General features: G+C 47.3%; 1 long non-coding RNA gene across 1 annotated transcript; it reads left to right on the top strand.

Moving 5' to 3' along the window:
- Positions 1–31844: 31844 nt before the first annotated feature.
- Positions 31845–98488, top strand: LOC142288316 (uncharacterized). The gene is made up of 3 exons (XR_012749111.1): positions 31845–31968; positions 35067–35127; positions 96939–98488. It is a non-coding gene; the product is annotated as an uncharacterized LOC142288316 (long non-coding RNA).
- Positions 98489–144179: the final 45691 nt, after the last annotated feature.

Genomic DNA, 144179 nt, shown 5'->3' with positions numbered 1-144179 from the left:
ACATTCAGCAACACATGGGCTTTGCCCATCAACCAAAAGAAGATCAAAGTCGTAGTGTTTCAGAAGAGGAATTATAACGAAACCTACAGTTCCTCCCTCACACTACATGGCGCTACGCTGGAGAAGACAAGCAGCTATACCTACCTTGGTTTGGAGCTAAGCCAAACTGGGAGCCTCAAGCAAGCAGCAGAGACCCTGAAACGGAAGGCATGCAGAACCTTTTATGCCATCAGAAGACAACTGTACCACCTCAAACCACCGGTGAGCTTCTGGCTAAAGATATTCAACAGCGTCATCACACCTATACTGCTGTATGGCAGCGAGGTATGGGGCCCAGTGACCTATCCAGACCAGACAAAGTGGGATTCCAGCCCAACCGAAGTCTTCCATCTGGAGTTCTCCTCCAAGTCCATCACAGCACCTCAAACATAGCCTGTTGTGGAGAGCTGGGCTGATTCCCCTTATGGTTCAGTATACACAATAGGGCGCTATCACACCAGTTGAAGATACAGAACAGCAACCCCAGCTCCTACCATCATAAAGCCCTGCTGAGCCAGAACCCAGAGAAAGCCAGGAACCCCGGCAGCCAGTACAGCCAAAGTCTGCAACACACCCTGACAAAAGCCCAAATAAAAGAGATCTCAGAGAGCTGCAAGATGCAATACATAGAGGACTGGAAGAGTGAATTAGAGAACTCCCAGAAGCTCACCATCTTCTGGTCACTGCGGAGGGACTTCACTCTGGCCCCATATCGGGAAAGGTTACGCCACTCCAAAGAGAGGCAGACCCTGAGCCTGTACAGACTGAGTGCCCACAGCATAGAGGTGGAAACAGGGCTGCACCGACAGACATACAAGCCGCGGGAGAATAGAATGTGCCAGCATTGCCAGCAGGGGGCTCTGGAGGACGAGGCGCATTTCCTGCTGCACTGTTACAACTACTCAGCAGTGACGGCCTCCCACTTCCAGAAACTTACCGCTCATACCTCGGACTTTCCATCCATGGACGAGGAGAGGAAACTTTGCACCCTACTGGGGGAAGAAGAATCAATGGTGGAGATCGCCGCCCAATATGTCTCCACTTGTCATAAGCTGAGGGGAACTAAAGACCTCCAAATGGACTATCATTCCCCAAATTGTGGACCCAACACCCCATTCCCACAACCCTAACCCACTCCCCTGCCTAGGCAATACTAATTGTATTTTGGTCCTGCCAATAAAGCCTATTTGTTTTGATTTGATTTGACAGAGAGAGACAGACAGAGAGAGATTGAGAGAGAGGGAGAGAGGGAAAGTGGGAGAGGAGAATAGGAGAAGGAGAGTAGGAGAGAGGGAGAGAGAGATAGTGAGAGAGAAACTTAGTTACTATCCCAGGCAATGCCTGGTACTACAGCTAGTAAGCTATATTTATTAAATAAAGCTCCTACAGCTCCAGTACTGCATCTTTGCTTTTCTTTAACAAAGGATATTCCAAAAAAACTCCCAGTAAAACACCCAGTAAAATCTAAAAATTCAACTTTGGATAGTTACGGGGCTCTGCTTGTGCCAAAACTTCCACTTACGAATCCTGGTTATTCCCTACTAGACCACAGCTGAAGGGTGAGTGAGCATGATATTGAAGCAGCAAAACAACAGGAAACTTGAGAGGAAGCAAAGATAAAGCTAATGACTATCACCAAAAGCCCAACTATATCATATCTGATCAGCACTGTCAGTAGTGTGCATAGGAAGAACTACAACTACCAGTACACCAAGTGACCACAGATCATTATCTTGTGCTTGAAGGGGGTTCCAATATTTTGATATTAATGTTCCATCTCTCAGTGTACCCTCAATGATATTGCACCACTTCTATGTATCAAAGCTTAGTCATTTATACAGGAAGTCATTAATAGCTAGAGGGATCGGAACCTCCAGAAAACCCTTTGAAGACCCCAGTTAGAGGATCCTTTAAAGTCAGTGCAAAAGAAGCTACAAAGAAAGTTTTTAATTTAGAGGACCTTATACGTCGGTGCATCACTCAACTAGCTTATTTACCTTATGATGATGCTATAGAGGGACTGAATTCTTTCTGGGGTATACACACACAACGATTGTAGTTGATTGCTGAGGATCTAAGCAGTTTATTGTCAGGGGAACTTTCTAACAAAAAAGCATAAATCAAAGTAGCCAACCAGTTCAAGTATGCTATACACATGCGGCACTGCTATTGGTTTACATAAAAAATTAATGGTTAGAAGTCTGATAATCACTTTTTCATGATCAAGACAATGTTTCAATTTTTACTTGAAAGGATTTTCCAGGATTTTGATATTAATGGGTCTATATCTCAGCATCCCCCAAATAATCAGCTGATTGATGAGGATGCAGCACTTCAACCAGCAGTGTAATCCTTTCATAGTTTATCAGGCACATCTTCATACATATGCCTAATATTACCACTCAGTCCGATTGCAAACAATAGAACTGAGCGTCAAGGAGGTGCAATACTGGTATAGCCAATGCAAAATATGTACTGATCCATGTCTGGTAAACAAATATGGTAATGGTGCAAAAACTGTGGCATTGTAACTGCTTTAATAAGCTGATCTTGACTTCCATCGGTCAGTCCCCTACCAATCTGATATTGTCAACATGAGAAAATAACTAGTAATGAGTGAGCACTATCATCCTTGGACGCTCGGTACTCGTAACGAGCAGTTAATGCTCGGATGGGCATGACTTGAGTACCCGAGTATAATGGAAGTCAATGATGAACTTGAGCAGTTTTTTCAGGAAATCTTCCGGAAAAATGCTTGACTTCCTCGTTGACTTCCATTATACTCGGGTACTTGAGTCACACCCATCTGAGCATTACAGGCTTGTTACAAGAACTGAGTGCCAAAGGATGATAGTGTTTGCTCATCACTAAAGATAACGGCTAGATGCAATGTTATCTAAAGTTAGAAGTTGTGAATAAAAGCATTAAGATAATGCTGAGCATGTAATAGTGAATATCACTAGACATGAGTGTCAGCTAAAGACATAGATCAGAATGGAAGGTTTACAAGCCATAAACCCAACCTATCTTTGTTGTAGCAATTTACAGCTGAAAGATCTTTCCCATTCCTCAAATACTACTGATACACAGGTTAAATCACACCCTAAATTCTGCACCGCAACCATACCAGAAAGGCTAAATATGTGTCTAACAAAATGAAAATAGGTATTGCCTCCAAAGAGGTTCATGTATCCTTTTTTTCTCATATACTTAAAGAACTTTCTCAGCACAGAATGACTTTTCATACCAAGTAGAGGTGGTTGGTGCACCCTTGGTGTAGCTAAATATTTTTGTGCACCTTCCTACTTGCTTTTTTTCCATCTATCTCCGCCCTTTCCTGGCCAGAGCTGTCAATAAAAAAGATAGAGGAAAGAGAAACTAAAAAGGGTGGAAGGTGCACTTAAATGTTTGTCTATGCCAAAGATGCACCAAGTGCCTATAGTTAGTTAGAATAGTCATTCTCTACTGACAAAGTCCACTTAAAGAGTAACTGTCCTGTCTTTTTTTTTTTTCTAAAAAAGAGGTTGATTCTCTTCAATTATATTTCTCCAAGGGCTACAGTTTGCTTGTGTAAGAAACTGCCACCTCCAGTTGTGAAGAATTTGATAGGCAGGCATAGCCACACTTCTTCCCACCCCAACTCATCTCCAGCTGTGCCCATTTTGGTGAAGCTGACCAAAACTAGTGCAATTACTTTATTCAGTATACCATGACGGGGGGAGGAGCAAACTATACTGAGATTCTCCAGTGTTTTTGCAGAATTCAGGCTCAACCAGCTGTGGTCTACATTAGAGTGCCTTGCGAAAGTATTCGGCCCCCTTGAATTTTTCAACCTTTCCTTGATGGGAAGATGGATGGAGCCAAATACAGGACCATTCTTGAAAAAAACTTGTTGGAGTCTGCAAAAGACCTGACACTGGGACGGAGATTTGACAATGATCCAAAACATAAAGAAAAATCTACAATGGAATGGTTCACAAATAAACGTATCCAGGTGTTAGAATGGCCAAGTCAAAGTCCAGACCTGAATCCAATCGATAATCTGTGGAAAGAGCTGAAAACTGCTGTTCACAAACGCTCTCCATCCAACACCACTCAGCTCCAGCTATGTGCAAAGGAAGAATGGGCAAGAATTTCAGTCTCTCGATGTGCAAAACTCATAGAGACATACCGCAAGCGACTTGCAGCTGTAATCGCAGCAAAATGTGGCCCTGCAAAGTATTAACTTAAGGGGGCCAAATAATATTGCACGCCCCAATTTTCAGTTTTATTATTTTTTATAAAAGTTTAAAATAAGCAATACATTTCATTTAACTTCACAATTGTGTCCCACTTGTTGTTGATTCTTCACCATAAAATTAATTGTTTTTATCTTATGTTTGAAGCCTGAAATGTGGGAAAAGGTTGAAAAATTCAAAGGGGCCGAATACTTTCGCAAGGCACTGTATGTGTATAAAGTATAGTACCTATTATGAGGAAGCCCTTGTCTTTCACATTAAAGTGGGTGCTTTATATTCTATGCATCCATACTCTACCCTGTGCTCTCTTGTTGCCTGACCTGCACATTTCTATTGAACTATTGCAGGGGGTTTCAGGAATCAGACCCCACCGATATAGAGGAATTTGGTGCCTGCAACATATTAACAAAACCTGTTACAGGTTTAGTTACTCTATACTAACTAGTACAGTACTAGTATGTTCGGTACTACTTCACAACCTTATATAAGCAACACCCTTCAAAAAGGCCACTTCCATTTTTGCCAAGGCCCTCTGCTCGAGTATCAATTTGAGAAGGTCTCTTCAAGGTTGACATCTCTAATTCTATATGCCATATGAGTGAGTAACTACAAAACATTTTGGAGGACATTATTATAGTGTTTACAACATAAACTTTTATAAAAGTTATATAAAGGTGCAAATAAGGAATCCATAATTTTCAACTATTTTAAAGTTCAGCTGTTCATGAAACTTATATAAAATGTGAGTGGGACCGTAATTTATTGAGTACTTTTCACCAGGCATAAAGAAATCTATTCTATTGTGCCATCGAAGGCCACATTTATTTCAGTATCCATCTTTTTTAGGTGGATACAAAAAACATGGTCAGGCCTCCGACACACATCCGTGCCGCCGGTACGTGTTTGGTACGTTTTTGCACGTACCGGTGGCACGGAGACTTGTACAGAAATGCTACCCCATGGTAGCAGGCACACACACGTGAAACCACACAGAATGTGTGTTCGTGTCCGTTTGTGTGTGCGTTTTCCAACACGCTGACATGTCCGTTTTTCTCCGGCATCACGGGTATCACACGACCCGCACCCGTACCACACGATGTAGTGTGAATGCGGTACCGTGTGACATGCGCCGGAGAAAACTCACGTGTCAGAGAAAAAAATAACAAATCTTAACTCACCTTCTCCTGCCCTCCTGTCTCTGCCGCTGCTGTCACTTGCTGCCGACCGCTCATTATGCTCATTTAATATTCACTTCACTGTGGCCGGCAGCAGCAGCAGCGGGGAGTCGGCAGAGCTGGAGACCGAAGATCAGTACCCTGGACAGCAGGAAGGACCACGTGAGTATGCAAATTACCGATTCTCCGTGTGTTATCGCGGATAGCACACGGAGAACACACATGGCCCGCACGTACCAGAGACACGTGCTTACCTACACGCAATACGCAGGGAAAATACGTGTCTCGCGGCACGTGCGTGATTTTCATGTGAGTGTGACAGAGGCCTCAAGTGCATTTTTGTGCCCACCTAAAAAAAGTGACAAAAATGAGGTCAGAAAAAGAGGAAAGTGACTCGATCTTCTTTGTGAATGGCTAGAATGCCTTTTTTTAAGGACTGCAGATAGAAACCTCGACAGAGCCACTGATATGTAGCTAAAACCGGGTGTGAACCAGTCCTAAAAGTGACTGTGACCAAAATGCTTTGTGATGCTGTATTTGCAGTTTTGCCTTCATTGACATGGAAAAGTAAACCACATAACAAGTTCAGGTCAGGATCTATTAGAATCCATAACAAAAGGGTCATAACTTTTCTATCATATTACTCGAGGTGCCTACAAAAAAGGAAGTTCATATTCACCTTCTTTCTCATGGGGTTGAATGGAAAACTATTTAATGGGAATAGCTGAGTTTACTTTGTCCTGCTCCAGACCACATAAACCTAGCCTACTCCCCAAACACTGGGCTGAACTGGAGGCAGCACAGTATTACACACTTATGAGGTCTAAAATATGTTGTGGCCTTTTTCCCTTGAAATAAGGGTGGAGGATTGTTAAGGATTACATTGTAAAGGAATAAGATGGCCTGTGCTCATAAGACTCGCCGCCTGTCTGGCTGCTAATCACACGTTTTCCGCTGTTAAAAGGAGACCACAAGGATCCGTTTGCCTGTAAGGAATCATAGAGACATCCCTTCCCCCAACATCTTGCATGTTTACGCTGAGAGCTTCGTGTGTCAGCAGACTTTTTTCCATTTTGCATCTCATTCCGATATGGAAATATCTTTTATATAGTATGTGTGGAGCACAAGCTATATATTGAACAATGAACTATAGTAGTGATTAATTCATAAAAATGGCTTAAAAAAGCACGAGCATTTTGTCAGTGTTTTGCATCTGTATTAGTAAGCTGAAATCAGGAGTGGAATTATTGGAGAAAAAAGATTAACATTCACACCTCCATTGTGTTTTGGAGCGACTCCTGATTTTGACTTACAAATACTGATGAAACTCTGATCAAAATTACTTATACAGTATGTAAAAATAGCACTATAGTATGATCACCAAGCTACAACTGGCCTACTTTGGACCCATCATACAAAGAGAGCAATCACTGGAGAAGGACATCATGCTGGAAGAATAGAAGGAACAAGGCGAAGAGGAAGACCAGCAAACCGATTGCTTGATATCAAGATAACGGCAGGGAAGACTCTGGTGGACCTATCTAGGCTTGCACAAGATCGATCTTCCTACAGAGTGTTTATCCATCAAGTCACCATGGCTCAAGATCGACATGAAGGTCGTTAAAAGCATAAAGAATTGTAGGATAGGTCATCAATATGAGACACCTGGAGCATCCAATCTTCTTTGTTGGTTATAAGCAGTGTTCAGGGCAATTTACAGGGCACCTTATCTTCTATAAGGGTGAGTACTTGACAGCAGACACTTGATAGCACACTAAACAATATATGGAGGTTCTATTATGCCATATATTGCTTAAATCCAGTGACCCCCAGAGCAGATTTTTATCTGATCAGTGGGCATCCCAAGTGTCAGGCACTCACTAATCTCATGCTGATGACTTATCCCATGGGTAGGTCATCATTTTTTCCTGTTGAATTGATTCATCCTTGTATTATGTGGATGGAATACTAGATTTCACCTGTGGCATGCTGGAACTGTGAGCAGGATGTCCTCAACATAACCAGCTGATAGCTGTTGTGGTCGTATGTCTCACTCATACATGCCAACCTGGAAAGTCCAGGAGCATCCTGCAGTATCCTGGACACCCTGAAAAGTTATAAATATCCCAAGCTCTGCCAAATCTGCCTAAGGCCCTGTGCGCACTAGGCGTTTTTACCCGCGGTTTTACCCACGGTTTTGCTGCAGAAATTTCTTGAGAAATGCTTGTGATCTTTCTGCAGACATTTCCCAGCAAAACCTATGGGAAAAAAATAGCTGTGCGCACACTGCGTTTTTTTCTCAAAAAATTCTTTCTGAGGATTTTCTTGAGAAAATTTCTTGAGAAAATGTGCATGTCACTTCTTTTCCGCAGGTACCTGCGGTATACCCCCGGTATTTCACTCCATTCACTGTAATATAATCGCGAAATACCAGGGGTATACCGCAGGTAGCAAATGATGTGCGGTATACCGCCGGTATAGCCGCGATTTACCTGCAGTAATGTTCATAGCTGCCTGTGGTTTTGCAGGAAGTGATGTCATTATGACAGAAGAGGACGTCGCACAGAAGCCCTTCTGTGTGACCTGCAGGTGCCCGTGCAGTCTGTGTCCTGCTCCGGCCCCGCGGCTGCCTGCACTCCAGTGTCAGTGTCTGCCCGCAGTGCCAGCAGCTTGTCACCCTGCAGTGCGTGCAGCTGCGGGGATGCCGAGCGCTGCTGTCAGGAGGTTAGATGAGATCATTACCTGCTGTGACGATCTCCTGCCTCCTGACGTCATCGTTGTCACTGCCGTCTATGCCCGCGGCTCGAGACTGTCACTAGCGGTGACGGCACGGGCTCTCGCGATACTGCTGAGAACGCGGCGGGCATAGAAGTCAGTGACAACGCTGATGGCAGGACTGCAGGAGATCATCACAGCAGGTAATGATCTCTGCTAACCTCCTGATGGCAGCGCTCGGCATCCCCTGCAGTGACCTGGGCTAACCTATTGATGTTAGCTCAAGTCACTACATTGCTCTCCCAGCCAATGGGGAACATTCTGTTCTTCATTGACTGGGATAGTGACTATGGTATGGATCGCCATGGGACCCCCTTATTGGATTACGCCGGACCAGGATTTGATTGTTCTTGTCAATAAATTGGTGAAAGAGGGAATGCGGGGAGTGTTTTTTCAAATAAAACTTTTTTTGTTATCTATTTTTTATTTCTTACTGACTGGGTTGGTGATGTCGGGTATCTGATAGACGCCGTGACATCACTAACCCCAGGGCTTGATGCCAGGTGACATTACACATCTGGCATCAACCCCATATATTACCCCGTTTGCCACCGCACCAGGGCAACGGGATGAGTTGGGGCGAAGCGCCAGGATTGGCATGTCTAATGGATGCGCCACTTCTGGTGTGGCTGCAGCCTGATATTTTTAGGCAGCGTAGTGTCCAATAACAGTGGACCTCCCTAGTCTGAGAATATCAGACCCCAGCTGTCCGCTTTACCTTGGCTGGTGATCCAGTTTGGGGGGACCCCACATTTTTTGTTTTAAATTATTTATTTAATGTAAAATAACAGCGTGGGGTGCCCTCTGTTTTGGATTACCAGCCAAGGTGAAGCTGCCAGCTGTGGTCTGCAGGCTGCAGCCGTCTGCTTTACCCTAGCTGGCTACAAAAGATGGGGGGACCTCACGTCATTTTTTTTTAAATTATTTATTTATTTTTTAGCTAAATACAAGGCTAGGCACCCTTTAGTGCCACATGAAAGTCACTAAAGGGTGCCATCTTAGAATATCATATATATTCATCTATCCATCTTTCCCTCTATCCATTATCTGTCTATCTATCGATTATCTATCTATTATCTATATTATTTATTGCAGTTCAGCATAAAAAAACCACAGGGACCAACCTGCGGCAAAACCGCGGCAAAATTGCGGCAAAAACACATGCGTTTTTCCCGCGGTTTTGGTGCAGTTTTTTACCGCAGGTGCTGTAATCTTCAACTCCCAGAAGTTTCTCAAGAAATGTTCTTGAGAAAAATCACTTTTCTAGTGCGCACATACCTCCAGTTATTCTGGGACATAGTTTCATTCAGGTGATTACACTGGGTGCAGACTTATTAGGCTAGTTGTATTTTAGTGGATTTTTTTTTTTATTATTGATCAACAACTATGTTCTCAATCAACCCAAAAGACTCATAAATATCAGAGCTTAATATTTTTGGAAGTTGGAGTGGGTTTTCTTTTGGATTTGGCTATCTTAGGAGGATATCTGTTTGTGCAGGTAACTATTACTGTGCAGACTTATTAGGCAACTTAATAAAAAAACAAATATATTCCCATCTCACTTGTTTATTTTCACCAGGTAAACCAATATAACTGCACAAAATTTAGAAATAAACATTTCTGATATGCAAAAACAAAACCCCCAAAAATTTGTAACCAATATAGCCACATTTCTTTATGATGATACTCAATAGCCTACCATCCATAGATTCTGTCAGTTGCTTGATCTGTTTACGATCAACATTGCGTGCAGCAGCCACCACAGCCTCCCAGACACTGTTCCGAGAGGTGTACTGTTTTCCCTCCCTGTAGATATTACATTTTATGAGTGATCACAGGTTCTCTATGGGGTTCAGATCAGGTGAACAAGGGGGCACTGTCATTATTTTTTCATCTTTTAGACCTTTATTGGCCAGCCATGCTGTGGAGTAGTTGGATGCATGTGATGGAGCATTGTCCTGCAAATCATGTTTTTTTTAACGATACCGACTTCTTCCAGTACCACTGCTTGAAGAAGTTGTCTTCCAGAAACTGGCAGTAGGTCTGGAAGTTGAGCTTCACTCCATCCTCAACCTGAAAAGGTCCCACAAATTCATCTTTGATGATACCAGCCCATACCAGTACCCCACCTCCACTTTGCTGGCATCTGAGTCGGAGTGGAGCTCTCTGTCCTTTACTGATCAGCCTCTGGCCCATCCATCTGGCCCATCAAGAGTCACACTCATTTCATCAGTCCATAAAACCTTTGAAAAATCAGTCTTAAGATATTTCTTGGCCCAGTCTTGACGTTTTTATCTTGTTTCTTGTTCAAAGGTAGTCATTTTTCAGCCTTCCTTACCTTGGCCATGTCCCTGAGTATGGCACACCTTGTGCTTTTTGATACTCCAGTAACATTGTAGCTCTGAAATATGGCCAAACTGGTGGAAAATGGCATCTTGGCCGCTTCACGCTTGATTTTCCTCAATTCATGAGTAGTTATTTTGCGCCTTTTTTGCCCAACATGCTTCTTGTGACCCTGTTGGCTATTTGCCATGAAACACTTGATTGTTCGGTAATCACGCTTCAAAGGTTTGGCAATTTCAAGACTTCTGCATCCCTCTGCAAGACATCTCACAATTTTGGACTTTTCAGAGCCCGTCTTTTCTGACCCATTTTGCCAAAGGAAAGGAAGTTGCCTAACAAGTATGCACACCTTATATAGGGTGATTATGTCATTACACCACACCACTCCTCATTACACAGATGCACATCACCTGATTTACTTAATTGGTAGGTGGCTCTCAAGCCTATACAGCTTGGAGTAGGACAACATGTATAAAAAGTATCATGTGATCAAAATACCCATTTGCCTAATAATTCTGCATACAGTGTATTAGGGTATGGAGAGATATGAGAGGGCATCAAGGGGGTTGTTGTGGTATGCCTAAGAAAATGGGCATGGTAATATGTGGTCTGCAGATAGATGACACTTCCGGATTTCTGGTGTCTAAAGTTGGCACATATGTTCTCATTATTTCATTTAAACTACAATACTTATTTAAGATTTATTTTTCAGATTTTTTTTTATACTAATCTATTGCTCCATTTCCTAAAGATGATTTTTTTTGTTTTCTTTTTGTGAAAATAGTTACTTTTTTCACATAGGAGAAGCATTCATATTAATTAATTCTCATTCATAATACAGCGTAGACATTCCCCTTTAACCTGTTCTAAAATATGGGTACATAAAGGTGATTATTGCGTCCAGACGTTGCTCATTACGGACTAATTGCAATCTTTATAGTTGAGTAAACTGTACTTTTTTCTAATAACCTTTTCCATTTTATCACCTCTCCCAACAGTTATATACACAGTCATTCCAATCCTTCCAAGCACGCGTATCCCAATTAATGGTAATTAATATGTTCTAAGATGCACTAGAAGCGTGTGCATGACCACAAAACTCACACACAGGCTTATTATATAGTTAAAAGGAAACTCCTTGCCAGGAAATAAAAGAGTCATTACGGGTCATTTATAAACCACAAAATACGAGACTGTATAATATTTTTTTAGTTAGGCAAAATTGCTTATTTGTCTACCTCAAGCAAAACAATGAGCACATTCCCGGCATGCCATTATTTCTATATTGCTGCATGCCACACAATTTTAAGTTCCTAAATCCAGATACCAAGTGCTTAATTAATTTTTAGGGAATTGCAATCCCCTAATATGCTCTCATTATAAAAAATTTCTACTTCCATATCGTTCTCCTGTGCTTCCTTTTGGTGACTATAGACCGCATTTTATGGCAGCCTGGTGTCAACTGTGTCTTTTATTCTGGCATCAAGGTGGCATGAAGCTTATTAAAAATTTAACGGCCCATGTTTTAGGTTGTATTCACACGGGTCATATATGCTGCATCACATTACAAGATATGTTTATGAGATTTTCCAAAATCTCATCCACATGTTTCAAAGACAATCCACAGCTTGTCACTTTATATTGTGGATTTTCACAGCAGATTTCACCCTGTAGAATGCAAAAGGTATAATCAGCTGTAAATATGCAGCATATCAGCATCAAAATCAGCATTCTGGTATATTCCCATAGGATGAAAAAAAACCCTGTAAAAACCTCATCAATAAAGCTGCGGATTTGTCACCCATTCACATGAAAGAAAACAAATTGCCCCTGTTTCTTCAATTAGAGATCTGTCATAGATCTATTTTTACATGCAGACATCTATCCAGGCTAAATTATCGATTTAGTTTGCCTATATGCAGCGCTGATCTGAAGTTGTTCCTAAAGGGGTTCACAATCTAAATTCAAGTTAGCATGTTTTTACTGGGAGCGAAAACTGGAGAACCTAGAAGAAGGCCACGTAGCCACAGAGAGAACATTACCTAGATCATGAACTGAATAATTTCTTGCTTATGAATAGCAAAACAATATAGGACACTGGAAGAAAATCATATAGTTGTCCTCTAATGGAGGCACTGAATTGTTCTCTCAATGGCTGCAACAAAGTATGCTCTTCTTGGCTATAATTGGAGATACTATGGTTATCTTATGGGACATTATGTAAAACTACAGTTGTGGGTTCAGTGCAAATGACACTTATGTGTGGAACTGTGGCTGACTTTGTTATACGAATTCCAAATGCATGGGCAATTAGCTTCCTGACAAGACACTTGACATGACTGGAACTTCTTAAAAGAAACTTGAATTTTACTGACAATGTCTTCTAATAAGGAGGTAGACGACTTAGAACGTTCCAATTAAACAGAAACAACAATGGAACACTTTCGTGCCTGTAAACAAATCTGGCTCTACTCCAATGATGTACGATACTATTACGCTAGTGTGGCGCCCTGGACAAGCCAGGACGTCATAGGTACTGCAACAACACACCCTACACCCCGGTTAGGAACACCGAAGTCAAACATAAATCCTTGTTGCCTTCCTCCAGGGACTGATGTCCACACCAGGTGGGGCGGAGGCAGGTGGTTGGCTCCACCCACTAAGGAGTTCACAGTCCTGGAGGCGGGAAAAGGAGAGAGAAGAGTTTGAGGAGTCATAGAGTGAGGAAGTAGTAGTGGAGGAACCGACTGACCGTGTCCGGATACGTGGCCTGGGCACCTGACAGCAAGGTTGGCAGACGGTGGTGACCGTCTGCAGGAGAGGCCGATTGACGCACAACCGTGAGAACCGGGGACGGGCGGTGGCCCGCCGGTACCGAAAAGGGGAGCGAAGAGAAGGCAGCACCATCCGGCAGGGCCTACGGACCCCGACCAGGCTAGGAGTCACTGTAAAACCGGTCAAATCCGTCAGCGACGGGAACCTCCGGGGTTTCCCAGCAGTAAAGACCCGACTGAAGGCAACTGTCCAAACCGTGAGGGAGATAAAGCTACCGCCAGAGCTAGAGCTCCCAGGGCCAGAGCCTGCGGGCAAAGGAAGGGCTCCCTTAGCCAACATGCCGCTGGGGAGCGGGCTATCAGTGGGAAGCCATTGGGGCCAAGCACAAAACACCGGTGCAGGGAGAGACAGTTACCGCCAACCTACCGGGAGTGACCGCCGCAGCCGTCTGTGGGACTCGTCCATCCAGCCATTTCTTTTACAAGAGACTCCGTGTGCTTTACTGGCTGAGTAAGTACCACTGTGCCGTCTGGCACTGCGCTGCCCCGCGACCCTGCACCTGGCCAGGCCCCGCATCCCACCTTCCGACCTCCACCACCTGGCCCCGGGACCACCAAAAACCCCCTACCCACGGAGAGGAGAAAACATCTCAGCTACTCCCTGTCAACGCTCCCGAGATCCCCGTACAGAGCAGCGGTGGTGTCTCAACCTCACCACAAACTGTGGGTGGCGTCACGGACAATACCCCTACACCCAAAACCACCCCTTTCACTCACGGGCGAGGAGCGCCACTCGAGTCCCCGGGATCCGGCCCACTGCTCGAGCCAGCAACCGAGCGAGCAGCAGCAGCAGCCGGACCCGAGCAGCAGGTGAGCGGAGCGTCCCCTCCTCCGCCCGCGACAACTTGGCGTCACGAACAGGATCTTACCGCTCTGCTGTTGTTAGGGCCAGGTGGACGGGCAGACCCAGGAGGTGGATCCACTGGGCCGAACACCTTACTGAAGGCAAGGGGTCCGGTAGCCGGAGCACTACAGGTAGCAGGACAGTCCGTTCAAAAGAGTGGAGTGGAGAAGTCCCTGGGACCACGGAGTCACTGATGGTAGTCCGGGTGACGGAGCTCAGGTTCGGAGGCCGAGATGTTGTCAGGCAGATTCCGGAACCGATGGAGCGAGAGGACGGGTCACCACAGGGATCAGAGATGGTACGGACTGACGGGATGGCAGACAGTCAGCGTTCGGGGTTCGAGAATCGTCAGGACCGGATGGCGAGGCAGGAGCGGCTCTAGAAGAGAGATAGGTAAGTATACCAGCAGACGCAAGGAGACCTGACTCCTAGCTTAGGAAAACACGAAGAACAGGCCCCGCCCACTTGGACACTAAACCCCTTTATACCCTGTACCTGTGTGTTCAATATCCTGTCAGTGGACGCTGGCCCTTTAAGAGAGGGTCAATGACCGCGCGCGCGCCCTAATGCGCATGCGCGAGGCCCGGGTGCCAGAAGCCAGGGCAGGGAGCGGTGAATAGGAAGCAGGGGAGCCGGCCTGGAGCAGAGCTGCCGACGGGCACCGGGAGCGGGGACCGGGCCACCTGGGGACCGCAGGTGATGGGGGCTGCAGGCTGTGGAGCGGGGGACGCCTAACAGAGGAGCCGGGGAGCGTGGCAGGTGAGCCGGGGAGCGAGGCAGGGGAGCCGGGAAGCAGAGCAGGGGACCCGGGGAGCGTGACAGTACCCCCCCCACGCCCCCCACCCCGCAACCGGAACAGGAAGGCACGTATCAGAGGAGTACCCACATTCTCCCGGGGCTCCCAGGACCTATCCTCAGGACCATACCCTGCCCAGTCCACCAAGAAGAACTGTCAGCCCCGTACGGTTTTCATGGCCACGATATCCCTTACCGCATAGATGTCATCATCAGCAATAGGAGGAGGAGCCGAACTGGCAGCAGCGGAGAAGGGACCAAGGACAACCGGCTTGAGCAGGGAGACGTGGAAGGAGTTGGGTATCCTCATCGTGGCCGGGAGCTGCAGCTTGTAGGAGACCTCATTTATTTTGCTGAGGACTTTAAACGGCCCGATGTAGCGAGGACCCAGCTTGTATGATGGTAGCTTCAATTGGACGTACTTGGAAGCAAGCCAGACCAGATCTCCTGGACAGAAACGCGGAGGATCCAGACGCCTCTTGTCTGCGTGTCTCTTCATCCGCAGGGAAGCACGTCCAAGGGACGCCTTGACAGAGTCCCAAATTGTTGCAAAGTCACGGGCTACAGCATCAGCAGCAGGGACATCCGAGGAAGAGGATACAGGTAACGGGACGGAAGGCTGAAGTCCGTAAACGACATGGAAGGGAGAGCTGTAGGAGGACTCACTGACGTGGTGGTTATGGGAGAATTCAGCCCAAGGAAGAAGCGTGGACCAGTCGTCGTGATGGGCGTTGACGTAGTGACGTAAGAAGGAGGTCAAGATCTGATTGACTCGTTCCACTTGGCCATTCGACTGAGGATGGTAGGCTGAAGAAAAGTCCAGAGTCACTCCCAGATGTTTGCAGAGAGCCCTCCAGAAGCGGGAGGTAAACTGAATTCCTCTGTCGGACACAATGTGTGATGGAAAGCCATGCAACCGGAAGATGTGCTGTATGTAAGCGTCAGCGAGTTCCTGGGCTGAGGGCAGTCCAGCCATAGGGACGAAATGAGCCATTTTGGAGAACCGATCCACCACGACCCATATGACTGTGTGTCCGGAGGACAGGGGCAAGTCCGTAATAAAGTCCATTGCAATGTGTTGCCACGGAACGGAGGGTATAGGCAGAGGCAGAAGACGGCCATATGGCAGATGTTTGGGCGTCTTGTTCCTGGCACAAGAGGAGCAGGCTGAGACAAAAGAAGCGACGTCCGTGCGAAGGGATGGCCACCAGTAGTGACGTACAATTGTACTCCATGTTCTCTTCTGACCAGCATGGCTGGCTGTTTTCGAGGCATGGCCCCAGTGCAACACTTTTTGCCTGTCAGTCTCAGAGACATAGGTCTTCCCAGGCGGTATCTGGGCCAGGGTGACAGGGGCCACCGGAATGATTTTACTAGGGCAGATGATGGGCTGGGATGTCTCCTCCTCCTGCTCCATGGGCATGAATGACCTGGACAAGGCATCTGCGCGTACATTCTTGTCCGCGGGTCGGAAATGGAGCTGGAAATCGAACCTGGCAAAGAACAAGGACCACCTGGCTTGCCGTGGGTTCAGTCGCTGAGCGGACCGCAGGTATTCCAGGTTCTTGTGGTCCGTGTAAATGATCACGGGGTACACTGCTCCCTCCAGAAGGTAGCGCCATTCCTCCAGAGCCAGTTTGACTGCCAATAGCTCTCGGTCACCGATGGTGTAGTTGCGTTCAGGCGCTGAGAAGCTCTTGGAGAAGAAACCGCAAGTTACCATCTTCCCAGAGGAGGACTTCTGCATGAGCACTGCTCCGGCTCCCGAGGAGGAGGCATCCACCTCCAAGGTGAACTGTCGGTTTAACTCCGGACGGTGGAGCACAGGGGAGGAAGCAAATGCCCGCTTCAGGGAGCCAAACGCGGCGTCGGCCGCAGGTGACCAGTCCTTTGGATTAGCCCCCTTCTTGGTCAAGGCGGAGAGAGGTGCAGTCAGAGCAGAGAAGTGAGGGATGAACTGACGGTAATAGTTTGCGAATCCCAGAAAGCATTGGATTGCCTTCAGTCCAGAAGGAGGGGGCCAGTTGAGAATGGAAGTGACCTTCTCCGGGTCCATCTGCAGGCCGGTATCGGAGATTACGTAACCCAGGAAGGGAAGAGAAGACTGCTCGAAGACACACTTCTCGTACTTGGCGTACAGACGATTCTCCCTCAGTCTTTGTAGTAACAGCTGCACGTTCTCTCTGTGGGTCTGGAGGTCCGGAGAAAAGACCAGGATATCATCAAGATACACCAACACACAGACGTAGAGAAGGTCCCGGAACACGTCGTTCACCAATTCCTGAAAGACTGCTGGTGCGTTACACAGGCCGAAGGGCATCACACAGTATTCATAGTGCCCATCGCGAGTATTGAACGCGGTCTTCCATTCGTCCCCAGAGCGGATGCGGACCAGGTTGTAGGCACCCCGAAGATCCAACTTGGTGAACACACGAGCTCCTCTAAGCCGATCAAACAATTCGGGGATGAGCGGCAGAGGGTATTTATTTTTCACGGTGATTAGGTTCAATCCCCGGTAGTCAATGCATGGGCGTAGGTCGCCCTCTTTCTTCTTAACGAAGAAGAAGCCTGCTCCAGCAGGAGAGGAGGATCTCCGAATAAATCCCCTTGCCAGGTTCTCTGTGATGTAGGTAGATATGGCCCTTGTTTCGGCAGGAGACAGTGGATATATCCGTCCTCGAGGTGGTGTAGTTCCCGGGAGCAGGTCGATGTCACAATCGTAAGGACGATGTGGCGGCAGTACCTCTGACTCCTTTTTATCAAAGACGTCCGCGAAGGACCAATAGGCCGAAGGCAGTCCCGGTAGGGACTCTGGAACCGGAGGTCGTCGGATGGGTTGTATAGTCTTCAGGCAGTTCTCGTGGCAAGAGGATCCCCATCGGGTGATTTCACCAGTACCCCAGCTGACTGACGGTTCGTGTGTCCGTAACCAGGGGAGTCCCAGCAGGATTTGATGAGACATGTGTGGGAGGACGTAGAGAGCAATGGTCTCGGTGTGCAGGGCACCGATACGTAGTTCCACCGGCTTGGTGATCCACGAGATGGTGTCAGAGAGGGGTCTCCCATCTACTGAGGCAATCACGAGGGGTTTGTCGAGTGGAGTAACAGGCACCTGGTACTTGTCCACCGTGGCCTGCTGGATGAAATTGCCTGCTGCCCCAGAATCGAGGTACGCCTCGGCCGTGAACCGCGTCTCTCCCGTTGTCACTTGAACAGTCCACGTAACCGGGTCTGAGAGAGTCCCAGCACCTAGGGTGGCCTCTCCTACCAACCCTAGGCTTTGGAGTTTCCCGGCCTCTCTGGACAGGAGCGTAGAAGGTGTGTACCCTCTCCGCAGTAGAAGCAGAGACCCTTGGCGAGCCGTTCTGCTCGGCGTTGTTCGGACTGCCGCAAACGGTCGATCTGCATGGGCTCGTGGACGGAGACACCAGACGACGTTGACTGAAGTACGGCGGGCTTCTGCGGAGGAGAGGAATGCCGTATCGGACGTCTCTCATGGCACACCTCTTTGGATCGTTCCTGAAAGCGAAGATCCACTCGAGTCGCTAGGGCAATCAGGGCATCCAGGGTGGACGGCACGTCACGACCAGCCAGCTCATCTTTAATTCGACCCGAGAGTCCTTCCCAGAAGGCGGCGGTTAGAGCCTCATTGTTCCACCCGAGTTCCGAAGCCAAGGTGCGAAAACGGATGGCATATTGGCCCACCGTCAGAGTCCCCTGACGTAGCCAGAGGAGAGATGAGGCAGACGCGGAGGCGCGTCCGGGCTCGTCAAAGGTGCCATGGAATGCCTGCAGGAATTCCTGGATGTTGGTGGTCACCGGATCCTCCTTCTCCCACAAGGGGTTCATCCAGGCCAGTGCCTCTCCCTCCAGATGGGACATCATGAACGCGACCTTGGCTTGGTCGGAGGCAAACAAGTGCGGCAGTAGCTTGAAATGGAGAGAGCATTGATTGATGAATCCCCTGCAGGTCTTGGGATCTCCGGCGTACCGGGGTGGTGAGGCCAAACGAAGACTGGAGGCATCCGAGGAGGCTGCCACGGGAGCAGTGGCCATGGATTGTACAGTGGAAACCCGAGATGCCGAGGATGTGGCCGCTGCTTGTAGCGCGTTCAGGCAGGTATCCACAGAAGTCATGAAGTTCAGCATGCGGGTCTGGGTCTCACGCTGGCGTGTGAGTTCCTGCTGCAAGGCCGCTAGTGCTTCGGCGGGATCCGGGGCCTGTTCTTACTGTTAGGGCCAGGTGGACGGGCAGACCCAGGAGGTGGATCCACTGGGCCGAACACCTTACTGACGGCAAGGGGTCCGGTAGCCGGAGCACTACAGGTAGCAGGACAGTTCGTTCAAAAGAGTGGAGTGGAGAAGTCCCTGGGACCACGGAGTCACTGATGGTAGTCCGGGTGACGGAGCTCAGGTTCGGAGGCCGAGATGTTGTCAGGCAGATTCCGGAACCGATGGAGCGAGAGGACGGGTCACCACAGGGATCAGAGATGGTACGGACTGACGGGATGGCAGACAGTCAGCGTTCGGGGTTCGAGAATCGTCAGGACCGGATGGCGAGGCAGGAGCGGCTCTAGAAGAGAGATAGGTAAGTATACCAGCAGACGCAAGGAGACCTGACTCCTAGCTTAGGAAAACACGAAGAACAGGCCCCGCCCACTTGGACACTAAACCCTTTTATACCCTGTACCTGTGTGTTCAATATCCTGTCAGTGGACGCTGGCCCTTTAAGAGAGGGTCAATGACCGCGCGCGCGCCCTAATGCGCATGCGCGAGGCCCGGGTGCCAGAAGCCAGGGCAGGGAGCGGTGAATAGGAAGCAGGGGAGCCGGCCTGGAGCAGAGCTGCCGACGGGCGCCGGGAGCGGGGACCGGGCCGCCTGGGGACCGCAGGTGATGGGGGCTGGAGGCTGTGGAGCGGGGGACGCCTAACAGAGGAGCCGGGGAGCGTGGCAGGTGAGCCGGGGAGCGAGGCAGGGGAGCCGGGAAGCAGAGCAGGGGACCCGGGGAGCGTGACAGCTGTCTGGTAGAGGTGCACCTTGTGTCCCGCCGAAAATTTTTGGAAGCCACCATATTGGGCGCGAAAAGTCCCTGCTCGAGCGTCTTCCCGAGCAGTGGAGGCGCGAAGGACGAAGCTCCGCCCCTGAAGAGGAGGTGCCGGAAAGACACCAAGGGGGGACGGATGGCGTCTGGCTGCATGCAGACCCTGGCTCCTGGAAAGAACTCCTGCCAACATGTCCTTCCTGCCTGACCACGCAGCGGCCCCAGAGTTGGTGCCCGGAACAGCGGCATGGATCAGAGCCCGCGTGGCTGGGGTCTCCCGCCATTACCAGGACCAGATATGTCGGTTGATGGAGCGGTGGACCGTGGAGGTGGAGGAACTCGCCGCGGTCGCACGAGTGTACAGAATGGAGGGTGTGATGGAAGAACGTGTGAATAACCCACGCCCCTACATCCCGGAGGGACCGGCCACTGCGGCTTAGGGGGCCCGGTTTGCCCCTGACCCCCATACTGCCTCCATCTTCCCTACTTGCACACCCCGCCCCTGCTGGTCCATCTCACTTGCGGCCCTTTGTAACGGCATAAAAAGGAGCGGTGAGCCCGGAGACTGCGGCAGCTGGCGGCAACCCGCCTGGCGCAGGCACAGATGATAGCGACTCCGGGCCTGACACCGAACCTGTCTCGGAGGACGAGGGGGTCATGGCCGTGTGTGGCATGGAGGCCACTTACATCCCAAGGATCGGGAATAATGAATATCGGGCGGCCCTTCCCCGTCGCGCCTGCTATGCGCTGGAGGGGCTAGTGCCCGTGTTTCTCCACCCGGGACCGGGTGAAGAAGATGAAAGCGATCAGTGATGGCAGCGGTCCCCCACCGCAAGTGTCCCCGTTGGGACCCCCAGCACCGTTATGATGTTCCAGTATGTTGTTAAATGTTTGAATGATAAGATTGAATCAACCGAAGCAGTTTATCAGATTGACACCGTGATTGAACCGGCCGTTGCCGGCAACTAGTCCCTGTAGGGACTTTCTGCAACCGTTGCGTAGGGAACTTCTTACGGACAAGCCAGAGAACTTGCAGGGCAACCACAAACTTAGTGGAGTGTAAATAAATTGTTGGCTTAATACCGTAACCGCTTCCGGAGAGGCTGGTTTGGGAGGATGGGCCTGGAGGAAATGGATGGACCAGGCCCGCCACTACCGTAACCGGTGGCAATCCTCCGGGGGTCAGGGGTCCCCCATGGACGTGGGTCCCCTGAAAGAGACCGTACCCGCTCGGGCAATTTGCTTCTGGACTGGGGCAAGGGGTGCTGCCCACTTCTTAGGGGCAGCATCAGGGCCAGGTTGTTTGGGCGGGGGGAGAGCGGACGTCGTTACCGTTTAATAAAAGACAACCGTTTAATAACGTTAAAAGTACAGTGCCTCCCGTTATGGGAAGTTTATAAAAAATGCTTATGTTTTATATGTGTTTTACCATTTTCTATTTTTCTAGTTGTGAAAATAAAACCTGTGATGGACGAGCAGCCCGCGGACGGTCTGCGTTTTACCAAGGGGGAATGTGGCGCCCTGGACAAGCCAGGACGTCACAGGTACTGCAACAACAAACTCTACACCCCGGTTAGGAACACCGAAGTCAAACACAAATCCTTGTTGCCTTCCTCCAGGGACTGATGTCCACACCAGGTGGGGCGGAACCAGGCGGTTGGATCCACTCACTGAGGAGTTCACAGTCCTGGAGGCAGGAAAAGGAGAGAGAAGAGTTTGAGGAGTCGTAGAGTGAGGAAGTAGTAGTGGAGGAACCGACTGACCGTGTCCGGGTACGTGGCCCGGGCACCTGACAGCAAGGTTGGCAGACGGTGGTGACCGTCTGCAGGAGAGGCCGATTGACGCACAACCGTGAGGACGTGGGGATGGGCAGTGGCCCGCCGGTACCGAACCGGGGAGCGAAGAGAAGCCAGCACCATCCGGCAGGGCCTACGGACCCCGACCAGGCTAGGAGTCGCTGTAAAACCGGTCAAATCCGTCAGCGACGGGAACCTCCGGGGTTTCCCAGCAGTAAAGACCCGACTGAAGGCAACCGTCCAAACCGTGAGGGAGATAAAGCTACCGCCAGAGCTAGAGCTCCCAGGGCCAGAGCCTGCGGGCAAAGGAAGGGCTCCCTTAGCCAACATACCGCTGGGGAGCGGGCTATCAGTGGGAAGCCATTGGGGCCAAGCACAAAACACCGGTGCAGGGAGAGACAGTTACCGCCAACCTACCGGGAGTGACCGCCGCAGCCGTCTGTGGGACTTGTCCATCCAGCCGTTTGTTTTACAAGAGACTCCGTGTGCTTTACTGGCTGAGTAAGTACCACCGTGCCGTCTGGCACTGCGATGCCCCGCGACCCTGCACCTGGCCAGGCCCCGCATCCCACCTTCCGACCTCCACCACCGGGCCCGGGGACCACCAAAAAACCCCTACCCACGGAGGGGAGAAAACATCTCAGCTGCTCCCTGTCAACGCTCCCGGGATCCCCGTACAGAGCAGCGGTGGTGTCCCAACCTCACCACAAACCATGGGTGGCGTCACGGACAATACCCCTTCCTTCCAAAACCACCCCTTTCACTCACGGGCGAGGAGCGCCATTCGAGTCCCCGGGATCCGGCCCACCGCTCGAGCCACCGACCGAGCGAGCAGCAGCAGCAGCCGGACCCGAGCAGTGGGTGAGCGCAGCGTCCCCTCCTCCGCCTGCGACACTAGGTATGGGGAAGTACCAAGCGAACGGCAAAAGGGAAGAGAAACTCTGTGTCTTGGGAAGGGGGAGATGGTGACCCCTGACCAAACCTACAGCTAGCATCTAGCTTTCCTCACCACCCTAGATAAGTTTCACACCTATGCACCGAGCCGGATACCTGACCCTGGCTGACCCTGAAATAAGCCCTAGGTAGGGAATGGATGGGATGAGCGCTTAGTCAAAGCCACTAAGCTCTAAAGAAGACACAGGGATAACACACAGGGGAAAGTAAACAAATAACTTATATCCAGATGACTCAGGGAGAAAAACTGCAACAACAAAGTTACTTCAGGTGAATTCAAGCTGACTGCTTGCACTGAAGACTTGTTTAGGGTATTAGACCTATCACCAGAACCAAGTAACGGGGAGTGAGAGTATTTAAACACACAAAGGGAAGTGCTGATGCTTAAAAGCTGAAACGGTGAGTAAATCTGTAGGGTCCTAAACAGAAAGGGATAAACCCAAGCAGGGAAAAAGGGTATGTCAGAGAGCAGCTTGTTTAGCCAAACGCTGAAACCTTTTCCAGCTGGAAACTACAGGACTTTGTCAAGCATGACACACCCGTGAAGAGATGCTCCATTTTGAACCAAGACTTGTACCTTTATTTTTGCCACAATTGTCACACATTCTACTCTTCACTTACTTTTACAGCTATACGATGGACACGCTCAGCTATATAAGCCTGTGCTTGATATTTCCAATAAGTCAACTTGTCACAAGCCACTTTGTCTGGCAGGGTCCAGAGAAACCCCGACACCCTTTAAACCTAAATTTTTGATCTGGTCTTACAACTGGGTCTTGTGGATAGCTATCACAGAAGGCTGCCATCTGGATGTGCGAACTAGAAACAGGAATATTCGCCAAAAAGGGTCAAAGCCAAGAAGTACAAACAAAATCAGGAGCCAAGCAGGTAGTCAGAATTCTAGCCGTGGTCAGTGCACGGGAAAAACAAAACACACAATAATCAAGTTAGAGCCAAGGCAAAGATCCAAGTGCTAACTACACACACTAACAAAAATAACTGGCAGCTAGTGTGAGTCTGCTGGGGTTTATAAAGAAGGAAGCCCCACCCAAGGCTCCCAGAGGAGAGATAATTACCTATCTGCTCACTGCAGCAAAAAACAAGAGAATAACAAAGCGGAAATTATCCAGCATTAACCGTAGTGTTATTGTGGCACCCCCTAGCGACCAGGGCAGGGGTTGCAGCAGAATGTTCAGATACGAATGTAACACTGTCATAGTCACTTGTGTCCTATCATGGCTTCTGCTCTTTAGGTTCTGGACTTGTTATATTGCTGTTCAATTTGATGCTGTCTTATGCCTGCTTTACACGCTTCAATAAATCTTTCAATCCGTCGTCGGGGTCAAGTTGTAAGTGACGCACATCCTGCATCGTTCGTGACGTATTTGCGTGTGACACCTACGTGCAATCAAGATTGAACGAAAATACGGTGATCGCATACACGTCGTTTATTCCTCATACATTGGACGTTTTGTTGTATGAACCTAGTCAATTGAAACGTGTGACATCCCTCATACGATTTTGATGTCTGAGGCTATGTGCGCAGGTGTGCGCTCTGCACCGCAGCTTAAAAAAGGTCCGCTTCAGAGCGCAGCTGAAAAGCTGCGTTCTGAAGCACCTCACAATGTCTGTCATTCACTAATCTCTTTCAGTCCGTCACTATCTCTGTCCCTCTCTCTCTGTCCATGTCAGTCTATCCCCCTCTCTCATATACTCACCGATCCCCGGCCCGGCTCTGCACGGCATTCACACTGCTCCGGCGGCTTTTACTGTTTTGAAAAAGCCGGCCGCCCATTAAACAATCTCGTATTCCCTGCTTTCCCCGCCCACCGGCGCCTATGATTGGTTACAGTGAGACACGCCCCCACACTGAGTGACAGGTGTCACACTGCACCCAATCACAGCAGCCGGTGGGCGTGTCTATACTGTGCAGTGAAATAAATAATTAAATAATTAAAAAAAACGGTGTGCGGTTCCCCCCCAATTTTAAAACCAGCCAGATAAAGCCATACGGCTGAAGGCTGGTATTCTCAGGATGGGGAGCTCCACGTTATGGGGAGCCCCCCAGCCTAACAATATCAGCCAACAGCCGCCCAGAATTGCCGCATACATTAGATGCGACAGTTCTGGGACTGTACCCGGCTCTTCCCGATTTGCCCTGGTGCGTTGGCAAATCGGGGTAATAAGGAGTTATTGGCAGCCCATAGCTGCCAATAACTCCTAGATTAATCATGTCAGGCGTCTATGAGACACCCTCCATGATTAATCTGTAAATTACAGTAAATAAACACACACACACCCGAAAAATCCTTTATTAGAAATAAAAAACACAAACATATACCCTGGTTAACCACTTTAATCAGCCCCAAAAAGCCCTCCATGTCCGGCGTACTCCAGGATGGTCCAGCGTCGCATCCAGCGCTGCTGCATGGAGGTGACCGGAGCTGCAGCAGACACAGCCGCTCCTGTCACCTCCATGCAGCAACTGAAGACAGCCGCGCGATCAGCTGAGCTGTCACTGAGGTTACCCGCTGTCACTGGATCCAGCGGTGGATGCAGCGGTGGCCGCGGGTAACCTCAGTGACAGCTCAGCTGATCGCGCTACTCACCTCAGTTGCTGCGTGGAGGTGAGAGGAGCAGCGGTGAGTAGCGCGATCAGCTGAGCTGTCACTGAGGTTACCCGCGGCCACCGCTGCATCCACCGCTGGATCCAGTGACAGCGGGTAACCTCAGTGACAGCTCAGCTGATCGCGCGGCTGTCTTCATTAGCTGTGTGGAGGTGACAGGAGCGGCTGTGTATTCTGCAGCTCCGGTCACCTCCATGCAGCAGCGCTGGATGCGACGCTGCATCATCCTGGAGTACGCCGGACAAGGAGGGCTTTTTGGGGCTGATTAAAGTGGTGAACCAGGGTATATGTTTGTGTTTTTTATTTATAATAAAGGATTGTTTCGGGTGTGTGTTTATTTACTGTAATTTACAGATTAATCATGGAAGGTTTCTCGGGGAGACGCCTGACATGATTAATCTAGGACTTATTGGCAGCTATGGGCTGCCAATAACTCCTTATTACCCCGATTTGCCAACGCACCAAGGCAAATCGGGAAGAGCCGGGTACAGTCCCAGAACTATCGCATATAATGTATGCGGCAATTCTGGGCGGCTGTTGGCTGAAATTGTTAGGATGGGGGGCTCCCCATAACGTGGAGCTCTCCATCCTGAGAATACCAGCCTTCAGCCGTATGGCTTTATCTGGCTGGTTTTAAAATTGGGGGGCCGCACGCCGTTTGTTTTAATTATTTATTTCACTGCACAGTATAGACACGCCCACCGGCTGCTGTGATTGGGTGCAGTGTGACACCTGTCACTCAGTGTGGGGGCGTGTCTCACTGTAACCAATCATAGGCGCCGGTGGGCGGGGAAAGCAGGGAACACGAGATTGTTTAATGGGCGGCCGGCTTTTTCAAAACAGTAAAAGCCGCCGGAGCAGTGTGAATGCCGTGCAGCGCCGGGGATCGGGGATCGGTGAGTATGAGAGAGGGCTGCTCAATTCAGTTACTCAGGAGTTTAGCGGTCACCGGTGAGTCCTTCACTGGTGACCGCTAATCAGGACGCGGCACAGACAGAGCCGCAGCATGACAATGAAGTCGGGTGAAGTTCACCCGAGTTCATTCTGACAGTGCGGCTCTGTCTGTGTCTGCTGTCAGCAGCCATTCAGCTCTGCTACATGGCTGTCTGTGTCTGCTGTTAGCGGCCATGTAGCAGAGCTGAATGGCAGATGACATAGTAAAAACGCATCCCTACACATTACACACGCTTGGCAAGTCAATAAATAAAAAAAAAAAAAAAAAGGGTGCCCAATGCATACGTCACGGAACACATGATCTAAAGGATCGCACACAAAATTGATCAATTTAACATAGACTAGTAACGCTCGTGTGACAGCAAATGAACGACCTACGTGCAATCTCATTCAATCGCATAGGCAACCTGGGCGTGTCACATCGCATACGAGATCGCATCCCTAATTGTAAGGTGTAAAGCTGGCTTTATGTTACTCTGATATTGTACAATTAATACAGTAAACACAATTCTTCGGAATGTGGTCATCAAACTACAATTCTGCTCTCATTACTGGCTTCACGGTTGCTCTTTTTGTTGAACAGTGGGGAATCTTGTCTCAGTGGCTCTACATATCTGCCTTAGCGTTCTTTCCCTTGTGGTACACTTTTCCACCTACTAACCCACAATTTCAACTCCTACTCCGTTCGCTGGCCCTTCCCTGTTTTACACTCAACACATCTTTGCATTATGATGATGATGGTGATGATCTGGCAACATATGCTTTGTATAAAACATTTTTATATGACTCTTTAAAGTAACCATCATTGAACAACTTGCCCCACAACTATACCAAAGAAATAAGGCAGGTGACTGTCTGGACCCTTCCATAACATCATAAGACAAAAGGAATTTGTCACTAGAAGTTTTGCACAAAACTCACCAATCATCATGGCAGCATAAGATGCTGTCACTTCACCCTATGATTTCTCTAGTGCTTCTGAGCTACATAGGCAGGTTTGGGTGTCGATCAGCTGTGGGCTCATTCATACTCAGGCTAGCAAGAGTTTACCTCTGCTAGCTTGCTTGTTACTTCTGGGATCACATATTGTTGGAAGCCTATCACATTGGCTTCCTTCCTTTTTAAGATGGTGGAATCTGTCCTCTCTTGCCGACCATAGTTTATTGCTTTGTTGGTCTGTGTGCTGTTGTGTCCCAGTCCTGCTGCTGATTATATTGCTTTGTGCGTGGAGTGGTTGTGGAGTTCTCCCATTGTCTTGTTTTCGCCCTGCTTTCATTTTCCACCTAAGCTCTTATTGTCTTATACCTCTTTGTGTGTGTTGAGAGATAGGGCTTTGGTTTCTCCTGTTCTTCGATTTCTGTTGACTTTATCGCTCCTGCCCCAACCCTCCCCAGGAGTTGGGGGGTTGGGTATATGATCAGGGCTGTTCAGTAGCAAGGCCAGGTAAGCGGCTCAGACATCCTCACCTTCAGAGGTTACTCTGAGTTTAGAGATAGCTATGGTCCCATGGCCTGAGGGCCAATCTAGGAGCTCCGATCCCCTGCTTTCTCCTCACTCACCGTGACAAAATTGGTTCAATTCGGAACTTACAAAAACATCAACCATTTTTATTTTCCCCCAACAAAATGATGACACAAAGCATTCCAACCTATTACTAGGATACTGTGAATATCACTCTTTTGGAGATACCGTGGCGATCATTGCTTTGCAGTTCGGTTGTCATAATGTATACACTGAGCTTATCATTGTTATATGACCCTGTATGCATCATTGTCATGAAGACACTGCGGTTTAGCTTCCATAGCGTGCAATAATGATGTCAGTCTTACGTGGATACTGTAGTTGCCACAGTTTTCCATGATCCCATGGTTAACTATAGTCATGAATGATCCCCCCATGGAGTAGATTTGTTTAAATGCTTCTATTTTGTGCAACAAAATAATTTAGATTACAGGAAACTGTTGTGTTGGAAACTGTTAGTGTCATGGTTCGCCTCCTCGTCCACATGGCTAGGGAGCGGAGCCTTCTCCCGGGCCTCACTTCCGGAGCCTGGATGTGTGGCGCCCCTGAGGCTTCCGTCGCCACAGGAACATTGCGCCCCATCCAGTGGTGTGATGTCCCATTCTGGGTAAGGAAAGGAGTGAATGCCGGTAGGCAAATTTACACTACACCCATTGTTAGGTACACACTGGGACCAGGGACAGTGGCAGCAACCCTCCCATGCTGCATGCTGGGAGGGGCCATAAGACCCATCCCTGCTCCTATAGGGTACAGCTTAGCAACTGGGGAGGTGGGAGGAGCCACCAGAGAGCAGACAGAGAAAGGAAGGTCAAGTGTAGTTTGAAAGAGAGAGAGGAGAGAAGGAGGAGGAGGTCTGCAGGAGGCAGACGTGAAAGGGAAGAAGGAAAGAAAGCTCTAGTCAGACAGGAGCTAAGAAAGGAAAGAGACGCTTCCTGGTGAAGAACCTGGGACTCAGAGGGTCCAGGTGACATCAAGCAGAGGAAGAGAAGGGATTCCAGGGCCACGGATAGCTTTTGAGCTGGTAGCCTGTTCCACAAGAACATCGGTGGAGGGATCAAGCTGCAACAGGGGACGGTCCCTAGAAACAGAAGGAGTGAAAAATCATCTCCAACAGTGAAAACCGAGGCCCAGGGAAAGTTGCAAACTCCCCGGGCCACAGCCCACAGCAGAACCTCTAGAAAGGGGGCAAGTAACCGACAGGCGAGCTCCCAGCCTGGAGGCTGTAGTGGAGGCCGAGCAGGTTCATCCTAAAAGAGCTAGGCTTAAGAAGACAGCGGAAGAGAGAGACACTTTAGAGAGAAGGGTACCGGCTTTCATTCCAGAAATTGCCCAGAAACGGCGGAGGTCCCTGACAGTGGGTTCCAGCAGTCCAGAGGCACCAGTGTGCACCTACCAGGAAGTGTGAGTAAACAACTTGAAACTGCACGCTTGGTGTTGCCTCTGTTATTTCATCTTCATAGTCTTCCATCACACCATAGACTCTCACGAGCATCAACTGTGCCCCCGGGGCACCGCTCCACCTGTGGGGAGCAGTACTACCATTGCTGCCATTCCATCACCCCAGAGGCCTTACACAGCAGCGGCGGCTTATTAGCCGCAAACCACAGGTGGCGTCACGACAAATATAAACTTTATTCACCCCCAAGTCACCAGCCATTTTAATTGACACCCACCAGGGCCACGGAGCCGGGCCCCGCCACCACTGACGACCCCCGGACTAGTCCGGCCCGGCACCGGGTGTCCCATAGCCCTGGGGTGGGCGAGTCAGATGCCTTAAAAGCTGACATTTCCAGTGAACCAGCGCCAGCTATAAGCTTAGCGCTGCTTTGACTGTGAGTGCTGGTCCCTGTAAGTGTGATCCTGATCCGTTCCCTCTCTGTGCCCTAAGCCTCTGTCTGTGTTCTGTCCCCTAGTCGTTCTGCCTTTCCTTTGTTCCACCTCCTTACTTCCCACAATAGCCCTGGTTGTTTTCCCCTCTCCTACCTACCCATTCAGTTGTTTCCTCTGGTACCGACCTCGGCCTTATCTCGACTCCTCCACTGCTAGTTCCTCCGGTCTTCCTGCTGCCCGTACTGTGTATGACCCTGACCTGTCTGACCATCCCCCGCATGTGTGACGCCCTGGACTAGCCAGGTAGTCACATACATACCAACATACACACCCCCCACCCTAGACAGTTACACCAGTCAAACAAAAACCCTTGTTGCCTCCCTCCAGGGTCTGATGTCCACACCAGGTGGGGCGGAGCCAGGCGGTTGGCCCCATCCACCGAGGAGGTCACAGGCCTGGAAGTGGGAAAAGTGTCAGATCAGTCTTGGAGGTGAAAGTGAGAGGAGTAAACACTTCAGGTGTCTGGGTAGGAGCCCGGGCACTGACAGCAAGGTTGCCAGACGGTGGTGGCCGTCTGCAGGAGTTGGTGGAACTCCGCAGAGCCGTAAGGACCGGGGTCGGGCGTCGGCCCGTTGGTACCGGACTGGGGAACGGAGTGAAGCTAAGCACACAGGCAGGGCCATCGGACCCCGACCAGGCTTGGAGCCGCTGTCAATAGTCAAATCTGAATGTGACAGGAACCCCAGGGGTTTCCCAACAACCAAGTCCCGATTGAAGGCAACAGTCCACCCAGAGAGGATATACAGCCACCGCCACAGGCTAGAGATCCAAGGGCCAGCGCCTGCGGGCAAAACGGGCTCCTACGGCACCTATACGCCGGGGAGCGGACTGTCGGTGGGCAACCACAGGAGTCAAGAACATCTTCACAGGTGCAGGGAAAGACAGCCACCATCAGCCGTCCGGGGAGTGCACAGCAACAACACTGCAGGAGGCTGCGGGACCCGTCCATCCGGCCGTTTTGGTTTACCAATGACTCTGTCAGTGATTGTCTGAGTGAGTACACCAGTGCCGTCCGGCAACGCGCCGCGCAGTCCCTGCACCCCAGCCATCCGGCCTCCCCGTTACACCACCGGGCCCCGGGATCACCAACCCCCCTACCCACGGAGGGGACAACATCCCAGCTGCACCCTACCATCTCTCCCGGGATCCCCGTTACCAGCAGCGGTGGTGCCATCATCACCACGTCCCGTGGGTGGCATCACGAACAATCTCCCTAACCATACCACCCTCTTTTCACTCACGGGTGAGGAGCGCTGCCCGAGTCCCCGGGTCCGGTCCACCACTCAAGCCACCGAGCAGCAGCAGCAGAAGCCCCGGACCCGAGCGTGGCGAGCGCGTCCCCTCCGCCCACGACACATGCTCCACAGTTTCAGCTGTCCGGCTGATGTTAGCAGACACTGCATTAGCACACACTGGGAGTTCCCCTCCTTGCTCATTCTGTTCCGTGTAGTGTCTTTCCCTGCAGGACTCCAGCTCCCCCTGCTGGCAGCCTGACAGTTAATTTTTTCATCTTCCTTTGGACTTGGTTGGAACTTGCCAAAAAAAAAAAGGAACCAGGGGTAACATAGGCCAGACCAGAAATATAGTTGCGCTAATAAGTCCTGCATGTGTATTACTATTCCATGTCCAATCCATATCAGTAATTGATGTTTGGTCATGGATTGTAATGCATAATAATTTGCCTAAACCATTTTCACATCCATTTTTGATAATGGAAAAAAATGAATATCTGAATCTACCGACAGATTGTAAGCAAAAGTTTGTCTTCGGTCACCCTTCACTTTAATTATAAAGAATGGCATATACAGCAATTAATTAATATGCTACTGTTATCGTAAATTCTTCCTTCATACGTAGACGCGATCCAGGTAATCATGAAAAGCAGGAAAGGGAAATTAAATTAGTCATGGCTGCTCTGCCTGCGTTGTCATCAGAATCCAGGTGCCGTTTGCTGCGCTCGTATTAAGCCAGCGGAGAGAAGAGATGGCCGTCTGCCCATGACAGCCCCCTGCTTTCTGTATTCAGAGAATGCAGGCATTATAAACTGGAATGACAGCTCGGGAAGCAGGCATCGTGAATTTTGCTTTCCCTCTTCCTGATCTCGACAATTACACAAAACCTTCCCACATGGGAGCAATTAAGGTAATTATTAAGGAATCACTGTTTAAGTAATTTCCTAATAGACCGGCTTTAAAGGATGAGCATTTTATAATAATAATATAATAATAATCTTTATTTCTATAGCGCCAACATATTCCGTAGCGCTTTACAATTCAGAAGGATCATATACAAACAAGCATTTTTATTTGTTACCTAGAGATGACATGCATTTTCTGTGCCAGACAAACAAAAAGCAAATGTGCTGCGAGCCTCCTCATTTCCCCATATAATAAATCTGTCTCTTTAAGAAAATGATTTAGCTCCGGAGCTGCGGCATTAAATCGGGCCTCCAAGCAACTGCTTAATTTTGATTTTGCTACCTCCGTGCGACATTCGGAGTGCATGAGTGTGACACTGCGCGCCGCTGTAAAGGCAGGGGGAGGTCGGCGATAATAGGATTATTTATACAAATCAAGACTAGCTTGGCGTATGGATGCCGAGCCCGTATGATTTATCAGACGCGTCTGTGGGTTCCTGTCACATTAAGAGGTGCACGAATCCGTCGTCCTCCGCCGTGTACTCCGTGCCTTTGATATCCGTTCGACAGTCGGAATACCGCCGCAGCTTGCCTGATTCTCTCTCCGGCTTGTTTTGACTCACTCGCAGCTATATTGTGGGAAAGGATTTAATCCCTCAGGAGACCACATCCAGCCCACAGGTCTCCAGTTGCACAACCATTCTGCACGCTTCCTCAGGCACCAAATGGATTAATCCATTCTCACCAGAGTAGGAGAAGTGTGCGAGGAAGTGTGGAAAAAATTTTGGCGTGAATGGATTTATAGATTAATGTCTTCAGACGCCATTAGCAGTCATGAAATTAACCCTTTGCCTGAAAACTCACAGTCACATACAAATAGTAGATGGTACTTGGATTCTACTGTGCATTTTGGCTTTACGACCAATCATCAAATTAACCTTTAATAGAAATAATATTGCATAATTCATAGATTTTAGCCCGTGTGGTTTAGCCTTCAATTCTAAACCACTAGTGATGGCGAGGTTAACGCTTTCATGCAAGAGTAAAAAGATAAATTAATTAAAGTGATAACTGCTAATTGACCAAAAAAGCATCAAAAACATGTAACCTCGAACATCAAAATCTTTCAATCCCTTCCCCCATTTTCTGCTTGTAACATAATGCAGATAGGCATAGATGCTTCCTTTAAAGGGGAGTTTCACTACTATGATATTGATGACCTTTCCTTTGGTCATTAATGTCAGGTAGGTGGGGGTCAGACACCTGGCACCCCCACAAGTCATTTGTCTTCAACTCCCATTAAATGAAAGTAGAGCTGACCTTCAGTACCCATCAATTGACAGAGCTGGGCTATTCAGCTCCGCATCTCTTTACATCCCGAAGCTGAGAACAGCTGACCGGCGCCTCGAGAAAGCCATTGTAGCCTTTGTTTCAATACCGCTTGTCGCAGATGCTCCTTCAGGTGCCCTCATAGTGCCATCCACACACATACATCTGCCAATCATGTGTCTCAGCTACTTTCTTACCTGTTCAAACCAGTTCCTGCATTGGTCTTTTGTCATACATACTGGTATCATTTCCAGAAGTTCAGCAATTAACTGGCGAGGCTGCAGTGGTCATCAGCTTGTAGCTTTCCAGGAAGGGCTGACCGTGACCCTCAGAGCATCTGGTCTGGATCAGCAGGAGATTACAGTCGTTCTTCGATATATTGCGGTTCATTTATTGAGGCGTGACTGTATCGTGGATTTTATAACAAAATAGATATAATTCTGTATTGCGGAGTTTTCGCTATATTGCGGGATTTTGCGATGTACTGTACAGTACTGTATATCACGAGCAGAAGAATACCATACTGTACACTATGGAAACGCAGTACTTTACACCACTATCGCTTACGCAAGTTTTTCCACGTGAGATTGTACACGGCACATTGTTGGCTGATGGAATAGAAAGCGACCAACCACAGCACTATGTTGTGTATCCTGAGCGCTGATTGGCTTAGTGACCATTGCATCAGTCTGTTTGTGACCATACTGGATGTTCAGCATCTCTACTTGTGCACTATATCGCCGTCTGATCATTGCGCGTAGTGTTGCTCTGCAATCGTAAAACTTTGAATTTACTGTTCAGTACAATTTAATGCCGCTACTTTGAAGATTTTTATCTATCACAGGAGATTTTCGTAACATAACTCCTGCGATAGGTAAGAGATCACTGTATAGCTTTTTTATTTATAACATTTGGGCACTAACTGTTTTTTTAGGGGGGTATATATCTTGGACTTAAGGCTGCTTTACACGCAGCGACATCGCTAGCGATGTCCCTGGTGAAAGCACCCACCCCCGTCGGTTGTGCGTCATGGGCAAATTACTGCTCATGGCGCACAACATCGCTGATACCCGTCACATGTACTTACCTGCCTAGCGGCGTCGCTGTGGCCGCGAACCGCCTCCTTTATAAGGAGGAGGTTCGTGCGGCGTCAAAGCGGCGTCACTAAGCGGCCGTCCAATAGAATTTGAGGGGCGGAGATGAGTGGCCGTAACAGCCCGCCCACCTCCTTCCTTCCTCATTGGCCGCGGCTGCAGGTACGATGTTGTTCCTCGTTCCTGCGGTGTCACACATAGCGATGTGTGCTGCCTCAGGAACGATGAACAACATCGTACCTGCAGCAGGAACGATATTTGAGATTAGAACGACGTGTCAACGATCAACGATATGGTGAGTATTTTTGATCATTACCGGTCGTTCCTGCAAATAAATAAATCTCCAAATATTCATAGGGTTCATCAGGGGAGAACAGGAACGTATACCCTGCAATGGGTGGGGGTCCCACTGGCCACTAGGACACATGCAGAAAGCAAGATGTGTGTGAACACATAGACTACAAACGTGCTGTGTGTATACACACCTGCCATTGCAGGGTATACGTCCCTATTCTCCCCTGATGAACTCTCTGATTATTTGGAGAGGGAAACGCGTTGGGTGGGGTTAATTTTATTTGGGGTAGCCTATCTGACTTGGGTGCTGCCCTTGTAAGGGCGGAAGTTACTGCATAGGCACAACAGGGGTAGTATTTACTAACGTGTTCCCCCCTTTTTTCAAGCTGGCCCTCTTCCGCCTTTGTATATCCGGTGGTGTATGATCTACCTGTGGAGAAGAATCGGGTGAGATCTATTCTTTTGTTTACATTTTAATGCACTGCACTTTATCATTCTATTATGTATTTTCTGTTTTAGATTTCAAATATTAAAAGTTATTTTTTAATCCTTGCTATATAGCTACAATTTACAGGATTTGGGCTGCACATTTTGCCTGCGTAGCAGGATTTGCTGTTTGTTTGTGTGAGGGAAGGGAAGAAGCTATTGCCCGTAATTTTTGACACCTTAAAATCCAAATGTACGATCCTTGTTTTTCCCAACATCTGGTGTCAGGCGAGTCAGAATACACATTAGATAATGTGTGTAAGCACCTTTAGTCTGGAAACACAGCTGCACTTGGGCATCTGGATATCCTGACTCCCTGATGTTCCTAAAGTCTTGGACATCCCAGATACTTGAAGCAGATAGCTTGCAGCCTAAACATATTATCTATTGCAAACCATATGTGTGGGTCTGCATATGGTCATTTTGTGGTCAGGCCAAATTGTTTTCTCCATAATGTATTTCTTTCCTAGTGGCAAAGCCTTTGTAGCCAGAAAATAATGTAATTTGTAGAACCACTGCATAGCCCATTGTAAAGCTTGTCGCCGGGGATGGTGCTGTGGCGAGCTAGAAGTGGACTCACTGGACCACAGGGAGACCCCGAGTCTACCGTAATGTGGGGTAGAGGATCGGGACTGTGGCAGCTGACCCTCAGGATAGGGGCAGACACAGGAGCAGACAGAACTGAGTCTCAAGTGCAGAGAGGGACCACCAGGGTGGCTCAAGGCAGACAACACAGGCAGGACGGACAAGCAGTGTCTCTAGCACCATTGGGGCAGGACAGACAGGCAAAGTCACTAGTAAGGCAGATGGCAGGGCCGGGACGGACAGGCAGAATCTCTTCCACCAGCCAGGCAGGTATGGACAGGACAGGATTTGAACCAGGTGCCAACAGAAAGGATGGATGGTAGCCAGGTACGGGCAGGACAGGACTAGAACCAGGTGCCAATAGGCAGGATGGGCTGGTAATCAGGTACGGGACAGGACAAGACCAGGTACAAACAGGACAGGATGGTATGGGCAGGGTGACCTTACAAATGACTAGACAGAATCAACTAACAGAACTGAGGGTGTTGAACAGGCAACTTCCCTAGTGGGAGTTTGCCTTAAATACCCAGTGCCTCTTAGCGATAGGCTGAAAGGCACTTCCTAGGAGTGGTGCGCTGGTCCTTTAAGAAAGGGGTAGCAGCGCGCACACTCATTAGGAGCACTGCCGGAGGTCCTGTGACATGCGCACAGACTTTGGGAGGAGGAGAAGCCCACGTAGAGGAGAGGCAGAGATGCCGGGCATGAGAGCAAGAAGTGCAGGGACACAGAGTTACACCCATACCTCAATTTTTTATTTCATTATTATTAATAGAGGGAAACATGGGTGAAAAAATATTGCTTATTTTAGAGGGAAACAGTTAATAAGGCAGATACATTAAAAATGTACAGAAAACACATGCGATCGCAGACAATATTATTAACATAATTTCTAAAAATCTCCGGAGTATCTGAGGCCATGGGAAACCGGCATTAAACATCTTAATCGCACCTATGTGACAGCTGATGTGTATTATCCTTCACACAGATTTTTTTTTAAAGCAGAAAAACATTAGCACTAAAAATCACACTTTTGACACCACCTCAAGGCCGACTTCACACATCCCGTTATACATGCTGTTTTCACTGGTAATTTTTTCTGGTAAATTGGGAACAAACCTAGAGAGGGAGAAATCATTAAAAAAAAAAAACAGAAAAAGAATAAAGCTTCTTAAAAGCAAGTTTTATTATTTCTAATTTGCGAACTAGAGCATATGTCAGTGTCGTAGCGAGGCTTTCCCTCATTGAAAGATTCCGCGTGCTGCTCTGGCCAAGTCTAATGTGTTGGCAAAGGCTGAGTGGCTTTTTGGTGCCCCCTCCTGGAACCCAGCAGCCCAGGTCACATTCCTCGTCAATCCTCTCTAGCTTCACCCTGGGTAGATTTCCCAGAGATGTGCTAGAAGCTAATGCCTCATGTCTCGCTCCTATTAACAGAAATAAGAGCTCAGTTTTTTAGAGCTCTAGACATCGCTTTTCCATTATTTTATCTTTTCCTCTTAGCGGATTTGATGTTAAAAGCGCCGAAAAGATGTAGCCGAATTTTCAGAAATAGTATACTCTATTATTTTTTTCCACAAATCAGTCAAATTTGCTACAAATCTTGAGAGATCAATTTTCCCATCTTATAATTCACCAAGAGATAAATCAGCTAAATTTACTGCAATTTATCAAGCCTGGCAAATCGGCTCAATAATCTCTACTCATTAGGAAATTAAGAGTTAGAATTTTGATTGCATCCGAAAAAGCCTCTGCATAGATATAATTCTACTAGGAACATAAGGCAAGACAGCAGAAGCAGATATTCCGCGCTTTCGAGTTCTCAGGCAGTTTTAGCTAGCAACGGGTTAAGCAGAATCGCAACGTTGCCTGTGACGGAGGAAGCTTTTGGTCCAATCTGCAGTGAAAGAGACAGCTGCTGTCAGTCATTCTTCGCACTCAAGCAGTTAACTGCCTCCCTGCAAGATTAGGAGCAGGATAAGTGAAGGTGTGAACGAGGAAGGGCAGACAGGTTAGAGTCCGGGCCGCCAAGATAGACAGGCAGGCTGTCTCGCTCTGTGACAGAGTCACATCGTGACCTGAATGAGTGTCCGCCAGCATTGTATAACATCCAGTGCTCTTACAATAATTATATTGCAACTAGAGAGGGCCTCCCAATCCCTAACACAATGAAGCCGAGGAGGTAACCCAAGACGTGCCCTAGGGAGAAGACAAGGCTATTGTTTTATTATTTAAAATTAAAGGACCACACATGAAAACATGAGTGCCGGAGTCTATTTTATGGGTTTCTGTTCAGCCATACTCTGCAATGCACATTTACACATGTTTTAAACAATGAGAAAATGATAATATCACAAAGAACTCATATTTTTTAGTAGAGTTTGGCATTTTAGGATAGACCTATAAGTCAGTATGAACAATTCATGAACTACAATTTTTTTAAGGAAACCGGCCTCAGATTATTGGTGGCTAAATCATAGACAGCATGAATAAGACAAGGAACACAAGGTATCCTATGTTGGCCCTAAGGCTGGGGCCCCTGTACTCACCCTTACACCCAGAGGTACCCTTAAAGGTAGGGAGGTCCGGGCCCCCGACCTGGCCCTGACTCCTGTACTAGCCCTGATGTAATTCCCCACATCCACCCGAGGAGTGACCCGGGACTGTAAACACCAACCCCCACAATGAGACACGGACAGGGGAAATCGACAACTCATGCACACGGCAACCACACACAAAGGAGCCACTAAAAGTCCACAAGTGGAAACAACATAAAAATGGGGAAGATAACAGACTACTGGGAAACTTCCATACCTTACAACTAGCACACTATGATCTGCTGCAGCCAACACCTATGCTTCAACCCAAAAATCAGAACAGAGAGAGGGTTTCTCCACCACCTATTTCCTCCTGGCCAAGCTTCCAAATGAATAAAAATAAACAGCACCCTCTGCTGACAGCAGAGGGTATATATAGGACATGGGAGTGGTCTAAACTGGAAACACCTGACCAGGAGTCAGAAGCTGCTAAAAGGTAAACCAACATTAACCCTCTCCTACCCAAGGGAAAGGGAATTAATTTATTCAGCAGAGTCTCACAAGGTAAAGTGAGACTCAGACCCAGACCTTGTCACTAAACTCTACAACAGAGAGACGACCGTGACATTAAGTCAATGCAGGTGTCGCGGGCAGGGGTGTGACTGACCATGTCAGGGAAGGCTTCCTGAGGCGCTCGAATCTGGGATCTTGGCTTGGGCTCGAGTGGCAGCCGGATCCGGGACCCGTGCAGCGGCCCGTCGCCCATAACAAATAAAAAGGGAAATTATCTACAGGGGAAGAGTTTGTCAGTGACGCCACCCGTGGGTTGCGGTGAGGGTTGGTGAGTGACACCGCCGCTGCCTTGGTATGGGACGCCCGGGGCTGATGGAGCTGAGCAGCAAGGTGGAATATCCTCCACGGGTAGGGGAGGTGTAGTCCCGGGGCCCAGAGGATGGTGCGGGATTGCAGGGAGCAGTCTTTACAAATGGACTGGATGGTACCGGTGTACTCACTGTGGTAGTAAATCACACAAAGTCCATATGGTAAACCAAGGCCGGATGCCGGGAGCCTCTAGAGGGGTGTGCTGGTCTCGCACACGAACTGACAGGGCAGGGGCCCTTCCTCCTGCACTTGTAGTTTCTTGTGTGTTGACTTAACCTGCATTAAAAGGGAGAAATCTGCTCCCCAGTGTTTTGTGTCCTGTGGGAGCCGTTGCCCGCAAAATCTGACCATTGGGATCTCTGTGGGTTCTGGCGGACACCCTATCCACCGCGTTGGGCTTCCGTTTCGCTCTCTGGGCTACTTGTGGGATAAAGTTTGGAACCTTGTCCCCTGCTGCCTGATTAACAAGGGGCTTGCAACCTTCCTCATCCTAGGGTCCAGGCACCCCGACTGTGCATGGCCTCTGGACTAGATTCCCGCTGTCGGCACCGGCGGGCTACAACCCTGCCCCGGTCCACTTTAGGTCTCCCGCGACCGGATCTCCATCGCCTGTGGCCCTTCTCTGCCGTCTACCACCTAGTCAGCTCAGGTAGTCCGGTAGTCCAGGGGCTCCAACCCCTGACCACCACTTCACACTCCTCTCCACTCCACTGTCTATTACACCCTCCAACTAACTGACGTGTTCCCTCCCCTGACACCTCAGGACCCCTAGGTGGGTGCTCCCATCCACCTGGTCCCACCCACTGGTGTGTCCCTATTGTCCCGGGGGGGTGACTAGGCTTTTGTGGCTGGTGTTACCTATGTGTGGGGTGTTGTGTTAGTAGAATCCCAAGGAGAAGGTGATTCCTGCACCCAGGAGGGGTACAGTCATTTGTGACTACCTGGTTTTGCCAGGGCATCACATTGGCGTCTATATTTGAAAAGCTGCGTCGAGACTATATGTCTCAGATAACTAGTCCGAGGCAGGTCTCTGGTGGAATCTACCCACCCCGCTTTCCCAGGCTGACAGTTCACTCTGTATGCACAAACACATATATAGGGAGAGACTTATCAGTATAGTATATATCCTACTGGACAAACCATCAGCAGATCTGGTTTACAGTACCATCTCCATGTTGATGTCATACAATTATACACATCTTCTGCTTATATAATCCCCACCTTAACAGAAAATATCAGGGATTGTCCGACTGCTGCCTCTGACATCATGTCCTCGCTCTATTTGAAACTGAATCTCTCTAAAGCCTGCTTTACACCTTGCAATTAAGCATACGATATCATATGCGATCGTACCCGCCCCCATCGTATGTGCGGCACGTTCAATTTGTTGAACATGTCGCACAAACGAATAATCCCCCGTCACACGTACTTACTCATCCATACGACCTCGATGTGGGCGGCGAACATCCACTTCCTGGAGTGGGAGGGACGTTCGGCATCACATCGACGTCACGCGGCAGCCGGCCAATGGAAGCGGAGGGGCGGAGATGAGCGGGACGTAAACATCCCGCCCACCTCCTTCCTTCCGCATTGCCGTCGGGAGCCGCAGGACGTAGGTAAGATCTGTTCATCGTTCCCGGGGTGTCACACACTGCGATGTGTGCTACCCCGGGTACGATGAACAACCTGACGTTCAATTTTTAGGAAATGAACGACGTGCATGCGATGAACGTTTTACCGTTCAATCGCAATCGCACGTAGCTGTTACATGCTACAATGTAACTTACGATGCCGGATGTGCGTCACTTACGACATGACCCCGCCGACACATCGTAAGATACAGTGCCTACAAGTAGTATTCAACCCCCTGCAGATTTAGCAGGTTTACACATTCAGAATTAACTTGGCATTGTGACATTTGGACTGTAGATCAGCCTGGAAGTGTGAAATGCACTGCAGCAAAAAAGAATGTTATTTTTTTTTTTTTTTTTTTTTAAATTGAGAAAAGTTTATTCAGAGGGTCATTTATTATTCAACCCCTCAAACCACAAGAATTCTGTTTGGTTCCCCTAAAGTATTAAGAAGTATTTCAGGCACAAAGAACAATGAGCTTCACATGTTTGGATTAATTATCTCTTTTTCCAGCCTTTTCTGACTAATTAAGACCCTCCCCAAACTTGTGAACAGCACTCATACATGGTCAACATGGGAAAGACAAAGGAGCATTCCAAGGCCACCAGAGACAAGATCGTGGAGGGTCACAAGGCTGGCAAGGGGTACAAAACCCTTTCCAAGGAGTTGGGCCTACCTGTCTCCACTGTTGGGAGCATCATCCGGAAGTGGAAGGCTTATGGAACTACTGTTAGCCTTCCACGGCCTGGACAGCCTTTGAAAGTTTCCTCCCGTGCCGAGGCCAGGCTTGTCCGAAGAGTCAAGGCTAACCCAAGGACAACAAGGAAGGAGCTCCGGGAAGATCTCATGGCAGTTGGGACATTGGTTTCAGTCAATACCATAAGTAACGTACTCCACCGCAATGGTCTCCGTTCCAGACGAGCCCGTAAGGTACCTTTACTTTCAAAGCGTCATGTCAAGGCTCGTCTACAGTTTGCTCATGATCACTTGGAGGACTCTGAGACAGACTGGTTCAAGGTTCTCTGGTCTGATGAGACCAAGATCGAGATCTTTGGTGCCAACCACACACGTGACGTTTGGAGACTGGATGGCACTGCATATGACCCCAAGAATACCATCCCTACAGTCAAGCATGGTGGTGGCAGCATCATGCTGTGGGGCTGTTTCGTAGCCAAGGGGCCTGGCCATCTGGTCCGCATCCATGGGAAGATGGATAGCACGGCCTACCTGGAGATTTTGGCCAAGAACCTCCGCTCCTCCATCAAGGATCTTAAGATGGGTCGTCATTTCATCTTCCAACAAGACAACGACCCAAAGCACACAGCCAAGAAAACCAAGGCCTGGTTCAAGAGGGAAAAAATCAAGGTGTTGCAGTGGCCTAGTCAGTCTCCTGACCTTAACCCAATTGAAAACTTGTGGAAGGAGCTCAAGATTAAAGTCCACATGAGATACCCAAAGAACCTAGATAACTTGGAGAAGATCTGCATGGAGGAGTGGGCCAAGATAACTCCAGAGACCTGTGCCGGCCTGATCAGGTCTTATAAAAGACGATTATTAGCTGTAATTGCAAACAAGGGTTATTCCACAAAATATTAAACCTAGGGGTTGAATAATAATTGAACCACACTTTTATGTTGAAAATGTATTAAAATTTAACTGAGCAACATAACTTGTTGGTTTGTAAGATTTATGCATCTGTTAATAAATCCTGCTCTTGTTTGAAGTTTGCAGGCTCTAACTTATTTGCATCTTATCAAACCTGCTAAATCTGCAGGGGGTTGAATACTACTTGTAGGCACTGTATATTGTAGCGTGTAAAGCGCCCTTAAAACTGAACTTCTCATGTTTCTTCTACCTACTAACCTCCCTATACCCAATTTTGCAGTTTCCTTGGGTGGTTTAACCATAACGACCAAGCAACACGTTCGCTGTCTTGGGGTTATATGTGACAAAGAACTTTCCTTAACCCCTTCACCCCTCGGCAATTTTCCATTTTTCATTTTGGATTTTTTCCTCTCCTTCTTCCGAGAGCCATAACTTATTTTTATTTATTTTTCCGTCATTATTACCATACTAGAAGGTGGCGCGATTCTACGCATCGGGTATTCTAGAATTTACGTATTGTGTAGTTCATGTATGATTTTTGTTATATATATATATATATATATATATATAGATGTTGTTGTGTGTAGTTACCAAGTGTTTGAGTAGGGCGCTGTACATGTTCTGGGTGTTGTCTGGGTGTGGCGGGGGTGAGAGCGGTGTTGTATGTGTGTTGCGTGTGTTGCGTTGTTTGTGGAGCGCTGTGTGTCTGTAGCGTTGTGTGTGTGTGTGTTGTGCGGTTTGTGTGGGTGTGGTGTGTTTTGGGGGGAGGTATGTTTTGTGCAATGTGTGTGTTGTGCGGTATGTGCGTATATTTATGTATGCCGCGGTGTTTGTGTGTTGGGTGTTGTGTGGCGTTGTCTGTGTGTGTGGGTGTCTGTGTATGGCGGTGCCCATCGTGCCCCATCCCTCATGCTGCGCACCCCCCATCGTGCTCCATCCCCCATGCTGCCCACCCCCCATCGTGCTCCATCCCCTATGCTGCGCATTCCCCATCGTGCTCCATCCCCGATGCTGCGCACCCCCAATCGTGCTCCATCCCCCATGCTGCGCACTCCCCATCGTGCTCCATCCTCCATGCTGCGCACTCCCCATCGTGCTCCATCCCCCATGCTGCGCACTCCCCATCGTGCTACATCCCCCATGCTGCGCACCCCCCATCGTGCTACATCCCCTATGCTGCGCACCCCATCGGGCTCCATCCCCCATGCTATAATAGTTCTCCTATTATACTCAGAGAGGAGTATAATAGGAGGACTATAATAGGAGGAGTAGTCCTGGGGGGAGAGGAGTATAATGCCGGCTCCCTGCACATGTGTACCGGGAGCCGGTGTACGCTGGTAACCATGATACACATCGGGTAACTAAGGGACCTTAGTTACCCGATGTGTATAATGTTTACCAGCGTTCACCGGCTCCGTCAAGATCCCAGCAGCGCAAGGTTATGTCTGGCGCTGCTGGGATCGTGACGGAGCCGGTGTACACTGGTAACTATGATACACATCGGGTAACTAAGGGACCTTAGTTACCCGATGTGTATAATGGTTACCAGCGTACACCGGCTCCGTCACGATCCCAGCAGCGCAAGGTTATGTCTGGCGATGCGTGCGGAGGGCCGGGGCGAGCGGCCAATCCGTGGGGGGGGCGGAGCCGAGGCGAGGCGAGTGGCCAATCCGTGCGGGGGGTGGGGCCATGGCGAGCCCAGCGGCAATCAGCTTTGTGTCACCGTAAGGACACAATTTTGGAGCAAGACAGACAGACAGACAGACAGACAGAATAAGGCAATTATATATATAGATGAGGGTTTATTTTTTGTGGGACGAGTTGTATTTTTGAATTACGCCATTCATTTTACCATATAGTGTACTGGAAAATGGAAAAAAAATCCAAATGTATTAATCTCCTGTTATTGTATTTTAATGTAATGTTGCGGTGAACATAAATACGTGATTTTGGCGTTTGGAATTATTTTCTGACCATGCTGTGTACTGGATCAGACTAATTGATTTTATATTTTGATAGAGCGGGCATTTCTGAATGCTGCAATACCAAATCTGTGTACTTTTTTGTTTTATTTTCGAAGGAGTAAAAGGGGGGCGATTTGAATTTTTAGTTTCTCAAATTTTTTTTTCACATCTTTTATTGAGTTTACTAGTCCCCCCTAGAGGACTTTTTGACTGTAGTGTCCGATCACTACTCCTGATCAGACTGATGCTGCAGCATCACTCTGATCAGGAGAAATACTCATGTCCTATGACTGCCGGCGCTCTGTCAGCTCTCACAAGCATTGATTCATGACAGCATCAGGGGGTCATCAGCTGATCCCACGCTACCATGACAACACATTTTTGCCCCATGATCGCTTCACGGGTCCGCCGATCCCCGCTGCAGCCGTTTAAATCCCACTGTCAGTGTTTGACAGAGCTATCTAAGGGGTTAACAAATGCCTCTCTGAATCACCTGCGCCTGTTATCCACCCATGCCTGCTGATTAAAAAAAGCATACATGTCTGGGAAATACCATGGGCTTGTCGTCGCAGCCCGTGGTAACCAAAGGGATACGACCAAGGACGTACCAGTACTTCCTTGGTCGTAAAGGGGTTAATTCCCTCTATCCAACCACTTGCTTGTGTTATCTGCATCTTAAAAACATCTCCAGCATTCTACTCATTCTCACCTTTTTAACTACAAAAACTCTTACTGTTGCTCTTACTCATTCTTGTCTGGACTACTGCAACTCTCTTCTGATCAGTCTCCCTGTTACCAAACCATCCATCTTGAATAGAGCAGCCAGGATCATACTTCCATCCAGTTGCTTCACCGATGCCTCCTTCTTGCGCCAGTCATTGCACTGGTTACCCATTAAGTATTAAGTGCAATATAAACTTATTGCTCTCATCCTCAGTGCTCTCCACAGTTCTGCACCACCCTACATCATCTCCTTCATCTCTATTTGTCACCGTACCCATGCCCTCCATTCTGAAAATGAACTAAGACTAACATACTCCAAAACCAGAACCTCTCACTTCTCTCCAAAACTTCTCTTGTGCTGCACCAGTTTTCTGGAATGCATTATCCCAAATGATTAAATTAATACCTAGCTGTCACATTTTTAAGCATGTTTTTAAAAATCATCTATTTAGGCCAGCTTATCACTTTACTAATCTAAAGAAAAGTGTTCCCGGTTTCCCATTCAAATTTCCTCAGAATCTGGTTGCTCTTACTCATCTGTCTCCACATCCTCTATCCACCCAACAGCACTTGGAAACTGTACTTAGACAAATACTTGGTCATGACCAGCTCATGCAGCTTTATATCAAATCCCCTACCAGCACTTTCTATTTATTGTGTATTCTCCCCATTTCCTTATAGCTAGTAAGCTTGCAAGTAGGGTCCTCACACCTCCTGTAACTATTGAACTATGTCTTACTCTGTACTGTCTTTATTATCTGTACATGTCACTGCTCAATTGTAATGTGCTGCTGTATATGTTGGTGCTATATAAATAAAATTATCATTATTATTATTACAGCAGAGTGGTGCAAGGGGAATCTGTCTTGGACTAGTTATTTGAGGCATATAGTACTCAGCCTCCTTTTTTCAAGTACACTTTCTCTGGAATCCTGCAGCATTTCAGAGTAAAACATACACAGATACACTAACACAGCCAGAGTCTTATTCATGCTGCCCATAGTTCAAACAGCGTAAATCTACTGTCAGGTTCCTTTTAAAATGAATCTGTCTGCAGGGTTTGCTACCTCATCTGAGAGCAGCATGATATAGGCAAAGAGATCCTGAATCCAATGAAGTATCACTTAGTTTACTGGGTGCAGCCTTTCTGGCACAATCATAATTTTTAGATTTAGCCATGTAGCAGAGCTGAGAGAGCTGCCCCGTCCACACCAGGCTCTCAATACAGATTGTACATTGTCCGTGAAGTGTCAATCACAGGAGGGGGCATGCCGGACTGCCGTGCTCGTGACATTGTAGTACGAGCTGGTTAAATAAACATAGCAAATAAACAACAGATTGGACCTTGACAAGACAGGCATCCTGAATTATATGTTTTAACCAATGCAGCATGCTGTCTTCAGCTTACATAGCAAAAACCTGCTGACAGATTCCCTTTAAATGCTGCTATGATAGAGTTGGCACTTGAAGTGGGAATTTTCCACGTCGGACAATTCAGTAAAACATTCCTCACGTCTGACAAACACATCTCACATTTAATGACATCAGAGTAAAGGGACTTAGTTTTCCATTTACACTATAAAGGAGTGTCATAATTAACCCTAATTCACCTTTTTGAGCACTAAAAAAATATCTAGTGTTTTGCTTGGGGGTCTTTTGAGGGGGTTAGTCACAATTTTACATAACCCTTTTTCAGTGTGGAATCGTCTCTAATAAGGGGACTCTCATCATGAATTTTATCTTCTTCTCATTAGCTGAAGCTGTGAGTTGACTCTCGTGGCTGTTGCACTAAAACCGGCCATATCTATAAATGAATTGTCTGATGAAGATCTTGAGTTGGGCAATTAACAACAACGATTCGCCCATTAGGATTCATGTTTTACTTATCTGTGCAGTTAATGTCTACAAGGGTTGAGAACTGAGATGTTGCGCCTCAAAGTGAAAACAATAAAAGGTAGTTGAAAAATCTAACATGGTTGATAATTTTCCTTCTGAGAAATAATACCCATGGATAGCCGGACAGGGCACAGAGAGATCAAACTGTCTGCAGCAGGTGAGGACACTGACAGTAAAGCGCCTCGTGCAGGATTTATGTATGTGCCCCACTCATTAAAGCGACATGATGCATGGATATGCACACATACAGTATATTATTATTATTATTATTTATTATTATAGCACCATTTATTCCATGGCGCTTTACAAGTGAAAGGGTATACGTACAACAATCATTAACAGTACATAACAGACTGGTACAGGAGGAGAGAGGACCCTGCCCGCGAGGGCTCACAGTCTACAGGGAATGGGTGATGGTACTGTGGCGCCCCTGACCTGGTCAGGCACCACAGAGTATTGCACCCATGCGGGAGCAATGCTTCCAGGTAATCTCCAAAGGCCAGGATGAGGTGCACACACAAACATATAGTGACCAGGCCTCCCACATTACCAGAGGGGACCCTTGGGTAGCCAAAAGGGGTTAACTTTCAATTCCCAGCTGGGGGTGTGTTCAGGGGCTGGTTGCTAGGAAGCAGGGCAGAGAGAGAGAGGAAGAGGGGAGTCTGGAGGAAGAAGTTGAAGTGTGTGGAAGGGAGCAGAGGAGCTCTCGTGTCAGACAGGTCCTGAGGAGTGCAGTAGCTGAAAGCGGGGGAGAAAGGAGTACCGTGGGTCGGCCTGAAAATCATCCAGAGAGAAGGGTGGCTGAGTACGGAGATCCCGGTATCCGAGCACACAAGGGGAACTAGGTCCCCAGTACAGGCAGCAGATCATCCAGAGCTGCTTAACCTACAGGTGGGGGGGGGTACTTCATGCCCTCACCACGACTACACAGAGCTTGAGCCAAGCAGCAATCACCAGGCCCATAAGGGGACAGGGCCAGAAGCCATCCCACCAAGGCCACGCTGCCGGCAGACGAGCCAGAGACAGGGGAGCAGGGTGGTAACAGCTTCCCTGGAGGGGTCCTACCACGCTTCAAGCAAAGGATCCTCCTAAAACAGAAAGAGTGCAAGGAAGGCGAGTGGACAGCTACCCTCAGAACGGCCTCCTGGAATTCCTGGTTCAACCTGGTTATCACAGTGTCGCCCGGGCATCTCACCGTGACCTCCAAACAGTGAGTAAACACGTTGAAAGACTTCTTGGACTGTGTTTGAGTCATTCTGCGACCTGTGGTCCCACACACATACACCGGGGCCTGGGGCTTGCCTCACTCTCAGGGGGCTAATATACTGACTGCACCCACCATCAGCCCCAGGCATCCCTTAATCTGCAGTGGCGGTCCCCGCTGACCGCAATACTGAGAGTGGCGTCACGACAATCCTAAAAGAAGGTTCCCTACCTGTGACCAGACTGTTCCATCCACGTGGAGTCCCTGAAGGTACTGCACCGACACATACTAGCGGGGCTTCACAACTTCTGGCGTCACGAACAGGATAAGGACTAGACCTGTTCAGACAGGTGACCGTGTGCCTCAGAGGTCCGACCGCAAAAATTGAACCGCCGCCATATTGCCATCTTCAAAAGCGCGCGCTGCAGCCCGCGCGAGGGAGAAGAGCACCGCCCACGAAGAGGTGTGGCCGCCCCAGAACCCCCACAATTCGGAGAGCGTTCTGACCCAGGAAGTGGAAAGGGGGCGCGGAGATTTTTGAAGAAAAATGGACGCTGCAGGAGGTAATGCCCCTGGTCAGGGCGACGCAGCCCAAGCGATGCCAGCCCCCGTCGCGCTGGACGCAGCAGCGCCTGGTGCCGGTGCCGCGGTCGCAGCCGCGCCGGCTGAAATCTCCCCCATAATGCCAGTTTCCTTGCTGTATGTCCCAGGAGCGCAATGGCTGCCCCAATACGCCGGTAAAATAGACACGCTGACCGGGTTTAAGAAGAAGATCAGCACCCTGCTAGACATGCACGCGATGACTGGTAAGCAGAGGGCCGCTGTGGTGCTGGGACAATTGACTGAGGCAGCAGAATTGGAAGCTGAGTCCTGGACCAATGATGACCGGAGCTCTGTTGAGACCATCTTTGCCAAACTAGCAGCTGCTTTTGAACACCGCACCGAGGGAGAGCTGAGGACGGACTTCTATAACTGCCGGCAGAAGCCCCAAGATAGCATAAGAGCCTATGCCCTCAGGCTGCAGGCTGCACTGCGGGCTCTCAAGCTGGTGGACCCTGTCAGTGATCAGGAAGGAAACCGGATGATGAAGGAACAATTCTTGCGGGGCCTGCGTTCTCCTGAGGATGGGAAGCAGATGAAGCTGTGGTCCCTGGAACACCCTGACGTGGACTTTGCCATTCTGAAAGACAGGGCAGTGAAAGCACTCCAACCTCCTGTGGACACAGACCCCGTCGCACCAGCATGGCCTGCCAGTTCCACGGCTGCAGGAGCGGAATCCTCCTCGCAGGCCCTGGTAACTGCAAAAGGACTCAACACGCCAGCAGAGACCATAAATACACTATCCTCCCAGGTGCAACAGCTCACTAAGGACGTCGCACAAATCCTGAAAGCAATACAGTTGCCCTCAGAGACCAAAGTCCCTCATCGGATCCTGCTAGCTGACAACCCAGAGGACGTCCCTTGGATGCGGAGGAGAAGAGGTCCCCCAACCCGAGGCAGGAGCAGTGATCGCTATGACTCATCTGGACAACCCATCTGTCGTCGTTGCCAGGAGGCAGGACACTATGCAAGGGCCTGTCCTTTAAACGAGCCAAACCTGGGGCCGGGGGCCAGTCCTCAGGATTAAGAAGATCAGGCCCAAGTCGCTGCTGTGATCAGTACGTGGGTGGACGTCCTGTCCTGTCCATCGTCCTGGACGGGATCCCTACCCCGGCGTTATTGGACACCGGCTCTCAGGTCACCACGATCCCGTATGTCCTTTATCGGAGGTTTTGGTCGGACGACGATCTCCGACCACCGGACCCCTCCCTCACCATCTATGCTGCCAACGGACAACCTATAGACCAGATCGGGGTCAAAGAGGTAACCATAAAGGTGGGAAGGCAGGAAATGAAGGGACAAGGACTGATTGTTGTGGACACTGATATTAGAGAAAGGAACCCGCAAATGATTTTAGGCACTAATGTCATAGAAAATTGCCTAGGGGAAGTGTTGTTGTTGCTTCACCAGATTGTTGAAGGTGCTGAGGGCAGGTCGCAAAGAGCCTTGCAAAAGGAGATCCGAATCATTCTGAGGAAGCAACAGGTAAAACAGGCTGGCGGTGAGATTGGTAGTGTACGGGTGATGGATGCTAACCCCATTGTGATACCCCCACGGAGTGAAATGATGATGTGGTGTAGAGCAGCGGTAGGTCTCAGAGGACAAGACTACCAGGCTGTACTAGAGCCCACTCATTCAGACCACTGGCCCACGATTCTGACAGCCAGGGGGGTAGTTGATGTACACAAGGGACGAGTGCCTGTACGAGTGTTGAACTGTGGGGAGGAGGAAGCCAGACTACCAAGGTACGCTACCATAGCCAAACTGTTTACATGCTCAGATGACGCCATAACACCTGTAGGTCCCCTGACACAAGCTGACTCAAAAGAGGGCGAGACCTCCCAAAAGCAGTTAGAGGATTGGTGCCAGAAACTACACGTGGGGACTGACTCTACACCCGACTACCAGAAACATGGGGTTTACAGGGTCGTGCAGGAATACGAGCAGGTCTTTAGTAAGAACCCACTAGACTTTGGTAGGATCAAAGGGGTGCAACATCACATACCCACAGGCAGTCATCCTCCCATTAAGGAAAGACATAGGCCTATTCCACCAGCCCATTACCAGCGCACAAAGGACATGCTGAAGGACATGAAGGAGGCAGGCGTCATAAGGGACAGTTGTAGCCCCTGGGCGGCTCCCCTGGTCCTGGTAAGAAAGAAGGATGGCACGATGAGGATGTGTGTGGATTACAGACGGATAAATCAGATAACACACAAGGATGCCTACCCTTTGCCAAGGATAGAGGAATCCCTCGCTGCCTTGAAAGCCTCTAACTACTTTTCTACCCTAGCTCTTACTAGTGGCTACTGGCAAGTATCTGTAGCAGAAGAAGATCGGGAGAAGACGGCCTTCACCACCCCAATGGGCCTCTGTGAGTTCAACAGCATGCCATTTGGACTCTGCAATGCCCCCGGGACCTTCCAGAGGCTTATGGAATGCTGCCTAGGGCACCTCAACTTTGAAACCGTCCTGCTCTACCTGGATGATGTCATCGTGTACTCCAAGACCTACGAGGACCACCTGAAACACCTGGCTGAAGTCTTTGAAGCACTATCCCGATATGGAATGAAGCTGAAACCATCCAAGTGCCATTTACTGAAGCCAAAGGTCCAGTACCTAGGTCACGTGGTCAGTGCAGAAGGAGTAGCACCGGACCCAGAGAAGGTCACAGTCATCCAGGAATGGCCCACACCTACTACCGTCCGGGAGGTACGTCAGTTCCTTGGCTTGGTAGGCTACTACAGAAGGTTCATCAAGGGCTACACGAAAATGGCAGCGCCTTTGCAAGAGCTCCTGGTAGGCCACCCAAAGAAGAAAGGAAAGATCTCCGGCCCGCCATTTCACTGGGGAGAAGCAGAAGAACACTCCTTCAGACAAATGAAAGGGGCCTTGACGGGTGAAGAGATCCTAGCCTACCCTGACTACGGTCTGCCATTCGTACTGTACACCGATGCCAGTAATGTGGGACTGGGAGCAGTGCTTTCACAGGTGCAGGGAGGCAAAGAGCGTGTGATTGCTTACGCCAGCAGGAAGCTCAGGCCTACTGAAAGAAACCCGGAGAATTATAGCTCATTCAAGCTAGAGTTCCTGGCCATGGTATGGGCTATCACAGAGCGGTTCAAGCACTACCTGGCAGCCACCAAATTCACTGTCTTCACGGACAACAACCCCCTGACCCACTTGGATACTGCTAAATTGGGTGCCATGGAGCAGCGTTGGGTAGCCCGACTGGCGAATTATGACTTTACTGTCAAGTATCGAGCTGGCCGCAAGAACGGCAACGCAGATGCTCTGTCCAGGATGCCTCACCTAGCAGACGAGGGTGAAGATGTAGATGATCTTGAAGAGATTGAGCTGCCAGCGTTCCATCGCCATGGAGCAAAACAGTGTCGGCAGTCGCGTGCCAACCGCCAAGAGGTGACCCTGAACCCACTACCTCACTACAACTGGAAGGAGACCCAGGAAAATGATCCAGCGGTAGGCTTGGTAAAGAAACTGATCAGCCAGCCGGGCGCCAGCCTTGACAAAGGAGCCCCACCTGAGGCACAGTACCTATGGAAGGAGAGGGGTCGATTATTCATCTATCAAGACAAACTTTACAGGAGCATCATTGACCCGAGGACGCATGAGAAGGTGTGGCAAGTGATTGTACCACAGAAGGATACGAGGATGGTGCTAGAAGCCTATCACAATGGTGCAGGCCACTTTGGTTGGAAGAAACTGGAGGCCCTACTTAAAGTAAGATTCTACTGGGTGGGCATGAGATCTGCCCTAGAGAAGTGGTGTCGAAACTGCGGGCCCTGCAATCTTAGAAGAAAAGACCAGCACAGCCAGAGAGCACCACTCCAGCCAATCCAAACTAAACGGCCCCTGGAGATCGTGGCCCTGGACCATGTAAAGTTGGCACCCAGCAGACAAGGCTACAACTACGCTCTCACTATGGTTGACCACTACTCCAGATTCCTGGTGGTAGTACCAGTCAAGGACTTGACAGGTCAAACTGCAGCCAAAGCTTTCCAGACACACTTCTGTCGACCACATGGCTATCCAGATCAAGTGCTCACTGACCAAGGACCAGCCTTTGAAGCTGAAGTGTTTAAGGAGTTTTGTAACCTATACGGCTGCCAGAAGATCCGTACTACGCCTTACCATCCTCAGACCAATGGCATGTGTGAGAAGATGAACCACATCATTCTCGACCTTCTGAAGACGCTCCCACTAGAAGAACGAAGTCAGTGGCCGGAAAAACTGCCCGATCTAGTGGACATGTATAACAACATCCCTGTGAGTTCCACGAACTGCACACCGGCATACCTGATGAGGGCCAGACCAGGGAGATTGCCAGTAGATCTGGAAATGGGAGTTGAGACCCCTGAAGACCATCTACAAGGTGCTGATTGGGATTCCAACCGCCAAGCCCAATACAAGAAAGTACAAGAGTGTGTGGAGCGAAGCCTGACTCAGCAGCGTGAGAAACAAGAAAAGGCCTACAATCGAAAAGCACCTGCTGTTCCTTTGATGCCAGGAGATATAGTTCTCAAAAGAAAGAGAAGACGTCATAAACTTGACAATCACTGGGAAGAAGAACCCTATACTGTGTTACCATCGACGCTTAGCAATGAAAAGACATGCCTTATCAGCAAGGATGGAGGAAAAACAACAGCTGTCGTTTCTAGAGATCGCTTAAAGAAATGTCCTGAACAACTAAGAATCCCTGAAGAAATTCCCAACCCTTTGCCAGTTCAAGAACCAAAAGAAAAGATGATCCATACTGTACTTGGAGATTTTCCAGCAAGTTGGCCTCAATACAATGGAGCAGTAGTTATTCCAGTCATTACATTCCCTCAATCTAGAGAAGTAAGAGAACCGGAAGAACCTGTTCAGAACCTGGAAGAGCCAAATGTAGCTGAAGCAGAAGACCATGCACTGGTATCAATACCCAGTACACCCATTATTCACATAGAGACACATACATCGGGTGGGAGGACACAACCTCAGACAGATGACAGTATAGTACTGCGTAGGTCAACCCGCAGCAACTTTGGTCAGCTCCCATTACGCTATAGAGAAAGTACAGTTTAGTTCAAAGTGACTGTATGAAATGTAATGTTTAACCTGTTTACAGTTAGGTAACGTTTAAGCGAAATGTGCCCACAAGGACTATTGTGAGACCTCCTTAAAATGTTAGACCACTGGTTATGAACCGGATTTAACCACAAACTTTGCATTGTAAAAAGTTGCCTCCTTGGTATCAACCCCAGAGTCTGCCTGTTGAGGGGCATGGCTCTGCACCAACAAGGGGGCACGCCTGTTTATGGGGCCTGCCCTCCAACACTCGGAAGCGGGTACGCCTGTTTATGGGGCCTACCTTACACCACTCTCCTCAGGAGAGGAAGATTGGAGGAAAGGTCTGGGGAATGTGATGGCCCAGCCCTGGTCACCAAAAGGACCGGCGACCTACCTCCTGGAGGTTTTTGGGTGGGGTTCGGACATGTGGGTGGTTGGTGGTGGAATGGTACCTGGCATGTTTAAATGTAAATAATTGCCCCTGTGTGGGAAAAGTTTGTATTTACCTTTTCTCTTGTCTTTGCAGCCCGAGGACGTGCTGATGATAACTAAGGGGGAATGTGGCGCCCCTGACCTGGTCAGGCACCACAGAGTATTGCACCCATGCGGGAGCAATGCTTCCAGGTAATCTCCAAAGGCCAGGATGAGGTGCACACACAAACATATAGTGACCAGGCCTCCCACATTACCAGAGGGGACCCTTGGGTAGCCAGAAGGGGTTAACTTTCAATTCCCAGCTGGGGGTGTGTTCAGGGGCTGGTTGCTAAGAAGCAGGGCAGAGAGAGAGAGGAAGAGGGGAGTCTGGAGGAAGAAGTTGAAGTGTGTGGAAGGGAGCAGAGGAGCTCTCGTGTCAGACAGGTCCTGAGGAGTGCAGTAGCTGAAAGCGGGGGAGAAAGGAGTACCGTGGGTCGGCCTGAAAATCATCCAGAGAGAAGGGTGGCTGAGTACGGAGATCCCGGTATCCGAGCACACAAGGGGAACTAGGTCCCCAGTACAGGCAGCAGATCATCCAGAGCTGCTTAACCTACAGGTGGGGGGGGGGGTACTTCATGCCCTCACCACGACTACACAGAGCTTGAGCCAAGCAGCAATCACCAGGCCCATAAGGGGACAGGGCCAGAAGCCATCCCACCAAGGCCACGCTGCCGGCAGACGAGCCAGAGACAGGGGAGCAGGGTGGTAACAGCTTCCCTGGAGGGGTCCTACCACGCTTCAAGCAAAGGATCCTCCTAAAACAGAAAGAGTGCAAGGAAGGCGAGTGGACAGCTACCCTCAGAACGGCCTCCTGGAATTCCTGGTTCAACCTGGTTATCACAGTGTCGCCCGGGCATCTCACCGTGACCTCCAAACAGTGAGTAAACACGTTGAAAGACTTCTTGGACTGTGTTTGAGTCATTCTGCGACCTGTGGTCCCACACACATACACCGGGGCCTGGGGCTTGCCTCACTCTCAGGGGGCTAATATACTGACTGCACCCACCATCAGCCCCAAGCATCCCTTAATCTGCAGTGGCGGTCCCCGCTGACCGCAATACTGAGAGTGGCGTCACGACAATCCTAAAAGAAGGTTCCCTACCTGTGACCAGACTGTTCCATCCACGTGGAGTCCCTGAAGGTACTGCACCGACACATACTAGCGGGGCTTCACAGTACAATAGGTGAGGACAGAGCTGGCTGCGCAGTGGTCTAATGGACTGAGGGCTATTGTAGGTTGTAAGCTTGTTGGAAGAGGTGGGTCTTGAGGTTCCTCTTGAAGCTTTCCACAGTAGGGGAGAGTCTGATGTGCTGAGGTAGAGCGTTCCAGATTATGGGGGATGCACGGGAGAAGTCTTGTACGTGATTGTGGGAAGAGGAGATAAGGGAGGAGCAGAGAAGGAGATCTTGTGAGGATCTGAGGTTGCGTGCAGGTAGGTACCGGGAGACTAGGTCACAGATGTAGGGAGGAGACAGGTTGTGCATGGCTTTGTATGTCATGGTTAGTGTTTTGAACTGGAGTCGTTGGGTGATGGGAAGCCAGTGAAGGGATTGGCAGAGTGGCGAGGCTGGGGAGTAGCGAGGGGAGAGGTGGATTAAGCGGGCCGCAGAGTTTAGGATAGATTGGAGGGGTGCAAGAGTGTTGGAAGGGAGGCCAGAGAGCAGGAGGTTGCAGTAGTCGAGGCGGGAGATGATGAGGGCATGCACTAATGTTTTTGCTGATTCTTGATTAAGGAAAGCACGGATCCGGGAGATGTTTTTAAGTTGTAATCGGCATGAGGTGAAGAGGGCTTGGATGTGTGGCTTGAAGGATAGAGCAGAGTCGAGGGTCACTCCAAGGCAACGAGCTTGTGAGACTGGGGAGAGTAAGCAGCCATCGAGTTTGATGGAAAGGCTTGTTGGAGGAGATGAGTGAGGAGGAGGAAAGACAATGAATTCTGTTTTGTATATATATTTTGTATATTAAATATTTACGTGCTTATACACTACATACAGATTTATATATCTATCCATCTATAAAACAAAAAAGGGGACCAGTCACACACTGTGAAAAACCAAAATAAATTCTACCTTAAAACATAAATGGAGGTATTTGGAATAATATAATGGCTATTGTAATACTAGCCCAGCGCCCCTTCACGGCACCCTCCTTTGCTGGGTCCTACACTAAACTGCATCTTTTCTGGGCTTTAAAAACCTACAAGATCAGCTGGTGAACACAATATATCCATCTATATATATATATATATATATATATATATATATATATACACAGTACAGACCAAAAGTTTGGACTCACCTTCTCATCTCTAGAACAACTATTAAGAGGAGACTTTGTGCAGCAGGCCTTCATGGTAAAATAGCTGCTACGAAACCACTGCTAAGGACAGGCAACAAACAGAAGAGACTTGTTTGGGCTAAAGAACACAAGGAATGGACATTAGACCAGTGGAAATCTGTGCTTTGGTCTGATGAGTCCAAATTTGAGATCTTTTGGATCCAACCACCGTGTCTTTGTAGAAAAGGTGAACGGATGAACTCTACATGCCTGGTTCCCACCGTGAAGCATGGAGGAGGAAGTGTGATGGTTTGGGGGTGCTTTGCTGGTGACATTGTTGGGGATTTATTCAAAATTGAAGGCTACTAAACAGCATGGCTACCACAGCATCTTGCAGTGGCATGCTATTCCATCCGGTTTGAGTTTAGTTGGACCATCATTTATTTCCCAACAGGACAATGACCCCAAACACACCTCCAGGCTGTGTAAGGGCTATTTGACTAAGAAGGAGAGTGATAGGGTGCTACGCCAGATGACCTGGCCTCCACAGTCACCAGACCTGAACCCAATCGAGATGGTTTGGGGTGAGCTGGACCGCAGAGTGAAGGCAAAAGGGCCAACAAGTGCTAAGCATTTCTGGGAACTCCTTCAAGACTGTTGGAAAACCATTTCCGGTGACTACCTCTTGAAGCTCATCAAGAGAATGCCAAGAGTGTGCAAAGCTGTAATCAAAGCAAAAGGTGGCTACTTTGAAGAACCTAGAATTTAAGACATACTTTAAGTTGTTTTACACTTTTTTAAGTATTTCATTCCACATGTTTTCATTCATAGTTTTGATGTCTTCAATGTGAATCTACAATTTTTAGAGTCATGAAAATAAAGAAAACTCTTTGAATGAGAAGGTGTGTCCAAACTTTTAATGTGAGGGGCATTATACTGTTTGGAGGGCTATATTGGGGCCATTATACTATGTTGGAGCCACTACACTGTGTAGGGGGCTGTGTGTCAGCCATTATACTGTTTGGGGGGCCTATCTCGTGGCCATTATACTGTTTTGAGTGCTATATAAGAGCCATTATGTTGTGTAGGGCCCATTATGCTTTATGAAGGTCTGTGTGAGGGACATTATACTGTGTGGAAGGTGTGTGGGTGACATTATACTGTATGCAGTATACTATGTTGGGGGCCATTATACTATATGGGGAGCCATTATGCTGTGTGAATGGCCATTATGCCATTAAACTGAGTGAAGAGCTGGTGGGGGCCATTATACTGTATGGCGGGCCATTATACTGTGTGATGGGCTGTGTTGGGGCCATCATACAGTGTGTGGGGGCATTATACTGTTTGAAGGGCTGGTAAGGGCAATTATATCGTGTGGGGGGCTATTATACTGTTTAGAGGGCTAGGTGAAGGTCAAACAATTGTGTGAGGCCATCATACTGTGTGGGGGCCACCGTACTGTGGAGAGGGCTGTGAGGGGGCCATCATACCATGTGGAGGGCTCTGTGGGTGCCATCATACTGTGTGGAGGATTGTGCTGGCCATTATACTGTGTGGAGGACTCTGTGAAGGCAATGATATGCAATGGTTTTTTTTCATATCATGATCTTAGTAAAAAAAAAAATAAAAAATGATGCATAAATTAATAATATTGCTATTTTCCTAATGGCCACTGGGGCTATTTTAGACTCATACTTTCTGTTGTTTATGGAAGAGTTTTCAGCAGGCACCTTATCATCAGAGATAGGATTACAAAGACAGGTAACACCTTCATATACAGCTGATAACACAGGATCCACCAATCACAATAGGTGATGTCACAGCCAGGGTCGGCATCAGCACCGAGCACACCTGGGCAAGTGCCGGGGCCCTGGACGACTGGGGGGCCCACATGTAGTCAGCAGAGGCAAGTCAGTTACTATCTTTCCTGCGGCCCCGGGCAGATTTCTGGGGACCGCAGACAGTGCTCCGGCAGGCAGCCGCTCTTTGCTGGCTGCCAGCCATTTAAACCGACCGAGCATGCGGCAACAGCATCCCAAGTATGTGTATGCCCCTCAGATCTCAGCATCCCCCTGTATGTGTATGCCCCTCGGTGGTCCTAGTAATGTGTACACCCCCCACTGGCTCCAGTAATGTGTATGCCACCACTGGCCCCAGTAATGTGTATGGCCCCTACTGGTCCTATTAATGTGTATGTCCCCCAGGCCCCAGTAATGTGTGTGCCCCACAGTGGTCCAAGTAATGTGTATGCCCCCAGTAGCCCTAGTAATGTGTGAACTCCCCACTAGCCCCGGTAATATATATGTCCCGCACTGGCGCCGGTAATGTGTATGCCCCTCCACTGGCCCCAGTAATCTATATGCTCCCTAGTGTCCAGCAGTATGTACATGCCCCTCAGCATCTGACACGCCTACACCAGGGTCTGGGGTTTACTCATTACTGGGCAGGAGTTCTGCTCCTGGGACGCCGCCGTGGAGGGGCCTGGCTCCGTGACCCCAGCGGTGTCAATCAAAAGGAAAGGGGAATGAATGGATGATGGGGACAGTAGTTTATGATGCCACCTGTTGTATGCAGCACCTCACTCGCCAGGGACCGATTTTGGAGTGCCAGGATTCACTGTGATAGGCTCCAGCCAATCCCGGGTAGTTTGGTGGTCAGATCCGTTGCACCTTTCTTAAATGTCTCTTTCCTGGTCATCTCTACGCTTGTGTTGCCCTCCTGCCTTGCGCCCTCACTCACTGAACCCTGTGCCAGTGCCTGTGGACCCCACAGGGGTGGCATGAAGCTCTATCCCTTGGTCTTTTTGGGTCACCTTCCAGCAAATTCGTCTGCAGTGTGTGGCTGTGGTGCTTGAAGTCACCTAAGCCGCTGGTTTTGCTACTGGAGCCTGTAGGTTTTTCTCCTCTAGCCTAGGGACCAGTCCTCATGTTGCAACCAAGTCCTTCTACCTGTAGATTATATGTGGAACAAGGCCACAGAAGGTTAACTCCCATGGTCTCTAGGACCCTTCTGTCTGTACCCGGGCAGAGCAGCACCAGCTCCAGGCATCGGGTCTTAGCTCCTGCACTGCTCCTTTCTCTCCAACTCAACACTTCACACTGTCTTCCCATTTGTACTATTGTGTTCCCACTCCTAAGACTCCACCCCCCCCAGCCTGGCTTCTGATATAATCATACCCTTGCCATGTTTGATGAGGTGTTTCTGAGCCTGGGTGTTGTGCTTTTGCGTGAACTGGTTGTTACCTCCTTCTTACCCAGGATGGGATACCACACCTCTGGATGAGGTGCAGTATCTCTGTGGCGACTGAAGCCTTAGGGGCAACACACATCCCCAATAATGTGTTTGCCACTCAGTAGCCCCAGTATGTGTATGCCACTCAGTGGCCCCAGTAATGTGTATGCCCCTCAGCATCCCCAGTATTGTGTATGCCCCCAAGTATTGTGTATGCTCCTCAAGTGATGTCTGTGCCCCCCAGTAACGTGTATACCCCCAGTGATGTCTATGCTCCCCAGTGACCCCAGTAATGTGTATGCTCCCAGTAAGATACAGTATATGCCCCCAGTGCTGTCTATGCCCCCTGTGATGTATTTACCCCCACCCCCTCCTGCGATGTATATACAGCTGTCTCAGTGTGCACTGTGTGCGGCCATGTCTGATAGTGATAGCCATCACACAACGCGGCCTGCACAGCCCCTTGCCTGGGAGGAGCTGGACAGGAGACAAGTGGAAGAGGTGAGCGAGGCTTGCTGCTGACTTCCCCATATTAAAAATATCTCTAATGTTCTGTATGTCAGTGTATCTATGTATATCAGTGCATATGAGTTTGTATATATTTATGTTTGTTTATATGTATTTTTCGGAATTTGTTTTCAAATGTGTATATATAGGATTGCCTGTATGTGTACTACGCATCTGTGTATATGCGTGTATGCGTGTGCGTAGGGCACACTGAGACTCTTTCGCCCAGGGCCCACGAAAACCTTGTGACGGCCCTGGTCACAGCTGAACGCGCTACCTGTCAATTCACAATGATCTTTTCACATTCTTATAGGGTTGGAATCAATTTAATATGGCTAATGTCCATGTGTTCTTTCCTTAAAGGGGTGGTTCACCCATATTTTTTATTGTCTAGATCGATATTATATTGAGAAACAATGTTTCTCTCAAATACCTTATGTTGTCAATAGTGCCTGTGAGAGGCGCTATTGCAGACCGCTGCTCCCCGTCCAGTGACGTACCCGTCCAATGCTGCCACGTCACATCCGTGCGGCCGGCTACAGTCTTCCAGACTCTGAGCTGTGAGCGGTGTTTCACTGCTGTCACAGCCCATTTGCTCCCCCCTCCTCCTCCCTCCTCCCTCCTAGCACAGCACGACGCGTCTCCTGCTCCGCCTTCCCTCCTCCCTCCTCCCTCCTAGCACGGCACATCTCCTGCTCCCCCCTCCCTCCTCCCTCCTCCCTCCTCCCTCCTCGCAGAACGCTGCAAGCAAGAGACGTGCTGTGAGGGAGGAGGAGGAGCAGGGAGAAGATGGGCTCAGAACGCAGCCGGCCGCACGGATGTGACGTGGCAGCATTGGACGGGTACGTCACTGGACGGGGAACAGCGGTCTGCAATAGCGCCTCTCACAGGCACTATTGACAACATAAGGTATTTGAGAGAAACATTGTTTCTCAATATAATATCGATCTAGACAATAAAAAATATGGGTGAACCACCCCTTTAAACAACAGTAAGTTAGAGTCTAAAGAAGCTCCAATGGCCAGTGTGAAAATTGAAAGATTTCAAATTTTTTTTACTACCGATTGTGACTTGTAAAAAAAAGAGATTCACACCTATAGATAGACACTATGTATCAATTCACTGCAATAAATCAATACATGAATTGCACTACAGCTACACACATTAAAAAGATAAGGTACTTAGTTAACATTTCTCGAACAAAAAGTGAAACATCCAACCATGTCAAGTTGTACTTTTTATTTGGATGGTCCGTTTCACTTGTGTCTCATGTCCTCTCCATGTGCCATCAGCAAGGGCATTGAAGATGAAATGTGGCTGAGTCTTTCAGCATGATAATGATCCCAAGCACACTGCCAGGGCAATGAAGGAGTGGCTTCGTAAGAAGCATATGAAGGTCCTGGAGTGGCCTAGCCAGTCTCCAGATCTCAACCCCATTGAAAACCTTTGGAGGGAGTTGAAAATCCGTGTTGCCCAGCGACAGGCCCAAAACATCACTGCTCTAGAGGAGATCTGCATGGAGGAATGGGCCAACATACCATCAACAATGTGTGCCAACCTTATGAAGTCTTGCAGAAAATGTTTGACCTCTGTCATTGCCAACAAAGGATATATAACAAAATATTGAGATGAACTTTTGTTATTGACCAAATACTTATTTTCCACCATAAATTGAAAAAAAAAATCTTGCCAAATCAGATCAAGTGATTTTCTGGATTTGTTTTCTCATTTTTCTCTCATAGTTGTGGTCTACCTATGATGTGAATTACAGACCTCTCTGATCTTTTAAGTGGAAGAATTTGGACAATTGTTGGCTGACTAAATACTTTTTTCCTTACTGTATATATGTCTGCCAGCTTGGGCCACATCCTGGTATATATGTCCTCTAGCCTGGGCCCCATCTTGGGATTTATGTCCCCCAGTTTGTGCCCCATCCTGGTATATATCTTCTCCAGTCTGGGCTCCATCCTGGTATATATGTCCCCCAGCTTGGGCCCCATCCTGATATATATGTCCCCCATTTTGCACTAAAAAAATAAATCATTAGAGTCCTGGTGCTTTGCTATTACATTACAACGCTGGGACTCTGATGTCCTGTGCATGCGTTTTTAGCAGTGGTAATCCAAAGAGATTGTGTCTCCTGGCACTACCACAGAGACTAACTATATTGGTGTGCTGTGCACGCTAATATAATTAACAGTAGCGTAGGTCCGGGTGGGCCCCTGATAATCACAGGGCCCACAACCTCTGCCTCTGCGGTAGCTATGCTGGGAGAGTCACAATGTCACGTGAGCCCCGAATCATGATTACTAACAGAAGAGGTTGTAGTAGACAACCCCTTTAAGTAAAAGACCTCCTGTATGTATATTTCAGGGGTAGCAAAAGGGGATCATTTTCTTTCTGGAGAAGAGCTATTTTGGCAGGGAGCATTACTCTAAAGAAGTCGGCATATCGACAAGGAGAATCAGTCCCAGTGGGGAAAAAATAGCAACAGGTTCTTTATGAAAGGGTGAAAAGTCATATTCCAAAATAATTTTTTTTATTATATTCATCATTATTATCATTTTTATTTTTACTGGGGATAACAAGTTACTTTGTTACTATTTTAGTAATCTGCCCTTTGTGAATTTTGTGAATGGTTTTTATTTTGAGATAAAACGTTTCCATTGACCTCTTTAATAACTTGCTGAATGCGTTCAGAATTGAGGCAATGGCTAACCAATTTCAGCATTTCCAATTTCCACTGCCCTGATAGCTGTCATGTACAGTCACATATCACATTGCACAGGAAAAATTTCCTTTCACTCACCCACAACATATTAAACTTAGTGGTTTAATGACTGTTTCCCTTTAAATGCATGACCTGGCAATCCTATGGACTCCTGCACATGGGTGTCATTTCCTGATTCAACGTTTCTCTTTCTTCACTTCGCAGTGAATGAACTTGAACTAAAGATCGCTGATCTTTATGCTTCATGTACCTGGACTTCTGAGAGTAAGAACATTACTGCAAATGAAGAAAAAACAATGTAATCAGAGGATGTGAAAGGAAATAATATAATATGCATCAAACAACAATTATTTCTGCTCAAATACTGCATTATAAGTTAAAATAATGTAAAAAAACAAATACATTTTACCTCCTCGAGAATGGAATAGAAATCAAATGTTTTCAAAATGTAAACGGATTATCCAGGTTTTATTCAATTTTGCCAAGAGAAATGGATAAAATAAAAAGATAAAAAAGTGTACTCACCTCTTGTTACGAATCTGCGCCGCCATAGCCACAAGCAGCCTGCTGCGGTTCCTGTTGCGCCCAGGTGCCGGCTGCCATTTTTGGCCGTGCCTCAGGTCGTCCTGCTGACTGCTTCCTCCTCCACGTCTAAGTGTGGAGATGCGGCTAGTGCACATGTGCGCGCCGATTTACCCCATCCAGAGCCTAAGTCCAGTATTTCGCCTATTGAGCATGCTCAGCCTGATAGTGCCATTTCTGAGGCCAAGTCCTCGGTTCAGGCTACTGAGCATATGCCTACACTTAGTGCGAAAAGCCTCTTTGCACAGGTACTTGGACATCGTGCCGTGTCTAAGTCCTGTGTTGTGCCTACTGAGCATGCTCAGGCAGATAGTCTGATTTCTGAGACTATTGTTCAGGCTACTGAGCATGCTCAGGCACTTGATTCATCAGATGCTAGGTCCGGTAAGGACCTCACTGGGCATGTCCGTGAAGTGGCAGGCCCTGATAGGGCAGAGGGCATCAGGTGTCCTGATGACGTGGCCACTCCGGACTGGCTCCCGGATGCCCGTCCCTATGACCTGGCACCTCACCATTGGTCGTCAGACGATGACTAGTGAGGTGTTTGGGGTGTGGCTGCCATGAGATCATCAATGACGTGGCAGTTCCGGATAGGCCACTAGTGATGTCGCTGATGACATGGCACTCCACTATTGGGCCCTGGAGGTGCCATTGTGGTCCACACTGGGTTTGGGGCGGACCCAGGTTATAAAAGAGGCTGGAGACAACATGGAGGTGCACAGTCTTCTCATAACCTTTTTCTGAGCACACCTCCATGAATAGAGTCCATTGCAGCATAAGCCTTTGGAAGCGGTAGGTAGGGTTAGGCGAACGGTGCCTGTCACGCCAAGATTTGTAGCTCAGCGCATCAGGGTCAGGCGCCCTGCTTCCCTCCTGCCATTCCAGTCTTGCTGTAGCAGCCCAGTGGCGTTAACTGGTCTGCGGCTGCTGCACTACTTGTCCGGTTGTGCCCCCTACGCACATGGATAGCGTATCCCAGGACCCCTGTGATGTTAACAGGGAGTTCCTGGGTTGGATGTGTGAACCCTGTTATCCTCCTCGGCTTCCCAGTCAACGCTACTGGTGTGACCACCTGGCCTGATGTGTCCTTCAAACATGTGGCCAGTCAAGAGGTGACCATAAACGCTAATGGGAGGACCACTCGGCCTGACGTGTCCTACACACGTGGCCGACAGGGCGCTTTCTCGGCGGTCTTCCGGTCAACGCTACCTGGTCACCACCCGGCCTGACGTTTTCCCTGCACACGTGGTCGGTGTAGCGCCAGGTACACCAAAACGCAAACTGGGTTGTCATCCGCTCTGACGTGTCCCTACACACGTGACGGGTTCCCAGGTTTCCTGGGTTATCTCAGAGCCACTAAGCTCTGTATTCTCTGCCTAACCTTTGGATTGCCAGAAGCTCCTTTGTCATCTGGAGCATGGTGGGCCCCGACTGGCGATTGGGATATTTACCACCTTGTCCTGATCTGCCAGTTCCCCCGTAACACCTCTCCTCCACCACACCAGCACATGAACACTGAAGTGACCAGTGGGGAACACACAAGTAACAGCCTTTAGAGGACTGAATAGGTAAATATACTTTTGTCTTTAACACATCCTTGCTACATTTCTATGAATCCTAAAAAAGTCATTAATGCATCATGACAAATATGAAATATCCGTCATGGAGCCAATCATGTTGTGTAAATTGGGCTCAGGAGCTGAGCCCGCTTCCCTCAAGGCACATGCCAGCTGTCTTATACAGCAGGAATCTGCTTCTAACACCAGCTCTTTAACTCCTTAATAGAGATGAGCGAACCCAAACAGTAAAGTTCACTGTTCGTACTGAACACGGACTTTACAAAATCAGTGTTCGAGTTTGGAGTTTAGGTACTTTACGTATGCTGGCCACTAGCTCGAGCATCACTGTGCTCGTGTATCCTCAGTGCTCGGGTATGCTCAGTGCTCGACCCAGCGCAAGCCGCTTGCAGTGTTTGCATGGCACACAGTGCAGGTAAAAACAGCGTTATCTGGTGTAGTGTGCACAAAAAAAAGAAAAATCTCAGCCCTTCTTCTCATGGAAGTGCTCTGTTTATGGCTGGCTTGTGGGCGGAGACCCGAACTGCCGAATCAGTGACTTCCAATGGGGTTCAGGTCAAGTTCGGGTCCCAATCTGAACTGTATCTAAATCTCAAAAGGTCCACTCATCTCTACTCTTTAAATGCCACTGTCAATCACTGTCAGCAGCATTTAGGTTGTATTGATTTGGTCACATGTACTTTTGCAAAATGTGATCACAAGAAGCCCATGGGTTGATGTGGGAGCCAGGGTCATGCGGAAGATCCCCCCATTGTTGTCACAGACTGGGCTTTATAAGCAAGGCTTTATAAGAGACCATTATTTGCGTTATATTTTGCAATACAAAACATTCACATGCTGAAGTCCCTATGTGGGCTAAAAAATAAAGTAGAATGGTAAAATAATCAATAAATTTAGCAGAAGACATGTTGGAGAACACAATAGGAGCAGCGTTGCAGGGTTGAAGATGGCTATACTTTTGTCCTTAATTTAACCATTTGCTGTTTTTGCACATTTTTTGTGATTACTAATGTACAATACAAGGTAATATTGTGGTACCGTGTTAGCCAGAAAAAATAATTTTAATACCTATGATCCAAGAACAAAAAAAGTATTTTAGGAGTAAAGGATAAAGGTATCAATCCTAAAATAATGTTGTCGTTCTTGGGGCATAAGTATTGGAAGTTGTGATTACTGGAAAGTCGTTCTTGCTCCATGACACATATATCCATCATAGAGTGGGTCTGGGTGAGTGCGGATTGTGCAAAAAAGTTTAGCGTGATCCACACAGGTCAGGTGCCGACTGTGTTATATGCTGTCTTCAACAGCTGATAACACTTTAAATCCCACTGTCAATTAGTAACAGCAGAATTTGTCGCCTCGGCTTGGGCACCCATCGAATACCCCCGGCATGTGACTGCAGTGTACCGATATGTTGCTATGGTTACCAGGGACATGTTAAAGACTCCCTTTGGGCTACAAGATGTGACTTCAGGGAACAGAACCATTCTAGCTGAGGTTAACTCTGCTCCGGACTTGTCAATATCCCAACTTGTCTCTGGAACCCCAGTACATTAAACCCCGGGCATAATTCACACAACTGAGGCCTATATTGATATTATATACCAGAATATCAGTGATATACCTACCAAACAGGATAGAGGCTTCTTCCTGACACATAACAACCTATCTAATATTGAGAAACAGGTTATTGATTCACTTAGAAATAACAAAACATCATTATCCAACAGGCCAACAAAGGTGGCTCTATTGTTGTAATAGACCAATCTCAATACCTCAGTGAAATCAATCACCAATTATCTGATACATCCACATAAAGGAAAATCCCTCATGACCTTACTGGCATGGGATGTTAGGGGACAACAGTGGATCAGAGCTCTTAAACTGGCCATCAAGCTAGGGGGATCTAGCTGTCCCTGATCCCAAAGATACATCTGATGGTGACAATCTCTGGGCTGCATTCTTACCCCTATTCTTGAACAGCCCTGATCTAGTATCCCCACCCACCTTACCCCAGGGAAGTGCCAGCAGGACATTTAGTGTGTAAACACCAACAGTGATAGACAAACAGGGGAAACCAAAACTCTATTGCACAGGATGCTCATACAGAGTAATTAGACAACAAATTGATAAGGATGAAAACTAAAGTAGGGAGGAAATAACCAGATGACAGGAGGCATTGAACCGCACACCAAGCGGCACGCAGTAAATCACCAGACTGGAAAACAACAGCATGAGGACCAGTGTAGCAGAAAGCTATAGTCGTCAAAGGAAGACAAATTCCTCCATCTTAAAAAGGTGGCGAGTACCTATGATAGGTCTCCCGCAACATGTGATCAAAAAGGTAACCAACAGGCTAGCAGAATTTAACTCCTGTTAGTCTGATCACTAATGAACACAAAGCTTGTCGATGCCCGAGCCTGCTCATGCAACTCAGAAACACCAGAGAACGTATAGTGAGGAGTGTCAGAGACTGTGGTCTGAACAGCGTCTGATGCCGCCATGACACTCGGCAAATCCAGAGCAAAACGCTGTGTGACACCTACTTCCACTATCAGAAACAAAATGCAACAAGTTATTACTAGACATCTGAACTTGAATACCATTAAAAAAAGCCACATTCCTCACTAATTCTCATACCATTATTCCTGTTTTTTATATTACCTAAAATCCATAAATCTCTAACCAATTCCAGAGTCTGACCCTTTGTAGCTTCGACGGATTCCAGTCTATCACCGCTTTTGATCTTTTTAGAGAAAATTTTGATTCCCCTTAATAAGCACACTTGCTCCTTTACTCTGCATGCAGGTCATTTTCTCCAAATAATAACACATCTTGCTTTAATTTCTCCTGACAGCCTATTGGTTACCCTGGAAGTGAATAGCTTCTGTACACCTATCAAGCTTGAAAAAGGCCTTCTAGATGTCACTGACATTCTCAACAATTCTCCTCTTAGTGAAGACTCAAGATAATTGTATATAGATGTCCTGTCAATATTCCTACATGAAATTCTTACTCTTTGGTGATACATTCTAGCTTCAGACGTGCAGGACCACAATGGGGTCAAATGTAGTACCAGCGTACGCATATTGTTACATGAACCCCCTTGAGAAAGAACAAAGTATTATTAAAGCACTCTGTCTGCTGGCTAAGATACATTGATGTTTTTGTATATTGAGAGGTTCACAGGACTCTCTTCATATTTTTGTCAACCATCTTAATTCAATCAGACCAAAATTTCAGTTCATGCTCAACTTCGACACTAAAAAATTTCATTCTTGGATACGCTGGTATTCAAGGATGATGAGGGTCATCTTAGCATGGATCTTTATTCCACATATACTATGGTATAATATGGTTACCCGATATTTACCTTCGTTACCAGCCTCCGCAGCTCTCACGCTGTCAGTGCCGGCTCCTGCTCCCTGCACACACTAAGCTAAGTGGTGTGCGCTGGTAACTAAGGTAAACATTGGGTAGCCATACCCGATGTTTACCTTAGTTACCAGTGTCCGCAGCTTCCAGACGCCGGCTCCGTGCAAGCGCAGCATTGCTTGCACGTCGCTGCTGGCTGGGGGCTGGTCACTGGTCGCTGGTGAGATCTGCCTGTTTGACAGCTCACCAGCGACCATGTAGCAACGCAGCAGCGATCCTGACCAGGTCAGATCGCTGGTGGGATCGCTGCTGCGTCGCTAAAGTGTGACGGTACCCTTACATGGACACACTTCACACCTCCACCAGACAGACTCCAGATCACTAGCCCTCACTTCCACCACATCTCCACTTGTAACAAAAACCTTAATTTGATTTCCCTAGCTAATCTTTAGGAGGCATCATGCACAATTGTCCTGTAATAACCTCTCTTAAATGTTATCCTTTTGTCTCAGTAATTAATTTGTAAACCCGCCTGATAAACGGGCCTTTGTGCTCTGAAAGCTCGCAAATATATATTTATATATTTTCTGGTTAGCCAATAAAGAATAATTTTTTCATTTTTTGGCATAAAAGTATTTACATTATTTTGTTTTAAATATAGAAAAGAAAGTCTGCTGCTCTATCAATAATTGGATATCGTTCAGCTGTCGCAATAGGTGAAATAAATAAATAATGAATAATAACCATAATCTGAATTGGCAGGTAACAAAATCCCATACACTAGGTAAATAATTAATACGTAGAGAAGTACCCAGTTATCACAGTGATTCGGAAACAGACCCAGAAGTCGCAGCATGATAATATTTAGGTATAGATAAACAATAGTAGGTGCCACAGATGAATATGGTGAGACAATATGCCTGCTAGTACCTTATGTTATTGCACCCACACTGCCACCCCAGCTCCTTTGGTTTTTATGTCTTCTATATATAAGGAACGCTCCTCATGCCTCGACCACACCTTGAGAAAGAAGGACTGTGTTGTTTGAAATGCGTTGGTTTTGGCCACATGAGGATGCTGTAGTATTCTAACATCACATATCGGCTAACCTATACTCATTTTTGTAAATGGTTACAGTTCATAAAAAAAAAGTTATTTTAAATAGTGTCCAGGCAGCTTACATATAAAATAGTAAAATCAATTGGCAAAAGAAAGCAGCAGGACATAAAGACCCTTCGCCAATCTAAGCAGACACCCACAAAAGAATCAAAGTCAACATTACCCGAGACCCAAAACAATAAGGGTTGGCAAGTGCCGGGCTCTCACACACAGTTTGAGTAGTCCTGTTAGCGTCACTCCTGAGCCCATTACATTGTTGTCACCATGGGGAGCCCACCGCTACACTTGGCTGCAGTGGAACATGGAAGAGAGCATCTGGACCATCAAGGGACCTTACAGCATAGAAGGCACCTGTGACAGGAGTTATGCCAGAAGGACTACCAATCTGTGTGCGAGAACCCAGAACTTGTCTACCCTTATTGTTTTTGGTCTTGTGGACTATTTTGAGTGTGATTCTTTAGGAAGTTGTCTGCTTTTCTTGGTGAGGAGTCTATTCAACATTTTCTCTGGTACAGTACTTTATGTTAACAGACTAACGAGAAATATACTATACTAGTATTTTGACTCCAAGACAACTTGAGCGCAAAAGGAAAGAGTTTTTCTGTTGCATACAAGAAAAGAATCGTGGAGAACTCTTATGACAAAAATCTTACTGCTTTCTGCAAAAAGAAATGTTGGATTTCAGAATGGTCCAAAAATGGCGAGCAGACTACAATAATCTCAGTCAATAGGTGTACAAGGGAAATGCTAAGACGTGCGAGTGGATCAGGTCAGCAGCCATTATTTCCTGAGTTGGAACATATAACCTGTGACTGAGTTGCTGACTGGAGAGTGAAAGCTTTGGTGTGGCTTTGGACATGACTATTTGAATAAATGCTGTTTTTTTTTGTTCAGGTATAAATGTAGATTGTTGCTCATGGAAAAATAAGTTATCCTCTGAAAATAAGCCCTAACATCTTTTTTAGAGAAAAATTAATATAAGACCCTGTCTTAATTTCAGGGAAACAGAGTATTTGGCTATTAATAGTCTATGGCTACTTTGGATACATAAAATCCTGGTTTGATCTATGAACATAGTGCCCAAATCATTAATTTAAAGAAATTCAATATGAGAACCAACTACAGTGGAACCTCGCTTAAAGAGTAACCCAGTTAGAGAGTATTTCGCTTAACGAGCAAAGCTTGCTGTAAATTTGTAACTCAGTTTCCGAGCAAGCTTTGCCATGCTAGCAAAATACTCACCGCACACACTTTCGGTTCCGTACATCCACCGCGCTCTAACCCGCTCTTGCAGTCTGCACAAACACGCACAAGCATACATAAACACACACAAACACGCACGCACACATACTGTACATATTATGCTCACCTTACCTTCTGTTCCATCGCCGGCGTCCCGGTTCTTGTAGTTCGCCACTACAGGATGTGCATCGGTAACCTTCGCGATGATGGAGGAACTTCCGCTGTCAGCCGCTACTCAAAGGCAGCGCGCTGACCAATCAGAGGCAAGCGGCTCATGCCTTTGACATCAGAGCTATGGCAGCGGAAGTTCCTCCCTCGTTGCGATGGTTACCTGATACACATCCTGTACCGGCGAACTGCAAGAACCAGGAGGCCGGTGATAGAACGGAAGGTAAGGTGAGCATAATATGTATGTGTGCGTACATGAGTGTTTGTGTGTGTTTATGCATGCTTGTGCGTGTTTGTGCAGACTGCAAAAGCGGGTTAGAGCGCGGTGCATGTACGGAACCGAAAGTGTGTGCGGTGAGTATTTTGCTAGTACGGCAAAGCTTGCTCGTAAACTGAGTTTGGGTGTGTTTGTATGTGTGTGGAATGACACAATAGGGGACCAGGATGGGACATTTAACAAGTTGTGGAACGAATTGTCTGCATTGCAATGATTTCCTATGGGAAATCTTGCTTTGCTGAAAGAGTAACTTGGTTAACAAGCACACTCCCAGAATGGATTGTTCTCGTTAACCAAGGTTCCACTGTACTTAATCTTTGGTAAATACCATATAGTATCAGCAATGGCTGGAAAACACCATTCTTGGGATATATCTAAATTCCCTATCAGTATGGAAGGAAACCAGAGAACTTGGATGAAACCTATACACACATGGGGAGAAAACACAAACGCCCTGCAGATATTGCTCTCAGTGGGATTTCAACCCAGGGTTGCAAGACTAGAGTGCTAACCACTGAACCACCGTGCTGCCGAGGAATACATTTATTGTTCTGTATGTATGTTTGATATCTCCTCCTAATGATAGGCATATGACTATGGTAATCATACATACTTACCAATACATAATAACATATTTTGTATGCGTCCCTTTTTTCTTTTTCATCCTTGCCCCTGGTTTTTGCATTAGTGTGCATTCTATGTATATAAGATGCCATCTATTCACAGAATATGAAATCAGTGTGGATTGATGATATTTTTACCAAATGTGGAGACTGATGGAGAAGCTGCCTGGATTTGTGTCAATTTTATCGTGTTTCCTTCTCCCCTGAGCCGTATGGGGCTCTTTCTTCATGTGATGGCTGCATATTAAACGGAGCTAGATGCACCAGCAGCAGAAAAACAGAAGCACGATTCGATCTTAGAAAGGTAGATTGAGCCTAAACCTCGCAATACTATCTCCATTAGAAATTAGTAGTGTTCACTGGGGAAATGCCATTAAAATTGGATTAGAGAATCTGTGCTTAAATGCAGGAGAACTAAATTCTTGTTAACCCCATAAGCACTGGATGGGACAGCCCCATCACAATATCTGCGACTTTCTGAAATGCTAATTGTCTAGAAGGCAATCCTAGAGGATTAACTAATAAATCTCTGTTTTTGGTATGCAAGACAATTTTCATGGTGAATAGGTGATCTATTTTAGAAGCAGCAAATAAGTTCAGGCCTAGGAGTTAACCAGCAGCACGGTGTGAGCCAGAATTGCTTGCGTCCGAGCGAGGTCGTCAGTGAACCCAGACCTTGTGCTTTAACCTTTTCTCATGCATTGAATATGCACTCGATATCTGGCTCATGAAGCTGTATGCTGGGTTTCTGGCTTCTACAGCTATAACCCAAGGTTATTGGCAATGAATAATGAGTAACGAGTGCGTGAGATAGAAGTGCGGAATGCAATTACTGTCTGGATATCCCATTCAGTAGGAACATTCTCTTATTCATCTCATCTGACACAGTTACTGTCTCAATTTCTAATACTAGAAAGATCTGTACGCTCACCCATATATCTAGGTTTGGAATTTTTTTTTTTGGATCTTCCAAATTTAATTTATTACCCAGACACACAATAAAAATGGTACCAGTCTTGCTTCTAAGTTGATGGCACCAAATTACCAAATTACTCATTTTTATCCCCTTTCCCTTTAACTAAAGATGTTAAATGATATTCCTGATTCTGTATGCAATAAAGAGTGGAAACCAATGCTTGGTGAACAACATTATATTATTCTACTAGAAGAATAAAGTGATCATCAGTTCTTGTATTTGGATGAATCTCAAATAGGACCGTTTCTTCTGATTCTAAAAAGGGAACTGTCATTTGCAATAAACATGTATTTTTTATGTAGCCTGTAGTAAATGCTACTGTTGGAGTTGTGTTTTGTTCCTGGGCCTCTCCATTCCTGAGAGATCTTTGTCATGTCGTATTGTAAGGCTGGATTCACACAATTGTATAGCATCCGATGTGAGTGCATCACATGCGATATGCTAATGACCCTCAGCTCAGCCTCTACCGCGAACGTGAGCCGAGTGTCATGCAACTGTGATCCGATCCTGCGATCGGATCACAGCTGAGAAGGAGAGGGCTGGAGCTGTGGAGGAGAGGGAGGGATTAATCTCCCCATCTACTCCATTTTCAGCTGATGAGATCATCCGAGTGCAGTCCAATGTTTCACTCGCACCTATAGACATGTATGGGTGCAAGTGACACGTTTCTCGCTGACAATTGCAGCTAGCTGCGACTTTTCACTCAACCAGAATCTGGATGAGGAAAAAAGCTGATAATCTGCACTCCCTCATTGAATAACATTAGTCGGAGGTAATGAGAGATTTTCTCACATTTCACTTGTGTGACGCCCCTGAGGCTCTGGTCGCCACAGGATACGGTGCCTCACTTAAGGTGCGGTATTCATCTCAGGTAAGGAGGGAGTTAATCACCGATGTTCTACATTCACACACTACATACAGCTTAGGAGCCTTCACACAGGGTTAAGTCCTGGCTGGAGACTGAGAAGAGGGTGTTGAAAGATATTCTGACCAAACTCAAAGAAACATTCGACACTCGCACAGCCTCTGGGATTAAAATGCGATTTTATGGATGCAAGCAAAGGGTACACAGGACAGTATCTGGGATTATGCTCTCAATCTTCAAGAAGCAATAAAAGCGGTGCAACAGGTGGATCCAGGAGAGATAACGGATGAAAACCGCCTGTTAATGGACCAGTTTATTGAGGGACTGTTGTCCGATAATCATCGCACCCAACTCCGTATCCTGGCTATGCAGTACTCCGACCTCAGCTTTGCAGAGTTCAAAGATCGGGCCATACGGGTGCTGCGTGAACTGGCTCATAACAACGCTGTACTTCAACCACATGGGATGATACCAGCCACCCTGGTGGTGGCAGAGGCTAAAGAGCAAACCTTGGGTGAAGATTCCATCAATGAGTTGTGGCTCCAGATCCTGGAACTGAGCAAGGGCATGACTACTCTGATCAAGATGATACAAACCAAGACTGAGATTCAGCAATCGGTCACCATTGAACTGGCTTCCAGTTCTGATGATCTCCCCTGGCGGAGACGTGGGAAGAACCCGCCGCCCCCAACAACTGACCGTTATGATGCTAACAGGCAGCCCATCTGCCGCCAATATGGCAAGTCAGGACATTATGCCAGAGGATATCTAGTGATCGTGCCAAACCAGGGGGACGGGACCGGCCCTCTGGAAACACCAGCAACCAAGCAAGAATAATTGTTAATGTTTCTATATGCAGAATGTTTTCTCATTGCTGATATTTTCTGACCTGAATGGTTTTGATGACCTGTGACCAGTAATGTTGAACATGTTTGAAATGTTTGAAGTCAATGCTGCTTCCCAAAAAGGGGAAAAAATGTTTTTCTTCTTAAACCGTTACATGCATATATAAAAATTGCGGTGTTAACTGTGTTTTGTTGCAGCCTGGGAATGCTGCCATTTGCCATGGGGGAATGTGGGGCCCCTAAGGCTCTGGCTGCCACAGTGTACTGAGTCTCAATTAAGTTGCAGTATTTATCTCAGGTAAGGAGGGGGTTAATTACCGGTGTTCCACATTCACACACTACATACAGCTTAGGAGCCTTCAAACAGGTTGGGTTGGCTCAGGGTAGGCAGGGTGGTAGCCATAACGATCATGGGACTTCCCGATCACTCAAGCCAACCATCTGGGGGGGGAGGGTTCCACTTGCGGTAGCAATAGGCGCAATACACACATTAAAAACAGACCTGTCAGGACCATAGTTCTGGCAAGACATCTCTGGAAAACTTGGACTTTACTGAGCCCGGGGTTTGGAGTGGGAGCTCAGCCAGGGTACCTAACTACGGAGGGGGACACCCTACAAATAGGACTCTCACTTCTTTCTCAAAATGCCAGTGGTGGCCTCTTACCGGATCTGGGTTCGACCTGAGCCCATCACGGCGGTGACAAGTGTGACCGAGCTGGCAGCTGAAGTTGTAAGTAAACTACACCCTGAACCGGCAGAGACTGTGTTGGCTCATCTTTACTGGTGCTGCCGACCAGAGCTTAGGCGCCAACGGCCATTAAAACCCTCATGATCCACCCAGGGCCCGCTCTGCCTGTGGGGAGCAACACCATCCTGGCTGCCATAGCACCTGCCCCGGTAAGGAACCCAGCAGCGGCGGCTACTCCCTGGCCGCATACCACAGGTGGCGTCACGACAAACTTTTCCCAATACCCGGCTTTCCCCACCATTCACTGTACGCCTCGGGGCAACATAACCAGGCAAGGCCACCCTGTGACAACACTTGACCCGACCCAAAATGGCCCAGCGACAAGTAGGTTAACCACCTTCCCCATGGGGCGCTACACTTGTCCGAGTCATACGCTTATGTGAGCGTACCCTTAGTGGAAGGTAGGCAGCATTTAGAAGGGTTTTCACAGAAAGACTAAAGGGTACTTTATACGCTGTGATCTCGCTAGCGAGCATACCCCCGTTTGTGCGTCACGGGCAAATCGCTGCCCGTGGCGCACAATATCGTTAGGCCCCGTCACACATACTTACCTTCCCTGCAACGTCGCTGTGGCCGGCGAACCGCCTCCTTTCTAACGGGGTGGTTCGTGCGACGTCACACGGCAGGCGGCCAATAGAAGCGGAGGGGCAAAGAGCAGCTGAAGGAAAGACACACCCAACTCATTGCCGGAGGACACAGGTAAGCTGTTGTTCGTCATTCCTGGGGTGTCACACGTAGCGATGTGTGCTGCCTCAGGAACGACGAACAACCTGCGTAAAAGCAGCAACGATAATCAGGAATAGAACGACGTGTCAACGATCAATGAAAATGTGAGTAATTTTGAACGTTAGCGGTCGTTCGTACGTTTCACACGCAATGACGTCGCTAACAAGGCCAGATGTGCGTCACGAATTCCGTGACCCCAACGACATCTTGTTAGCGATGTCGCTGCGTGTAAAGCGGCCTTTAGTCCTAGGAGAATGCTGGCCTATTGAGGGGTTTCCCGGTTGAGTCCACAGAGTAGCTGCTGGCCAGTGGAGAGAGTTAGCATGGAATGGTAAGAAAGCCAAGTCAGTACCCAGAGATTAGGATCAGGAACAACATTTTCGGACAGTAGAATAGTTCAAGCATGAGCTGAGGTCAGAAACCGGAATTACAACTCGAAAAAGGAGGAACAGAGAAATGGGAGTGAAGAAGGGTGAGATAATATGAACTTATAAGTGGCAGCAGGAGGCAAGAAGCTAGGGATCTTTCTATAGTGTGAAACCCCACCCAAGGCAATTAGAAACCATAATCAGGAATTGAGCAGGCAATTAGGCACTTTATTGCAAGAATGGGTATAGCACAAAGGAACAGTCAAATAGGTAATCAGGCACCTTGTTGCTGGAGAGATAAGTGTGCAGAAAGAATCTTGGAAAATTGATACAAGTACACTGGCAAGTACACCTTAGGGTGCCTTCACACTTTAGCGATGCAGCAGCGATCCGACCAGCGATCTGACCTGGTCAGGATCGCTGCTGCATCGCTACATGGTCGCTGGTGAGCTGTCAAACAGGCAGATCTCACCAGCGACCAGTGACCAGCCCCCAGCCAGCAGCGACATGCAAGCGACGCTGCGCTTGCACGGAGCCGGCGTCTGGAAGCTGCAGACACTGGTAACTAAGGTAAATATCGGGTATGGTTACCCGATGTTTACATTAGTTACCAGCGCACACCGCTTAGGTTTGCTCTCCTAGCTACAGTACACATCGGGTTAATTAACCCGATGTGTAATGCAGCTACATGTGCAGAGAGCAGGGAGCCGCGCACACTGTTTAGCGCTGGCTCCTTGCTCTCCTAGCTACAGTACACATCGGGTTAATTAACCCGATGTGTAATGCAGCTACATGTGCAGAGAGCCGGAGCCGGCAGCACAGGCAGTGTGAGAGCTGCGGAGGCTGGTAACTAAGGTAAATATCGGGTAACCACCTTGGTTACCCGATGTTTATCTTGGATACAGCTTACCGCAGCTGCCAGACGCCGGCTCCTGCTCCCCTGCTCGCTTCATTTGTCGCTCTCTCGCTGTCACACACAGCGATCTGTGTGTCACAGTGGGAGAGCGCCTTTGAAGAAAACGAACCAGGGCTGTGTGTAACGAGCAGCGATCCCGCAGCAGGGGCCAGATCGCTGCTCAGTGTCACACACAGCGAGATCGCTAATGAGGTCACTGCTGCGTCACAAAAAGCGTGACTCAGCAGCGATCTCGGCAGCGAGCTCGCTGTGTGTGAAGCACCCCTTAATGCAGCAGAGTTGAGAGAGCGGATATGACCTTTGAATAGCAGAGACAAGTGGACTAGTAGGTTCCTTGCTACAGCAGAGATAAAGGTGATGAAAGCACCAGAAACCTGTAGATGTAGCTGGAAGGACTCAGAAAGAGCTTAGTAGATAACATGTGACTGTAGCAGAGCCAAATGATAGTGTGGTTTGACTCTTAGGCGGGCTTTGCCCACTACGACATCGCAGGTGCGATGTCGGTGGGGTCAAATTGAAAGTGACGCACATCCGGCATCGCATGCGACATCGCAGTGTGTAAAGCCTAGATGATACGATTAACGAGCGCAAAAGCGTCGTAATCGTATCATCGGTGCAGCGTCGGTGTAATCCATAATTACGCTGACGCGATGGTCCGATGTTGTTCCTTGCTCCTGCGGCAGCACACATCGCTGCGTGTGAAGTCGCAGGAGCGAGGAACATCTCCTACCGGCATCACCGCGGCTTCCTTAAGTAATGAGAAAGGAAGGAGGTGGGCGGGATGTTTACATCCTGCTCATCTCCGCCCCTCCGCTCCTATTGGCCGCCTGCCGTGTGACATCGCAGTGACGCCACATGACCCGCCCCCTTAATAAGGAGGTGGGTCGCCGGCCAGAGCGACGGTCGCACGGCAGGTGAGTGCATGTGAAGCCGGCATAGCGATAATTTTCGCTACGCCAGCTTTCACAAGATATTGTACCTGCGACGGGGGCGGGGACTATCACGTGCGACATCGCAGCATCGGCTTGCGATGTCGCAATGTGCAAAGCCCGCCTTAGAAAGCCTGTGGTAGAAGTATTGCACTACAACCTGAATATTTAGCTACTTATGCAGCCACCTTTTGGGTATTTTTTTTAAATCTACTTCATGACTTAAACAAATTGCAAAAAATGACAGTTATACTTTTATTGAAATAAATTAGGAATTTGGATCTTGCCACTGAAATACATATATATATATATATATATATATATATATATATATATATATATATGTATATATAGAACATTGGATTCCTCTTAGTTTAATTATAATGGGGCTTCTACAAACACCTGTGACAGTGGTTTATCTCCCACAAGAGCTAAGGCTCGTTTATATTACAATCTAACACCGCAAGACCTCTTTCTTGTCAATATCTATTATTGTGTATAGTTGAAAGTCCCCAATAAATAAGACATTTACAACCTATTCTGTCAAAAGAAAAAAAAACTACTGCCAGATGCCTTGGAATATGGCTGGACCCCAGAAGACATAAAGAATTGAAATTCAACATGTCAATATTACATTTCCCTGTATCTGGATTCAGATGACAGTCTGGAAACACTCACGCATACAAAATATTGTTGGGGAATCTCATTGAAATCCGTGATCACCATTTCCTTGTCCAAAAAAAGGAACAGTGTACTCAGACATAGACGTTCCTGACAAGTTTTGGGCATTTTCCGTGTGATTCTGAGACGAGACCTAAACGTCACTATTTTGCCAACCAAGATGTTGATAAGTATGATTATATTTTATTAGACTAGTATACTTAGTTTAAAAATCAATGTCAAAATGCATAATTGATGTTAATACTAAAAGGAACCTGTCAGGTGATTCATGCTTTTGAAGAACCTGCAGTATGAAGAAAACTTAAAGGGAACCTGTCATGTGGAAAAATGCTATAATCTGCAGATACGGGGTGAATCTACAGGTTAATAAGTGAATAGCATTCTGAACCTGCCCGGTGCCTGCCTGTTAAATACTGCAGCTGAGATGAAATAAACTTTAATCTTCCGGCAGCGTTGCGGTTTCAGTCATGGAGGCGGCGTCGATGCAGGTTCAGTCACTGCTCCGTGTATGGAGAGTGATGGCTATAATCACGACCCCACCACTGACTGACAGCTGCTCTGCCATAGAGGATGCTGTCAGTTAGCGCGGAGGCAGCACCGACACCACCTCCATGACTTAATCTGGAGGATTAAAGTTAATTTCCTCCTGGCAGGGGCATTTAATGTGCAGGCACTGGGCAGTTGCAGAATGCTATTAATGTGCAGATTAACCCCATATCTGCAGGTTAACAGCATTTTTTCTCCATGACTTTCAGAAAGGATTTTGAAATGGATTTTCAAAGTAAATAAATCAGTCTCTTCAAGTGTAAGATCTATTTCATAATATATGCAGCTTGCAATATGACACCTGGTGACAGATTTTGTGTAACGAAAGGTCAGAAAGATTGCTGCTGGCCAAACATTAAGTCAAACACTAGCTATCTTAAAGTGTAACCATATATTCAAATTACTTTTCAGAATAAACATTCATGTGTGTGAGAAATAACACTAACACTGGCCATTACCGGTCTTCTAACTTGCATTTACATTAGTTTTCCCCTCTGAAGGCTCTATCTGTTAAAGGGAACCTGTCACCAGATTTGGCGACTATAAGCTGTGGTCACCATCAGTGAGCTCTTATATACAACATTCCAGAATCTGTATATAAGAGCCCAGACTGCACTGTATAATATAAAAAAAACCACTTTTATAATACTCACGTGGAGGCAGTCCAGTCCGATAGGTCTGGCTGCACTTCGGTCCGGCGCCTCCGCTCTGGGGCGATCGCCGTCCTCCTTCCATCCAGCCCAGTGTGGATGATGGATCTAGGTCATCCACACAGGCTGACACTGCGGTCCTGTGCAGGCGCATTTTGATATGACAAAATAATATAACCCTTTAAAAGTTAATTTTAATTTATTTTCACTTAAAAATCCCAATACCCAGTGCAAAATACAAAATAGATGAAGAAAGGGAGGAGGGTAAAGTTCTCACCCTAAAAGATGCACCTCCCTCCTGTCCTCTACCTACCGCGGAGGTTGGCACCCTATAATGATACGAAAGTGGCGCCCCTACTCGACGACGGCTGTCCCTGAGGAATCCCTATTATGCCTTTACAAAAGTCATGAAAATACAGAGTTAGAGACATAAAGGTAGGGTATACTTTAAGTAGTGCACAGGGTACATAGAACACACAAATAAACCACTATCCATACAGATATAGAATTATGGATACGGATGGAGGGGTCCTCAAAATGATTAGATAGAAAGGACCACTTATTATCCTCCAATCAACAAAGGGGTCAGACCCTAATAGTAAGGAATCTGGTACCCACAAATTAGACTAACCTCAGGTTGTCCTCCTATACCCTCTATTCAGATAAAAAACGAGGGTATCTGGATAAAGATGACAGAAAGCACAATAATCAAAGATGCAAAGCCACAATAATTAGCAAAAGTTTAAACCCGCTAGATGAAGTGCATAGTGCATATGTCTAGCAAGATAAAGTGCTAATGCAATATGATGTGCAAAGAATCCCATCTCATAGTTCAAAATTTCAGACAATTAAAGTGCATTTGTACACTAAAGTGTATATGCTACAAATAAAGTGCTAATGCATATAGTGCAATCATGTTCTGGGCAGCCAATTGATAAAAAATGAGGTAGTCAAACACTTATCGTGCAGAGGTCACATGTGCATCTCAGCGATGCCTCAAATTTGCCTCGACGCGTTTCTCCAACAGCGGATCATCAGGAGGCTTGATGAATAATAAATCAGGCATCAGCAGCATAGCATGATGTCCTAGTGTGTACTAGGACCAGAGCTAGCTCCAATCCCGAACATTAACTCCCCATATGTATCTGTCAATAGTATCAATATGTAATAGCGTATATGTAGCACCCACGGGGCAAGGGGTTAAATGTTACTCGTCGCCAGGCTGGTGATGTCGGGTCTGGGGATGTCACGGGTGGCCCTGCCTGTCTCGTGTTTTGTCGAGGATTGTCTTGTGATGCCACCTGTGGTACTCGGCCAGGGATTAGCCGCCGCTGCTGTTGCTGTCCTCTGGGGCGGATGGTAGTAGCAGCCGAGATGGTTCTGCTCTCCGCAGGAGGAGCGGGCCCCGGGGAGGATGTGGAGGGGAGTAGTAATGGCCATTGGCACCGAAGTGCGGGGCGGTGGCACCAGCAATCAAAAGGCTGAGTCAATGGCTGCGGTTCCAGGTGTCTTTACTCACTGTTCCAGTGCTGTCCCAAAGTAGCGGCCACTGTTGTGGTGGGCTCCAGACAATCCTGGTTAAGTTAGAGGTAGCCACCGGTATTTTGAAAGTGTCCTTTCTAAGAGTTGCCCCTCCAGGAGTGAAGAACCCGAGCTGAGCGTCCCGCTTCAAGCCTCAGGCCCCGTGAAAGAAATGAAGAAGAAATGGTGTTGTGCTGCAAGAACCTACGTTCTGACTTATTCAAAGCAAGAAGGCCTGCGGAGACACCATCACATGTTTCTCAACGCTGGCAGGAAACTAGCCAGGTCTTTCACCGGGAAGGAACAACCACAGGAAGGGCAGTCTCCAGTCAAGGAGACCACCTATGCCAAACATGGTATCCATCCACAGACAGCCGTTTCGGGGTATTTGCCCCTCATCAGTGTGGAGTAGGAATCTGGCTAGTGGGAGCATTGCCTAGTAAAAGACTATGTGAGCAAGGATGGTTGACCTTAGGGAGATCAACATCCACCACTGCGGAGACACCATCACGTGTTTCTCAACGCAGTGATTCTAGAGCAATGCCCCCTGGGAAATATTCAAAGCAAGAAGGCCTGCGGAGACACCATCACATGTTTCTCAACGCTGGCAGGAAACTAGCCAGGTCTTTCACCGGGAAGGAACAACCACGGGAAGGGCAGTCTCCAGTTAAGGAGACCACCTATGCCAAACATGGTATCCATCCACAGACAGCCGTTTTGGGGTATTTGCCCCTCATCAGTGTGGAGTAGGAATCTGGCTAGTGGGAGCATTGCCTTGTAAAAGACTATGTGAGCAAGGCTGGTTGACCTTAGGGAGATCAACATCCACCACTGCGGAGACACCATCACGTGTTTCTCAACGCAGTGATTCTAGAGCAATGCCCCCTGGGAAATATTCAAAGCAAGAAGGCCTGCGGAGACACCATCACATGTTTCTCAACGCTGGCAGGAAACTAGCCAGGTCTTTCACCGGGAAGGAACAACCACGGGAAGGGCAGTCTCCAGTCAAGGAGACCACCTATGCCAAACATGGTAACCATCCACAGACAGCCGTTTCGGGGTATTTGCCCCTCATCAGTGTGGAGTAGGAATCTGGCTAGTGGGAGCATTGCCTAGTAAAAGACTATGTGAGCAAGGATGGTTAACCTTAGGGAGATCAACATCCACCACTGCGGAGACACCATCACGTGTTTCTCAACGCAGTGATTCTAGAGCAATGCCCCCTGGGAAATATTCAAAGCAAGAAGGCCTGCGGAGACACCATCACATGTTTCTCAACGCTGGCAGGAAACTAGCCAGGTCTTTCACCGGGAAGGAACAACCACGGGAAGGGCAGTCTCCAGTCAAGGAGACCACCTATGCCAAACATGGTATCCATCCACAGACAGCCGTTTCGGGGTATTTGCCCCTCATCAGTGTGGAGTAGGAATCTGGCTAGTGGGAGCATTGCCTAGTAAAAGACTATGTGAGCAAGGATGGTTGACCTTAGGGAGATCAACATCCACCACTGCGGAGACACCATCACGTGTTGAGAAACACGTGATGGTGTCTCCGCAGTGGTGGATGTTGATCTCCCTAAGGTCAACCATCCTTGCTCACATACGTTCTGACTTGACTGAAGATTGTGTAAAGGTTGCTCCTACTTCTACCCCAAATGGTGCCCACCCCCCAGGTGGTTGACCTAGTGACCGGGAATGTCCCATGCCTCGTGATGGCCACCCCCCCAGCCTACCCTAGTCCAGCTACCCAGTGAGAAGGCTCCTAAGCTGTATGTGAAGTGTAAATGTGGAAACACCGGTGATTAACCCCCTCCTTACCAGAGATGAACTCTGCAGCTTAAATGAGCTGCAGTACCCTGTGGTGACTGAAGCCTCAGGGGCGCCACATTCCCCCACGGCAAATGGCAGCACTCCCGTGCTGTAACCAAACAAAGTTAGTACACCGCAATTTTTTTTAGTATGCAATAAACAGGTTAACAATTTTCCCTTTATGGGAGGCACCATCACATTAATGATTCAAACATTCAAACAGTTACCGGTCATCAGTATCATCAATGCAATAAAACATCAACATATGCATATGAAAACAGTTATTCTTGCTTGGCTGCTGGAGGTACCGGAGGACATATCACATCCCCCCAGTTCAGGACACTCATGAGACATCCTCTTGCAAAGTGTCCTGCTTTACCACAACAACGGCAAACCGGTATTAGGATGTCTATGGTGTCGGAAGCGGGTTTCTCCTCAGGAGCTGCTCCAGAGCATCTATCCGGTAAAACACTCTGCAGAGGCTGGATCGCAATTACCTCAGTCTTTCCTCCATCACGGGGCTCCAAGGGTTTATATTGCCAATGCTGGTCTCCCCAGGGACCCGGGTGAGACACGGCGGCCATTGGAGAAGCATCAGTCGGAGGGCATGCTTTTGACAGATCCCGGAGTCCATCCCTGCCAACACTCAACAGGGAGGCTTCCTCTGAGAACTGCGGTGCCCACTCCTTTCCAGAAGTACAAGGCTTTGAATCCGGCAGCTCCAGTGTTACAAGTGCAGCGTCCGGATCATCCTGGTCCTCTGTCTTAATCAACAGGATTTTTCCCTCCAGTTCCGCCTGTGTCCCCGGCGGGGTAGCACTCGCCTCCAGCTGTGGGATCTCTGTTCGTGCGCTTTTCAGGGTGCCACCCTCGACGGCACGCTCCCTTTTCTTCCCACACGGAATGACGAATGGCGACTGTCCTTTTTAAGCAAAACGTTTAAAACAGTCCTGTAAGGCGCACAGTACCCAATTTGCCTGGGCATGTTATCCTGTTCCCCGCATGGAATAATCAATGGCGACTTTCCTTTTTAAGCAATACGTTTAATACAGTCCTGTAAGATGCACAATACCCGGTTATTATAGGCACGTTATTCTGTTCGTGACGCCAAGTTGTAGCACCCACAGAGCAAGGGGTTAAACATTACTTGTCGCCGAGCCGGTGATGTCGGGTCTGGGGATGTCACGGGTGGCCCTGCCTGGCTTCGTGGCCCTGAGGCATGCAATAATAGGGACAGTGGATGGTGGAGAAGATGAGTATAATAGTGGATGAGGGTGAGGAGGATTGCCTCAAGATGCCACCTGCGATACGCGGCCAGGGGTTAGCCGCCGCTGCTGTCGCTGTCCTCTTGGGCGGATGGTTGTAGCAGCCGAGATAGTTCTGCTCCCTGCAGGAGAAGTGGGCCCCAGGGAGGATGATGATGGGAGTAGTAATGGCCTTTGGCACCAAAGCATGAGGTGGCGGCGCCGGCAATCAAAAGGCTGAGTTAGTGGCTGCGGTTCCAGGTGTTCCACAGTGAGTGTGGAACTCACTGTTCCAGTGCTGTCCCAGACTACAGGCCACAGCCATGGTGAGCTCCAGCCAATCCCAGAAAATTATTTATGATCTTGTGTGACCTACATTTGAAAATCTTTGAAGAGAACACCTCTCCATTGAGCCGTATGCCATAGTATGTGAGCATTTGCCCTCTCAAGTCGGGTTAACTAAGTGCAGCCAGCTGGAGAGTGAGATCCCAAGCAGGACGATGAGCATGCAGCTCAGCTGGATTATCTCTGCAAAGAATTGCTCACTAAGGCCCTCTTCACACATTAGTGATTCTGATATGTTGCAGTTTTTATACATACCAGAAATATGGACTTATGCAGACCCATTAAAATCAATGGGTCTGCACGCATATTAGTGATTTCTCATTTCTGATGTGTTTCTGTGCAGCATACACGTGTGTATCTCCGGTACCACTGATGTCCCATGGACCACACAGTGATGTGATCCGTGAAACACATATCAGAAAAAAACAAGTACAGTTGAACCTCGCTTAACGAGTAACCCACTTAACGAGAATTTTGCTTAACAAGCAAAGCTTTCTGTAAATTCGTAACCCGGTTTACGAGAAAGCTTTGCTGGATGAGCAAAATCCTCACCGCACACACTTCCGGTTCCATACATCCACCACGCTTTAACCCGCACTTGCAGACCACACAAACACACACATGCAGGCACAAAACACACACAAATACACACGCACGCACACACATACAGTATTAGGCTCACCTTACCTTCCATTCCACCGCCGGCCTCATGGTTCTTGTAGTTCCCGGGTACATCGCGACGTCCTTGCGGCGAACTACTAGTACCATGAGGCCGGCGGTGGAAGGAAGGTAAGGTGAGCATATAATATGTGTACCTTTCGTTTCATCGCCGGCCTCCTGGGTCCTGTAGTTCGCCGCTCCGCTCCACTCCAGGCTGTGCATCGGCATCCATAGCGACGAAGCAGGAACTTCCTGTCACCGCTACTCAAATGCAGCACGCTAGCCAATCAGAGGCAAGCGGCTCTGCCTTTGACGTCAGCGCTCTGGCCGCGGAAGTTCCTCCCTCGTCGTTATGGTAACCCGATACACAGCCAGGCCCTGTACCAGAGAACAGCAAGTCCCAGGAGACCGGCAATGGAACAGAAGGTAAGGTGAGCATATAATATGTGCGTGTGCGTGCGTGCTTTTGTGTTTGTGTGAGTTTGTGCGTGTGTGGAATGATAGAATAGGGGACCAGAATGGGACATTTAACATGTTGTGGAACGAATTGTCTGCATTGCAATGATTTCCTATGGGAAATCTTGCTCTGCTGAACGAGTAACTTGGTTAACAAGCACAGTCCCAGAACGGATTGTTCTCGTTAAGCAAGGTTCCACTGTACATTTAAAATAAAAAGCTTTTTAAACTCCTCCATCTCCAGTGATGCTGTCTTCAGCCGCGACTGTCTTCTGCTTCCAGGCTGGCTAGTTATGCTCATACATTTTCACTGCACAGCTAACCTGGAAGTAGCTGCAGCAGGGAGACAGTAGTGGCTGGATATTACAGGAGACTTCAGCACCACGGACAACAGTGGCATGGACAGGTGAGTATACAGTAAGTGCCTGATCTCCAAGTATTATCACGGATAGCACATGGAGATCACACGTGTGCCAAAAACACGGCACAAAGAGGGACATACGCACCTTTAGCACATTAGTGAAAAATATGTTTTTAACTGAAGTGTGATGGGGGCCTAACACAGATTAAGACAAATTTGTGAACAATATTTGAGAGAAAAAGGAATTTTGTTTACATAGAAAAAGTCTTAGATCTTTGATTTCAGCTCCTGAAAAATGAAAGCAAAAACAAAAGTGTTGCGTTTATATTTTTGCTCATTGTGAGCCCCAGTGGGGACAGTGAGTCTGATATTTATGAAGCATATGGAATTTAATGGCGCTATATAAGTGAATAAATATTATTATATGATTATTGTCAAGCTTCCACTAGGGGGCACAGGGACTTAGAGAAGATCAAACTTCTAAGTGCAGTAAGACAAAAAGCCCACACAAGGTCACTAGCACAAGCGTCAGAATAGTCAAACAAGCTTAAAGTCAAAACTGGGATGTCACGTCTCACCAATGGGCTGGGCAAGCCATAGTCAAATGGAAGCAAGGTGGGTTGGAAGCCAAACAGTTACGTCAGGAGTCGAGGGGGAACAGAGCCGCAGCCAGGGACCGTAACCGAGATCGGAGACTGGGAGATCAGGTAAGTACAGAGGAGGGGTTGGAGGCCAAGACACAGAACGGGAGCGGAGTCAGGTAGACAGGATGGGAGGACAGAACTAGGGGAACGGAGGTCAGGGAGAGGTAGGCTGGGTAGCGGGACAGATCAAAGAAAACTCACAGGAGCCAGGGCACATGCTGCAGAGCAGAGCTATTACTGGCGGCGTTCCGGAGACATCCACACAATAAAAAAGTGTTGACAGTCCCGGAATGAGGCACGACCAAACAAACCCCTCCAACCTGACTTAACCATGTCAGTGCCAAGCTATAGTAATGAAAAATTATATTATATACATATACGGTACATACATAAAGTGATCAAAGTGTTTTATGCATCCAATAGAAGCTACAGCTGGAAAAACAAGTGCTTATACAGATCTGTAAAGAAAAAACTATTAAAAAGTTAGGACACTCAGAATACTGTTTGATGTAAAACAAAGGATTATTTTTTTAATGTGGTTTTAGTCAGTAAAAGTAGTGAAATAAAAAAATGGAATATATTAGAGTATCATAATAATTTGGATGGCGTGCACAATTTATTTTGTATGTGATGGTGAATTCTATAAAAAAAAAAATTAAAAAACAATTCTAGAGTTATCATTTTTTGACTGGTATTGTCATTATTGGACTAACCTACAAAGTAAAATTAAAAGTTTTTTTTATGTACCATGGTGAAAAATTATGTCTCCTGAAATGAGACAATGAAAAAGGAAAAAAAAAATCATAATGGACAAAACTAGCTGTGATGCAAGGTGGTTAAATGGAATGTACTGTCCTAAAAAGTACATATTATTAAAACCAAGTTATTGTTTTACACCTTTATTATGAGTGTATGTATATATGCAGTATGCTTGTGTGTGTGTGTGTGTGTGTGTGTGTGTTAGGGGTGATATGTGTTGTGCACATCACCAATTTTCTAAGTAAATATACAGTATTTCTAAAGGGGCTATTGACATAAATTTCTAACCAAATGTTGATAATCCATCCAATAAGCACAGCAAAGGAATCAAACCATAGCTGTCCATAAATGTAGTGATGTGTAATAATGAGAGATAAAAACTATTGACATGCTTACTGAAATTTATTTAATACTGTGCATAAAAGCCTTTGCTTCATTACGCCTCCTGTATGGAGAAACTAGTTGCATGCATTGCTCAGGTGTGATTTTGGCCCATACTTTGACAAAAACACTCATCAAATCTGAAGGCTCCTTGGACTCCTTCTATGTACTCTGAGTCTTAGCTCCTTCCATAAATTTTCACCCCAAAAAACTGTGTCTGCAAACTGAGGTTCTGATCTGGCATAAATCTTAAGGCGGGCTTTACACGTTGCGACATCACTAGCATCGGCTAGCGATGGCCAGCGTGATAGCACCCCCCCCCGACGCACATGCGATATCTGGTGATCGCTGCCATAGTGAACATTTTCGCTACGGCAGCTTACACGCACATACCTTGTCAGCGACATCGTGGTGACCGCCAAACAATCCCTCCTTCAAGGGGGAGGTGCGTTCGGCGTCACCGCGACGTCACGCGATGTCACTAAGCGGCCGGCCAATGGAAGCGGAGGGGCGGAGATGTGCAGGACATAACATCCCGCCCACCTTCTCCCTTCCGCATTGACGGTGGACGCAGGTAAGGAGATGTTTGTCGTTCCTGCGGCTTCACACACAGCGATGTGTGTTGCTGCAGGAACATGGAACAACATCCTATCTGCAGCTGGAGCGACATTATGGAAATGAACGACGTGACACAGATCAGTGATTTTTGACTGTTTTGCGCTCATTCATCGTCGCTCCTAGGATTTACACAATGCGATGTCGCTACCGGCGCTGGATGTGCGTCACAACAACCGTTACCCCGACGATATACGGTAGCGAAGTCGCATCGTGTAAAGTACCCCCAAGTCATATGACAATGATCGTTAAAGAGGTTGTCCCCTAGTTTTATATTGATGACCTACCCTTAGATCGGCCGGGGTCTGACACCCCACACCCTTGCTGATCTGCTGTGTGCGGTGCCAGCGGCGACAGCAGGCAGAAGTAAATGCTCAGTTCTGGAGCTGCTCCATCTTCTGATAGTGGCCGCAGCTTGATACTGCTCATCCACCAACTATTGATCTGAATAGGAGGCGGATGTGCATTACCCAGCTGTGGTCACCATCAGAAGATGGTGCAGCTTCCAAACTGATCATTTCCTGCAGCCTGCTGCCGCCACTATCACCAAACACAGCAGATCGGTGGGGGTGCGGGGTGTCGGACCTCAGCCAATCTGACATTGATGACCTATCCTAAGAATAAAAAAGACCTCAATAGAAACATGTGCACACCAACATGTATAAAGGTATAAATTTTATTTTCTCCAAAAACGCATACAAAACACATAATGATAATAAAACCATTTAAAAACAGAGCAGCCCATGTCCCAGATAACACACATAAGCATATCGTGTATACATATTGTAGCAAATATCCAACGGATTGTGAACAAGGGTGTCCCCGAAACACGTCTTGTCCGATTTATTGAGTTTTAATGGAACAATAAAATTCTTTCTTTTATGAAGATGCTGTGCCGGATTAATGAAATTTGTGCTTATTTCACTCACTATTAGAAGTCTACACACCCCTGTTAAAATGACAGGGTTTTGTCATGTAAAAAAAATCATACCAAGAAAAAGTAATTTTGATGGCGAAAAATAAAATGATCAAAACTAAAAGAATGTGGTTGTATAAGTGTGAACACCATCTTCAAAATTAGGCAATCACATTTAGATATTAGTCGGTACACAGCTGCCATCTTTTAAAGTGATTCTGATTAACCCCATATAAAGTTTGGCTGTTTTAGATGGGTTTTCCTGACATTTTCTCAGTTGCATTTTCCAGCAAATGCCATGCTCCATAAACAGCTTACAACACAGTAAATGGATCTCATTGTTGAAAATCATCAGTCAGAAGAAGGGTACAAAAAAATTTCCCAAGGTATATTATATTAGTAGCTTAAATTTAGCATGGCAGTGACATTACCTAGAACTGGATGTCCCTCAAAAATTGATGAAAAGTCAAGAAAAAAAAATGGTCTGGGAGGCTGCCAATAGGCCTTCAGCAACATTAAAGAACCTGCGGGAAGTTCTGGCAAGTACTCATTGTGTACTGCATGTGTCAATAATCTCCCATATTCTTCATGTCTGGCCTGTGGGGTATTGTGGCAAGACAGGAGCCTTTTCTTACAGTACAAAGAAAAACATCCAACCCTGGCTATATTTTGCCAAAATCTATGTCAAGCCTGCCAAAAGCATGTAGAAAAACGTGTTATGATCTGATGAGACAAAGGTTGAATTCTTTGGCCATAATTTGAAAAGATATGTTTGGTGCAGAGCCATCACTGCATATCACCAAAAGAAAACCATACAATTAAGCATGGTGGATCAGCATTTTGCTTTGGGTCCATTTTTCAGCAGCTAGAATTGGGGCTTTAATTAGGGTTGAAAGAATTAAGAACAGTTCCAAATATAATTATAATTTTTTGTGAAAAAACCTTCAGGGCTCTGCTAAATATTCTGAACATAAATAGAAAATTCATATTTCAGCCCAATATCTACAAATCAACCAAAAAATGGCTTTGCCAGAAAAACATTAAAGTTTTTGTTCCAAAGGCAATTACCAGTCTTGCGGCGCTCCTGCTACCAATGGTGGAACATATTGGATGATTTTTGGTCATATGATATGATATAGAAGGGTTAATAGTTTCTATATTTCTTCATTAAAGATATTTTATTGTTATTAGTAAGTATATCTGGTGGTAGTTCATAGTCATTATGGAGCCTTCGGAATAAGAGACAGGCTCAAGGATTATTTTGTCTCTAAATGTTCTTCTTATCTTCTTCTTATCTCATATGCATGACTCTACATTTTTGCTTTGCTAAAACTTAAAGGTCATATGAGCAACTTGTAAAGTCCAGCTTAGAAGCCTTATTTGCAATATCACATTGATCTGTAAATGGTATAAATAAAGTGTACTTTGGTTAAATAAACAGAAAATTGATCATGCCCACATGGATGCTGGTCTTTTTCTCCGAGCGCTCGATCTTGATTAGGTCTGAAGAGGCCTAATTGAGAAGACCTCACTGGTGATCCCATAAGCTGACTTGTGACAAAACAGAACAGCTACAACAGTTTTTGGCGCCCAACGTGGGGCCGTGGCCAACCAGCCTATTCGGAAGAAGTTTTGGGGACTCTTGAGACAGTGAAATTTCAGCTGCAGCAAGGTGAGAAGCTTTATTCTTACACTTCATTTCACTCTCTCTGATTTCCCGAATATTCTGGGTAAGGCTGTACACACGGTTCAAGAACTCTGGCATCACCAGTGAGTATTGTTTTTTCATGCATGTCTGAATGAGAGTTGAAATATAGAGTAATAAGATAATCTGTTGTCCGTCCATTAACTGATTGCATAGATTGCATAGCACGGAATTTGGGACAGTCTCTGTATAATTGCATTTGCTGTGTTGCTGTGTTTTGTGTTTTGCTTTGGCCATCTTTGCATTTTTGATGGGCAATACACTGGTCTAGGGATATGTGTTCATAAGTGGTTTCATATTAATGCCTAGATAAAGTAGGCAGGCAATAGGTTGTTGTATATTGATGAGAAGCCTCTGAATAACAAAGTGATGAGAAATTGAGATAAGAGACTTGGTGAAATAATATGTATGTATAAGTCTAATGGTTATAGGTCATACTGTGGACTGTGAAAAGATGTTCCGGTTGTGAAATGTCACAGGGCATAGCCATATAGAGTATTTGAGTGGATACCTGACATATGTATTTTTTCCCATCAGTGTCAAGAGCGGTTTAGATAATTTTATTTGCATGTGAGGTTAACTGATCCTTGGAAGGTGTATTGTTACATATGCTTCTGGAATCAATGAATGAGTAGGACAAGTGGTCCTGGGATCTGTCCTTATAGTGAGATATTGTGTGTTTCTTCCCCTCAAAATGGGGATGAAGGTTTTATAGTAAAATAGAATATTAGTGCTGTGAAGGTATATAAGTAGTCTCAATTTTCTGCTGGGATTGTGTATTATACCAGTGGGTATTAGGATTGTGTTTTGGGAAGCTGAATAAGGACGAGATAACACTCTTGCTAAACAAACTGTGCGCTACTGACATTCTGTTGGGAGGGGTCAAGTGAACAGCTGCGCGATTTTCTGCCCTCTGTGAGAAGTCAGCTGTGTTAATTGTTTTGGTTTAACTCTTACGTTCGTTGCTGGAATACTCTGTAAAGGACCAGCATGGAGTAGCCAACTGCACATCAGGTCTAAGTGGGTTAGAGAGCCGTGTGGCCTTCCCACTTACATGGAGGTGGTCTAGCAGGTGAGAGGACTATCACACCTGGTCCTTCCTGCTTTAGTCATCTGGTCTATTGGGTGAGAGAGGTTTTTAACCCTTCCCAATACGCCCTACAAGTGTAGCAGGTGAGAGTGAATGCTGATTGAGCCTTCTTGCTACCACTTGAGAGCCCATTCTGACTTGCCAGGAGACGTGTGGCCTGTTAACAAGGTTCAGGGACACTGAGAGGGCATTTGCAGAAAGGTGGGCTGTGTGGGAATAAGTTGAAGCCATGGGCAACTTGTTCAGTGTGCAGCGTGGGGCTCCAGCAGGATCCAAAACAGCCAAACAGATAGTGCAAGAAAGAGAAGGCAAAGAAGCAGTGAAAAATATCAGACCAATACTCAGAAAGGCAGACATGCCAGAGTGTGGGTGTTTGGATGTTGAGAAATGGCACAGATTCAGGGAAGAGGTGCAGCATTGTGGATGTAAAGAAATAACAGTGGGATGTATTATTATATTATTGTTATGTAAAGTGTATTATAAATGTTTTAATGCACCAAGAGCAAAAACTGTGACTGCTACCGCCCCCCCTTCACATGATCAGAAACCCAGACCAGATGAATGGACTTGTAAACATTGTAGTCAGAAAAACCCAGACTGGAGAGGTACTTGTGCTACGTGTGAGGTTACTCGCCCTAAGCAGATTGCACTAACTCCTGTTCGAACCAGATCACATGTGATGACAGAGGACGCTGACACTGAGACAGAGGTAGTGAAGGAATTGAGTTTTGGGGAGAAAGCTGGACATTACTCTGACGGTGAGGAAAGAAAACAGTTATCTGACCCTGAAGACCAACCTTTCCCTCTTTCCCTGACTGACGTAATACAGCAGGAAGGGGAGAGTATAGAGACGTACTTTTGGAGGTTACAGCTGAAGTGGGCAGACGTGGGGTACAAAGTCAGAACCTCCCTTAATGACAAAATACTGATGAGTATATTTGTTAACGGTATGAATAAGTTTTTACGAGAAGCAGTACAGACAGCCAGACCTGAGTGGAGAAACATGGACCCAACAGACCTTCTGCAAGTAGCTAAGGGGGTTGAACTGACAAAATGCAAGCGACCAGTTATGTATGCTAGAGCACAAGGAAAACAGTGGAAGCAGAGAGGGAGGGCACCAGGTGACCGAGTGACCGTACAGTGCTGGAATTGTGGACAGAATGGACATTACACCAGACAATGCAAAAACCCCAAATAGGAGAGGGAGCAGACTGACTCTCCCCCTTCCTTCCCTCCTCCTTCGCCTCTGGCCTAGGAAACTGGTGACCACGAAGGGACTGGAGGGATTGGTGTTTGAAATTCCCTTGATAAAACAGTATCCCTTAAGCCCAGCCAAATCAATGGCCCTGACCAGAGAATATGTGCAAGCAGGGGCTCTAGTACAAAGGTCCTCCCCCTGTAACACTCCCTTGTATCCAATCAAGAAAAAAAGGGCCCAAAGGTTCCCCTGACACGTACAGAATGGTGCATGATTTGAGAGCTGTCAATGCTGTCACTGAGAGTGTAACACCAATTGTTCCAAACCCACATACCTTACTGTCACAAATCCCAGGGACCTCCAAATGTTTTACAGTAATTGATTTGGCAAATGCATTTTTCTCTGTGCCTCTACCCCCTGACTGTCAGTATCTTTTTGCCTTCACACATGAGGGGAAACAGTACATGTGGACAGTCCTCCCGCAAGGAGGAATGAATTCACCTACCATTTATTCTACAGCTATGGCAGGAATTCTGGAGCACTGGCAACCGCCTCATCCACAGGTTACGCTATTGCAGTACGTGGATGACCTTTTGCTCTGCTGTCCAGACCAGACGTCCTGCAAGGAAGCCACAATTTCTTTGCTGTGTTTTCTGGCAGAGAATGGTTGCAAAGTTTCACGTGAAAAATTACAATACTGTAAGCAAAAGGTAACATTTTTGGGTCACTGTATCTCTGAAGGTACAAGACACCTGACTGAGGAGAGAAAACAAGCAGTCCAAAGTCTCTCCTTACCCAGGTCCCACCGGCAACTGCGCACCTTTTTGGGCTTAGTGTCATACTGCAGGCCTTGGATAAGGTCTGCCTCGCAAATGATGCAACCCCTCTATGATTGTCTGGCATCTGACCCCTTTGACCTCACTCAGGAAGCTATTGATTCCTTTCATTCCCTTAAACTACTCATTGTATCTGCCCCGGCCCTGGGTATTCCAAATTACGATCAACCATTTTTCTTGTTTTGCACAGAACAGGGAGGGCATGCGACAGCCGTCCTCACACAGCAACATGGTGACAAACAAAGACCAATAGCTTACTACTCAGCGCGATTGGACCCAGTTGTCAGAGGGTCTCCCACGTGTGTCCGTGCTGTAGCGGCTGCTGCAGTACTGCTAGGGAAAGCTTGCGAGATCACATTGACATTTCCCTTAACAATTTACTCCCCGCATGACATCCATGCTATACTTGTGCAAGTCCAACCGAAACACCTGTCTATAGCCAGACAGCTCAGACTTGAATGTGCCCTTCTGATTCCTGAGTATGTCACCCTCAAGAGGTGCAATGTTCTGAATCCAGCCACCCTTTTGCCAGTAGATTCAGAAAAGGGGGAATTGGTGACAATGGTAGCAAGTGAGGATGAATACTTTGACATGACGCACGAGCATGGCTGCATAGAGCTGATGAGTCAGGAGACAGCAGGTTTTCCACATGTCTATGATACACCTATTACTAATGCAGATTTTGAGTTTTTTGTAGATGGCTCCAGATACCACCTGGATGGGAGATTCTACACTGGATATGCAGTAGTATCCTCACATGAGGTAATCCGAGCTGAACCACTCCCGATGCACATGTCCGCGCAGGAGGCGGAGCTAACAGCGCTCATTGAGGCGTGTAGAGCGGGGTCAGGTAGGAAAATTAATGTTTATTCAGACTCAAAGTATGGATTTGGGATCTGTCATGATTTTGGCCCTATCTGGAGAAGTAGAGCTTTTCTTACGTCAGCTGGTAAGCCTATTAAAAATGCAGAATTGGTAAAACGGTTAATGGAGGCACTAATGTTACCAGTCCAGGTTGGCATCATTAAGGTGAAAGCACACACAAAAGGTGACTCACTGGAGGTAGCGGGCAATAGAAGGGCGGATGCAGCTGCGAAAGCAGCGGCAAAGAGGCCTAGGGATCAGAGGATAGTGGCAGGGAGCCAGCAAGTCCCAGCCACAGTGAGTCTGTATGTCCTGAAATCCCTCCAGCATCAGGCTGCCCAAACAGAGAAGGAACACTGGGAGAAAATGGGAGCTGGGCTGAACTCGAATGGAGTATGGGAAAGTAAGGATAGGTTGTGTTTACCAAGGTCCCTGTTCCCTATGATGGCACAAGCAACACATGGCCCCACTCACACCTCAAAAAGTCACATGTGTAACCAGGTGAATGCCTTCTGGATCGCTCCTGGCTTCAGTTACGTAGCCTCCAAACATGTACAATCCTGCATTATCTGCGCACAACACAACCCAGGTAAAACAGTAAAAGTCCCTAAGAAAGCAACACCCAAACCGCTCTATCCGTTTCAACGACTGCAAATAGACTACATACAACTACCCAAGGTAGGAGTGTATGAATACGTCCTGGTATGTGTAGATCTCTTCTCAGGATGGGTTGAGGCCTATCCAGTAAAATGTGCAAATGCTAAAACAACTGCAGAAAAACTGATGAAGGAACTAGTCTGCCGGTATGGCATCCCAGAAGCCATAGAAAGTGACAGGGGTACACACTTCACTGGAGAAATAATGAGGGACATTATGCAGGCCCTGGGAATAGAGCAGGCATTCCATACCCCTTATCATCCACAGAGCAGTGGAAAAGTAGAGAGATTAAATGGGACACTAAAAAAAAAAAAAAAAAAAAAAAAAAAATTCAAAAAGGCCATGGCAGAGACAGGAAAGAATTGGGTAGAGTGCTTATCCCTGGCACTCTTTTCAGTCAGACACACTCCAAATAGAAAGACAGGCTTGTCTCCTTTTGAAGTCCTTTTTGGTAGTGCCCCAAAAACAGGTCTCTACTTTCCACAAGTGTTACAGATGCAACACGGCACTATGACAGCCTACGTCCAGGCCTTACAGGAAAGACTTAATGTGGTGCATAAACATGTCTTTCCATCCATTCCAGATCCCAATGCAAGTGCAGATGTGCATCAGCTGAATCCAGGTGATTGGGTGGTCGTGCGCAGACACGTGAGAAGGAGCCTAGATCCACGCTTTGATGGCCCATTCCAAGTCCAGCTGACCACATCCACCTCAGTGAAACTTGAGGGAAAGCCCACCTGGATCCACGCCAGTCACTGTAAAGAGGTCACTCCACCGGCAGAATGACAGTCTTGCTAATTATCCTGCTAGCTGTAGCAGGGTTGCTGCACCAAACAAAGACACTGAGCGAACTTTTAAATACGGACTGGGATAATAAACTCATTCGCCACCATATTTCTCTTACTGAGGACATGGAAGGAGAAAAGCCAAAAGACTGTTGGATCTGCACACACAGTTTTATTTTCTTCAAAGACTATGCCATATTTAGCCTTACCTCTGGAACCACAGGAGGTGTTGATATCAGACTGTATGTACAATGAAACCTGGACTCTATCGATATTCTGGTGAAAAGATGTATTTGCCACCTTGACTATAGCTGGAAAGGTCACTAATCCCTGGTTCCAGCTAAATATCACACAGCCTAGGGGACAGTCGTGGTGGATGGAATACAATCCGGACATTGAGGGTGTAGTTACCAAAGTAAAGACTAAGATCCCTCATTCAGGCCCCATTACCTACGATGGATTATGGTTCAGTATTCAATATAATGATGTTGCTATCTGTGGAAAGGACAATGATTGTTTCCGTGTGTTTGTGTCTATGTGTGTATCTACATACATGGTCACCAGTTTTTGTCTGTTCTCCTATTATATGTATATACATGTGTATGTATATATGTATATATATGGATGACTCCAGCGAAGACTCCTGGTGAGGAAATACATTTTCTTTTATGAATCCAGCTAATTGGTTTAAGGGCCTAGCAGGTTGGGTTTCTGGCATTATACAAACCTGTATGCAAATATTGTTATTCTGTCTATTGCTTTATATAGCTGTAAAAGCATTGATATATGCGTTAGCTAAACTATTGAATAATGTATGTTCTAAGAGTTTCAGTATTGAACCCTCTGTAGTTTACTACGGACCCCAAATGGCCTCTACTGACGGGGAGTAGGTGTCCACACTGAGGGTGGATGGGTGAAGTCTTAGGAAGACCCCTCATGGGTACTAGGCCCATGAGCCAGCAGCTCCTGTTTGGACGCCTACTGACCCTGTAGTGAAGGTTATACCATTTACAAAAGGGGGAAATTGATATAGAAGGGTTAATAGTTTCTATATTTCTTCATTAAAGATATTTTATTGTTATTAGTAAGTATATCTGGTGGTAGTTCATAGTCATTATGGAGCCTTCGGAATAAGAGACAGGCTCAAGGATTATTTTGTCTCTAAATGTTCTTCTTATCTTCTTCTTATCTCATATGCATGACTCTACATTTTTGCTTTGCTAAAACTTAAAGGTCATATGAGCAACTTGTAAAGTCCAGCTTAGAAGCCTTATTTGCAATATCACATTGATCTGTAAATGGTATAAATAAAGTGTACTTTGGTTAAATAAACAGAAAATTGATCATGCCCACATGGATGCTGGTCTTTTTCTCCGAGCGCTCGATCTTGATTAGGTCTGAAGAGGCCTAATTGAGAAGACCTCACTGGTGATCCCATAAGCTGACTTGTGACAAAACAGAACAGCTACAACAATGCGATGTCGCTACCGGCGCTGGATGTGCGTCACAACAACCGTTACCCCGACGATATACGGTAGCGAAGTCGCATCGTGTAAAGTACCCCCAAGTCATATGACAATGATCGTTAAAGAGGTTGTCCCCTAGTTTTATATTGATGACCTACCCTTAGATCGGCCGGGGTCTGACACCCCACACCCTTGCTGATCTGCTGTGTGCGGTGCCAGCGGCGACAGCAGGCAGAAGTAAATGCTCAGTTCTGGAGCTGCTCCATCTTCTGATAGTGGCCGCAGCTTGATACTGCTCATCCACCAACTATTGATCTGAATAGGAGGCGGATGTGCATTACCCAGCTGTGGTCACCATCAGAAGATGGTGCAGCTTCCAAACTGATCATTTCCTGCAGCCTGCTGCCGCCACTATCACCAAACACAGCAGATCGGTGGGGGTGCGGGGTGTCGGACCTCAGCCAATCTGACATTGATGACCTATCCTAAGAATAAAAAAGACCTCAATAGAAACATGTGCACACCAACATGTATAAAGGTATAAATTTTATTTTCTCCAAAAACGCATACAAAACACATAGTGATAATAAAACCATTTAAAAACAGAGCAGCCCATGTCCCAGATAACACACATAAGCATATCGTGTATACATATTGTAGCAAATATCCAACGGATTGTGAACAAGGGTGTCCCCGAAACACGTCTTGTCCGATTTATTGAGTTTTAATGGAACAATAAAATTCTTTCTTTTATGAAGATGCTGTGCCGGATTAATGAAATTTGTGCTTATTTCACTCACTATTAGAAGTCTACACACCCCTGTTAAAATGACAGGGTTTTGTCATGTAAAAAAAATCATACCAAGAAAAAGTAATTTTGATGGCGAAAAATAAAATGATCAAAACTAAAAGAATGTGGTTGTATAAGTGTGAACACCATCTTCAAAATTAGGCAATCACATTTAGATATTAGTCGGTACACAGCTGCCATCTTTTAAAGTGATTCTGATTAACCCCATATAAAGTTTGGCTGTTTTAGATGGGTTTTCCTGACATTTTCTCAGTTGCATTTTCCAGCAAATGCCATGCTCCATAAACAGCTTACAACACAGTAAATGGATCTCATTGTTGAAAATCATCAGTCAGAAGAAGGGTACAAAAAAATTTCCCAAGGTATATTATATTAGTAGCTTAAATTTAGCATGGCAGTGACATTACCTAGAACTGGATGTCCCTCAAAAATTGATGAAAAGTCAAGAAAAAAAAATGGTCTGGGAGGCTGCCAATAGGCCTTCAGCAACATTAAAGAACCTGCGGGAAGTTCTGGCAAGTACTCATTGTGTACTGCATGTGTCAATAATCTCCCATATTCTTCATGTCTGGCCTGTGGGGTATTGTGGCAAGACAGGAGCCTTTTCTTACAGTACAAAGAAAAACATCCAACCCTGGCTATATTTTGCCAAAATCTATGTCAAGCCTGCCAAAAGCATGTAGAAAAACGTGTTATGATCTGATGAGACAAAGGTTGAATTCTTTGGCCATAATTTGAAAAGATATGTTTGGTGCAGAGCCATCACTGCATATCACCAAAAGAAAACCATACAATTAAGCATGGTGGATCAGCATTTTGCTTTGGGTCCATTTTTCAGCAGCTAGAATTGGGGCTTTAATTAGGGTTGAAAGAATTAAGAACAGTTCCAAATATAATTATAATTTTTTGTGAAAAAACCTTCAGGGCTCTGCTAAATATTCTGAACATAAATAGAAAATTCATATTTCAGCCCAATATCTACAAATCAACCAAAAAATGGCTTTGCCAGAAAAACATTAAAGTTTTTGTTCCAAAGGCAATTACCAGTCTTGCGGCGCTCCTGCTACCAATGGTGGAACATATTGGATGATTTTTGGTCATATGATATGACTGGACCAATATACAAATTAGTAAAGAGATATTTTATTTGTACATTAAAATATGGTTAATTATACAACGCGTTTCGGCTCGGATGTTTTATCCTTCTGCCTTCTTCAGGTATAATTGTGAGAAAAAAAGATGTATATTTTTCTCACAATTATACCTGAAAAAGGCTAGTGCAAGGAAGAGTGGGCAAGAATTGCCAGTTCTAGATGTGCCATACTGATAGACTCCTACCCAAAAAGACTAAATGTTGACATAAATTCAAAGGGTACTTCCACAAAGTCTTAGAACAAGGGTGTGTATATTAATGCAACTACATTATTTAGTTCTTTATTTTTCTTTTTTTCACCTAAAAAGATTTCAATTTATGTTTGAATAGAATTGGTTTACATTAAAGAAAGACAAAGTAGAAACAGTTCTGAAATTATTCTACTTGATATGATTTGTACATGATAAAACATTTTAACAGTCATGGTCCAAAAGTAGGTGGACATTTTGTGTAATAGGGTTATGAAGGGGAAGATTTATCTAACATGGTGAAAAGTGAAACTGACTCAATTGTCCTTAGCAACCAATCAGATTCCACTTTTCATTCTTCACAGACTCTTTGGAAAATGAAAGGTGAAATCTGATTGGTTGCGAAGGGCAACTGAGTCAGTTTTACAGATCCAGTTTTCACAGATAAATCTCCCCCAAATCTGTTTTCGTTTCAGATAATTCAGATAACCCATAATGGCAAATAATTTAAATACAGATCTAAGAAAATGGATTTTAAAGAGTATTGGAAATCTCAAAATGCTGAAACTGTTAGAGCAAATTGGGTTGAAACATTTGGTACTCAAGCTGCAAAAAGACAAACCATTTACCATGACAAATTCGATGCCACTGGCTCAATCCTTAATGCTCTAAAAACTGGTCGACCCAAAACAGCCTGTACAGAAAATAATAAACAACTTGTTGCTGAAACATTTGTTCACAGTCCAAAAAAGTCCACCAGAAGAATTGGGAATTTCACAAGCTTCTATCATGCGAATCCTGAAATCTATTGGGTGGAAAGCTTATCGTCCACGTCTAATTAATAGTTTATTGGAGGATGATCCAGACAGGCGGCTGCAATTTAGTGAGATTATACTTAACAAACTTGAAGAAAATCCAGTAATTTTAGTTAACATTATGTGGAGTGATGAAGCTTCTTTCAAATTATCTGGCCATATTAACAGACATAATTGTATTTACTGGTATAATGAGAACATGCATTTAACATTAGAGCAACAACTAAATGAGCCTGGTGTCAATGTTTGGGGTGATATTTCAAGTTTTGGTGTTTTAGGACCAATATTTTTTTATGGAACAGTCACAGGAGATAAGTATCTGGAAATTCTAATGAATCACGTTGTTCCCCAGTTACAGCAACAGCCTAATTCAAATGACCTTTATTTCCAACAAGATGGGTCCCCTTCACATTTTTCAAGAGTAGTCATCGAGTATCTTGATGAAACATTTCCTAATAAATGGATTGGCCGAAGAGGCCCACTTGATTGGCCGGCACGTTCACCAGACTTGACCGCAATGGATTTTTTTCTCTTGGGGAGTAGTCAAGGACAAAGTTTATAGTCGAAAACCAAAAAGTGTCAGTGATTTGAAAAATTGCATAAGAGATGAATTTCAAGAAATTAATACCCAAAGAGATTTGTGCAAAAATGTTTGTCGAAGCGTAAGAAGCAGACTTCAAAGCTGTGCAAATTGTAATGGAAAACAGTTTGAGCACCTGCGTTGATAAAAATTAAGGGCTTTTGCAATATTATTCAGAATAAAATTTAATTGTCAATGTTATGCTTGTGTTAGTAAATATAATTTTATATATAAATCAAAATAAATGTGATTATTTTCTGTCCATCTACTTTTAGACCACCCTGTATTATGACATGTGCCCCGAACGTAGGGGGAACACGCATCAGGTAGCGGGATTAAAGCACGCCGGAGCCATTGGTAACTTTGACAGTCCCTATGGTTTATTTACAGCTCCATAAACCATACCAGGTCACATAACACAAAAGATGCCGTTCCTTGGCTTTCTCAGCAAGGACTAAAGCGGGCTTTACACGCTACGACATCATTCAAGTGATCTCGTTGGGGTCACGGAATTTGTGACACACATCCGGTCGCTTTAGCGATGCCGTTGCGTGTGACACCTATGAGCGATTTTGCATTGTCGCAAAAATGTGCAAAATCGCTCATCGGTGACATCGGGATCCATTCTCAAATATCGTTACTGCAGCAGTAACGAAGTTGTTCCTTGTTCCTGCGGCAGCACACATCGCTCCGTGTGACACCGCAGGAATGAGGAAGCTCTCCTTACCTGCCTCCCAGCCACAATTACTAAACAACGTGTCCTTGGTTATTTTGTGCATGTATTAGTGGTATTTGTCTTTTTTGCCTACATTGTTCACATGGTTCGGTAAAATATATATTTTTGTAAACTATGATGGGGTTGAGGTTCAGGTGTAGTAGTATTTGTCCACACCAATTGTATTTTTCTCAGTTATATCGTTTTTAAATGTTTTTATTCTGTGCCAGTATCTGTCCGTTTTTTGGTGTACTAATAAAGTTTTTATTTTGCATATTTATTGGGTAATCCCACTTTTTGTGCACATCAGCTTGTTCTCTTATACTTTTCTCATGTAAGGCTACTTTCACACATCCGGCTTGAGCCCTGCGGCTCAATCCGGCTGTGCAAGCTATGCAACAGATGCGGTGAAAACACCGCATCCTTTGCATAAGTTTTTCCCATGCGGCCCGCCTGGTTTTTGCCGCTTGCGGCATGCTACTGAGCATGCGCAGTGGCAAAAAACGCATGCGGCGGCCGAATGCGGTATTTGCCGCATTGCGCCGCATCCGGCCGCCATAGGCATGCATTGAGAGATGCGCCGCATCGGCCGAATGCGGCGCAATGCGGTTTTTTTTGCCGCACGAAAAAACGTGCCAGGCAACGTTCCATCTGGCCGCCGCATCGGCTAAATCTGCCGCATGCGGCAAAAACCGGATGGAACGCAAGGCCATGCGGCACAATGCGGCACTAATTAAAGTCTATGCAGGAAAATCGCAACCGGCAGCAAAAAAAACCGGTTGCGATTTTCCTGCAAAGTGCCGGATTGTGCCGCAGAAGAAAAACCGGAGGTGTGAAAGTACCCTAATTCTGGATGTGTTGTGTGGTTTAGATCCCATACATTTGTCTCTGTAGTGCCTTCCTCACTTACTACAATTAGACAAACAGAATTAGACAGGTGTGGCGCTCCTGAGGCTCAGTCGCCACAGGGCATTGTATCTGACTTAAGTTGCAATGCTCATCCCGGGTAAGAAGAGGTTAACTACTGTTTTTCACTTACACAGTACACTTACATAAACACCCAGTTAGTGAGCCAGCACTTACATTACTCAGGAAGCCAGGCTGGGAAATTCCCGGGCAGGATGAGTCATCAAAAAGGTGGTGGCTGCCTGAGAAGCAAGCGAACACACTTAGTTTCACTTTAGAAGGGTTTTTACCTCAGATGAATCCAAGACACTGGAGAGAGAACAGCTTCAGACAGAGAAGTGCTAGGCCTCTGGGGGGATGCTTAATGGCTCCCCCTAGAGGGGCTGAACAGGTACCAAGAGACTGAGAGAGAAGCAGGAGACTACCGGGTGGAGCTGTGAGACAGAGGAGTTCATACGGTAGTCGGAGGGTGAGCCCCAACAGCACCTTCGGGATCGGCGCCACACTGGGTGCAGAAGCCCTAGGGTAGGACATACTTCATGATGGACTACCAGAATCTGCCAGGGAAAGGGAATTTCACATCCCATTGCTGACCACAGAGATCCCAGAGCACAGCAGCATTTAGAGACAGGAGCCACGGCCACGGTCGGGTCCATAACAAGTTTCGCGCTGCCTGCGTATGGGACGGCAACTGAAGCCAAGGACACTGGGATCCCCAAGTAGCTTCACGCCACGGGGATCCACACTACAAGGCGGAAGGTCTCACAAGCTTCACAACACTGGTGGTGACATCTGATTCATCCGGGATCGACTGGGGCCCATCACGGCCATGACCGGTACTCTGAGAGTGCAGCACACGACCTGTGAGTAAAAGACCTGGAACTGCAGCCCCTGTGTGAGCCTCTGATTTGCTGGCTCCGCCGCTCCATACTTCGGCGCCAACGGCCCTTCCCCCGTTACCACTGTCCTCCCTGAGGCTCGCTCCACCTGTGGGGAGCTGGACTATCTGGGCTGCGGTAACATAAGTCCCAGAGGAGAGCGACATCTCGCAGCGGTGGCTGATCCCTGGCCCCGTACCACGGGTGGCGCTGCAAAGCAAACCCCCCATCCCCTCTTGCATCATCTTTTATGTAGCCAACGGGGCCACAGAGCCAGGTCAGGCCATTCACAACAACCCTACAAAACCACTGGCCCAGTGACAAGAAAGCCCTGCAGGTCCCGTGGGGTGCTACACAGGCACCACCTATAATAATAATACCAATAAACAAAGTATCGGTGCAGTGTACCAAAAATCATGAGTACAAGAAAAAAAGGAAAGTACACATACAAGCACTGGAATTCTAATAAATAAGATGTGCTGCTCCTGTATATCCAAAGTGATGCATATTTTATTAAACACAGTGCATATATAAAACCATTATGTACATGTCCGATAAAAAGCACGTTCATCTCTGGTACAGAATCCCTTGCCTTACTGAGTGGTATGACGGCTGGATATTCCCATCTTGTATGTACTTGCATATAATTGTTTGTACAGATGAACGAGGCACCGTCAGGTATCTGGAAATTGCACCAAAGGATGAACCAGACTTGTGCAAGTCCACAATTCTCTTCCTGAGATCTTGGCTGTTTTTTTTTACTTTCCCATGATGCTATACAAAGAAGCAGTGTGTTTCAGGTGTGCATTAAAATACATCCCCAGGTGTGTCTCTATCTAACTCAGATGTTGCCAATAAACCTATCAGAAGCTTCCAAAGACATGACATCATCATATAGACCGTCCCATGTTGTTTAAAGGCATGGTACTCTTAAGTAGAGATGAGCGAACTGGTCCCGGTTCGGCTCGAGGCCGGTTCGCCGAACGGGGGTCCCGTTCGAGTTCGGTTCGTCGAACGTTCGACGAACCGAACTCGAACGTATAGGCTAGAATGGGAGGCAATCACAAACACATAAAAATGCATTATAAATGTACACAAACAGTTAATAAACATTGCCATAACACTTACCGGTCCTCGCGATCCCTTCTGCACTCTGTCTCCTGCCGCTATTCCATCCGATGATCGCTGAATCCTCCCGGTGACCTGCACTGCCAGCAGAGATGCAGGACCTATCGTGACGTCAAAATAGCCATGTGACCAGTCACGTGGCTATTATCTCATTGGCTACAGACTGGTCACATGACTATGACACGTCATGTAGGACCTGCGAGTGCATCTCTCCGGTACACGGTGCACATATGTGTATCGCCGTGTACCGGCGACATGCTCTAGCACACGGTCGACTCCCCGTTCCGTTAGGGACCGGCTGACACAGCCGGTCATTAACGGAGATCACCGTTGCCATAGCAACGCAGTTAGCGGTGACGTCACCGCTAACCGCGGCTCCGAGAGCACCGTTGCTATGGTAACGCGTCTCTCAGCGTTACCGCTAGCAGCCAGCACTGATCACTCACGGAGTGAAGGCTGCACGCTGCTTCCCGATTGTAGTGATGATTGTAGTGAGGATGGAGGTTCCCCAGCCCCAAGTGATGAGCTGGTGAACCTCATCCTTCCTCACTACAATCGTCACTACTACTACACTAGTGAGGATTGTAGTGAGGATGGAGGTTCCCCAGCCCCAAGTGATGAGCTGGTGAATCTCATCCTCCCTCACTACAATCGTCACTACTACTACACTAGTGAGGATTGTAGTGAGGATGGAGGTTCCCCAGCCCCAAGTGATGAGCTGGTGAACCTCATCCTCACTACAATCGTCACTACTACTACACTAGAAAGAAAGAAGACAGAAGAGCAGGATCGTGGAGGGCTGACAGGGGGTAATAAAGATGGAGTCTCTAATGTGTCTGTGTATTTATTTCTATTAAAGTATTTTTTCTCTGTGTGGTGTCTTTTTTTTAACCCTTTATTGGAGATTCTTAATGGCCGGGTCAAACGTGCCTGACATTAAGAATCTCTGGCTTAATACTGGCTAGTAAAACATAGCCAGTATTAACTCATGATTACCCAACAAGCCACCCGGCTCCAGGGCTGTTGGAAGAGTTGGATACAGCGCCAGATGATGGCGCTTCTATGAGAGCGCCATTTTCTGGGACGGCTGCGGACTGCAATTCGCAGCAGAGGCGCCCACAAACCTCGGGCTAACCTGTGCTGCGGATTCCAATCCCCAGCTGCCTAGTTGTACCCGTCTGGACACAAAAATTGGGCGAAGCCCACGTCATTTGTTTTTTAATTATTTCATGAAATAAGTGAAATAATTAAAAAAAACCGGGCTTCCCTATATTTTTGGTTCCCAGCCGGGTACAAATAGGCAACTGGGGGTTGGAGGCAGCCCGTGGCTGCCAGCTGTACCTGGCTAGCATACAAAAATATGGCGAAGCCCACGTCATTTTTTTGGTGGGCAAAAAAATTCTGCATACAGTCCTGGATGGAGTATGCTGAGCCTTGTAGTTCTGCAGCTGCTGTCTGCTCTTCTCCATACAGACAGACAGGAGCTGCAGAACTACAAGCTCAGCATACTCCATCCAGGACTGTATGCAGAAGTTTTTTGCCCCCTGAAAAAATTATGTGGGCTTCGCCATATTTTTGTATGCTAGCCAGGTACAGCAGGCAGGTACGGCTGCCCCCAACCCCCAGTTGCCTATTTGTACCCGGCTGGGAACCAAAAATAAAGGGAAGCCCTTTTTTTATTATTTCATGAATTTCATGAAATAATTAGAAAACAAATGACGTAGGCTTCGCCCCATTTTTGTGTCCAGCCAGGTACAACTAGGCAGCTGGGGATTGGAATCCGCACCACAGGTTGGCCTGAGCTTTCTGGGCCCCACTGCTGCGAATTGCAGTCTGCAGCCGCCTCAGAAAATGGCATTTTCATAGAAGCGCCATCTTCTGGCGCTGTATCCAACTCTTCCAGCACCTGCCTGCTATACCTGGCTAGCATACAAAAATATGGCGAAGCTCACGTCCTTTTTTTGTAGTTTTTTGGCAAAAAAAATAAAAAATGCTTCCCTGGATTTTCCATTGCCGGTGAAGGTAACACCAAGCAGTGGGGGTTAGCAGCCAGTAGCTGCTTGGATTACCCTTAGCTAGCAATACAAAAAATGCAGCGGGAGCCCATATTTATTTTTTTTAATTATTTATATAAATAACTAAAAATAAAATGGGCTTCCCTGTATTTTGATTGCTGGACATCACAGTGCTGTAAAAATAAATCTTTAAAAAAATGACGTAGCGCTCCGCGGTATTTTTGATTCTCAGCGCAGATAAAGCAGACAGCTATAGGTTGCCACCCCCATCTGCCTGCCGTTACCTTGGTTGGCAATCAAAATACAGGGAAGCCCATTAATTTTTTCTATTTAAAAAATAGTTAAAAAAAAAAATGACGTTGGGTCCCCCCATTTTTGATAGCCAGCTAGGGTAAAGCAGACGGCTGTAGCCTGAAAACCACAGCTGGCAGCTTTACCGTGGTTGGGGATCCAATGTGGAGGTCCCCTCAGGCTCTTTTTTATAATTATTTTATAAATATTAATAATTACACAAAAAAAGTAGGGTCCCCTCCAAATTGGATCACCAGCCAAGGTAAAGCGGACAGCTGTGGTCTGGTATTCTCAGGGTGGGAAGGTCCATAGTTATTGGGCCTTCACAGCCTAAAAATAGCAGGCCGCAGGCACCCCAGACGTGGCGCATCCACTAGATGCGCCAATCCTGGCGCTTCACCCCAGCTCATCCCGTGCCCTGGTGCAGTGGCAAACGGGGTAATAAATCGGGTTGATACTAGCTGTAAAGTCACCTGAGATCAAGCCCAGCAGTTTGTGATGTCATGGCGTCTATTAGATACCCAACATCATAAACTGTCAGTACTAACAAAAACAAAAAATCGACAAAAGAAATTTATTTGAAAAAACAGTCCCCAAAACATTTCCTCTTTCACCAATTTATTGTAAGAAAAAAAATAAAGGGGTCCCACGACGACTCTGGACCGTCTAGAATATGGGGGGAGACACTCAGGGAACGTATCCCCCATTTTCTAGGAGTGCGGACCCTTCATGTGAGGAGTGTGGGTGCAATGAATCTGCACTCACTCTCCCCGGGTCCACAGCAGCAGAGTCCATGTCGTAATGGTTGCTACCAAAGCTGCAATGCCCTGCTCATGAGGTAAGGGCATGCCTAATCAGGAGAACTACTGTAGAGGAAGCTCTGCTCACTGGTATATAGGTGCTCAGAGGTAATAATAGATAAAATTAGTGAGTAACCTCGGCACTCTAAATCTCCCAGACTAAGTCAGTAAGTCCCAATGGATAGTAATGCAAAATCACTCTTTATTGGTCCGTATTAAGAACATTTTTTTTTTCATAAGCATATATGTTTTTGTCCAAAACAAGTTACAATTGACGTTTCGGCCTGAGCCTTTGTCAGATTGGACTTATCTGCATGTAATCATGAAAAATGACAATAATCAGTATCACATAAGAGTGAGAGAACAATAACATAAACTCGAACAATGTAGAGGTACAATTGGGATGCAGCAAAAAAACTGCAACACAGCAAGAAATGAAACACATGATACAAATGTCATAATACAGTACAAGGACAATATAGTAATGACAAATATGGGGTCAGAGTAGACTTAGACAGCTCTGGTACGAAAGAGATGTCAATCATAAAGTAACATGTGCAGTAGGTGTAGAGCTACAGTATGCATGGCAGAGCTAATGGGTAGACCGACCATAGAAAAAGAACGGAGAAAAAGTGGAGAAAAAGTGGAGAAAAAGTGGAGAATAAGTGGAGAATAAGTGGAGAATAAGTGGAGAAAAAGTGGAGAAAAAAATGGAGAAACAGTGGAGAAAAAGTGGAGAATAAGTGGAGAATAAGTGGAGAATAAGTGGAGAATAAGTGGAGAATAAGTGGAGAAAAAGTGGAGAAAAAGTGGAGAATAAATGGAGAATAAATGGAGAAAAAGTGGAGAAAAAGTGGAGAAAAAGTGGAGAAAAAGTGGAGAAAAAGTGGAGAATAAGTGGAGAAAAAGTGGAGAAAAAGTGGAGAAAAAGTGGAGAAAAAGTGGAGAAAAAGTGGAGAATAAATGGAGAAAAAGTGGAGAAAAAGTGGAGAAAAAGTGGAGAATAAATGGAGAAAAAGTGGAGAAAAAGTGGAGAAAAAGTGGAGAATAAATGGAGAAAAAGTGGAGAAAAAGTGGAGAAAAAGTGGAGAATAAATGGAGAAAAAGTGGAGAAAAAGTGGAGAAAAAGTGGAGAAAAAGTGGAGAAAAAGTGGAGAATAAATGGAGAAAAAGTGGAGAAAAAGTGGAGAAAAAGTGGAGAAAAAGTGGAGAAAAAGTGGAGAATAAATGGAGAAAAAGTGGAGAAAAAGTGGAGAAAAAGTGGAGAATAAATGGAGAATAAATGGAGAAAAAGTGGAGAAAAAGTGGAGAAAAAGTGGAGACAAAAATGGAGACAAAAATGGAGACAAAAATGGAGAAAAAGTGGAGAATAAATGGAGAAAAAGTGGAGAAAAAATGGAGAAAAAGTGGAGAATAAGTGGAGAAAAAGTGGAGAAAAAGTGGAGAAAAAGTGGAGAAAAAGTGGAGAAAAAGTGGAGAAAAAGTGGAGAAAAAGTGGAGAATAAATGGAGAAAAAGTGGAGAAAAAGTGGAGAAAAAGTGGAGAATAAATGGAGAAAAAGTGGAGAAAAAGTGGAGAAAAAGTGGAGAAAAAGTGGAGAAAAAGTGGAGAAAAAGTGGAGAATAAATGGAGAATAAATGGAGAAAAAGTGGAGAAAAAGTGGAGAAAAAGTGGAGAAAAAGTGGAGAAAAAGTGGAGAATAAATGGAGAAAAAGTGGAGAAAAAGTGGAGAAAAAGTGGAGAATAAATGGAGAATAAATGGAGAAAAAGTGGAGAAAAAGTGGAGAAAAAGTGGAGAAAAAGTGGAGAAAAAGTGGAGAAAAAGTGGAGAAAAAGTGGAGAATAAATGGAGAAAAAGTGGAGAAAAAGTGGAGAATAAATGGAGAAAAAGTGGAGAAAAAGTGGAGAAAAAGTGGAGAATAAGTGGAGAATAAGTGGAGAAAAAGTGGAGAAAAAGTGGAGAAAAAGTGGAGAAAAAGTGGAGAAAAAGTGGAGAAAAAGTGGAGAAAAAGTGGAGAAAAAGTGGAGAAAAAGTGGAGAATAAATGGAGAATAAATGGAGAAAAAATGGAGAAAAAGTGGAGAAAAAGTGGAGAATAAATGGAGAATAAATGGAGAAAAAGTGGAGAAAAAGTGGAGAAAAAGTGGAGAAAAGTGGAGAAAAAGTGGAGAAAAAGTGGAGAAAAAGTGGAGAAAAAGTGGAGAATAAATGGAGAAAAAGTGGAGAAAAAGTGGAGAAAAAGTGGAGAATAAATGGAGAATAAATGGAGAAAAAGTGGAGAAAAAGTGGAGAAAAACTGGAGAATAAATGGAGAAAAAGTGGAGAAAAAGTGGAGAAAAAGTGGAGAAAAAGTGGAGAATAAATGGAGAATAAATGGAGAAAAAGTGGAGAAAAAGTGGAGAAAAAGTGGAGAAAAAGTGGAGAAAAAGTGGAGAAAAAGTGGAGAATAAATGGAGAAAAAGTGGAGAAAAAGTGGAGAATAAATGGAGAATAAATGGAGAAAAAGTGGAGAAAAAGTGGAGAAAAAGTGGAGAAAAAGTGGAGACAAAAATGGAGAAAAAGTGGAGAAAAAGAGGAGAATAAATGGAGAAAAAGTGGAGAAAAAGTGGAGAAAAAGTGGAGAAAAAAGTGGAGAATAAATGGAGAAAAAGTGGAGAAAAAGTGGAGAATAAATGGAGAAAAAGTGGAGAAAAAGTGGAGAAAAAGTGGAGAATAAATGGAGAAAAAGTGGAGAAAAAGTGGAGAAAAAGTGGAGAATAAATGGAGAATAAATGGAGAAAAAGTGGAGAAAAAGTGGAGAAAAAGTGGAGAATAAATGGAGAAAAAGTGGAGAAAAAGTGGGGAAAAAGTGGAGAAAAAGTGGAGAAAAAGTGGAGACAAAAATGGAGAGAAAGTGGAGAAAAAGTGGAGAATAAATGGAGAAAAAGTGGAGAAAAAGTGGAGAAAAAGTGGAGAAAAAGTGGAGAAAAAAGTGGAGAATAAATGGAGAATAAATGGAGAAAAAGTGGAGAAAAAGTGGAAAAAAAGTGGAGAAAAAGTGGAGAATAAATGGAGAAAAAGTGGAGAAAAAGTGGAGAAAAAGTGGAGAATAAATGGAGAAAAAGTGGAGAAAAAGTGGAGAAAAAGTGGAGAATAAATGGAGAAAAAGTGGAGAAAAAGTGGAGAAAAAGTGGAGAATAAATGGAGAAAAAGTGGAGAAAAAGTGGAGAAAAAGTGGAGACAAAAATGGAGAAAAAGTGGAGAAAAAGTGGAGAAAAAGTGGAGAAAAAGTGGAGAAAAAAGTGGAGAAAAAGTGGAGAAAAAGTGGAGAATAAATGGAGAATAAATGGAGAAAAAGGTGGAGAAAAAGGTGGAGAAAAAGTGGAGAAAAAGTGGAGAAAAAGTGGAGAATAAATGGAGAAAAAGTGGAGAAAAAGTGGAGAAAAAGTGGAGAATAAATGGAGAATAAATGGAGAAAAAGTGGAGAAAAAGTGGAGAAAAAGTGGAGAATAAATGGAGAAAAAGTGGAGAAAAAGTGGAGAAAAAGTGGAGAATAAATGGAGAATAAATGGAGAAAAAGTGGAGAAAAAGTGGAGAAAAAGTGGAGACAAAAATGGAGAAAAAGTGGAGAAAAAGTGGAGAATAAATGGAGAAAAAGTGGAGAAAAAGTGGAGAAAAAGTGGAGAAAAAGTGGAGAAAAAGTGGAGAAAAAAGTGGAGAATAAATGGAGAAAAAGTGGAGAAAAAAGTGGAGAATAAATGGAGAATAAATGGAGAAAAAGTGGAGAAAAAGTGGAGAAAAAAATTCTCCATTTATTCTCCACTTTTTCTCCACTTTTGTCTCCACTTTTTCTCCACTTTTTCTCCACTTTTTCTCCACTTTTTCTCCACTTTTTCACCACTTATTCTCCACTTATTCTCCACTTTTTCTCCATAAGTGGAGAAAAAGTGGAGAAAAAGTGGAGCACCCTTTGGTGCCTTTCATGTGGCACTAAGGGGTGCTTAGCTTTGTATTTAGCCAAAAAAATGAAAAAAAAAAATGACGTAGGGTTCCCCCTAGTTTTGTAGCCAGCTAGGGTAAAGCAGACGGCTGCAGCCTGCAGACCACAGCTGGCAACCTCACCTTGGCTGGTAATCCAAAACTGAGGGCACCCCACGCTGTTATTTTAAATTAAATAAATAATTTAAAAAAAAAAACACGTAGGGGTCCCCCAAAATTGGATCACCAGCCAAGGTAAAGCAGACAGCTGGGGCCTGATATTCTCAGACTAGGGAGGTCCATGGTTATTGGACTCTCCCAAGCCTAAAAATAGCAGGCCGCAGCCGCCCCAGAAGTGGCGCATCCATTAGATGCGCCAATCCTGGTGCTTCGCCCCAGCTCATCCCGCGCCCTGGTGCGGTGGCAAACGGGGTAATATATGGGGTTAATACCAGATGTGTAATGTCACCTGGCATCAAGCCCTGGGGTTGGTGAGGTCAGGCGTCTATCAGATACCCGACATCACCAACCCAGTCAGTAATAAAAAAAAATAGACGACAAACACATTTTTATTTGAAAAAACACTCCCCAAAACATTCCCTCTTTAACCAATTTATTAGAATGAAAAACAAATCCAGGTCTGCTGTAATCCAAGGGGTTGCCATGACGATCCACACTGTCCCAGTCAATGAAGAGCAGGATGTTCCCCATTGGCTGGGAGAGCAGTGCAGTGACCTGAGCTAACATCAATGGGTCAGCCCAGGTCACTGCAGGGGATGACAAGTGCTGCTGTCAGCGAGGTACATTACCTGCGCTGATCTCCAGCACACTGACAGCCCCTGTCACTGAGTTCAATGACCGGCGCCTTCACATCAAGTATCGCGAGAGGTCCGTGACGTCTCGGGTCGGAAGCGAGAGGTGATGTGACAAGCGGCGGCCATGGAGGACAGTGACAGCGCTGAGGTCGGGATGGCGGGACTTCATCACCGCAGGTAAGCCGAGCGGGGGGGGGGGGGTGCGTGTGTGAGAGTGTGTGTGTGTGTGTATGTATGTATACATGCCGCGGGCAGGAGGGGGCGGAGTGAGCTGAGCGGGAAGTGTGGGCTTCCTGCACGTAACTAAGATAAACATCGGGTTACTAACCAAAGCGCTTTGCTTCGATACCCGATGTTTATCTTGGTTACCAGCTTGTGGCAGGCTGCCAGCGATGGCTCCTGCACACTGTAGCTGTAAAAAGCCCTGCTTTTTACTGCTAGAACCGTTCTCGAACGTATCTAGAACTATCGAGCTTTTGCAAAAAGCTCGAGTTCTAGTTCGATCTCGAACAGCCCCAAAAATCACTCGAGCCTAGAACTGGAGAACCACGAACCGCGAACCGTGCTCAACTCTACTCTTAAGGGCACTTTACACGCTGCGATATCGCTAGCGAGCGTACCCGCCCCCGTCGGTTGTGAGTCACGTGCAGCGATTGCTGCCCGTGGCGCACAACATCGCTTACACCCGTCACACGGACTTACCTTCCCTGCGACGTCACTGTGGCTGGCGAACCACCTCCTTTCTAAGAGGGCGGTTCGTGAGGCATCACAGCGACATCACATGGCAGCCGTCCAATAGAAGCGGAGGGGCGGAGATGAGCAGGCGGAATATCCCGCCCACCTCCTTCCTTCCTCATTGCCGGTGGACGCAGGTAAGGAGATGTTTGTCGTTCTTACGGTGTCACACATAGCGATGTGTGATGCCGCAGGTACGACGAACAACCAGCGGCAGGCACCATCAACGATATTATGAAAAGGAGCGACGTGTCAACGATCAACGATTTTTGACATTTTTGCGATCGTTGACCGTCGCTCCTAGCTGTCACATGCTGCGATGTCGCTAACGACGCCGGATGTGCATCACAAACACCGTGACCCCGACGATATATCGTTAGCGATGTCGCAGCGTATAAAGCACCCTTTAGTGTATGTAAACTTTTGACTTTTCAGAAAGTAATAAAAATGCCTTTAAACATTCTCTTTCGCTCATGATTCTGACATTTGGCAAATATAAATAATTTTAGTTCCTAATTGACCTAAAATGTGAAAGGTTTATTCTGATTTCATGTCAGATAGTGAGAAAAACATGAACATTCATATGAGTCTTTTTAGATAGTGTATGTAAACTTCTGGTTTCAACTATAACTATGCAGATATTAAAAATCTTGAAAGGTTACTTTTTCATACTGGCCAAGTAAATAGACACAATAAGCTGATATTTATTGCCCTCTGTAGCTCGCTTGTCAGATTTGCCATATATACAGGCACAAAATCAGAATCTTCTCATTATCATCAGAGGGTGGGCGAGTTAATGACATCTGTATTGTACTGCTGTAAGCTTAGATCAGGTAAGGTGACATTACTACTGACTATGCAAACAAATAAGCCTCCTAATGTATATCCCCTAGTGGATGGGGAAGTGGGCTTTTTGCCATTACTTCCTGTAGGCTGTAATAGTTTATCGACATTTTTCTGGCAATTGATTCCCATTCATTTCAGCCATAATGCACATACGCGCTGTACGCAAAGGAAGTGTGTCTTCAATATGGCCACTCCAAGGAAGGTTTTTCAAATCAAAATAAAACTAACAAAATTGACCAAATACATTATTTATCACCTATATACTTAAAGTGTTAATCCCATCACCAAATTCCAATCCCAATATGTAGTAGTTGTAAAAATACTAATATTAGCAAACACCTATAATTAGAAATGTTGTATAGTTCTCCTGATACAGACATATCTGTTACCTCATGTGCAGGGCATTGCAGCTTGGGTATCCATGAGCAACTAACTTACTAACTCACTATATGAGTTGACGTAACCATGGATACCTAAGCTACAATGCCCTGCACATGAGGTGCAAATCTAAAAATAAGGAGCGCAAATAGTGTAATACCAGATGGACAAGTGTAGTATATAGGAAATATACACTCACCTAATTCAGTTGTGAAAGTCACAACCACTAATACGAATGAGATAATGGCGTCTTCTGCAGCCCCACGTGGATGAACATTCAAAATGGAGTAGAGAAGGGGTTAATGCGGCGCATCAGCCAAATGAAGATGTAGAAATGTTGATGATAAATACCTTTCTTTTTATTCCATAGGTCTACACGTTTCGAGGTGAAAACCTCTTCCTCAGGACCAGTACATCAACAAAAGCCTTTGTTGATGTACTGGTCCTGAGGAAGAGGTTTTCACCTCGAAACGCATAGACCTATGGAATAAAAAAAAAGTTATTTATCATCAACATTCTATATCTTCATTTGGCTGATGCGCGGCGTTAACCCCTTCTCTACTCCATTTTGAATGTTCTGCACATGAAGTAAGAGACATACTGTAGCTTATCAGGAGAACTAGACTACATTTCTAATTGGAGGTTTTTGTTAATAATATTACTATTACAACTACTAGATATTGGGATAGAGTCTTGGAAATGGGAATAAGGTGTTTTTACATAAAATTTGTGTAAAAGCATTATTTTGCTGCCCTTATTCCCAACAAAAGTTAAAACTGGTTTTGGTGCACGTATGAAATGTTCTAATTCTCTTGCTCTGTAATTTGACATCTGCTCTTTTTGTGCAAGTTGTTCCTTTACATCATTATTTTGCTGGCATTATATGTGCTGGAACTTTCTTTACCTCCCTTCCCCAATATTGGTCGTGCCAATGACCATTATTTTGCCTTCTGTGAACTAAAAGTCCGACTCTCTAATATGCCAGCATGTAATTTAGCAGACAAGAGAGCACAAAAACCCTCCACCATTTCCAATCATCCTTCTTAAAGGGAACCTGTCATGTCCCCTAAAGCTATTAACCTGCAGATATTTGGTATTCCAAAGTTGTGCAGGTGCAGTAGTGTGCAGGGGCTGGAGAAATAAAGTTTTTTTCCTCCAAGTAGCTAAGCTTTTAGTGTGGGGGCAGTACGGCTTTCGAACACTATTATCCTGCAAATTAACCCCACAACTGCAGGTAATGGCGTTTGAGAACGTGACAGAATCCCTTTAATGTCTCTGCTATTAGAAACGGATTAAACTTGACAACAGGCAGCAGGACATCTAGATACCCAGAAAGGAGATACAATGCGGAAAAAAAAAAAATTTAGTCAGCCACCAATTGTGCACATTCTCCCGCTTATAAAGATCAGTGGCCTGTAATTGATATCATAGGTAGACCACAACTATGAGAGACAAAATGAGAAAACAAATCCAGAAAATCACCTTGTTTGATTTCGCAAGATTTTTTTTGCAAATTATGGTGGAAAATAAGTATTTGGTCAATAACAAAAGTTCATCTCAATATTTTGTTATGTATCCTTTGTTGGTAATGACAGAGGTCAAATGTTTTCTGTAAGTCTTCATAAGGTTGGCACACACTGTTGGTGGTATGTTGGCCCATTCCTTCATGCAGATTTCCTCTAGAGCAGTGATATTTTGGGCCTGTCGCTGGGCAACACGGACTTTCAACTCCCTCCAAAGGTTTTCTATGGGGTTGAGATCTGTAGACTGGCTAGGCTACTCCAGAACCTTCATATGCTTCCTACGAAGCCACTCCTTCATTGCCCTGGTGGTCTGCTTGTGATCATTATCATGCTGAAAGACCCAGCCACGCTTCATCTACAATGCCCTTGCTGATGGAAGGTTTGCACTCAAAATCTCACGATATATTGGCCCGATTCATTCTTTCATGTCCACAGATCAGTCGTCCTGGTCCCTTTGCAGAAAAACAGCCCCAAAGCATGATGTTACCAACCCCATGCTTCACAGTAGGTATGGTATTCTTTGGATGCAGCTCAGCATTCTGTCTCCTCCAAACACGACGAGTTGTGTTTCTACCAAACAGTTCCACCTTGGTTTCATCAAGCCATAGGACATTTTCCCAATACTCTTCTGGATAATCCAAATATTCTCTAGCAAACTTCAGACAGACCCAGACATGTACTGGTTTAAGTAGGGGAACATGTCTGGCACTGCAGGATCTGAGTCCCTGGCAACGTAGTGTGTTACTGATGGTAGCCTTTGGTACGGTGGTCCCAGCTCTATACAGGTCATTCATCATGTCCCCCCGTGTGATTCTCAGATTTTTGCTCACCGTTCTTGGGATCATTTTGACCCCACAGGGTGAAATCTTGCGTGGTGCCCCAGATCATGGGAGATTATCAGTGATCTTGTATGTCTTCCATTTTCCTATTATTGTTCCCACAGTTGATTTCATCACATCAAGCTGCTTGCCTATTGCAGATTCAGTCTTCCCAGTCTAGTGCAGGGCTACAACTTTGTTTCTGGTGTCCTTCCACAGCTCTTTGGTCTTTTCCATGGTGGAGTTTGAAGTGTGACTGTTTGAGGTTGTGGACAGATGTCTTTTATACTGAAAATAAGTTCAAACAGGTGCCATTACTACAGGTAATAAGTGGAGGACATAGGAGCCTCTTAAAGAAGTTACAGGTCTGTGAGAGCCAGAAATCTTGCATGTTTTTAGATGACTACATACTTATTTTCCACCATAATTTGCAAAAAAAATCTTGCCAAATCAGACAAGATGATTTTCTGGATTTGTTTTCTCATTTTGTGTCTCATAGTTGTGGTCTACCTATGATGTAAATTACAGGCCTCTCATCTTTTTAATTGGGAGAACTTGCACAATTGGTGGCTGACTAAATACTTTTTTTTCCCCACTGTACCTAGTGGCAGGAGCTTGGACTGATTTTTTTAAGGGGTAAGATAACATATCTAATATACAGTGTATATGGTAGGTGACACGTTTGCACAAGCATCTGTGATACATCGTCATAGGTCCTGCAATGTTGGTGGAGGGGTCGCATACACCTGCTGTTTGATGTGACCTCACAGAAAGAAGTCCAATGGGGTCAGGTCAGGTGAGCGTGGAGACCACTCCATGCAGCCACCATAGCCAATGATTTGTAGACAGGTCTCCATGAGGTATCGTTTCACGTCCGCAGCCTTGTGAGTTTTACACGTTCTAATCATAACATTTCTGTATGCAAGGTGTCGATTCGTATTGAATTGATGATGCCCTACAACTTTGTAATTCCCTTTTTTTCTTTATCTCGTTCCATTTTCGAGATAAAAATGCTAACTCCGTTGTTTTCCACCAGGTGGCGCTATAGGTGGTTTCTTTGCGTAGCTCATGGCTACTTTACTATACCTAGACACCACTTCTATGCTTTATAGCTGCCGCCGTTCTCAAGTTAATAACGGTGGACAGGATATAGGTTGACACACTGTATAAGGCCTGAAACACACATCCGTGAAACACGTGCGTGTTTGGTCCGTTTCCGTGTATACCGGAGACACGGCCAAACGTGCACCAATGTTATTTTATGATAAAAGCTCCACATGCGTTTTTGATTCATGTCCGTTTGTCCGTGTCCGTGTCCGTGATCCATACCTGTGTCCGTTTTGCACGGAAGCATGTTCGTTTTTGGGACGGAGCACGCACACACAGACATAATGTTAGCCTATGGGAGTCCAAATAAAACGTTCCTTGCACGGATGTGTGGTTATGTTGTCCGTGAGAAATGTCCATGTGTGATGCAAAATGTCGTTTACTACATGTCGGCAGACAGCAGACAGAATAGCGAGATGAGAATGAACTCGGGTGAACTTGACCCGACTTCATTGTCATGCCGCGGCTCTGTCTGTGTGCCGTGTACTGATTAGCAGTCACCTGTGAAGGATTCACCGGTGACCGCTAATCCCCCGAGTGACTGAAGTGTCCCCCCCCTCTCTCATACTCACCGATCACCGATCACCGGCGCTGCACGGCGTTCACACTGCTCCGGCGGCTTTTTCTAATTTGAAAAAGCCAGCCGCTCATTAAACAATCTCGTATTCCCTGCTTTCCCCACCCACCGGCGCCTATGATTGGTTTCAGTGAGACACGCCCCCACGCTGAGCGACAGGTGTCTCACTGCACCCAATCACAGCAGCCGGTGGGCGTGTCACTATGGAGTATAGAAATAAATAAATAAATAATAAAAAAACCGGCGTGCGGTTCCCCCTAAATTTAATACCAGCCAGATAAAGCCATACCGCTGAAGGCTGGTATTCTCAGGATGGGAAGCCCCACATTATGGGGAGCCCCCCAGCCTAACAATATCAGTCAGCAGCCGCCCAGAATGGCCGCATACATTAGATGCGACTGTTCTGGGACAGTACCCGGCTCTTCCCGATTTGCCCTGGTGCATTGGCACATTGGGGTAATAAGGAGTTATTGGCAGCCCATAGCTGCCACTAAATCCTAGATTAATCATGTCAGGCGTCTCCCGGAGAAACCTTCCATGATTGATCTGTAAATTACAGTAAATAAACACACACAACTGAAAAATCCTTTATTAGAAATAAAAAACACAAACACATTCCCTGGTTCACCACTTTAATAAGCTCGAAAAAGCCCTCCATGTCCGGCGGAATCCAGGATGATCCAGCGTCGCTTCCAGCTCTGCTGCATGAAGGTGACCGGAGCAGCAGAAGAAACCGCCGCTCCTGTCACCTCCATGCAGCAAATGAAGAGAGCCGCGTGATCAGCTGAGCTGTCACTGAGGTAACCTGGATCCAGCGGTGGATGCAGCGGTGGCCGCGGGTAACCTCAGTGACAGCTCAGCTGATCGCGCTACTCACCTCAGTTGCTGCGTGGAGCTGACCGGAGCGGCGGTGAGGGAAAGAGAGAGACAGAGGCAGACAGAGGCACATACAAGACAGAGACAGACAGAGACACAGACATAGACACACAGAGACACACAGACAGAGAGAGGCAGACAGAAAGAGACAGACAGAGAGAGACTGACAAAGAGACAGAGAGAGATGCACAGAGAGAGACAGACAGAAATACACAGAGACAGAGACTGACAGATAGAGACAGACAGAGAAAGACAGAGACAGAGACAGACAGAGACAAAAACAGACAGAGACAGACAGAGAGACAGAAACAAGCTGTGGATATAAGGAGCGCAATAGGGTCTTACTGATGTATAATATGGTGACTTTAAAGGAAAACCGCTCACCTGGATTAGTTGTGTGTCTCACAACCAATATAGAAACATATAACAGCTGCAGCCAATCCCACGTGCCAAAGGCAGAAGCAAAACAAAAACAGGATAATTGTGGTGTACTCCGCGCTGCTGTACAAAGAAATCACTCCAAGTAATAAAGCAATGTGGGTGGTTTATTCTACGCATTTTAAAGAGATATCCCCTCTTCTTCCTCAGGAAAATCCACCAATAAAAATGCGTAGAGACAGAGAGAGACAGACACACAGAGAGACAGAGAAACAGAGAAAGAGACACACAGACACTGAGACACAGAGGCAAAGACACAGAGACATACAGACATATAGTAAAGACCAAAAGTTCGGACACACCTTCTCATTCAAAGAGTTTTCTTTATATTCAGAACTCTGAAAATTGTAGATTCACACTGAAGGCATCAAAACTATGAATTAACACATGTGGAATGAAATACTTAAAAAAGTGTGAAACAACTGAAAATATGTCTTATATAGGTTCTTCAAAGTAGCCACCTTTTGCTTTCATTACTAATTTGCACACTCTTGGCATTCTCTTGATGAGCTTCAAGAGGTAGTCACCAGAAATGGTTTTCCAACAGTCTTGACGGAGTTCCCAGAGATGCTTAGCACTTGTTGGCCCTTTTGCCTTCACTCTGTGGTCCAGCTCACACCAAACTATCTCGATTGGGTTCAGGTCTGGTGACTGTGGAGACTAGGTCATCTGGCGTAGCAGCCCATCACTCTTCTTCTTAGTCAAATAGCCCTTACACAGCCTGGAGGTGTATTTGGGATCATTTCCCTGTTGAAAAATATATGATGGTCCAACTAAACGCAAACCAGATCGAATAACATGCCGCTGCAAGATGCTGTGGTAGCCATGCTGGTTCAGTATGCCTTCAATTTTGAATAAGTCCCCAACAGTGTCACCAGCAAAGCACCACCACACCATCACACCTCCTCCTCCATGTTTCACGGTGGGAACCAGCCATGTAGAGTCCATCCGTTCACCTTTTCTATAAATACACGGTGGTTGGATCCAAAGATCTCAAATTTGGACTCATCAGACCAACGCACAGATTTGCACTGGTCTAATGTCCATTCCTTGTGTTCTTTAGCCCAAACAAGTCTCTTCTGCTTGTTGCCTGTCCTTAGCAGTGGTTTCCTAACAGCTATTTTACCATGAAGGCCTGCTGCACAAAGTCTCCTCTTAACAGTTGTTCTAGAGATGAGAAGGTGTGTCCAAACTTTTGGTCTGTACTGTACACAGAGACGCACAGATACATACAGAGACAGACAAATAGAGACAGTGACACAGAGAGACACAAACAAACACAGACACACAGAGGCACACAGAGACACACATACACAGAGAGAGAGAGACACACCCAGACACAGAGAGAGAGAGAGAGAGAGAGAGAGGAAAACAGAGTCAGAGAGGGAGACAAGGGGCACTTTGCACACTACGACATCTCAGCTGCGATGTCGGTGGGGTCAAATCGAAAGTGACGCACATCCGGCGTCGCAATAGATATCGTAGTGTGTAAATCCTTTTTGATACGATTAAGGAGCGCAAAAACGTCCAAATCGTATCATCGGTGTAGCGTCGGTCATTTCCATAATTGCAGAAGGACCGATGTTACGATGTTGTTCCTCGCTCCTGCGGTAGCACACATCGCTGTGTGTGAAGCTGCAAGAGCGAGGAACATCACCTTACCTGCGTCCTGCGGCTCACGCCGGCTATGCGGAAGGACGGAGGTGGGCGGGATGTTTACGTCCCGCTCAGCTCCGCCCCTCCGCTTCTATTGGCCGCCTGCCGTGTGATGTCGCTATGACGCCGCAAGACCTGCCCCCTTAATAAGGAGGCAGTTCGCCACTCAGAGCGACGTCGCAGGGCAGGTAAGTGCATGTGAAGCTGCCGTAGCGATAATGTTCGCTACGGCAGCTATCACCATGATATCGCAGCTGCGACGGGGACTATCGCGCTCGGCATCGCAAGCATCGGCTTGCGATGTCGTAGTGTGCAAAGTGCCCCAAACAGTCAGAGTGGGAGACAGATAGAGAGGGAGAGTGGGAGAGAGGGACAGTGAGAGAGACAGTTACTATCCCGGGCAACACCGGGTACTACAGCTAGTTTTTTTAATAAAAGGGATCTGTACTTTAAGTTGTCCAAAAATACAGGGAGCAATTATATCAAATAAATGAAACTAAATAATATTGATTGCATTATGAATGCACTATAATGGCAGATAAGGGGGTGTTATTTTGTTACCATATTTCAATCCCTTGTCATTTTACAAGAATCAGATATTTACATTGATGTATACTGGAACCTGTTCCACAATCAAACAGCGGACTTTGATTAATACCAGCAATATTAGGACTTTTCTAGGCAGATGCTATTATCTATATATATAATTGCCTTATTCTGTCTGTCTGTCTGTCTGTCTTGCTCCAAAATTATGTCGTTACAGTGACAACCGTCGCTTTGGCTGCTCGCCTCGGCTCCGCCCCCCCACGGATTGGCCACTCTCCCCGGTCCCCTGCACGCATTCGCCGCTCGGCTAGGCCCCACCCCACTCACGCATTGGACGCTCGCCCTTGCCCCGCCCCCCGCTCGCATTCCCCGAACCCACAGGTGACTGCTGCACCCCGGGAAGCCCACACCGGCAAGACAAAGTGGAGAAAAGCCGGATGTGTGAAACCACTAGCTTACCCCGGCTCCCGGCACACGTGTGCCGGAGACGGCGTAGGCTGGTAACCATGGTACACATCGGGTAATTATAGAAACCACTTTGCTTAGTTACCCGATGTGTAACATGGTTACTAGCTTACCTCGGGACACGTCAGCACTGTCGCTTTGAATAGTTACTTACCTTTTCTCCACTTTGTCGGATCCGGCGCGATCCCGTGCACTGTGTACACTTACAGTGGCCGCGCGTAAAGCTCCGATCACGTGTTGTCATGTGACCGGAGCATGTGACCAGGAAGTTGCGGCGCGGCCACTGTACTGTACACAGTGCAAGGCTGCTTTCAGACATCCGTTTTTAATCAGGTACCAGTCACACGCATAGTTATGGTCATACGTGTGACATCCGTTTTTGCATGCGTGTGACATGTATCGGAGAAAACACGGGTCTGTGAAATAAAAATATATTTACCTAATTTCTCCGCCTCTGCTGCCTCCCGCTCCTGACCGCCTATCAACACACACACACACAGACACACATACTGAGCACAAATACACACATAGCAGACACACATGGATACACCGAGCGCAAACACACATAGCGCACATGCATGTATACACACAGCGCACATGCATGTACACACACACACTGAGCACACACACACTGTGCACACACATACACACACTGAGCACACACACATAGCAGACAGACACACACACACACACATAGCAGACACACATGGATACACCGAGCGCATACACACATAGCGCGCATGCATGTATACACACACACAAACACTGAGCACATATACACACATAGCAGACACACATGGATACACCGAGCACATACACATAACGCACATGCATGTACACACACACACACTGAGCACATATACACACTGAGCACACACACACATAGCGCACATGCATGTATACACACACACACACACACACTGAGCACATATGCACACATAGCAGACACACATGGATACACCGAGCGCATATGTGTCACCCAGGGATAAGGGGTACTCAGATCTTGGTCACTTTTGGAGGTATCACGGTGACGTGACCCAGTCTGTGATCCTAGGCAGCACAACGAAAAGGGGCATTATATACAGGGGAGATTTGGTAGTCTATGTTCCGTGACGCCACTCGTGGTGTGTGGTGAGATAATGGAGCACCGCCGCTGCTGGTCACAGGATCCCAGGGATGGTAATGGGCAGCAAGGTGGTGATTTTCCCTCCACGGGTTGGGTGTTGATGTCCCGGGACCCCGGTGTGATGGATTGGGGAGTAACGGGTGCAGTCCACGGCTTGGACCGGGTGGTGCAGGAGTACTCACAATATAAGCAATAACTGACACGAGTCCAGAATTTAACCAAGTTGCTGGTAACTGGTGCCCATGGCCGGGTGCTGTGAGGACAGGTCCCACACTCATGTGTGTCTAATTCGGGTGTTTTTCTCCTAGCTCCCCACAGGAGTTGCTCCCTGACTTCTCCCCTTTAGCAGACTGACTGCAGCTCAAACTCTGCTCTCACTAAGCTCCTCTCTCTCCCCTCCCATTTCCTGAGGAGGGGGCGAGTGGGGCCTGATTGGCTGGTGTGTGTTTGTGTGGAAACTCCCCAAGGGAGAGTGAGATCTGCACCAAAACATGGATGCAGACCTCTGTGACACCCTGGTTTTGCCTCCCCCTTGGTAAAATACAGACCGTCTGTGGGCTGTCCAGCTACCTGCATTTATTAAACGGGAAAAAGAAAAGTTAAACATTACAAACATGCATCTTCCCACATCGGGAGGTACGTTTGCTCAAACTGGAAAGTGTTAACTCTGCTGCCGACGCAGCTTCCCAGGTAACTTTCCCACAGTCCACCACAGGGCAGCACGGGTCCCCAATGCCACATCCACTCACGGTGACACTGTCCAGAAAGACCCCGTCTCCACTGCCTGCGGTGCGGGTACGGTGAGCCAGGCTCTGTGGCAGAAACTGTCCTCACTCCTCACAACTCCCTGCCGTCCTCCACCAGGGGCTCCGACCCCTGATGGCGCCCACTGGGGTTCCGGCCCCAGCGACATTCAACAAGCCAGGCGAGGTCCTCTTCCTTCCACGCCGTAGGCAGGATGGTGTCTTCCGGGAACATGGGGACGTTCAACAAAGGTCGAGGGTTACTGCAGGAGCGGGTCCTTTAAACTTTAAAACATTTAACTTTTAACTGTCAACTTGCGGGTAGCCGTCCATGTTCCGCTACCACTGCTGCTGCCGCCGCTCCCAGTACGGGGCACGGGTTCCGTGCTCCGCCTCCTGTTTAGGAGCCAGGCCCACTCGGATGCCCTCAGCGCCGGCTACAACCGGCCTCGCTAACTGCCGAGGGCCCCATCGCTCAGTGGCCTGCTCCTCCTCTCTGCAGATGCACTCCTGCTGTTCCACAGCCGGGACGGGGTACCTGGGAACGGCTGGCGCCGCATCTGGGGCAGGCTTCCGATCAGGTGTCACCTCTGTTGCGGCCGGGCGGACTGCCGGAGCCGACATCATCTCTGTTGCTGTTGCTGCAGGGCGGACTGCCGGGGATGACGTCATCGGGGTTGCGGCTCGCTTGTCCAGGAACGGAATTAGGCAAAGTCCTGGTGTCCATGCCGTTACAGTCCTGGTTACATGAACTGCAGTCCCTTCCTGCTGCTCCCCCTTGGTACTCGGGAGCAGTCCTTCTAGCAACTTTTAAAGTCTCTCTTTCGCTTCCGGTCCTCCGGAGCTTTACTTCCACCCGCGTTCCCAGGGGGCGGAGCCTCTTTTTCGCGCCCACCGCTCGGGGAAGAAGGCGCTGGGCGGGAGATTTTCGCGCCCAAAAATGGCGGCGAAGATGGCGACTTTCAAAAATGTTGCAGCGGAGCACTGCTGATTTCAAGGCGCACTTCCACCGGTATGTGGACTGGTTCAATCCTGTTCGTGACGCCAATCTGTGTCGCCCAGTGATAAGGGGTACTCAGATCCGGACCAAGGGGTCACTTTTGGAGGTATCATGGTGGCGTGACCCAGTCTGTGATCCCAGGCACCACAATGAAAAGGGGCATTATATTCAGGGGAGATTTGGTAGTCTAAGTTCCGTGACGCCACCCGTGGTGTGCGGTGAGGTAATGGAGCATCGCCGCTGCCAGTCACAGGATCCCGGGGATGGTAATGGGCAGCAAGGTGGTGATTTTCCTTCCACGGGTAGGGTGTTGATGTGCCGGGACCCTGGTGTGATGGATTGGGGAGTAACGGGTGCAGTCCACGACTTGGACCAGGTGGTGCAGGAGTACTCACAGTATAAGCAATAACTGACACGAGTCCAGAATTGAACCAAGTTGCTGGTAACTGGTGCCCACGGCCAGGTGCTGTGAGGACGGGTCCCACACCCATGTGTGTGTAATTCGGGTGTTTTTCTCCCAGCTCCCTACGGGAGCTGCTCCCTGACTTCTCCCCTCCAGCAGACTGACTGCAGCTCAAACTCTGCTCTCACCAAGCTCCTCTCTCCCCCCTCCCATTTCCTGAGGAGGGGGCGAGTGGGGCCTGATTGGCTGGTGTGTGTTTGTGAGGAAACTCCCCAAGGGAGAGTGAGATCTGCACCAAAACATGGATGCAGACCTCTGTGACACCCTGGTTTTGCCAGGGCGGCACACATACACACATAGCACACATGCATGTACACACACACACACATGTGAAGCCCCACAGGTGTTGTGTTGGTGCATTACCTTCAGGGATTCCACGTGGAAGGAACAGTCTGGTCACAGGGAGGGAACCTTCTTCTAGGATTTTCGTGACTCCACTCTCGGTATTGCGGTCAGGGTGACCGCCACTGTAGATTAAGGGGTGCCTGGGGCTGATGGCAGGTGCAGTCAGTTGTAGTGGCCTCCCGAGAGTGAGGCAAGCCCAAGGGCCCTGTGTAAGTGTGTGGCACCACAAGTTGCAGAATGACTCACACGCACAAGCAGAATGTCTTTCAGGGGTTTTACTCACATTAGGTGGCAGGGTGAGTAACCCGGGCGTAGCTGGGATGAACCAGGCTGGAACCAGGAATCCTTCCGGCTGGCTGATGAGGGTGACAACCAACTCGCCTTCCTTAGCCCTTTGTGTTTTTGTGGTGACCCCAACTTGAAGTCCCTACGGGGGTCACCCAGGGAAGTTGCTGCTGCCTGTTCTCCCCTCGTTTTGGCCCGTTTGCATGTAGCCTGAACCAGGTCACTCCGGCTGCTTGCCTCCTGTGAACTATGGGCCCTCTCTTTGCTATGTGGCTGCGGACTCTGTGGTGTTGTCTTGAGGGTCTGAAGTGCCCCCTCAGGCAGGTTTGACAGAAGAAAGGGGAATCTATCTCTGCACTGGGACCTGTTACCCTTGCAGGCCTGGTACCTCCCTTGCAGTCCCCTTACTCTGCCACTATATTGCTCTCTCTAGCCTTGGGTGGATTTCAGGTGGCACTACCAGGTGACTGATCTCCCCCGTCAGTAGTCACTGCACGGACACTGTTAGACTGCAACAGCTCCAGGGTCTGCTCCTCACGTCTGGTCTCCCTGAGCTGCACACTAAACTGGCTCACTGCTCCTCCTCTCCTGTTCTTGCCTACACCACCTAGCAACCAGGCTCTCTACCACACCCCTTGAGTGGACATGGAGGTGTGACGCCCTGGACCTCAGGGGTAACAGAATAACATCACGTACACACACACACCCTCCCCTGGTCAGTAACACCCGTCAAACAAAAACCCTTGTTGCCTCCCTCCAGGGTCTGATGTCCGTACCAGGTGGGGCGGAGCCAGGCGGTTTGCCCCACCCACCGAGGAGTTCACAGGCCTGGGGGGCGGGAAAGAGTCAGTTTCAGTGAGAGTTTCAGAGAGAGTTGGAGTTGAGGAGTGGAAGTGGAGACTGTGTGTGTCTGGGTCGGAGCCCAGGCACCATCAGCAAGGTCGGCAGATGGTGGTGGCCGTCTGCAGGCGTTAGTGGAAGTCTGCGGAAATGTAGGACTGGGGTCGGGCGGTGGCCCGCCGGTACTGAACCGGGGAGCGAATTGAAGCTAAGCACCAGGGCAGCGTACTCAGACCCCGACTAGGCTCGTAAGCCGCCGTAACGGTCAAATTCTCTGATTGCGGTCTGGACCTCAGGAGTTCATTCCCACCCAAGTCCCGTCAGAAGGCAACAGCCCAACCCGTCCAGATAAGAGCCACCGCCAACGGCCAGAAATCCAAGGCTCTCCCGACACGTACCAGCCGGGGAGCGGACCACCCGTGGGAATCCATAGGGGTCAAACACTTACACATAGGTGCAGGGAACGACAGCCAACATCAACCCGTTTGGGGAGAGTGAAGATACTGCAGCCGACTGTGGGCCCCGTCCATCCAGCCATTTGGTTTACCAGAGACTCTGTCATTGACTACCTGAGTGAGTACACCAGTGCCATCCGGCACAGCGCTGCACCGTAACGCTGCCCCGCATCCGCGCTGCCTCCCCGCATCGGCACCTGCACCTATCCCCTACTCACCAACCAATCCTCCCAACCGGGGCCCCGGGACCAACAGCCCCTACCCACGGAGGGGCCAACACCTCAGCTGCTCCCCGCCATTGCTCCCGGGAACCCCCGTCACCAGCAGTGGTGGTGCCCAGCATCACCACAACCCCGTGGGTGGCGTCACAACCGACATCCCACCACCAAACCTCCCCTTTTCACTCGTGGGCGAGGAGGCGCTGCTCGAGTCCCAGGGTCCGGCCCTGTGCTCGAGCCACCGAGGAGCAGAAGCACCGGACCCGAGCGCCAGAGATTCCCCAGGCGAGCGGCGTTCCCAAAACCCCTCCGCCCGTGACAGAGGCTACGCCCCCTCCTGGAATCTTTCAGGAGTCCCTACAAATGTCAATGTGTGAGACCTGATTACTATGCACCTGTGTAGTCACACCTCGGTCAGCCTTCTGGATTACCTGTTTTGTACTGCCCCCAGCATGGGTGCAGTACTCAGTGGTGCCACCAGCACGTCCTCGGGCTGCAAAACAACATTTTAAAATGCATAAAACAGTAAAACATTTAAAACATTTTAAAACCACCAGGTACTATACATCACCACCCTCCACCCACAAGTCCATTAAACCACCCAAAACCCTCTCAGGAGGCAGGTCACCGGTCCTTTTGGTAACCAGGTCTGGGCCATCTGCTTCCCCAGACCTTTCCTCCAATCTTCCTCTCCCGTCGAGCCGCACCTTCAGCCACTTCTGGCAGGATGTAGAGGCGGCTTTCTTGGTCTGGTGGTTTCAGGGTATACCTGGCCTTGTGGAGCCGCGCCTTCAGCCTCTTTTGGCAGGATGTAGAGGCGGCCTCTGTTACGGTTGCTGCGAGCACTGGAGACTATGTCCAGATTTCTTGCTACTGCACATGTGCGAGCGCTGGAGACTAAGTCCAGATTTCTTGCTACTGCACATGTGCGAGCGCTGGAGACTAAGTCCAGATTTCTTGCTACTGCACATGTGCGAGCGCCGGAGACTAAGTCCAGATTTCTTGCTACTGCACATGTGCGAGCGCCGGAGACTAAGTCCAATCTTGGAGCCATTGCACATGTGCGGGTGACATCATCGCTGACACGAGGTCACATGTCTCTGACACCTTCTATGCCGATTGGTCGCTGGTCATGTGCTTGTGACGTCTTGCTCGGTGATAGGCCAGCATGACGTCACTCCTGTCGTTCTGGCAGCGGATTGGCTCTGGTGTCCTCCATCTTGGATGAGGCACAGAGTCTATATAAGACCCTGACACACGCCGCATGGTGCTCAGTCCTCTTGGTTCATGCATATGAGTAGACGCTCTGTGCGCGTTCCTCTAGGCATTCCTCTGTCTATGCTAGGTGAGCGCTACCGGCAGGGTAGCGTTCTTATACCTTACAGCTTCGGCTGCTGTCCGTATCCTTACCTCTTAGGGGAGCGGACATAGGCAGGTGCCTGAGGCACATGGTCTGGCTGGGCCTTGTGATTCTACTCGTAGGTGGACGTTGCCGCTAGGGTAACGTTCCTTATACTGCGTCTGGCAGTTGTTCGTATCCTCGCACACTAGGGGAGCGAACAGAGGTAGGAGCTTTGTGCGGCTTACGCTGCTGTTCGTCTCTTTTGCACCACTAGAAGAGCGGACCTAGGCAGGTGCCATATCTAGTGGTTCGTGTCCTCGCACACTAGTGGAGCGAACGCAGGTAGGAGCTTTGTGCGGCTTACGCTGCTGTTCGTCTCTTTTGCACCACTAGAAGAGCGGACCTAGGTAGGTGCCATTTCGCACACATTGCCTTTGTCTCTGTGATTATTAACAGAGATCATTCCACACACCCTCCAAGTAAGGGAGGAATTGCTTTACTTACTTATTATATCCTTCTGTGAGTTAACAGAGGTATTGCACTCTGCCATAGTCTGCAGCAAAGTCTTTGCACGGTGGACCCTGACTGTCTGATACTCCTTTCAGTTATTATCAGACAGCCCCCCGTAACATTAGGACTGAGCCAAGGGTCTGGAAGTTATGGCAGAATATCAGCAGTTACACCGTTACATACAAGTACTTGAGTCACGGCTCAAGAGTATAGAGGATAAACCTCAGACCATGGTGACATCTGCACATGATCCTCGACTTGCTCTGCCAAACAGATATTCTGGCGATGCCAGATCATGTCGTGGTTTCATTAGTCAGTGTCAGATACACCTAGAGGTCAACTCTTCTCGCTTCTCTACGGAGAGGTCCAGAGTAGGCTTTATCATCTCCTTACTTCAGGACAAAGCCTTAGAATGGGCGACTCCCCTATGGGAGCGCTCTGATGTGGTTATTCTGAGACATCAAGACTTTCTTGATGCTCTTAAGGCGGTATTCATGGGTCCGCAGGTTACCCATGATGCGGCCCTGAGACTGTTAGATCTATCTCAGGGTTCGTTATCCACTAGTTCTTATGCCATTGCTTTTAGAACTCTGGTGGCAGAACTAGATTGGCCAGAGAAGGTGTTGATTCCTATCTTCTGGAGAGGGTTGGCAGGCTATGTCAAGGATGCCCTTGCTACTCGTGAGGTCCCTGCTTCTCTGGAGGACTTGATCACAGTAGCAACGAGGATCGATGTACGCCATAAGGAACGTAGACTCGAGGTCTCTTCCTCACGCCCTAAGCATCGGGCTATTCCAGTTGTTGAGGGTCCATTACCATCTTCCTCAGCATCTGAAACATCTCCCACTCCTATGGAGTTAGGTCATACGTCCTCCAGACTACGCAAGTCTGGTCCTCCTATATGTTACGTATGTCGTCAGGCTGGGCACTATGCCAACAAGTGTCCTAGTCGTCAGGGAAACTCCCTGGCCTAGTAACCATTAGAGGGGGGTTACTAGAGACGTCTTCTGCACCCTCTAAGTGTTGTATCCCAGGTCAGCTCTCGTTATCTGAGAATACATGGCCTATTATGGCTTTTGTGGATTCCGGAGCTGACGGGATTTTTGTGTCCTCAGGATTTGTAAAGGGACACAATATTCCCTCTATCATGTTAGAGGCGCCTATTCCTGTCCGTGTTGTTAATGGAACTATGTTGTCTGACTCCATTACATTGAGGACAGTTCCCTTGCGCCTTTCCCTGTCTCAGGGTCACATAGAGGAGATTTCTTTTCTTGTTTTGCCTGAGGGTATAGACGACGTCCTTCTGGGTCTTCCATGGCTTCGGACTCATGCTCCTCACATTGACTGGGAGTCTGACAGCATTATTAGTTGGGGTTCGAAATGTCAGTCCCGATGTCTTCCCTTACCACCTAAGGTCGTTGCGGTTGCATCAACTGATCTCTCTCCCATACCTACACCCTATTTGGATTTCGCTGACGTGTTCTCCAAACAGGGTGCTGAGGTTCTTCCACCCCATAGGCCGTATGACTGTGCCATAGACCTTATCCCAGGTTCGGTTCCACCTAAAGGCAGGGTTTACCCCCTGTCGATACCTGAGTCGGAGGCCATGTCGACCTATATAAGAGAGAGTTTAGAGAAGGGGTTCATTCGTAAGTCTGTCTCTCCCGCGGGAGCTGGGTTTTTCTTTGTTCGGAAGAAAGAGGGTGATTTGCGTCCCTGCATAGATTACAGGGGTCTCAACGCAATCACAATAAAGAACAAATACCCATTACCTTTAATTTCGGAGCTCTTTGACAGACTGAGAGGAGCTCAAGTTTTTACGAAGTTGGATCTGCGGGGTGCGTATAACTTGGTACGAATTCGAAAGGGTGACGAATGGAAGACCGCTTTTAACACCCGAGACGGTCACTATGAATACCTCGTCATGCCTTTTGGGTTATGTAATGCACCCGCAGTATTTCAGGACTTCGTAAACGATGTGTTCAGGGATTTACTGTTATCCTCAGTAGTGGTGTATCTGGACGACATCCTGATTTTTTCTCCTGATCTGGAGACTCATCGTCAGGATGTCGTTCGTGTCCTTTCCCGTTTAAGGGAGCACTCATTGTTTGCTAAACTCGAGAAATGTGTATTCGAGCAGTCCTCATTGCCTTTTTTGGGTTACATTATCTCACAAGAGGGTCTGGCTATGGATCCTGCGAAGCTCTCTGCTGTTCTGCAATGGTCCGAACCTCATTCCTTGAAGGCGGTGCAACGCTTCTTAGGATTCATAAATTATTACAGGCAGTTCATACCCCATTTTTCTACTTTGGTGGCCCCTTTGGTGGCCTTGACTAAGAAAGGTGCTAATCCCAAAGCCTGGTCTACTGAGACATCTCAGGCTTTTGAGGCAGTAAAAAGACACTTTTCAACTGCCCCCGTTCTTCAAAGACCCGATGAGAATAAGCCCTTCCTCTTAGAGGTTGATGCCTCTTCAGTGGGTGCTGGTGCGGTCTTGTATCAAAAGAACGGTGCAGGTAGAAAAAGGCCGTGTTTCTTCTTTGCTAAAACCTTTTCACCGGCAGAGAGAAACTATACCATTGGGGATAGGGAACTGCTCGCCTTGAGATTAGCCTTGGAGGAGTGGCGTCACTTGCTGGAAGGAGCGAAACATCCTTTCCAGGTCTATACAGACCATAAGAATCTGACGTACTTACAAACCGCTCAGCGTCTGAATCCTCGCCAAGCCCGCTGGTCCTTGTTTTTCTCCCGCTTTCACTTCTCCATCAACTATCTGTCTGGGAGTAAGAATAACAAGGCAGACGCCCTGTCTCGCTCTATGCTTTCTACCCAGGAAGAGATTGACGAACCTCGTCTTATCCTTCCCTCCAGGGTTTTTCATACGCTCTCCCCTGTGACGTTAGACCAAATCCCACCGGGCAAGACCTTTGTTCCGCCTGATCGACAGAATGATATACTGTCATGGGCCCACACCTCAAAGGTGGGTGGGCATTTTGGTATTAGGCGGACACGAGAGTTACTGGAGAGGTGGTATTGGTGGCCACACTTAGCCAGCCACGTCAAGAGATATGTCGGTTCCTGCTACTCGTGTGCTCGCAACCGTCCATTACGGCAGAGACCGGCTGGGCTCTTGCATCCTTTACCAGTGCCAGATAGACCATGGGAGGTGGTAGGCATGGACTTTGTGGGTGATCTTCCATGTTCACAGGGACATAGATTTGTGTGGGTCATTACGGACCATTTCTCCCGGATGGTTCATCTCGTACCGTTATCGAGAATCCCATCTTCCAGGGTACTAGCCAAACTATTCCTCAAGCATGTCTTTAGGCTTCACGGGATGCCAGATCGTATCATTTGTGATAGAGGCCCGCAATTTACTTCCCGTTTCTGGCGAGATCTTTGTAGCCTTCTGCAAATTGAGTTGAATCTCTCTTCGGCATACCATCCGGAGACTAATGGTTTGGTTGAACGTACCAATCAATCTATGATTATATACCTTCGACACTTTGTTGCTGAGAACCACGATAACTGGTCCTCCCTCCTACCCTGGGCAGAATTTGCCCTTAACAATTCTCTGGCTGAGGCCACTGGGCAGACACCGTTCGTACTCAATAATGGGCAACACCCTAGGGTACCAGTACCGTTTCCCGCTGCTGCACCTCCTCCTCTTGTGGCCGACTGGGCAACTAATGCCAGAGAGGTTTGGGATCGGACTCAAGAGTCGATCCAAGCAGCTAAGGACCGTATGAAGACGGTGTCCGATCGGTTTCGTCGCCCGGCTCCTGTCTTTTCTCCAGGGGACTTTGTGTGGCTCTCTGCAAAACACGTGAGACTTAGAGTGAGCTCTTTCAAATTTGCTCCTCGCTTCCTGGGTCCTTATGAGGTTCTTCGACAGGTAAATCCTGTAGTCTATCAATTGAAGTTACCTGTCCATCTTAGGATTCATGACAAATTCCATGTCTCACTGCTAAAGCCGGCTATTTTACCTCACGCTCGTGAAGTGCACTCTCCTGCCTCTGATTCCTCTCGCTCTAGCTATGAGGTACGAGCCATAGTTGGTTCTAAGATGGTTAGAGGGCGCAGGTTCTTCTTGATAGATTGGGAGGGCTATGGCCCGGAACATCGCTCTTGGGAGCCTGAGGAGGCTGTCCATGCTCCCGACTTAGTTGCCGATTACCTGCGTCGCCGGGAGGGGGGCCCTTGAGGGGGAGGTACTGTTACGGTTGCTGCGAGCACTGGAGACTATGTCCAGATTTCTTGCTACTGCACATGTGCGAGCGCTGGAGACTAAGTCCAGATTTCTTGCTACTGCACATGTGCGAGCGCTGGAGACTAAGTCCAGATTTCTTGCTACTGCACATGTGCGAGCGCCGGAGACTAAGTCCAGATTTCTTGCTACTGCACATGTGCGAGCGCCGGAGACTAAGTCCAATCTTGGAGCCATTGCACATGTGCGGGTGACATCATCGCTGACACGAGGTCACATGTCTCTGACACCTTCTATGCCGATTGGTCGCTGGTCATGTGCTTGTGACGTCTTGCTCGGTGATAGGCCAGCATGACGTCACTCCTGTTGTTCTGGCAGCGGATTGGCTCTGGTGTCCTCCATCTTGGATGAGGCACAGAGTCTATATAAGACCCTGACACACGCCGCATGGTGCTCAGTCCTCTTGGTTCCTGCATATGAGTAGACGCTCTGTGCGCGTTCCTCTAGGCATTCCTCTGTCTATGCTAGGTGAGCGCTACCGGCAGGGTAGCGTTCTTATACCTTACAGCTTCGGCTGCTGTCCGTATCCTTACCTCTTAGGGGAGCGGACATAGGCAGGTGCCTGAGGCACATGGTCTGGCTGGGCCTTGTGATTCTACTCGTAGGTGGACGTTGCCGCTAGGGTAACGTTCCTTATACTGCGTCTGGCAGTTGTTCGTATCCTCGCACACTAGGGGAGCGAACAGAGGTAGGAGCTTTGTGCGGCTTACGCTGCTGTTCGTCTCTTTTGCACCACTAGAAGAGCGGACCTAGGCAGGTGCCATATCTAGTGGTTCGTGTCCTCGCACACTAGTGGAGCGAACGCAGGTAGGAGCTTTGTGCGGCTTACGCTGCTGTTCGTCTCTTTTGCACCACTAGAAGAGCGGACCTAGGTAGGTGCCATTTCGCACACATTGCCTTTGTCTCTGTGATTATTAACAGAGATCATTCCACACACCCTCCAAGTAAGGGAGGAATTGCTTTACTTACTTATTATATCCTTCTGTGAGTTAACAGAGGTATTGCACTCTGCCATAGTCTGCAGCAAAGTCTTTGCACGGTGGACCCTGACTGTCTGATACTCCTTTCAGTTATTATCAGACAGCCCCCCGTAACAGCCTCCACAGTTGGTGCTGACCAGGCCCCCTCTTTGTGGTGGAGAGCCAGGCCCCATAAACAGGCGTGCTCCCTGGTCACAGGCGAGCCAGGCCCCTAAACAGGCTGGCTCTGGTGGTTGTACCTCTGGGGTAACTATACACACTGCGAGAGTTTGTGGCTATAGCCAGTTCATAGCCTATGGTCCTTAGATAAGTGCACAAAACCTGGTGCAAAGTGTGCTTAGAAAGGGTTCTCACATAAGTTCATGTGGGCACATTTCTTCAACTTGTAAACATTGCAGAACTGTAAACTGTAACTCTCTTCACTTTACTGTACTTGCTTTACACGGATTCCTCCTCACCAGGGCTTGGGCCTGTAGGGCTGCGGCACCTGTCATTTTCCACATTTCTGTCATCGTCGTCATCTGTAGTATCTTCTGTTGGTTCTTTGTCTTTGTTGGTGTCTCTTTCCAGTTCTTTATCTTCTTCTGTTTCTGCTTCTTTTTCTCTGTCTTGTTCTATTGCTTTATCTTTATCTTGTTCTGTTATTGTAGACTTTGGGGTAAGCTGAGTAGAAACTGCTGGGCTACAGTATGGATTTCTGGGACATGGCGTTACATCTAATGCATACCATCCACGTTCTCCTTGATGCTTGGTGAATTCCAGTAGATATCCCATCTGCAAGTTTCTTCCTGGATGTCTTCTCTGACACCAGGTGCGACTATGAAGCCATATCCACTCTTCAAGCTGAACTCCTCTACAACTCCACGGCAAAGAGGACCTCTGACTTGAGATTTAGCTCTCCTTAATGATTGCTTCTCCTCCAAGTCTCTGGCTGTTACCTCATACCGGTCTGGTGACTGCTGTGGGGCGGCTGATCTTGCGCGAGCGCGGCGCTGAGCTCTAGTTGTGGGGCTCTTCTGTACAGCAGGCTCCCAGGTTACATACATGCTTGGGGCCAGTACTGTCAGCTCTTCATCAGCAGAGGGTGTTGGGCTCTCTTCATCCCAGTGGGAGTACGGCAGCATCTCTGGCTCTGGGCCTCTCCTCCCCCTTAGTGCTCTTGGGCACTCCTCCCGTTGTAGCGCTAGGGATGGGTCCTCATCAGCAGGCCAGAGCGGTGGACTTTTTAGCGTGGATGTTACTGGAGTATTCTTGTGGGAATGCGAAGGGAGCAGATACCGGTCCACCATCTCCTTTGGGAAATGAGCCTCCAGATCAGCCTTAAGCCTCAGATATTCGGGGTCCTCTCCCAGTGGACACGGGAGGTCCAATTCCTTGGGCTGGGGAGCGGCGTCTGCTCTGGCCTTACAGACCGGGGTAGATGACCTTGCTGTCTTGTCTTGGCAGGCCGCGCCCTGCGTGGTGGCGGCCTGGTCTTGGTGGGCCGAGCCTGACATGGCTGCGGCCTGGTCTTGGCGGGCCGGGCCTAGCATGGCGGCGGCCTGGGTCAGCGTCACTCCTGTGGCACGGATAAGCGTCGCTGCTGTGGCAGGATCTTGGCGGGCCGAGCAGGGCATCGCTGCGGCGGCCTGAGCTGGATGGGCCGGGCTGGGCATCGCTGCTGCGGCGTGGTCTTGGTGGGCCGAGCAGGGCATCACTGCGGCGGCCTGATCTGTGCGGGCCGAGCCTGGCGGGGCTGCGGCTTGGTTCAGCATCGCTCCTGCAGTGTGGATGGGCATCGCTCCTGCGGTGTGGATGGGCAGTGTGGACGGGATCTTGGCGGGCCGGGCATGGCATCGCTGTGGCGGCCTGGGCTTGGCGGGCCGCACCTGGTGTGGCTGCGGCCTTGTTCAGCGTCGCCGCGCCAGGCGTCTCTCCAGGGACCGCGGGCATGGCAGCGGGAGTCGGGGCTCTCGTGCAGGCAGGGGCATCAGCTTACTCACCCCTCGGCGGCATCTCCGGTGTCCGGTCAGTCGCTGCTCCGCGCGTCGCTTGCCTCGCCGTCCATTTCTCATAGGCCCAGGCTACTCCAGCCATCTCGCTGAGCTCTGCGCGTGCTTCCAAGGATCTGCTGCATCACCTTCGCCTCCAGCCTCTCACACCACTGGTCCAGCTCCCAGTTCCACCAGGCAGCGGAGCCCAGCTCTGGATCGCTGCGTGTGAACGCCATTTTCTCTGCGTCGTCACTGCTCTCCAGATCTTCTCTCAGCAGCAGGCTTGTGACTTCCTCTTGCAGCTTTTCCTTTAATAGCAGACTTTTGCTTTCTCCTTCTTCTTCCACCAGCCTTGTACTTCGCCTCCGGGTAAGGTCAGAGCTCCTTCCATCACACCCGAGGTCAGTACGCTGCAGGGGATCTCTCTCTGTAACTAGCCACACCTCTTTGTGGACGGTAACTTCTGTTTTCGCGTGCTGCTGTTGTTTCTTGGTGCTCTTTTCATGGTGGCAATGTGGCGGCGCTTCAAACTTTTTAAGCGGACCGCCAAGGCACATGGTCACCTGTCCGTACAGGTCTAGTCTTTATCCTGTTCGTGACGCCAGATGTGAAGCCCCACAGGTGTTGTGTCGGTGCATTACCTTCAGGGACTCCACATGGATGGAACAGTCTAATCACAGGTAGGGAACCTTCTTCTAGGATTTTCGTGACGCTACTTTTGGTATTGCGGTCAGGGTGACCGCCACTGCAGATTAAGGGGTGCCTGGGGCTGATGGCAGGTGCAGTCAGTTGTAGTGGCCTCCCGAGAGTGAGGCAAGCCCCAGGGCCCTGTGTAAGTGTGTGGCACCACAAGTCGCAGAATGACTCACACGCACAAGCAGAATGTCTTTCAGCGGTTTTACTCACATTAGGTGGCAGGGTGAGTAACCCGGGCGTAGCTGGGATGAACCAGGCTGGAACCAGGAATCCTTCCGGCTGGCTGATGACTACCAACTCACCTTCCTTAGCCCTTTGTGTTTTTGTGGTGACCCCAACTTGAAGTCCCTACGGGGGTTGTGACGACATGGACTCTCATGGGTTAAAGTTTCTTAACATTCAGCCAGACAGGATGATAGATTGTTTATAGACGGGGGATACGTCCCTCTTTGTTTTTACAAGACTCTTTTGGACTCATGTAATTGTGTTGGCCACTGAAAGCCAGACGTATTGTTCCTCCAGACTTTTCCAGTAATCATTGTATTGTAGTTGTGTATTGCTAATGTGATTTCCTTAGTAGCCATTGTCTAGTCGGTGACTCCCAGACTACATGTATACCTTCAGTCTTTCTGTAGACATCATTTGGTTGAACATTGTCCATGCAGCTTGAGATTCATCCAATGGGAGAGGCGCTCTTGTCCAACCAATCGATGAGGACGCAGTGTATCTAAGTGGAAGGCTGTGGCTATAAAAGGGACTTCTTTAAGCCACCAGGTGGTTGATGGATGCTGATGGATCCAGTCTAAGCTCTCCGGAGCTGACTAGAGGATCAGGATATCTTATGGCTTCAATCTAGGGATTCCGGTTCCGGTTGGAGACCATATCCACAGCCTAGGGATTTCGACTCCGGCTGCCAGGATTGTCACATCATACCAGGACTACCTAAGGAGGACACTCAGGTTGGGACAATCCGGTCACCTGGCTACAGACTTTACAGACCTCACACAGCTTCCTAAATCTGGCGCTATTCCTTTCAAGGTGGGTGCCCGCCGAAAGCGGGGTGATGCTGGATTGGAGTAAGCGGCCCTGGAAGCTCTGAGGCATGGACATTCTAAATCCCTGGTGAGCCAGCGGAAGGGTGAGACTCTGTTGCCTTTTACATTTGTGTGTTTTGCTGGTTATGTGTTATGTGCCGTTAATATTTTGGGGATCCAATAAAGTCTAATTATTGTGGTTCCCTCATCCTGTGTTGTCTGAGTAGTGTTATGCCCACGGTTAAGGAGGCTGGCGTTCAGTTGGGATGAGCCCTGAGCCACGCTGTCTTTGTAAAGGCGGCGGGTTTTAGTGGACGAGAGCACCCACTGAGCCCCGTGTCTCCACAGGGGTCACCCAGGGAAGTTGCTGCTGCCTGTTCTCCCCTCGTTTTGGCCCGTTTGCTTGTAGCCTGGACCAGGTCCCTCCGGCTGCTTGACTCCTGTGAACTACGGGCCATTTTTTTGGTACGTGGCTGCGGACTCTGTGGTGTTGTCTTGAGGGTCTGAAGTGCCCCCTCAGGCTGGTTTGGCAGAAGAAAGGTGTGTCTATCTCTGCATTGGGACCTGTTACCCTTGCGGGCCTGGTACCTCCCTTGCAGTCCCCTTACTCTGCCACTCCGTTGCTCTCTCTAGCCTTGGGTGGATTTCGGGTGGCACTACCAGGTGACGATCTCCCCCGTCGGTAATCACTGCGCGGATGCTGTTAGACTGCAACAGCTCCAGGGTCTGCTCCTCACGTGTGGTCTCCCTGAGCTGCACACTAAACTGGCTCACTGCTCCTCCTCTCCTGTTCTTGCCTACGCCACCTAGCAACCAGGCTCTCTACCACACCCCTTGAGTGGACATGGAGGCTACGCCCCCTCCTGGAATCTCTCAGGAGTCCCTTCAAAGGTCAATGTGTGAGACCTGATTACTATGCGCCTGTGTAGTCACACCTCGGTCAGCCTTCTGGATTACCTGTATTGTACTGCCCCCAGCATGGGTGCAGTACTCAGTGGTGCCTGACCAGGTCAGGGGCGCCACACACACACACTCTGCTGTATACTCACCCAGCGATGCGGTCCCCGGCACTGAAGTCCCCAGCGCCGTTCCCGCTCCACAGGGCACTGAATATTCAGTGAGTATAAGGAGCGGCGATAAGGAGTGGGAGGCAGCAGAGCCGAAGGCAGCATCGCTGGAGAGAAGTAAATATAGAAAATATTTTTATTAAAAAGACCCATATTTTCTACGGTATGTTTTACACTGATGTCACACGGATCACATCAGTCTGCGATCCGTGTGACATCAGTGCTGCCGGAGATGCCTGAGTGTGTGCATGCGGGGTCATGAAAAGTCACACGGTCCGTGTGCAAACACGGACGTGTGAGGCACATCATATAATAACATGGATACGTGTGACATTCATGTTAAAAACGGATGTCACACGTTCCTAAAACACGGACGTCTGAAACCAGCCTACGGCAGCGCGCCGGATCCGACAAAGTGGAGAAAAGCCGGATGTGTGAAACCACTAGCTTACCCCGGCTCCCGGCACATGTGTGCCAGAGCCGGCGTAGCCTGGTAACCATGGTACACATCGGTTAATTATAGAAACCGCTTTGCTTAGTTACCCAATGTGTAACATGTTACTAGCTTACCCTGGCTCTTGGCACACGTGTGCCGGAGCCGGCGTACGCTGTTAACCAGCGTACACATCGGGTAACTATGGAAACCGCTTTGCATAGTTACCCGATGTATACCATGGTTGCTAGCTTACCCCGGCTCCCTGCCCATTCAGATCGTTGGTATCCCACTGTCAAACACACCGATACGTGCTGCACAACAGGAGACCAACGAGCAAAAAATGAACCATCATTATTCAAGACTTACTGATTATATTATTATTCAATCTGCATACACATTCTAGACTACCCGATACGTTAGAATCGGGCCACCTTCTATTCATATTATATGCACACATTATTACACAATATATTCACTATTAGTGGTTTCAGGGTCTTTAAATCCTTTACGTGTTTTAACTATTCCTTTCACCAATTACCTTTCTGGGCCCCTCGAACTGATATGATTACAAAATGCTTGAGCAATACTTAAAACAATCAACATAAAATGCAAAAGCATTGAGCAACCACGACATGTAGACATTATCTTCCAAAGAAATATTGTAGACCTGAAACATTATTATAAAAGCCCAGTAGGAATGAGCGGAGAATTTACAAGCTGTCCTACCTCTGAGAGGGGGCTTCAGTCAAGCACTAATATGTTTTAGAAGTATTTATTGATGCTGATTTGTTTTGGGCTTTGTAGGCGAGCAAAGAATTAAATGATGAAATATTCTGTCTGGTCTAGTAGGAATAAGAAATGAATCTATCATGGACTTCTCGGTAATGTTGGCCATCCCTTCCCAAATGCTTATATTTACATCTGTTGTTCTTGTAATCACTGTATAGTTATCTAAAAATAAAAAATAAAACAAAATAAAGCAGCACTAATCCAAAAACTGTGAGTGCAAGCTTCCAGGTCAACTCTGGCTAATAGCCCCTCAAGCTAGGGGGCCCTATACTATCTCTATTCTCAGGGATAATCCTAATGGTGGAGAGGCCTGAGTCTCCTTCTTGGCCCTGCTCCTGACCAGTCCTGATCTAATTCTGTGGTGCCCCTGGGCTTCAGGCGTCACAGGGTATTACACCACTTTTTAGGGGTAATATCTATCCCGGGTCAGGAGGGGGTTTACCTGCCGGTACCTTCACAAAACACACACAAACATTAATAAGGTGCTTACTCACAGGGGGTTGAACTAGGGCAGACAGGGGAGTTAGCCATCACGAAGCATGGGACTTTCCCGATTGCCGATTGCTAGGACAACCACTGGAGGCGGGTACCAGGTTAAACCTGTGGGGCGCTACAATTCCACCTCCCCTGGGACATGAGTGTGTTGAAACCACAGAAAAAGACAGACAGGGGAAAAAGCATATCTTTGTCACATAGGATGCACACACACACACACACACACACACACACACATGCACACGCACACGCACACACGATGAGACAATAAGAGATTCAGGAAGAAAACAAGAGCAGGAAGGAAGTACAATACAACAGGGGTAGACTCCACAACTGCACCAAGCAAAAAGCACCACTAAACATAACATGCACCAGAGAGAGTCTGGAACACCACACTTCACAGACCAACACATATTAAACTGTAGCTGGCATTGGGAGAAGGATTCCAACAGTATAAGTAGGAGGGTAGCAGATGTGATAGGTCTCCCCACAACATATGATTAAAGAAACAAGCAGATTAGCAGAAATTAACTTTTGCTAGCCTGCCTATGAATCAGCACACAGCAGGTTGATGCCCGAGTTTGCCTGTGTTGATCCCAGACAAAAGAGAAACAAATGGGCAAAGTATCAGAATCTGAAGTTTGAATAAAGTCTAATGCCGCCATGACAGTCAGTGAAGTTTGTGCAAAACTTCGCGTGACACCGTGAAAAATATACACAATGTCAGGAATCTGTGTTGACATTTTTCACGGTTATCATGTGACTGTTTATATCTTATTTACTTATTTGAAGTCACACGCTCACCAGCGTCTCATCTGGTTCCCATGTGGAGGAAAAATAGCTATTTAGGACAAATCTGTCAGTATACAAATAGCATATAAGTAGTCCTGTGACGACTGCTCAACCTAACAACAGAGTGGAGTCCTGACAGTGTGTATATTTCTCACTGTCACATAGAGTGAAGTCCAAAACTCCTATGTTCCAGGTTTCCATTGAAAAATCAATAACAGGGTTCTCCTATCAAAAATAATTTTAGCATTACAATGTGTGCAGAATTATTAGGCAAATGAGTATTTTGATCACATGATAATTTTTATACATGTTATCCTACTCCAAGTTGCAAAGGCTTGAGAGCCAACTACCAATTAAGTAAATCAGGTGATGTGCATCTCTGTAATGAGGGGGGGTGTGGTGTAATGACATCAACACCCTATATAAGGTGTGCTTAATTATTAGGCAACTTCCTTTCCTTTGGCAAAATGGGTCAGAAGAGATATTTGATGGGCTCTGAAAAGTCCAAAATTGTGAGATGTCTTGCAGGGGGATGCAGCAGTCTTGAAATTGCCAAACCTTGGAAGCGTGATCTCCGAACAATCAAGCATTTCGTGGCAATTAGCCAACAGGGTCGCAAGAAGCGTGTTGGGCAAAAAAAACGCAAAATAACTGCCCATGAATTGAGGAAAATCAAGCGTGAATCTGCCAAGATGCCATT

This window comes from Anomaloglossus baeobatrachus, chromosome 2 (assembly GCF_048569485.1).
Source record: "Anomaloglossus baeobatrachus isolate aAnoBae1 chromosome 2, aAnoBae1.hap1, whole genome shotgun sequence".
In the NCBI taxonomy this organism is placed as follows: domain Eukaryota; kingdom Metazoa; phylum Chordata; class Amphibia; order Anura; family Aromobatidae; genus Anomaloglossus; species Anomaloglossus baeobatrachus.
The sequence above is the reverse complement of the archived record's forward strand: the minus strand, read 5'-3'. Positions and strand labels throughout refer to the sequence as shown.